The following is a 144,179-nucleotide window of genomic DNA, read 5'->3' on the forward strand; positions in this document are numbered from 1 at the left end:
GATCAATTTCTTAGTAGCCTTGATATCATTGGGATCATATACCATCTCATTTACCAAGTCCTCCAGTGACTTGATCCTGTTGTCCTTGGCCTGTGAGGAGGATTTTTCCAATTTGTACTGTATTGTAATGTTGTCCAACCAAATTTGCAGCTTATGTGCAGCCATGGATTTTCTTGTCAAGGTGGAATAAATCATGTCACATGCCCTCTTGTGGAACTCAATTTGGTCAATGGGATGAATATCCCTGGCCAAAACCTCAAAATCTACTTTTCTATAGTATGTTGATGTCTTTGGTTGCTAGACTGTAGGTTGCATGACTGACATCTGCATTTTTCCTGTTTTCATGTCAAAGGCTGACATCAACCTGCTTTGATTTGTTGGTGTCCGTTTGAAGTATTGGGCATAAGTTTCAGCCTTCAACTTCTTATTCCTCAACTTGATTTCCTTGTATCTGTCTTTGATATCCTTTTCTTTATCCACTGGCCTGGTGAATGAAGAAACCTCAACACTAAGCTACCTCTCAATAAGTTGAGTGTTAGATGTTGAGGGCTGGTGAGTTTCTCCTAAAGCTGATGGGGCTTTACTCCTTTCTACCATTATATCAGTGTCAGTGGTTTCCACTGAGTCAATGGTGTCTTCCTATTCAGTTACAGGATGAAGCTTGGGCCTCTTCTTGTAACTGATCTCGAACTGTTCATCTGTAGTTTCCATAGCTGATCTGGAGCCTTCTTCCCTGTTTCTCTTTGGATTCCTATATTCGTTTAATAAAGTCTATAAAATAGGAGGAATATTCATTGGTTCTCCTAGTTCTAGAACCTGTAGGAAGGAACATGTATCAAGTTGTTTTTCTACATCAATCAATGCATTCTCTACATCAATTACAATACTATCCATGTCTATTAGAGTGTTTTCCAAGCATTCTGATTAGTTGGAAAACCTCTCAATGTTTGGTCTAGGATGATGGATGAAAGGTCCCAATTTGACCCTGAGCCTTAGCTTATTTATGATTCCATGAGGGTCATACTGTCACATAAAGATGTTCTTGAATTTCATTTGTTGCAAAATCTTATCAGCCTCTGGTCCATCTTCTCTGGTATTACAAATGAAGGGGTGCAATTGATTTTTCATTTTGAATTGGGTTTTCTTCCTAGCTGCTAGGAAGTTGACTTCATCAGAATTTATAATCTACCTAAAGTATTCTAGTGCAAGTATCCTCATGGGGAGGTATTTGGGCTGTCTGTAATGGGCAAGTTCACATCCATATATTCTTATCTCTGTGTGGTTCTGGTACAGATGCCAGTCTCCCACCTTACTGTTCTTTGCCAACTATAACACCCTTTTGATCTCTTGACTGATTCTGGGCTGAGGGCTACTAGTTAGCATATTCATAACTGGATGGACAAGTGAATCAATGAAGTCCTTGTAAGTGAATCTAGTGGAGTACTTCTGGATCAAGGGTGTTTAATAGATAACTGACCTTGGATTTCCTTTAGTATCCAACTTCTAGATGCTGACAATGAATTTATCTGATTGGTAGTATAAAAACATGTGAAATAATACAGATGAGTACTTGAAGACTCTCTCAGTAGGTAGTTTGGTGAACTGTTCATGCATTATGTCTGCTATGAACTAAGCATAGTTGTAAATTACAGTAGGAGGCTTGCATGGGCTAAAGATGGAGAGAAAATAAAGGACAACTTCATCCACATGCTCATCTGTAATGTATCCTAGAATGCAAGAGAGCACGGTTATTATTTTTCTGCCTTTCTCAGAAATAATGGTGGCAACATATGGAGGACTTTCTGTAGGAGTATGACAATCCTCTATGATGAAATTTTGGAAAATTTGGGCTGTTCTGGGAAGGTCTAACTTGGTATAGAGGTCCAACAAGTCTCTAATAGAAAGTGGGGTCTAATTTGGGCTTGGTTGGATCTGCAGTATTTGGTTAATGGATCCTGTAGTGATGGTAAACAAAACTTGTTGGTCAAGGGTGACAATTTCTCTTTGGCTGGGAATGTAGCAAGCATGACAGAAGTGGATGATTTCTGGGAATGGGTGTACTTCTGGAAACAAATACTTCGGAAAATTAGACTCCCAAAGGTGAATGTCATCATTCTGGTTCAAGAATTTGTCCTTACTCTAGCAGTGGAGATTTAGAAGGTAGGCAAGGGAAGTAGTATCCTTTATTTGGAAGTCTCTTTCTGCTAATGCAAGCTTGTCGATGTCTAGGTGAGGGGTTTGCAGAGGTCTCACATCCAGAGAGGTTTGGGAAGCCGTAATTGGGTTTACACATATGAATTAGGCTTGTAGTGGGTTCAGGAGTAAGGTTTAGAAGCTCCTGGTATAGTGAGAACGTAATTACAGTCTATAAACTAGGTTTGGGAGGTATAGGAGGCTTATTTTCAATTTAGGAAAGTTTCTTTAATTAAATCAATTAATTAACAATTTCAATTAAACTGTGCATTTTCAAATTGAAGGGCTGTTCTAGTTTTTCCCAAGAATACCTGGAAATTGATGGTCTGGCTTGCAAACTAGGTTCAGTGGTGAATGCAGAGGGTATGATGGCTTCAACTATCAACTAGTTGCTTCATTTGGGTATCTGGAGCTTCTTTAGGTGGTAGACAGTAGTCAATTTGGTCATTTTAGGTTTCAGGGTGTCGTAAATGGCTAAGTAACAGTTTACAGTGAAAATGCAAGAAAAGAGCGAATTGGGGTTTTTTCGGCCTTTTAATAGGTAACGGTCACATTTTGTTGTGGAAATAGTCAATGAATAGTGGGAAATTTGTGGTTTAGAAGGGGAGGTGGTTTTCTAGGCCATCACACTGCTTTTGGAGGGTGGGTGGTATTTTTTGCAAGCACGCAATCTAGCTCGGTGCTGCCACATAGCAGAATAGCACCCATGCAAAACCGCGAATGTTGCATGCTCTCGGGCTGTTCTCGACCGGACAGTGAACCCGCATGATATGGTAGTATGCCGTCACATCTGGGGGTATGAGATCGGAGGGCTATTGCGTAGTTAAGTTGCACAGATAGAATCGGGAAAGAGATTTGCGGGGCCCAGGGTTTAATTACACATAATTATAATTAATAAGTGCATGATTGTCGGGTTTTTTAACATAAGCAGTGGGTATTAAGGTGGGACCATGGGTTATGTGGTGGGGAATTTTTAACTCCACCAAGGTTTGGTGGGTTAAAAAGGGTATTGGGGAAATATGAAGCGGGGAAGTTAATTAGATAAAGCAGGGGCATAAAAACTTAGGATAAGGGGGTTTTTGTAGGTTTCAAGGGGAAAAGGGAAATTAATAAGGGGGGAAAGTGATATTTGTAATGGGGAATGGGTTTCACTATAGGGAAAATGGTTTTGGGAAGGGGGGATAATTTTTGAAGGGTAATTTCTAGGGAAATGTGTGAAACCAAGGGGTAAAGGTCAAAATGAGGGGAAAAAGGGTATTTATAAGTGATGAAGGGATAATGGGGAAATTAGCAAATAAGCATGTGGGGGTGTAGTGAAATGAGGGGAAATTAGTAAACAAGCTTGTGAATATCCTTTCTTTCTCACATTTCCTCCTGCACATGAAACATAGGATTAAGCATGATAAATGTGCTTTTGACTCAGCAACCTTGTGCATTTGCAACCTTTCTTCTACCTACCCTTTATTTACCCTAACATTTTTTCTTCATTTCATTGGGTGCATTTGAGCTTGTTGACCCTTTATTTCCTTTTCTTTTGATAGGAAAACTATCTAATTCTAACCTTATAACTTCCAGTGGCTTAGATTAAATTGATGAGCTCATTTTTATTCTCTACCTAACAACTGATCTGCCAAGGTTAAATAGTTTGGCTAGATCTTTATTCTCTATCTATTAACATGAAATTTAAAACATGAATGAGTCAAGATTAAGCTATTTGACCATCATGGATTGTGGCATTTCTGACAAGCTGCACACAATCTTATTTTACAAAGTAAAGCAATGATAGTGGCATTTGAATTTGCACACTTTCACGATCTGTTTTATTTCTTTTTGGGGTTCATATTTTTCACTTTTTTTAATCTTTTTTCTCTTTCTTTTTGTCCTTTGATTATTCTTTTAAGACATACCCTCTTTACATTTTTTAATTTTTAATATGGAAAACATTTTGCAGAAAGCAAAAGTATGTACAATATTACAAGACTAACCATAGCCAATTCAAAATTATGAATCCTATTATTATAGGACCTTAACAGTTCCTTTATGGCACCTTAGAAATAATCCCAAGTGGGTGTGTCTCAAAACAATGAGGATTCCATCTCATTCGTTTTTCACAGTACGTTTCCCACCAATGCTTGATGTGTGGAGTGACTTTGAGAAGTGAAAAGGTAATTTTTTTTATTAGTTCCTGTATTGTAGCAAGGATGCTGCAACTCCTAGGGCTACCAATTTTACTTTATCAACCTAGGGTTCATACAAACTTGAAGGTGACAATGCTATATGCACAGTAGATGCAACAGTCTACTCTTGTCACTTTTCAATTGGGGTGATAGACCAGTAGGGTTTTTCAAATGAATCTTTTATTGATTAGCAGGAGTGTGGCTACTGACAGTGAAAGTAAAGTTATCTTTAATGCAGAAAGTAAATGCTTACCTATTTTAGGAAAATGAAAGTGTTGAATGGAAAGTGCTATGAAATGACATGAAATTATCTAGGTAAGAATTGACACACATTAGTTGTAGAAGAGAACTAATCTATCCTTTCATTCTTTCATCTAGCTATCTGGACTAAGTAGGCATGGAAATTATCCTAACACTGCTATGAATAAGGTATGCATGCACTAACTATCTCATGTTAAAATTGCAGAAAAAAAGTCTTTTGATTTTCAATTTAGAAATGTAAATGCTAAGCTAAACAATCTGATCTTTTGTACGGGAGAAAGGCATGGAAATGCTGGTCCAAAATGGCATTGAGTGGCATGGAAGTCAAGTGGAGGGCATAACCTATGCTAATATCATCATTTTTGGCAAAACTAAGCTAAAACATATTGCTACAGGGTTTCCTATAGTTACTATATGATGTCTTGGTTTTCTATAGGAAACTAGCTGAAGACTATAGGAAGGTAGGGAAGGTGAAATGAAGTGTTGGAAAGATTTCTAATGGTGAAATAAGGTGTAGGGAAGGTGCGTAGTGCCCGAGACTCAACCCAACACTTCATTATGGTTGGATTTTCTCAAGGTGGCTGCCCATGGTTGCTATAAAACATAAATTCAGATTAGGGGTTGGTAGGCCTTGGCAGTTGGTGGAGAAGACTTAGATGAGGCTGGTGGAATGAGTTCCTCCTTGCATATCAACAAATCCAACAACAAAACATGTTCTTCTCTTCATTTATGCATAAATTCATATAAATATGGAAAATATGAGTTGAATTTGATAAAACTGATTTATTGATGGCTAATGCCTAATAACTATGGAATGAAATGCCTTTTTAATTTGTAGCAAACTTGAGAAACAAAATGAAAATTGCAAGTGATTCCAAGAAATTATAAATAATGATCTATTCAACAAGGAATCCTAAGCTATGCAATGATCAAAAGATGAATCTGTTTTTGGGGCTGTGAGAGTGGGGCCCTCAAACCATGATCCGATGAGGGAGATGAGGAAGAGGCCATTGTCACAACATTTTCTGAATTATTCTATTTCACTGCGGTGCCACTGATATAGTTCTTCAATTAATGGAAGAAAATCTAAACAGTCATTCAAATACTTGTAAATTAAACAAATAAAGAATAACTTCAACAACTAACTATGATTTTAACCTAACAATACATGTACAAAAAGTTCAACCTCTGCTGTTAGGGTGGGCCCTAACCCAAGAGCTTCAACTCTCTAATTCAACTGAGTGTTGGATCAAGGTAAACATTTTCATTATCATCAAAATGTCAAAAATAACATAAGAGTAATAGTCACAATGTCTTAGCTCCAAATTTCCTCTTGGCTACAACAAAAAGTCGAATCCTCATGAGGCCCCTGGCCTTTTTATTTATACAAATTGAAGATACCAAGAACTTCCTAAAAATTAGCGAGGCTTGGATCCCAAACTCAAGATTGACTTGTCTTCAATTGTCACTAGCTTGGCTACTGTTGGCATGCCTGCATGTAACTTTGCGTTGATGAGATCTGGTGGAGGAATCTTCGAATGATTGAGGAGTTAAGGAGGGAGACAAAATCTTCTAAAATCCCTCTTTCTTGTCCACTTCAACTTCCTGCACTTAAATTAGACCAAAAATACTCCACTTCCTGCATTTAATACATATTAGGCTACATGACATAACATCACACCTTTACCCTTATCAATAAGCAAAATATAATAAAATATGTAAAGAAATGTGTGAAAATTTGATTTTAATAAGTTGGAGATTGGAATTAAGACCCATATAATTTACCTATTGATGAGCATCTCGAAAAGAATCCCAAGTGGGCGCGGTTGAAAATAGTGAGGATTCCCTCTCGTCATTTTGTTCACAGTAGGTTTCCCACTAATCTTTGACGTGTGGGGCAACTTTGAGAATTGCAAATCTAATCTTTACCTGATTGGAAAAGTCATGAACTGGAAAATATTCTTCTAACATATTCAACCATTTATCTACGACGTCTGCATCTATCTGGCCCTCAAATATGGGAATGTCAAAGTTGACTTGTTCCTTAAAAGGAGTGATGCCTTCACATTGGCTGCTAGATGATGATGCATCGCCTGTGGGTAGCTGACCGAAGGATCTGGGTAAAGTTATCCATCATCACATTCCTCTATCGCTCGACGGACTCCTCCAGCAATATTTTGATAGGATCTCCTTCCCCATATTCTTTTTTTTCTTCCACAATAGGAGGCCATCAGGGTTTGTGAGGCTGGTCTTGCAAAGGTTGAACCAGATCGAGCCCTAACTCCTTATTCCCTGACCTCGTTGAGGACATGCAAAGAAAAGCAAAGGAAGAGAAGACTGCTCTGGTACAACTGATCTGAACTTAATAGGAATGTAACAAATTACAGATATAACTATAAATATAGAGATGCAATAGAAATAACATTTCATTTCATTAATATCAGAATATTGAAATATGATTACAAACATAATGGAAATAAGCTAGCTCGGGTTATGGTAGCTTATCTTTGAGAAGAGATGTGGCAGCTACATGCCTCTTAAATGTGTTACAATGAGGTTCCAAGGCCTATTAATTATTGATAAATAATGTAAAACCCTAAACATCCAAAAACCTAACCCTAGGAGATGAAGCGCCAAAACTGTGCGCCCCAGTTGGGTAAATTGGTACATCAATTTCTCGAGCTCATAACTTTGGCATACAATCTCCGTTTTGCTATCATAATATATCATTTCAAAGATCTAGAGGAGGAGGTAGAAACACATTAAATAGCTTGTTTGGGACCTTTCAAATCTCTATTTTTTCATAAAAACATCGTTTAGGGCATCAAAACAGCTTTGGAAGTTCAAGACCTGAAAAACTGCCAAAAATAGTAAACTGTGTTAGAATTAAGGAAAATGAAAAAATATAAGAGATAGTGTTGGGGGTCCAAGTGGAATAGGAGGGTGGCCACCAATATCCACCTAGATCAGTCCTCCCCCCTTAGGAAGTAATGGTCCCAATTGCGTTGAGTGCCTCCATAAGATGGGGAAACTTCTACTAAACTTGGTCCCTAGTGAGACACTTGCCTTGGTGTGGGATTTGGCCAGCTTTGACAACTTGATATAGTTGGATCCGCTACTAGCGAATGTTCTTGATATGTGTGTCAATGTTTCAATGAATTATGGCTTCTTCTATGCACTCTGGGTACATCTTTGTTAGTGTGAGTTGTTCTGCAATGTCAGATGTGTCCAGTAATGGTGGAAAGTATGGCTAAAGGTGGTCTACATTGAACACTAGGTGCATACCAAGGAACAAAAAATTCTAAGCTTGAAGGCATTGTCCCTTACATCTTTGTTGATGGTGTATGGCTCATGTCAAAGTGGGCGAAGCTTGTGATGGGGTGCAGCGATGCAATCCTCCTGCCAATGTAGCCAAACTTTGTTGCCCACTTGGAACTTGTGTGACACCCGATGTCGATCATGGCACTACTTGTACTTAGCATTAGCTCTATCCAATATATCATGGACCTACTAGTGGATGTGTTGAATGCACTCAATGAAGTTGTTAGCCTTGTCGGCTTTGGACTAGACATGAGATGAATCTGCCTGAGTAGCTGCAAATGGTATGACTACATCAATGGGACATAATGGATGAAATACAAGCCCTATCTGACAGGGGTTATGGTCTGTTGAGCTATGGAGAGCTACATTGTATTTGTGGTAGACATAGTAGAGACTTTCACCCCATGTGCGTGGATTCTTTGAGTTGTACATGCATAGGATGTGTATGATCATATTGTTGACAACCTCTATTTGAACATCAGTTTGGGGATGGAATGTCATGGACTTAGTAAGTTTTGTATCCAACATTGACTAGAAACTTGAAAAAAATGAACTTAGGAATCTACTGTCTCGATCTAAGATAATGGACTATGGGATCCCAAAGTGTACCCACACTTGCTCAAAGAAGAGCTTAGCAGTGGCCTCTATTGTGATATTCTTTTTGTAGGCCCCCATGATGGCCATCTTAAAGAATCTATCGATGACCATGAAAACACAGTTGTTGTCATGCTTACTATAAGGAAGACCCGACATGTAATCCATGGAGATAGATTCCCAAGGTCAAATAGGAGTAGGTAGAGGAGTATATAGGCCTTGCTTCTTGATGGTTGGTTTGGAAATAGTGTAGGCAATACAAGACCTAATGAACTTCCCAACATCCTGACGAAGTTTCGACCAGTAAAAATAATTTTGCAATACCGCCACTGTTTCTCTACTTCGAAATGTCGAGCAACTTGACTGTAGTGCACCTCCAAAATCATATTGGCATTCTCACTTGAAGGAACATAGATGTGTCCCAGGTGGAATAATAGTGCATCATGAAGGTGAAAATTTGGGACCTACTTCCCTTTGAGGAGCATCTGGTATCTGCTACTGAATTCTGAATCACTTTAGTAAAGATGTCGCCACCCCAAAATTTCGTGCCCACAAGAGTTGAGCATATTGATCAATGGCATGACTGGTGGTCGGCTAAGGCAGTCAGCAACATTATTGGTATTTCCCATCTTGTACTTAATGTTCAAATGGAATTGTTGCAAATAAGTGGACCATTTCTAATGGTGATCATTCTTCAACTTCCCTTGTGTCTATATGAACTGCAAGGGTTGGTGGTCTATGTGGATGTTCGTTTCCTTCCCCATAATGTAATTCTTCCCTTCATGATAGTCCTACACAATGGAATAGATTTCTTTGTTCTAAGTGGGATAATTTTGGACTGTGTCTGAAAGTGTGTCACTGTGGTAAGCCTCTGGATGACGCTGTTTAGCAAGAACTGCACCAATAGCATATTCTGAGGCGACTGTCTCCATCTCAAATGGTTTCTGTAGGTCTGGTAATGTGAGCATTGGTGTAGATTAGAGGCGATGCTTCACCTTAGAAAAAACCTTTTGTAGGGTTTCGGACCAGAAAAACTTTGCTTTCAATCCATCCTTGGTGACTTGACATAAAGCCCAAGTGATATGAGAGAACCCCAACATGAACTGATGTAGAAATTGGAAAGACCGAGAGAGCTATGGATCTCTATTAGAGTGGTTGGGGCTGGCCAATCCCAAATGACTTGTATGTTGGCTAGGTCCACATGCACACTCTACCCATCAATGATGTACCCCAGATATTGAACCTGGGTCATGCAAAAAGTGAATTTATCCAAATTGGCATATAACTTGTGTTGTCACAGGGTTTAAAGGACCTATCGAAAATGGCGGAGGTGATCTTCCCAACTCTAGTTGAACATCAAGATGTCATCGAAATACACCACCACAAATGCATTAGTGAAGGGACATAAGATGTCATTAGTCAATCTCATGAAGGTTATGGGGGAATTCGTCAACCCGAAAGGAAAGACCAACCATTCAAAAAGCCCCTCCTTGGATTTGAAGGCAGTCTTCCACACATCAGAGGGTTCGATAGTGACCTAGTGATAATTGGACTTCAACTCAATCTTGCTGAATTATTTGGTTCCCATGAGCTGGTCCAGAAGGTAATAAATCTAGGGGATTGGGTAGCTATTCCGGATAGTGATCTTGTTCAGCTCCAGATAGTCAATACATAGTCTCCAGGTCCCATCCTTCTTCTATACCAATATAATCGGGATCCAACAGGGTGATGAGCTTATCCTAATGTGTCATTTTCGTAACATCTCCTGAATCTACCTCTTGATCTCATCATTCTCCAAAACAGAGCGTCAATAGATCAGTACATTGGGTAGTGATGCGCTCAGGGAAAAATCAATGGAGTGCTTGGCCTGATGGTGTAGAGCTACCCTTGTAGGTGAGGCAAGAATGTCCCTGTACTCCTGCACAACCCTATCCATCTCCTATTACCATGCGGAGGAGCCTCATTTGGAAGTCATGGCCCCAACCTTCTGCTTTCCTTGATGGTGAATCATAAGGAAAACAAATTTCCTAGTATGGGAAATGATTTTACTACATTGCTTTGCAATGATTAATGAAATGGTAGTAGGTAGGGCAACCTCTGGTATCCTGTACAACTTATTGCCTAAAGTAATAATAACAGAGCAAGGCCTAGAGTCATATACATCATGCCGCTTCTAAAAGAATGGTTTTCCTAATAATACATCACAAACTTCAAGAGGAGCAACATCACACAATATCTCATCCATGAAGGGCTTGATATTGTAGGGGAGGCGACACTGTTGGCTGTCACAGAGATCTCATCCTTGGTGAAGCCACTTGACGGTGTATGGTTGCAGATGTCTTGTCGTTAGTAGGCCCAACCACTTCATGACCTATGCTAAAATGAGTTTCTTTTGGCTCCCTCTATTGACAATGAACTCCATCAGAGAACCCTTCACCCACATCTCTGAGTGGAAGAGGCATTCCCCCTCCTCTAGATCTTTAGGCTCATTGTTTTGGATCTTGGTGGTAGCGCTAGGCTCTGCGTCAATGATCTTATTCCCTCTATCATTCACCTTGTCAAGTTTTGGCTTAGAGTCAAAACATGCATCTAAATCGGAAGCCTTCAGCTCAGCCACTAGTGACTTCTTGGCCTGAAACTCACTTGTGCTATGAGTGGAACTCTTATGGAACTCACACCATTTTCCTGTGTTCTTCTTTGTTGTAGTGGTGTTTTTCTTTACTTGTGGCTTCGATGGGTTGTCCTAGGTCACCCCGCCTTGGATTTGGCCTTCCATTTGTTGTTTTGGGGTGCCTTTTCCTTGCTTTGGATTCACAAATCCAAAGTCTCACTTCTTTTGTTTAAACTTCTTCTAAATCTTGACAACATATCGGTATGTCGTGCCGAGCTGGGATATGTTCAAGAACTCCATCTCATCTTGGATGTACTTGTGTAGACAACGGCAGTACTTGAGAACCAAATGCCACTAAAAATCCTCGATACTCAACTTTTTACCGAGGTTATGGAAAACTTTTGTGAACTCTGACACATCTTGGTCCCTTCCCTACCATAGCATGGTCCACTTTATGTATTTATCTTCATAGATCTCAACATGGTAATATTGTTACTTGATGGTGTCTCAAAAAGAATCCCAAATGTGTGTGTCTAAAAACAGTGAGGATTTCCTCTCATCCTTTTGTTAATAATAGGTTTCCCACCAGTCCTTGACATGTGGGGTGGCTTGAGAAACGCAAAAATAATATTTTCCCGATTGGGAAAGTCATGAACTGAAAATATCCTTCTAACAGTTTCAACCATTTATCTACAATGTATGCATCTATCTATCCCTCAAATATGGTAATGTCAAAGTTAACTTGTACCTTAAAAGGAGAGGTGCCTCCAGAGTAGCTACTAGATGAATATGGGTCACCTATGGGTAATCGTTAAAGGATTTGGGAAAATTTATCCATCATCACATTCCTCTGTCGCTCAAGGGCTTCTGCGAGCAATATTTTGATAGGATATCTTGCCCCCTCATCTGTCTTTTCTTCGTCATAGGAAGTCGACAGGGTTTATGAGGCTGTTCTTGCAAATGTTCAACAAGATCGAGACCTAACTCCTTATACCCTTACAACGTTGGGGAGATGAAAATAAAAATAGAGAAAGAGAAGATCTCTTTGATACCATTGACACGAAATTAACCAAGAATGCAACAAATTACAGATATAAACATAAGTACAAGGATGCAGCCGAAATAACACTTCATTTCATTAATATCATAATACTGAAATATGCTTCCAAACAGAGTTGAAATAAACTATCTCGGGCAATGGTAGCTTATCTCTGAGAAGATATTTGGTGGCTACATGCCTTTGAACCATGTTACAATGAGGCTCCACAGCTTATTTATTATTTAGAAAAAATGGAAAACCCTAAACATCCAGAAACCTAACCCTAAGAGATGAAGCATTAAAAATGTGGGCCTAGTTTGTGTTAATTGGTACATCAATTTTCCTGGGGTCATAGCTTTGACATACGATCTCTATTTGGCTATCATAATATCTCATTTTGAAGATCTCTAAGAGGAGGCAAAAAAAAAATTGGAAGTCTATTTTGGAATAATTTTGGTCTCTCTGTTTTCCCTAAAAATGTCACGTAGGGCCTTTAAATGGCTTCGAAAGTTCAAAACCTAAAAAACTATCGAAAATAGTAAATTTTGCTTCAATTAAGGAAATTAAAAAACTAAAAGAGAGAGTGTTGGGTGTCCAAGTGGAATATGAGGGTGGCCACCAATATCCACCTGGATCATTCCTCCCCCTTATGAAGCAATGGTCCCCATTGCATGAGTGCCTCCATGAGATGGGGAAACTTCTGTTGAACTTGGTCCCTAGTGAGTCACTTGTCTTGGTGTAGGCATTGGCCAACTTTGACAGCCCGATACAATTGGATCTTTTGCTAGTGAGTGTTCTTGATCTATGTTTCCATTATCCGATTAGTTGTGGCTTGTTCCATGCAGTCTGGGTTCAGCTCTCTTGGTGTTAGTGGTTCTACAATGTTGGATGTGTCAAGCAATGGTGGAAAGTATGGTCGAAGGCGATCTACATTGAACACTGGGTGCAGACCAAGGAACTATGGAATGTTGAGCTTGAAGGCATTATCCCCTATAGCCTTGGAGATGGTGTATAACCCATATCGGAGTGGGCGGAGCTCGTGATCGGGTCCAGTGAGGTGCTCCTTCTACAAATGTAGCCAAACTTTGTCACCCACCTAGAGCTTGTGTGACACCCGATGTTGATCATGGCATTGATTGTACTTAGCATTGGCTTCGTCCGATATATCATGGACCTACTGGTGGATGTGTATAATGAGCTCAACGAAGTTGTTAGCATTGTTGGCTTCGGATTTGACATGAGCCGAATCTACCTAAGTAGATGTAAATGGTATGGCTACATAAATGGGACATAATGGATGAAATATGAGTCGTACCTAAAATGGGTTGTGGATTGTTGAGCTGTGGAGAGCTCTACTGTAGTTGTTCTAGACATAGGGGATACTTTCATCCCATGTGCATCGATGCTTCGAGTTGTACATGCACAAAATGTGTATGATCATCCTATTGACAACCTATATTTGGCCATCTACTTAGGGATGGAAAGTTGTGGACTTAGTAAATTTTGTATCCAACATCAACCAGAGACTTGACCAAAAAACACTCGGGAATCTATTATCCCGATATGATATAATGGACTGTGGTATCCCAAATTTTACACACACTCCCTCAAAGAAGATCTTAGTAGTGGCCTTTGTTGTGATATTCTTCTTGTAGGTTACCATGATGGCCATATTAGAGAATCTGTAGTCGACCACAAAAACACAGTCATTTCCATTCTTAGTAGAAGGAAGGCTCGACATGTAAACCATGAGGATAGATTCCCAAGGTAGAATAGGAGTATATAGGCCTTGCTTCTTGATGTTTTGTTTGGAAATGGCATAGGCGGTGCAGGATCTAATGTACTTCCCAACGTCCTCATGATGTTTTTTCCAATAAAAATAGTTCTACATTACCACCGTTGTTTTCTCTACTCTGAAATTTCCAAAAACCTAGTAGTAGTGTGCCTCCTAAATCATCTTGCCATGCTCACTTGAAGGAAAAAATATGTGTTCAAGGTGGCATAATATGCATCCTAAAGGTGAAAATTTGAAACTTGCTTCCCTTCGAGGAGTGTCTAGTATGTGCAGCAGAATTTTGGATCACTCTAGTAAAGATGCAGTCACCACGAAGTCTCGTGCCCATAGGAGTCGAGCATGGTGATCAGCACCATGACTAGTGGTTGGTTGAGGGAGTCTGCGACATTATTGGTGCTGCCCTTATTTTACTTAATGTTCAAATGGAACTATTGGAGGTAGGTGGACCATTTCTAATAGCAATCATTATGAAAATTCACTTGTGTTTGTATGAAATGCAGGGGTCGGTGGTTTGTGTGGATGACCATTTCCTTTCCCAGAATGCAATGCTTCCATTGATAGTAGGCTTGCATAATGGAATACATTTCTTTGTCCTATGTGGGATACTTTTGGACTGTGTCTGAAAGTGTCTCATTGTGGTAAGCCATTGAATGCCTCTGCTGAGTAAGAACTGCACCAATAGCATAGTCAAAGGCATCTGCCTCATTCTCAAATGGTTGTTGCAAGTCTTGTAATGTGAGCACTACTGAAAAGTAGAGGAAACATTTCAACTTGGAAAACACATTTTGTTGGGTTTTAGAACAAAAAAACTTTTCTTTCGCTCTTCCCTTAGTGACTCTACTTAAATGCCAAGTGATATGCATGAAACCCAACATGAACCTGCAATAGAATTTGGTAAGATCCAGAAAGATGCGAAGCTCTGTTAGAGTGGTTGGGGCTGGCCGATATAGAATAACATGTATCTTGGCTGGTTTGACATGCACACTGTTATCACTCAGGTTGTTTCCTAAGCTCCTCAAAGAGAATACGGCCGAGGTAACCACTAACCAATCTTTGGGCCACAGATTCTAGCCAATCTACAGCCAGAGAGGGCTCTCTCTTTATGATTTAACTTTGTTTTTTTTATGTTAGGCTAGATATGAAGTGCATGGTTTTGTTCTAAATTAGGTTGGATGATGATTTCAGGCAGATCTAGGATGCAGTCTCAGAACAGTCTAAACTATTGGGCAATGGAGTCAATGGTGGTGTACTGCTGGAAGTGTTTCATGGAAAATTTTAATGCTACAGAGCCAGACAGGCATCTATGAAAAAATCCTTGAAATCTGAGATATGATGGCATGAAATTAGGGAATGAAAGGCAGTCAAGGATCTTTCACTATGCTGATAGAGGGAAAGTGTGAGAATATTATCTAGGAGCAATTAAGAATTCCTAAACAACATTCATAATGAGAGAATTAGTGCAAACATGAGCAATTAAGAATTCATATTTATGACCAATTCCGAAGAAAACATAATTAGAAATGGGGATTGAGTAGAGGGTGTATTTAAACAAGTCCTAAGCTATTCTTCTACTCTGTTTCTAAGATTATGAAACATATGTGTGAATTTTGTAAACAAAGAAAAGACAAAACATGGTTTAGGAAAACTTATTGTTCCGTTAAACGACACAGGAATTCTGTAGCATAACACAGTTGATTACTTTCACATCCAGACAGTGCAGAGACCATGAACTTCACCGGCCATTTTATTATAAAGTCTGAGAATTTACAGTGCAGTGTCTTATAGAGAAAATCACCAACGACCAACCCCAAATATGTTCTGTGGGGCGGTATATATACAAAAAATGAGTTACAAAATATCTAGTTGATGAGTTAATAACTCATAACTTCTTTACCAACTCTTGAGGAATAGTAGATGAAAGAGTAAATGATGCAGTAGATATTTAGGGTATTAGCTATCCGTTCAGTCAGAGAATTTAGACTTTTGGGATCAACTGAGTCAGCTGAGGCTATGCTTTTAATTTACGTTTTTTGGGCCTGCTGCCCTGGTGCTTTGCTGAGTCACTACTTTGTTATCCTGCTCTCGGTATGCATACTTGACCTTTTTATAAAATTGTCGTAGTCATATCTTGACTCCCTCTGCCTGCTACCCTTTTTTTAATTCTCTTTTTCCAGCATTGCCTCTATCAAATTTTTGGGTTTTGCAGGTAGCGGAGCAATAGGAAGCTCTCCTTCTTCAGTAATTTTTCTTAGTGATGCGCGATTAGCGCTAGGCGCTAGCGCTAATCACGCATCGAAAACTGCCTCTGTTTCTCGATTCAGGCATTTTTTGATGCAATTCTCGCCCTTTGCGCCTTTTCTGTGATGACATCAGCATGATGACATCGGCGGGTCCCGGGTACGGCAGGGTGACGTGGCAGTGACGTCAGCAGAGGACAAGATAGAAGGCAGTTTGCAGTTTTATCGGACCACCTCCTGTACGAGGGCGGTATGTGTCAGAGCCCTCCTGATGCAATAAAAGGCGGACAAGCGTCCTTTGTACGACGACAAAACCGCCGTGTTATAGGATGCTAAATCTCGTGCGTCGGGGGCACCCCAAAATCCACCTGGGCCGTTGGATCTGGGAGGGCGGATTAGAGGGCCAACGGAGCGCGAAGCTGGCGGTAAGTTAATGTACGGGGGCCCGCTATATATTATATTGATTTATTTATGTGGCGGGGGGTTCAAACCTTTGGAAAGTAGGTTATATGTGTTATATGCGCTGGAGAGGAGTTTAATGTTTAATAAACATTTAAACACCAAACTTTAAAATATGAACGGGAAGGGTGTAGTAACAAATTTTAATGAACGGAGAGGTGGGTAGCGGTTTTTAATTTAACCAGAGGTTAAACTAACTCTAGGTTAAGACGCGGAAGGGTTCATAATAGTCCCAGATGGACTATTATTTCCCAAGACTGCATTATAAGGCTATAGTGCCATGGGGTGGGAATATTTATTATTTTTTGGAATTTTATATAGCTTTTTGTAGCAATAGGGATAGGAACATAGGTTAGGGAGCTATATAAATAGAATTAGAAGTTAATATGAGTTTGCGAGGTGAAAGAGTAGGGCAGAGGTTAAGTTTATGGACTGAAACTTAGACATAAGAAGTGAATGGAATGCGGAGAAATGATTTTTACACAAGAAATGTGGCTTCTTTTCATTGAAGAAAGTCAAAGCTTGACTTAGTATTTTACAAAAATGAAGTGATAACAGGACTGGTTGGGCAGATCCCAAGGTCCTCAAGGGGATGTTAGTGAGTGATTTATGGGGGAATAGAAGGGGAATTAGACATTCTTCCAAAGTTCTGCCATCAAAACAACTACTTTGACAATCCTGTCATTGATGAGAGGAGCTCTGATTGACAATACATGAGGTGATAAAACCTTGCTTCTGCAACCTTAACTACCTACCCAGCGTAATTCACCTAACACATTTTTTTTGTCATTTTGAATGGGTACACTTAGACTTGCAGACCCTGATTATCTACTTTTCTTTTGACTGCCTTCCTATCTAAATGTACCCTTATCTCTTCCAAGGGCCCAGATTAAGCAGTTGGGCTCCCTCATTTCTCTACCTAGATACTCATCTGCCAAGCTTAAGCTATTTGGACAGGCACTCTTTCGCTATTCTACAACAACAATTTAAACATGGCATGGTCCAGATTGCACTGTTGGGCCACCCATCAAGTGTGAAAACAACAATAATTGCACATTGTGGACTTGCAAATAAGGTAGCAGTGGCATTTTGACTGGCCACTTTCCTGGTCTTTCTTTGGGGTTCATTTCTATTATTTTTTCTGACCAATTCATTTTCTTTCCTTCTGATCATTCTTTTAACGCATACCCTCTTTACATTTTTTAATTTTCTCTATCTCTTTTGAAATATGGAACCTTTGCAGCATGGAAAGGATGAACATATTTGGCGCTTCCCAATCAATCATGAAAAATGACACCTATTGCTATAGGAACCTAACAGTGGCTCCACTTGGGGATGGCTTTCCCTAGTGGAAATTCAAGAACAACAGGTCAGATGGCCTTCTGCATAACTTTCGCTCTTCTCTAAAACTTTCCTATTGCGGGTTGCTTTATTTGCATATATGACAGCACACTTGTGGAGCTTAGGGCCTGGTCTTCGGGCTTAAACTGCAGCAAGTTACTATCCAGATCAAACTTAAATCCTACCTACTTATCCTAATCAGATTTCTGCCTGCTGGTTAGGTAAAATGAAACAGCCAGTGCAACCACTTAAGCATTATATACATCAGTGACCTTTGCTGCCTGTATTTGATGGTGTTTAAGACTGAGATCTTACAATCAAATCTGGATTTGTTAAACTTTGAGAAGATAAGGAAACTCCTGATCTCCTTTGCTGAATCTAAAAACTATACAAAAGGATCTTGCAAAATATATACACTACTCCTGAGCTGAATCAAACAAATGTGCAAATGTTCTGGATAGCTTTCATGCCATGAAACTGAAATATCATCCTTGTCTTCACCACCCTTCATGCTTTCAACTACTGTTTGCGATGATATTTTAACTGACTGTAGGGTCTGTCTACTGCAACCATTATCATCTTGATTTGGACCTTCATGGTCTGTTAATGGAGAAGAATTCTGATTTCTTTCCTCATTCAACCTGTCAGCTATTGGATCATAGAGAGTTTGGAGGGACTGCTGTAATTTATTACATACAGGTTCAAATGGAACTTGACAGATTCCTACCAGCTGTTCTTCTTTTTCTTTGAATAATTCAGATGATTCAAAACAAAAGGGCAAGGAACCAACTTGGATTTTTGATCATATGTTGCTGCTTCCAAACCTTTTTCTGCAATGTGATGTTCAATGGGATTCTGGGACTTCAAATTTAGATATGACAAAATTTTGAACAAAGATTTGATTGATTTCTAGATGGTCAATACCAAGGCTTGTTGATATTTTATTTTTAGTAGCATGATAGTTATCTCTGATGAACTGAAAAGACTTAAAACAAAATGGCAAAGTTCCTTCACTTATTTCAAAATTTTCTGCACTTTCCTCCTCATTCTTATTGCTGAAGTGAACAAGCAGATTAGTACTTTGAAGCCGTTGAACCTGAATCTTTTTGTTTTTGCCCAAATTATCTTCTGATTCGTATTGTTCTGTGAATCTGTTTTTTGATCTATGGTTGGTTGAATTGGTAAAAATTTGTTCAGAAATGTCAACCCTTTCTTCTTCTGGAGCAAAAGTGTCAAGGTGATCCAAACATTCAACTTTCATTGTGACTTTCTGCTTTAAATCCTCTGCTTTCTTTATCAAGATACCAAGTTCTTCCTCTTTTTCTACTTTCAGCTTCCTCTCCCTAACTTTCAGATTAACCTCTACATCTACTGCCATGTTCTGCATCTGTTGCATAGTGGAGGGGTTTCTCTCTCTCAGATGAAATTCTATCTCTGAATCAAATGGTCTTGGATAATGCAGTAGAGCCAAATCAGGGGGAGGTTTTATATTCAATGGAATTGAATGATAGATTTGATTGAATATATCTGAAAATTGTTGTATTGTCTCATCTGGATGTCCTTTTAACTTATTATATTCTTCTATGATCATGAGGAGATTGTCTTTGATTATCCATCTATCAAGGAAGAGTTCGCGAAATTGCTCAAGGTTTGAGATGCTTGTGTGAGGCAGAGTTTTGAACCAATTCCTGACTTTGCCTTGCAAAGAAAGAGCGAAAAGCCTAATACTAACATCCTCAACATCCACTTCAAATAAGTTAAGATAATCTTCAAAAACTTGGACATGATTTTGGGCAGTGGCACCATTCTCTCCATCAAATCTAGGGAGATACTTGGGATGATTGCTAGGTAGATTATTGAGTGCAGGAGGCAAAATGAGGGGTTTGTATCTATCAGGAACTTTATGAGGCAGTGGAATGTGTTCAAGGATTCGATGATTTATCTGAATTTTTGGGTTCTCCTTAATTGAAAACTGATCTTTAGGATTAGAAGGTTGTTGTTCGAATGTATAAGGAGAGTTTTTATCTACATTTTTGGAAGGAAGATAATAAAAATTTAATCTAAAATCATTTTTATAGTACAATATACATTGAAAAATTTTGTCAATGAGAAAGAACACAATGTCTTGGATAACAATCTAAACCAAAAGGCTGATCTTTCTATAGAGTTCTTTCAGGTCCATTTCCCTAGTGGAGTCTTGATTGTGGAAATGATGTGGAGTCACCAGGTGGATGATTTTAACCTTGGTATGTCTGATCCCTGTCCACCATCAGAGATCAGATCTAAACTTGTAAAATAGTTTGAAGAAAGAGGAAGCTAATAAGAAATAGGAGCTTGAATTTCCTTCAGATGAGTTTGAAACGAGGAAACTGATTAAGCCTTTGGGACAGTTGTTTAAAAACTAAAACTAGGCTAGAGATTGACTGAAGCAACTTTTATTTACTCTTGTAAATGCAAAGCAAAGACCGTTTCAAAGGCTATCTGGCTAACTTCAGGCTCCATCTGTAGTTTTAGAAAATAGACAGTAGTAACAAACATTTATCCAAAGTCCCCAGCGGCGTCGCCAATGATGTTATCACTCAGGTTGTTCCCTAAGCTCCTCAAAGGGAATACGGTCGAGGTAACCACTAACCAATATTTGGGCCATAGATTCTAGCCAATCTACAGCCAGAGAGGGCTCTCTCTTTATGATTTAACTTTGTTTTTGTTATGTTAGGCTAGATATGAAGTGCAGGGTTTTGTTCTAAATTTGGTTGGATGATGATTTCAGGCAGATCTAGGATGCAGTCTCAGAACAGTCTAAACTATTGGGCAATGGAGTCAATGTTGGTGTACTGCTAAAAGTGTTTCATGGAAAAATGTAATGCTACACAGCCAGACAGGCATCTATGGAACAATCCTTGATATCTGAGATATGATGGCATGAAATTAGGGAATGAAAGACAGTCAAGGATCTTTCACTATGCTGATAGAGGTAAAGTGTGAGAATATTATCTAGGAGCAATTAAGAATTCCTAAACAGCATTCATAATGAGAGAATTAGTGCAAACATGAGCAATTAAGAATTCATATTTATGACCAATTCCGAAGAAAACATAATTAGAAACAGGGATTGAGCAGAGGGTGTATTTAAACAAGTCCTGAGCTATTCTTCTTCTCTGTTTCTAAGATTATGAAACATATGTGTGAATTTCGTAAATGAAGAAAAGACAAAACATGGTTTAGGAAAACTTACTGTTCCGTTAAACGACACAGGAATTCTATAGCATAACACAGTTGATTACTTTCACATCCAGACAGTGCAAAGACCATGAAATTCACCGGCCATTTTATTACAAAGTCAGAGAATTTACAGTGTAGTGCCTTATAGAGAAAATCACCAACGACCAACCCCAAATATGTTCTATGGGGCGGTATATATACAAAAAATGAGTTAAAAAATATCTAGTTGATGAGTTAATAACTCATAACTTCTTTACCAACTCTTAAGGAATAGTAGATGAAAGAGTAAATGATGCAGTAGATATTTAGGGTATTAGCTATCCGTTCAGTCAAAGAATTTAGACTTTTGGGATCAGCTGAGTCGGCTGAGGCTATGCTTTTAATTTGCATTTTTTGGGCCTGCTGCCGTGGTGCTTTGCTGAGTCACTGCTTTTTTATCCTGCTCTTGGTATGCATACTTGACCTTTTTATAAAATTGCCACAATCATATCTTGACTCCCTCTGCCTGCTGCCCTTTTTTTAATTCTCTGTTTCCAACGTTGCCTCTTGCAAATTTTTGGGTTTTGCAGGTAGCCGAGCAATAGGAAGCTCTCCTTCTTGAGTAATTTTTCTTAGCGATGCACGATTAGTGCTAGGCGCTAATCGCACATCGAAAACTACCTCTCTTTCTCAATTTAGATATTTTTTGATGCAATTCTCACCCTTTGTGCCTTTTCTGTGATGACGTCAGCATGAAGTCATCGACAGGTCCCGGGTACGGCAGGGTGACGTGGCAGTGACGTCAGCGGAGGAAAGGATAGAATATGGTTTGCAGTTTTATCGGACCGCCTCCTGTACGGGGGCGGCATGTGTCAAAGCCCTCCCGATGCAATAAAACGCAGACACGCGTCCTTTGTACGACGACAAAACCTCCTTGTTATCGGACACTAACTCCCGTGCATCGGGGGCGCCCCGAAATCCACTTGGGCCATTGGATCTGGGAGGGCGGATCAGAGGGCCGACGGAGCGCGGAGCTAGCGGCAGGTTAATGTACGGGGGCCCGCTATATATTATATTGATTTATTTATGTGGCGGGGGGTTCAAACCTTTGGAAAGCGGGTTATATGTGTTATATGCGCTGGAGAGGAGTTTAATGTTTACTAAAAATTTAAACACCAAACTTTAAAATATGAACGGGAAGGGTGTAGTAACAAATTTTAATGAACAGAGAGGTGGGCAGCGGTTGTTAATTTAACCAGAGGTTAAACTAACTCTAGGTTAAGACACGGAAGGGTTCATAATAGTCCCAGATGGACTATTATTTCCCAAGACTACATTATAAGGCTATAGTGCCATGGGGAGGGAATATTTATTATTTTTTGGAATTTTATATAGCTTTTTGTAGCAATAGGGATAGGAACATAGGTTAGGGAGCTATATAAATAGAATTAGAAGTTAATATGAGTTTGCTAGGTGAAAGAGAAGGGCAGAGGTTAAGTTTATCGACTGAAACTTAGACATAAGAAGTGAATGGAATGCGGAGAAATGACTTTTACACAAGAAATGTGGCTTCTTTTCACTGAAGAAAGTCAAAGTTTGACTTAGTATTTTACAAAAGTGAAGTGATAACAAGACTGGTTGGGCAGATCCCAAGGTCCTCAAGGGGATGTTAGTGAGTGATTTATGGGGGAATAGAAGGGGAATTAGACATTCTTCCAAAGTTCTTCCATCAAAACAACTGCTTTGACACTTCTGTCATTGATGAGAGGAGATCTGATTGACAATACATGAGGTGATCAAAACCTTGCTTCTGCAACCTTAACTACCTACCCAGCCTAATACACCTAACACATTTTTTTTTGTCCTTTTGAATGGGTGCACTTAGACTTGAAGACCCTGATTATCTTCTTTTCTTTTGACTGCCCTCCTATCTAAATGTACCCTTATCTCTTCCAAGGGCCCAGATTAAGTAGTTGGGCTCCTTCATTTCTCTACCTAGATACTCATCTGCCAAGCTTAAGCTGTTTGGACAGGCACTTTTTCTCTATTCTACAACAGCAATTTAAACATGGCATGGTCCAGATTGCACCATTAGGCCACCCATCAAGTGTGAAAACAACAATACTTGCACATTGTGGACTTGCAAATAAGGTAGCAGTGGCATTTTGACTGGCCACTTTCCTGGTCTTTCTTTCGGGTTTATTTCTATTAATTTTTTTTACCAATTCATTTTCTTGCCTTCTGATCATTCTTTTAAGGCATACCCTCTTTACATTTTTTAATTTTCTCTGTCTCTTTTGAAATATGGAACCTTTACAGCATGGAAAGGATGAACATATTTGGCACTTCCCAGTCAATCATGAAAAGTGACACCTATTGGTATAGGAACCTAACGCACACCCTGCTCACCAATGATGTACCCCAAATATTGAACCATGGTCATGTCAAAAGTGCATTTCTCCATATTGACACACAACTTGTGTTGTCGCAGGTTTTGAAGGACCTGTTGAATATGGTGGAGGTGTTCTTTCCAACTCTGGCTGAAGATCAAGATGTCATCTAAACACACCACCACAAATTCATTAGTTAAGGGCCACAAGGTGTCGTCCATCAATCACATGAAGGTTGCAGGGGCATTAGTTAACCCAAAAGGCATGACAAACCATTCAAAAGGCCCTCCTTGGATTTTAAGGTAATCTTCCACATGTCGAAGGGTTCGATAGGCACTTAGTGATAACCAAAATTGAATCAATACAAGGGATTGGTTACCTATTCTAGATAGTGATCTTGTTCTTCACCCGATAGTCAATATAGACTCTCCAAGTCCCATCGTTATTCTATACCAATACAATCAGGCTTCCATAGGGTGATTAGCTTGGCTTGATGTTCCATTTCTGAAACAAATCGTGAATATTCCTCTTGATCTCATTTTTCTCTAGAACATAGAGTCAATAGATTGGTCCATTAGATAGTGGCACACCCAGGGTTAGATGAATGGAGTGCTTGACCTGACAATACAGAGGTACCCCTATAGGTGAGGAAAAAACATCCCTGTACTGATCCATGACCATGTTCATCTGTTGTTGTTGTGTGAAGAATCCCTATCTTGAGGCTGTGGCTAAAACCTTCTACTTTCCCTAAGGGTGAATCAAAAGGAAAAAAATATTCCTAGTATGGAAAATAATCTTACTGCATTGCTTTTCATAGACCCAGGAGATGGGGGAAGGTGAGGCTACCTTCGATATCCTATACAACTTATTTCCTAAAGTAATAATCACAAAGCAAGGTCTAGATTCATATACATCATGTCGCTCCGAGAAGTAAGGTTGTGCTAATAATACGTAACAAAATTCAAGAGGAGAAACATCACACAATACCTCATCCTTGAAGGGCTTGATTCTATAGAGGAGGGGACACTGTTGGCTAACGTGGAGATCTCTTCCTCGGTGACACCACCCGATGGTGTATGGCTATGGATGTGCTATCATTAGTAGCCCCTCCCCCCCCGCTTCACAACCTCTGCTGAATGAGGTTCTTTTATCTCCTGTTGTTGACAATGAATTGCAGCAGAGAACCCTTCACCCACATATGTGAGTGGAAGAGGCATTCCTTCTCCTCTAGATCTTTAGTCACATTCTTATGGATCTTTGTGGTGGCCATGGTGGCACTGGGCTCCTTGTCAATGTTCAACTTCCCTTTGTCATTCCACTTGTTGAGATTTGTCTCAAAGTTGAAACACGCATCCGAATCAGAAGCCCTCAGCTCGACCACAAGTGACTGCTTGGCTCGACACTCACTTGTGTTGTGAGTGGAGCTCTTATGGAACTCACATCATTTTCCTATGTCGTTATTTATCTTAGTGGTGTTGTTCTTTGATTATGGCATCAGTGAGTTTTCCTAGGTCACCCTGCCTTGGCTTTGGCCTTTTTGCTATAGTTTGGAGGGCCCTTTTCCCTACTCCAAATTCACAGATTCAAAACCTCGCTTCTTTTGTTTGAACTTATGCTTAATGTTGACAGTGTATTGGTATGCTGAGCCAAGCAAGGAGATGTCCAAGAACTCCATCTCATCCTAGATTTACTTGTGTTGAAATCAGTGGTACTTGAGTACCAAATTCCGCTCAGAATCCTTGATACCCAACTTTGTGCAGTTGAAAATAGTGAGGATTCCCTCTCATCCTTTTGTTCACAATAGGTTTCCCACGAAAAGTGCAAAAGTAATATATTCCCATTTGGAAATGTCATGAACTAAAAAATATCATTCTAATAGCTTCAACCATTTATCTATGGCATCTGCATCTATCTAGCCCTCAAATATGGGAATGTCAAAGTTAACTTGTACCTTAAAAGGAGTGGCACCTCCAGAGTGGTTGTTGGATGAAGATACATCGCCTGTGGGTAGCCATCGAAGAATCCAGGAAAATTTATCCATCATCGCATTCTTATGTCACTTTGAAGGCTTCCTTAGGAAATATTTTAATTGGATCTCCTACCCCCTCATCTTTCTCTTCTTCCACCATAGGAGGTCGTCGCAGTTTCCAAGGCTAGTCTTGCAAAGGTTCAACCAGATCGAGCCCTAACTCCTTATACCCTAACCTCATTGGGGACATGCAAAGAAAAATAGAGAAAGAGCAGACTGATTTGATACCACTGATATGAACTTAAACAAGAATGTAAAAAATTATAGATATCACTATAAATACAAAGATGTAACATAAATAACACTTCATTTCATTAATAGAAGAATACTAAAATATGCTTACAAATAGATTGGAAATAAATTAGCTCGGGTGATGGTAGCTTACCTCTCAAAGGAGATGTGGTGGCTAAATGCCTTTTAAATATGTTACAATGAGGCTCCAAGGCCTTCTTATTATTGTGAAATAATGGAAAACCCTAAACATCCAAAAACATAACCCTAGGAGATGAAGCACCAAAATTGTGTGCCCCATTTGGGTAAATTGGTACATTAATTTCCTGGGGTAGTAACTTTGGCATATGATCTCTGTTATGCTATAATAATTTGTTTTTTCGAAGACCTTGAAGAGGAGGCCAAAAAAAACATGTATACTATCTTAGGACATTTTCAGTCTCTCCTTTTTCCCTAAAAACATTGTTAAAGGCCTCAAAACAGCTCTGGAAGTTTAGGACTCAAAAAACTGCCAAAAATAGTAAATTGTGCTACAATTAAGGGAACTAAATAAATGAATGAGATAGTGTCGGTGGTCCAAGTGGAATAGTAGGGTAGCCACCAATATCCACATGGATCAGTCCTCCCCCCTTAGGAAGCAATGGTCCTCATTATGTTGAGTGCCTCCATGAGATGGGGAAACTTCTATTGAACTTGGTCCTTGGTGAGGCACTTGCCTTGGTGCAAGAGTTGGCTAGATTTGACAACCCAATACAATTGGATCTTTTGCTAGAGATTTTTCTTGATTTTTGTGTCCATGATCTGATCAATTGTGGCATGTTCAATGTAGTCTGGGTTCAACTCTGTTAGTGTCAGTTGTTCTACGATGTCAGATCTATCCAGTAATAGTGGAAATTATGGTTGAAGGCTATCTACATGGAACACTAGGTGCAGACCAAGGAATGGTGGAATGTTGAGCTCAAAGGAATTTTCTGCTATAAGCTTGGTGATGGTGTATGACCCATATCGAAGCGGGCAAAGCTTGCGATGGGGTCCAGTGAGGCACTCCTTCTTCAAATGTAGCCAAAATTTTTTGCCCAACTGGAATGTGTGTCGTACCTGATGTTGATCATGGCATTGCTTGTACTTGGCATTGGATCTCTCTAATATATAATGGGCCTACTAGCGGATGTGTTTAATTCAATCAATGAAGTTATTAGCTCTGTCAACTTCGAACTGGACATGAGTTGAATCTGCCTGAGTAGGGTCAAATGGCATGGCTACATCAAAGGGACATAATGGCTAAAACCCCAACCCTACATAAAAGGGTCTATGACATGTTGAGCTGTGGAGATCTATGTTGTAGTTGTGCTATACATAGGGGAGACTTTTATCCCATGTGTGTGGACGCTTCTAGTTGTACATGCGCGAAATGCGTACGATCATACTGTTAACAACCTATATTTAGCCACCAGTTTTGGGATGGAAAGCCACGGACTTAGTAAGTTTTGTATCCAGCATTGACCAAAGACTTGACCAAAATGCACTCAGGAATCCACTGTTCCGATATGAGATGTTGGACTATGCGATCTCAAAGTCTAACCACAATCAATCAAAGAAGTGCTTAGCAGTGGCCTCCACTATGACATTCTTCTTGTAGGCCACCATGATGCCCATCTTAGAGAATTCACCGATGACCAGGAAAACATAGTCATTCACGTGCTTAGTAGAAAGAAGGCCCGACATGTAATCCATGGAGATAGATTCCAAAGGTCAACTTGGAGTAGGTAGAGGAGTATATAGGCCTTGATTCATGATGGTTGGTTTGGAAATGGCGTAAGGGGTGCAGGATCTAATGCACTTACCAAGAACCTGATAAAGTTTTGGCCAATAAAAATACTTTTGCAATACCACTACTATTTTCTCTACTCCAAATATCTAATGACCCGACTGTAGTGTGCCTAAAAAATAATCTTGGCCAGCTAGCTTGAAGGAATAGAAATGTGTCTTAGGTGGCATAACAATGAATCCTAAAGGTGAAAATTTGGAACTTTCTTCCCTTCTAGGAGTGTCTAGTATCTGCTTCTGAATTTTGGATCGCTCTCATAAAAATGAAGCCACCCTGAAGTCTCGTGCCCAGAGGAGTCGAGCACAATGATCAACACCATGATTAGTGATCGGCTGAGGAAATATACAACATTATTGGTGTTTCCCTTCTTTTACTTAATGTCCAAATGGAACTGTTGTAGGTAGGTGGACCATTTCTAATGGTGATTGTTTTTCAACTTCCCTTGTGTCTATATGAACTGCAGGGGTCGATTGTCTATTTGGATGATCGTTTCATTCCCCAGAATGTAATATTTCCATTGTCAGCAGGCCTACACAATGGAATACATTTCTTTTTTGTAAGTGGGATACTTTCAGACTGTTACCGAAAGTGTCTCACTGTGGTAAGCCATTGAATGCCCCTACTGAGTAAGAACTACACCAATAGTATCGTCGGAGGTGTTTGTCTCAATCTCAAATGGTCTCTATAACTCCTGTAATGTGAGAACTAGTGTAGAGAAGAGGCGATGCTTCAACTCAGAAAATGCCTTTTGTTGGGTTTCAGACCAAAGAAACTTTCGTTTGGCTCTGCCCTTGGAGACTTGACTTAAAGCCCAAGTGATATGAGAGAACCCCAACACAAACCTACAGTAGATATTAGAAAAGACCCATAAAGTTTCAGAGCTTTGTTAGAGTGGTTAGGGATGGACGATCATGAATGATTTATATCTTGGCTAGGTGCACATGCACACCCTGCTCATCAATGATGTACCCTAGATATTGAACTTGTGTCATGCTAAAAAATCATTTCTCCAAATTGGCACACAACTTGTGTTGTCACATGATATGAAGTACCTGACGAATGTGGTGGAGGTGCTCTTCCAAACTCTGGCTGAAGATCAAGATGTAATATAAATACATCACCATGAATGCATTGGTGAAGTGCTACAATATGTCATCCATCAATCTCATGAAGGTTGCGGGGGAATTCATTAACCTGAAAGGCATGACCAACCATTCAAAAAGGTCCTCCTTGAATTTGAAGGTAGTCTTCTATGCATCGAAGGGTTTGATAGACACCTCGTGATAACCAAACTTCAAGTCAATCTTGCTGAAGCATTTCAACCCCTTGAGCTAGTCCAGAAGGTTATCAATCTAGGGGATTGGGTAACTATTCTAGATAGTGATCTTGTTCAACACCCAATAGTAAATACATAGTCTCCAGGTCCCATCCTTATTCTATACCAATAAAATTGGGCTCCCACAGGGTGATGGGCTTCGCCTGACATTCCATTTCTACAATAGCTCCTGAATCCGCCTCTTTATCTCATAGTTCTCTAGAACAAAGCATTGATAGATTGGTCCATTGGGTAGTGGCGTGCCCCACGTCAGATCAATGGGGTGCTTGACTTTACGGTGTAGAGGTACCCCTGTAGGTGAGGTGAAAATGTCCCTATACTCCTCCATGACCTTTTCTATTTGCTATTTCTATACGGAGGAGTCCTATCTGGAAGCCGTGGCCACAACCTTCTTCATTCCCTGAGGGCGAATCATAAGGAAAACAATTTCCTAGTCTTGGAAATGATCTTACTACATTTCTTTACAGTGATCAAGGAGATGGCAATAGGTGGAGCTACCTATGGTATCTTGTACAACTTATTGACTAAAGTAATAATCAAAGAGTGAGGTATAGATTCATATACAACATGTCGCTTCAAAAAATATGGTTGTCCTAATAATACATCACAAATTTCAAGAGGAGAAACATCACATAATACCTCATCCATGAAGGGCTTGATGCTATAAGGGAGGTGACACTTATGGATGACATGGAAATCTCATCCTTGGTGAAGCCACCCGGTGGTGTATGGTTACAGATGTGCTATCATTGGTAGGCCCAACCTCTTCACAACCTATGCTAAAATGAGGTTCTTTTGGCTCCTGTTGTCGACAATGAACTGCAGCGGAGAACCCTTCACCCACATCTATGAGTGGAAGAGGTGTTCCGCCCTCCTCTGGTAAGCCACTGGATGCCCCTACTGAGTAAGAACTACATGAATAACATAGTTAGAGTCATCTGTTTCAATCTCAAATGGTTGTTGGAGGCCTAGTAATGTGAGCACTGGTACAAAGTAGAGGTGATGCTTCAACTTGAAAAACATCTTTTGTTGGGTTTCGAACCAAAAATGATTTACTTTCATTCTGTCCTTGGTGACTTGACTTAAAGGACAACTGATATGAGAGAACCCCAACATGAACTTGCGGTAGAAATTGGCAAGACCCATAATTTTGCAGAGCTTTGTTAGAGTGGTTGGGGCTAGCCAATACCAAATGACTTGTATCTTGGTTGGGTCCACATGAACACCCTACTCATCAATGATGTACGCTAGATATTGAACCTGGGTCATCTCAAAAGTGCATTTCTCCAAATTGGCACACAACTTGTGTTGTCGCAGGGTTTGAAGGACCTGTTGAATATGATGGAGGTGCTCTTACCAAATTTTGTTGAAGCTCAAGATTTCATCTAAAGACACCATGAATGCACTGGTGAAGGGCTACAAGATGTCGTCCATTAATCTAATGAAGGTTGCAGGGGCATTCTTCAACTTGAAAAGCATGACCAACCATTCAAAAAGGCCCTCCTTGGATTTGAAGGCAGTCTTCCACACATCAGAGGGTTTGATAAGAACTTGGTCATAACTAGACTTCAAGTCAGTCTTGCTGAAGTATTTTCACACCTTGAGTTGGTACAGAAGGTCATCAATCTAGGAGATTGGGTACCTATTCAAGACATTGATCTTGTTTAGTGCTCGATAGTCAATACAAAGTCTCCAAGTCCCTGTCCTTCTTCTTCACCAATACAATCAGGCTCCAATAGGGTGGTGAGCTTGGCCTTATGTGCCCTTTCTCTAACAACTCCTGAATCTACCTCTTGATCTCATCATTCTCCAAAACAGAGCATCGTTAGATCGGTCCACTGGGTAGTGGAATGCCTGAGGTCAGATCAATGGATTTCTTGACTTGACAGTGCAAAGGTACCCCTATAGGTGAGGCGAAAATGTCCTTGTACTCCTCCATGACCTTGTCCATCTATTTCTATTGTGTGGAGAATCCCTGTCAGAAATTTGTGGCCACAACCTTCTTCTTTCCTTGAGGGAAAATCATAAGGAAACAAATTTACTAGTCTAGGAAATGATGTTATTACATTGCTTTGCAGTGATCAAGGAGATGTAGGTGGGGCCACCTCTATTATCCTGTACAACTTATTTCCTAAAGTAATAATAATAAAGCGAGGTCTAGATTCATATACAACATGGCACTTCCACAAGTATGGTTGTCCTAATAATACATCACAAATTTCAAGAGGAGAAACATCACATAATACCTCATTTGTGAAGGGCTTGATGTTGTAAGGGAGGCAACATTGTTTGCTGATGTGGAGATCTCATTCTTGGTGAAGCTACCCAATGTTGTATGGTTGCAGATGTGTTGTGATTGGTAGGCCCAACCACTTCACGACCTCTGCTGAAATGAGGTTCTTTTAGCTCCCATAGTCAATAATGAACTGCAGTAGAGGACGTTTCACCCACATCTGTGAGTGGAAGAGGGGTTCACCCTCCTCTGGATCTTCAGGCTCATTCTTCTAGATCTTGGTGGAGGCTACTGTGACATTAGCCTCTGCGTCAATGATCTTCTTCAATTTTTCATTTCACTTGTTGGGTTTTGACTTAGATTCGGAACATGCGTCTGAACTATAAGCCTTCAGCTCAACCAATAGTGACTGCTTGGCTTGTAACTCACTTGTGTTGTGGGTGGAGCTCTTATGGAACTCACACCATTTTCCCATGTCCTTCTTTGTGTTCGTGGTGTTTTTCTTTACTTGTGGCTTTGGCAGGTTGTCCTCAGTCACCATGCCTTGGCTCTAGCATTTTCTCTGTGGTTTGGGGGCAACTTTTCCTTTCTTCCGATTCGTAGATCCAAAGTCTCGCTTCTTCTGTTTAAACTTCTGCTTAATCTTAACAATGTATCGGTATGTCATGCCAAGCGAGGGGATGTCTAGGAACTCCATCCTATACTTCATGTACTTGTCTAGACGGCCGTGGTACTTGAGTACAAAATTCTTCTCAAAATCCTTGATACCGAACTTTGTGTGAACAATATGGAAATATTTGTGAACTTCATCACATATTGGTCCCTTCCCTGCCATAGCATGGTCCAATTTATGTATTTATATTCATAGCTTCCGACAGGGTAATATTGTTCCTTGATAGAATCTTGGAAAGAATCCCAAGTGGGTGCTGTCGAAAACAGTTAGGATTCCCTCTCATCCTTTTGTTCATAGTAGGTTTCCCACTAGTCCTTGATGTGTGGGGTAGCTTTGAGAAGTGCAAAAGTAATATTTTCCTGATTGGAAAAGTCACGAACTAAAAAATATCCTTCTAATAAATTCAGATATTTATCTACGCATCTACATCTATCGGGCCCTGAAATTGGAGAATGTCAAAGTTAACTTGTACCTTAAAAGGAGTGGTTGTTGGGTGAAGATGTGTCGCCTGTGGGTAGCTGTCAAAGGATCTGGGAAAAGTAATCCATCATCACACTCCTTTGTCGCTCGAGGGCTTCCTTGAGCAAAATTTTGATAGGGTCTCCTTCCCCCTTGTCTTTCTCTTCTTTCGTGATAGGAGGCAGTCACGGTTTGCGAGGCTAGCCTTGCAAAGGTTCAACTAGATCGAGCACTAACTCCTTATGCCCTAACCTCATTAGGGAAATGTGAAGAAAACCAGAGAAGGAGACAACCACTTTGATACCATTGATCTGAATTTAAACAAGAATGCAACAAATTATGGATATAACCATAAATATAGAGATGCGCAAAAATAACACTTCATTTCATTAACATTAGAATACTGAAATATGCTTACAAACAAAATGGAAATAAACTAGCTTGAGCGATGGTAGTTTATCTCTGAGAAGAGATGTGGTGACTACATGTCTCTGAACTATGTTACAATGAGTCTCCAAGGCCTATTTATTATTGAGAAATAATGGAAAGCCCTAAACATCCAAAAACCTAATCCTAAGAGATGAAGTGCCAAAATTGTGGGCCCCGTTTGGGTAGATTGGTACATCAATTTCTCGGGGTCATAACTTTGGAATACGATATATGTTTGGCTATTATAATACCTCGTTTCAAATATCTCGAAGAGAAGACCGAAAGCAAGAGATCAAAAAGGTTTGGGACTTTACCGGTCTCTCTATTTTACCTAAAAACTTTGTTTTGGGCCTCAAAACAATTCCAGAAGTGCAAGACCCGAAAAACTGCCAAAGAGAGTCAACTATGCTACAAGTAAGGAAACTGAGAAACTGAAAGAGACAGTGTTGGGAGTCCAAGTGGAATAGGAGGGTGGCCAAAAATATCCACTTGGATCATTTCTTGATATTTGGAACATGTGGCTGACATGTGCGAACAATTGCAAGGAAACATGCTTGGTATTAGCATGACAAGGTAATAGTTGATGTGTTTATACAAATAACAGATGGGTGATGTGACAATACATAGTAAGACTCTATTGCAGTAAGATAAAATAAAGGAATTGGGTAAGATTTCCTTTGGTAATGTTTGGGAACCACAATTCCAAAAGAATGAGCACTTGCATTAATACAAGAAGTCTTCTTAACCTTGATTTTGTTTGACATTATGTGGATAAATGTTATATTCATGAACATGTATTTGACAAGCATATTAGCCAGTTTCTAGTTATAGCTAGGTATGTCAAGGGAATTGGAGTCCCTTGAGAGATGATATGCATGTTTTCAGCTACAGGTAAGCATGCTTGGCATAACAAGGTAAGATAACTAGTATATTGTTATATTTTCTTATGCACTCATAGTTATGTGTTTATGGCAGCATGATACAAGGAATTCCATGGAAAAGAGACTACCATGAAATCTTGAAGAAGGCTTGGGTTGGTATTTCCCTTGGAATCATTAGGAACCCATGGTGATTGAGTCATGGTGTTTGTTGAGACTCTTGTTCTTTTGGTCTTTTGTGATTTATTTACTCTTGACTTGTGGTCTTAATTGTGTCTAGTGGATGATCATACCACTTTGTTTGTGGTGTCATATTGTTATTGGTTTTTCATGGTTTTATAATTGTTTGTTCTTTCTCTTGTTGTTTATGTTGTGAGAGTTTTGGCAATTGGTTTGGGAAAGAGAAAATTTAATGTAGTTTAGGAAGAGTCGAATGAAACTCAACAGGTAATGTAAGGCTCAGATGAAGATCGATGCATAAACAAGGGCAGCTAAGGTAAGACTGTGACATTCGGTTGAGTAGTTGGGTCCTTTGCATGAATGGATAGTGGCAAGACATTCATGAGAAACGTGACATAAAAGGTAAAGAAAATAGATTTAAGGCAAGCTAGATGTCTTAGGTATGTTGGGAAATGTTCTTCTTGGGAAAGGTAAAGGGATTTCTCTTAAGCTAGACCTTATAATATCTATTAATTATGTTGTGACCATGATTATGTTGATGTCTATATATGTATACATATATGTATACATATGTCATTGTTTGACAGGGTCATCATAAATCATGATTGTTTAATGCTAATATTTATATGTATATATGTATTTATGTATGCATTTTTCTGATGGGATCATGATTGTTTTATGCTAATGTTTATATCTATGTATGTATGTCATTATCTTGCAGGGTTGTCAAGGAGAAGGCTTGTGGAGGAATTATTGCTTATGTAGGTGAAGAGCATGAAATATTTTCTTGGTCTTATGGGGAATCAAATGGTAAGAATATCCTCGACAAATTTATGAGGTCAGTATCATGTGGATATGAGTTGATATAATGTGTTTATACTATGCCTATGTTTACGCTATGGACATGTAAAGCTAAGAGATACATCAGTGGAATGGAAGAAGTATGATCTGTGGAATGCTAGGATAAGCATGGATGGGGGTCCGAGAGATAGTGGAAGCAAGGTTGCTTGGTAGAGACAACGTGGTTTTGGATGTGCAATGCTACTGTTGTGTATCTGTTGTACTTGATGTATTTATAGTGTTGCCTGCATGTTGTATATATGGTGATGTGTACATGCAACCTATGTAGTATTGTGTACATATGATGTTGTGTACCTATTGTACATACGATGTTGTGCGTATATTGCATATGTAGTGCTAGGTATAGATGGTGTTATATATATGAAAGATATCCAATGTTGTGTACATGTTATGCGGTGCACATGATGAATATGAAGTGTTTTATTCATATGGTGATGTGTGCATGTTGGATATGTGGTGCTGAGTAGATACATTGTCATGTATATGTTATATATGCAGTGCTATGTACATATGGTGTTGTGTGCATGTCATGCATGTGGCATTATGTACATGTGGTGTCGTGTACATGTCGTGCATGTGGTTCTATGTACATGTGGTATTTTGTACACGTTGTATAGGTGGTGTGATGTACATGTTGCGATGCGTACACATTGTGCAAGTGGTGTCATGTGCATGTGATGCTTTCTACATGTTGTGTAGGTGGTGATGTGTGCATGTTGTACATGTGGTACTGGTGTACCTGTGGTATTGTGTGCATGTCACACATGTTGCGTTGTGTACATGTGGTAATACGTATATGAATTGTGTAGTCATGGCATCGTGGCATGTGTACTCATTGTGTTGTACTATGTGTATGTATGTATATTGTGTTGTGTTGTACGATAGGTGTAGGTACATGTATTGTGTGATGTCGTGCACTCTATGTAGGTTTATGTGTTGTGTTGTGTTCCATGTGTAGGTGTATGCATTGTTTGGTGTCGTACACTATGTGTGGTTGTATGTATGTGATGCACATTATGTGTATGTGTACATGGTCGAAGAGAAGACACTGTGTGTTTATCAGGTGTGGCAATCAATCCAGTGTGCATACGGAATAAGGATAAAGGTAGAATCTAAGAATTGATTGAACGATAAGTGTTAATATTTTATTTCAGTTTTAACTATGCATGTGATATATGATTATGATTTATGATGGTTACATGTGATCTAGTACTATGGTTTATGATGATTGTATGTGATTCATGATTTTGGTCTATGATGGTTATGGTTTGAGCTAATCGGATGTGTATGATTATACATAATGATTTGATCAAAGATTCTAGTTTGACTTGTTACAATAGGAAGTAAACAAGATTTCAATTGTACCTTATTGACGAGCTACCAATGAGGTATGATATGAATTTATTTCAATTTATTTTAAATCTGATGGAAGTTATGTGCTTGGTATAGGAAGCACGAAAATTCTTGGTTGGGTGGTTGAAACTAACTGTGAGGATTAGTAGCAAAAATAAAAGGAATTCATGTTGGGCATGCAATACCCCCCCGACATGTTTTGGGGCTCAACAGCCCAAGTTTTGAGTTGATATTGTTGTGAAGCTCCACGAATTGCGTGCGCAAAATGTATGTTAGAGTCATCGGGCTGTCCACCATAAGTTTTGAATGTAATGTTGACCTACCCATGGTCAACAGGCCATGGGATTGTATAAATAGAGTGAGGCTCTAAGTTGTAAAGAGATAGAAGAGAATCAAATGAAGAATGGGCATGAAGGGTCTTAGAGATTAAATCGAGTGTGAAGTGTTTCTTGGGTCGTAGAGTAGGAGAAGGCTCTACAACTGAGTGTGTAGAGGCCTAGTAGAGTCTACAGCTGAGTACGCAGACCCTTGCAATTGAGTGCCTAGGGTAGAGTTGACTCTTTGCTCTTCCTCATTCTTCCTCATTAGTATTTATTAGGGTTTTTTGCTCTTCTTGCTTCATCATTCTTCAACCCTGATGATGGATCCCACTTGGGATTTGAAACGTTGGTATAAAGATGTTCAAACTGTGGATTCTCCGATCACTGATTCAAAAAAATTAATAAAGAAAGTTTTTTTGACTACTTTTGTGTATTTGTTCTGAGTTATTACAAGCTTTATATCATTTGCGAATATATTGTTTCTTTACTGCACGTACTTGTATGAATGGTGAATATTTTTAAGAATAACTGAAAGCATACAGATAAGCTAAGTTAATCAACTAATATTGAATTACTAGTAAAGACTTGGGTGATAACACCGTTCGGCCCCCGAGTCGCGCTGCACGAAGGAAGTATCTTCGACTATGAGGTATGGCTGAGTGCGAGTAGTGACATGTGCGAAGGGTCGAACTGCGGACCACTTGAACTCATCATACATCTCCAGGGTGTGGAAACCTGGTTCTAGCACACTCCCATACTATTTCGGGTGAGACCTCAGTCCACACTCCAAGGACTGTTGCCGAAAGGGCTAGTGGTATTGGGATTTGTTTATCTAAATCACCTCTAAACCTAGGTTAGGCCCCCACAATCCAACAAATGGTTTCGTTTCCGAGATTGGGATATTCATAAGGGAAGTCTGATATCGTGTCACTAGAATCCAACAAAGAAAGAAATTGAAAAGTGGTTGGACAAAAAGATTCATGAGTTCACGGCACATGAAAATAGGAATCTGCGAGTATCAAAGGAATAATGGTTAGAGCGCTACATGTATACGGAAATCCACAAAATTTTCTTTGCATCCTTCCCCTCTGAATTGTATGAGTGGATTGCGAAGCTAGCAGACAATCAAGGAAGGTGTAGGCTCGACAAACCGATTGTGTGGACTCTAGAGTTGGTGAGAAGACTAGAAGTGTTAGAAGATAGAATTGCACAGATTGTGGACCATTGCCTCGATTGAATTATAGGGGGGTTTATCATCTAATTCATGGTAGATACGCCAGTCAGCTACAACGAGGTGGAACGACGCTTCCTCAAAGGACCGCAAGGTAAGTACATTAAATCTTTGAATACTTGGATTAAAATGCTACTGTGTGAAAAGCAAGTTATGTGAATAAATTGATGCTTAGGGCCACACGAAGTGGGAAGATCTACAGAAATGGAAGTAGCAAAGAATTAGGGACTAGTCCCTTGATTTCACCTCTGCGAGAAAGTGAGGAAGAGCTCGCAAAATTTTCTCCGAGAAGTGTGATCGGTCCGATAAGGCAGTGAATTCCATGCATACCACCCCCACCTACACTGCCACTGGTTTCACCATCGTCACCTCCATCTCTGCCCACACCACCTCCACCACCACCACAATTCCATATGGCAAGCGCAATAAAATTGCTGGTATTCAAAGGGGTAGGGAATGAAGATCCGGACCAATTTTGGTTCATGGTAAAGGCTGTATGGGAAGCAAAAGGAGTCATGGATAACAACATAAAGAAGGCAACACTGGTAAGTGCATTTTAGGGTCATGCACTAATGTGGTACATTAAGCACTTTAATGACAATCCAAATGTAGGGATCACAGGTATCCAAGCTGCGCTGAACAGGGAATTTAGCAGGCCAAAATCAGAGACTGAGTCGATTATCAGGTTTAAGGAAATTGTGATGCTTCCAGGTGAGACCCCCTAGGAACTGGATCAGAGACTGAAGGGAATGATTCAAAAAGCCAACATGACCTTGATGGATGGACAAAACCACACATGGTTTGTAGCATCACTAATGCCACATCTGAGAACGACGTTGTCGCAGCAAAAGTTATCCACCCAAGTCAAAGCTTTGGAGATTACAATGAGACTACACGAGACCCCAATACAAGATTCTGACCTAGGAGTCCAAAAAATCCACGTGCAACTGAAAAATTTATGTTTGGAAATCCAGAGTTTAAAATAGGATAGGACAACTCACCTAGAGGTGCATGAGGAGGTATGGTGCATAAAATGAAAGGGATAGGCACATGACAAGGACCATTGTCCAGTCTTAGCAAATTACTTGGCAGGAGGAGGGCCAATGCCATTAAGGCTAGAGGCACAAGCAGGACAGAGCACGATGCCTATGTTATGGTGTGCGATTTGTGAGATAGGATGAAAACATGCTACGGATAATTTTCATCTATTATAGAAGTATACGCAGACGTCCCATCAATTCTTCTATAATTTCTACAGGTCGGTAGGACATGATGAGTGGACCTGTAGAAGTTATGAACTAATGATGGATTGGACCCCTACCTATAGGTTGCAGACTAAAACACGAGCCCTCGATCAAAATATGGGGATGGAACGTACAAGATTTCAAGGACGCAGACGAGGTCAATGTGGAATGGGACCAGGAAGGGGTCACAGACAGCTGAATTGTTACAAATGTGGAGGGCCATGGCATTAGGCCCGTGATTTTACAAGTTTGACAAGAGCATCATGTTTATATTGTACCCAATTTGATCATGAAATGGAGGACTGCCTTACACTGATAGCGAGGTTGTGCAATAAAGGAATACTTCGGCCTCCCCCGACTCAGAATCTACAAATGATGAGATCTGAGCCGCGCGAAGAGGACCCAAATATAAACATCGTGCTTCAAAGTGGTATCATGACAGGAGATGACAATGGTAAGTAGCCTAAAGATAGTGCGTGGGTTTCCAAGGATCCTACAAAGGAACTTGAATTTGATTTGGAGCATGAGAAGGAGACATTCATGGAAGCTAAGAAGAGCTTCACGGAGGCCTCCACTTCAGGTAGTAAGGATCAACTAGAACTAGAGATGGATCCTTCAATGCTCATTACCTTTCTGGAGACATGCATGAAGTTGCTACGCAACAAAAAAGCAGTGAAGGGACTGCAGGAACTTATCACTAGGTGCACTGGGTCATGAGAATCCTGCGTAGTCTGCAAGCTCAGGAAGCACACATCGTGAACAGGAAGGGAAATGAGATTAACTGCGCAAATCGAGGAGTATGAAATGGATCAAGTAATTCTAGATCTGTGATCGGACACGAATGTACTACTAAAGAAGACATGGGAGCACATGGGAAGGCCATGTTGCAGTGGTCTCCTATTCAATTGTGAATGGTGAACCAATGAAAGATCCTACCCATGGGAAGATTGCAGGGAGTAACGGTGGATATTGAAGGTGTGAGTGTGCTTGCAGATTTCAATGTGATAGAGATTGTTGATGACAAAAATCCCTATCCCGCACTACTAGGAATAGATTGGACCACTGACATGAATGGGGTGATTAATCTCAAGAAGCAAAAGATGATTTTCCAGAAAAAATCACTACACGTAGTGGTACCGCTAGACCCTACAGAAGGAGCGCACTACACAGAACCGATGCGCGACGATGATACTGATGACGATCTCAACTGTATCTACAAGATAACCATGCAAGAGTAGAATTGGGTGAATCCAACAGTAGATGGCACAATCTCATGGGAATGAGAAAGCTCTTGCACATCAAATTCAGACGAGGAATAGAACGATGGCAGAACTGGTTACACGAGGTAACCATGCTAAACTGCAACATGATGATAAGGTCACTAGGATGTGTAGCAACAGAGGTGAGGGATTTACCTATGTATGATGGGTTGAATACATTGGATGAATTCCTAAACAAATTTGAAAGCGAAGTTCCAGAACAGCAGCAGTTTAATGCTCTAAAATGGGCACTATGTGCTACGCCTGGAAGGTGGTGGGGTACGTACTAGCAAAGTTTTGGGGACTGGCACAAATGTAGAAGGATGATGCACCTATGATTTGTGAAGCCTCATATGTGGATGGAAGCCGGGCATGGTGGATGAAACATCCTACGCACCCACCTTTCCAGATGAGTACAAGCATATGGTACACAGCCCATAGGAACACACACTGCTCTCATGATAGGAAACATGAACAACAAGCAGAAGCAGGCAAGAAAAGTGCGTGAACAACAAAGTGTGATAAGTCTTAGTGCCCCAAAAATCATACACGAGGAAGCCTTTGACAAGTTTTGCAAAGTACTAAACAGGGTCCAACATGTGAGATGCACCGACTGGGACTTGCGCTTACCAGCGGTTGTATAGGCTTATAGGACCATGTGCAAAACTCTGACCACGCAAGCACTTCCGGAGCAGAGCTATGAAGCAGGGGTTGTAATCCTTGTGGAGCATGCAAAGCTGAGTTTGCACGTCATAGCACTTGAAGATATGATGGTCAACGAAGCCCGGAATGAAGAAATCCCATGGCTTCAAGAAACAGAACATATAGGACTTGAGGAAGAAATCTGACCAGGAAACTTTAGACTTCGCGAACTTGAGAAAGATTGGGTACGACTAAGGGAGGAAAGCAATTTGATGGACATGGAGGTCAAGAAGCTGGAAGATGAAATAAAGAACGCAATTCTCATCAAAAAACTAGGAATAGTAAGGCAAGGTACATACAATCATACTAACATGTTGGAGAACTATCACCATGAACTGGTTAGTCTACTGCCCTGGCTTGGATCACATATCGCTGAACGAAGTAACCAGGGTAGTATGTTGCAAGTAGTAAAGTGCGCAGTGCTGATCACAATAATGGAAGGTGGGGATTCTCCCTGAACCAGGATGGAGGACGGGATGGAGCTCCACACGGGTGGTATGACCACCTGACTAGCCATAGGAAGAATAGTCTTAGTGCTCTAGGAAGTTGAAAGGGAGTGCAGGACTATAAACTATTCTACTTGGGGACTGCGTGATATTAGAGATGCACGCAGAAACTGAATGTCACAAGGTTCGCGACCGCACACGGAGAGCTATGCTGCTATGCGGGTTGGTTGGGAAGTGATTGTTGAGGTCACTATTCACGTTGGGATTTTCGATTTGAGGCCAATTGGAGCAAATGACTGGCATTTAAGACGCGGGTTATGGGCAATATTTGGGAAAATCTACTGCTAAGAAATCCTTAGTGGCCTGAAATTGGGGGGAATGGTTGAATTTGAATTCAAAAGGCACTATCAAACACAAAGGGCTAGCCAGAGAACAACACTTGGTCATTTGAGAGTTGAGTGTCTGAGCAGAGCACTAAGCATTGAGAGCCGAGTGATAATTGAGCTCCTAAGTTCACAAGTGACAGAATACATCCTAGATATGATGGCGACCACTAAGGATGGTTTGGGAATTGAAGAGGTAACCACCGGCGAGGCTGTGCAAACCCAAATGGTCGAGGATGTTCCAGAAGGCGTCAGGGTTGTGATAGAAATCCCCAAATCACTACGAACACTAAGGCCCAAGAAGGATAAAAAGGCAATGGGTGTAGTATGCATGTCTATGAGGAATCCACGGCACAACAAACTATCCATGGAAGAGAAGGGGAAAGCAGTAACAATAGAAATGAATGAGGAAGAAGAAGACTTGCAGGCCCTGGTCGCCATACAAGAAGAAGAAGAAGACATGGAGGAGGATATCCAAACAATACACTCTGCAACAAAACTTCCCACATATGTCCCTTTGCAGAAAGGGAAGACTAAAGTACCGAAGGATCTGGATGAAACTAGCAGTGTGCTCCAGACCTCGCTCCTCCCAAATGACATCATGTTTGAAGGCACGCACCTGGGCCATGTGCCAACCATGAAGTTCGAAGACTAGGACCTCGCTAACTGTGAGAATTTCCCTCATATGGAGACAATGAATTTGATGAAGCGGAACACTGCGGGGGTGGTGACAACGGTCGAACCATGGAAGTGGATGCGCGGTGTGGAAAAGGCCAGATTACTGAACATACTTTGGGTACCACATTTCCACCGTGCAATAATCACCATTTTCGTCAACAGGCAGTTTCTCTGCCTGGTGCATGATGGATCCCTATGGCTAGATGATCCTATCCCCATCATGGCTGATATAATTCACCGCATCTCTCGACTTCCCTGCAAAGGAAAGGACCCCACGACTATAGCCGAAGGAAAGGGTAGTGATTTGGCCCTTGTAGAAGCCATGAAGACAAAATATAAGCTAGAGAAAAAGAAAAGGGGTTATCCTATCTCCAGCATCAAGGACAAAGGGGTCCGCATAGCCACCCAAATCTTGTCCGGTAAAGTTATGAGGAACTGTTGTGCTGATGAGGTACCAACGCCAGTGATTGCACTAGCTGAGAAATGTGCAGAGGGGGTCCAGTTCAACTGGTCTGAATTTCTCTGGGAAGAATCTATGGAGAACTGTCGCGAAGCCCAAGATTAGGGTAAAACCTTCCACTATTCGTGGTTTCTATTATCCATATTTCTCATAGTAGGAGAACTGCCGAAGGACAATCAATTCCCCAACATCGATAGAGAATTGTCGGAGGCCAAGAAGTATACTTCGCTTTGGGCCACAAAGGATGCGAAACTGATCTACGACACCAAAATCTTCTAGGTGCTCATGGACATGGACATTCGGGTGTGGATCAACTAGAAGCCACGTCTATCATCTATGGTGTACAATAGCCTGCAGAGTTTTGAAAACTTCAAAGCTAATTTGCACAACATTTATATCAGGGCACAAAAGGATCCGGTGAAAGAGTGGATGAAGCTACCATTTGTAGCCACTAACGATGCAATTTTTGTTGTCTTGGAGACATGGCCTCCCAAATGGCATGCCCCAGATCTAGCAGAACTGGAGAAGGTGGTAGCATAGAAGAAAAAGGATGATGCCAAGCTGCGCATCACTCGATTGGAAGAAAAAAGGCGGAAGGAAACCACAGTGGCTACGAAAGGGCAGCACAGGAAGTGACACAGAAAGTCATGGAGTAGAAGATGGTTGCAGAAGCAGCAATAACAACACAGGCAGCAAAGGCGGCATGAAGGGTCTTAGAGATTAAATCAAGTGAGAAGTGTGTCTTGGGTCATAGAGTAGGAGAAGGCTCTATAGTTGAGTGTGTAGAGGCCTAGTAGAGTTCGCAGCTAAGTGCACAGATCCCTGCAGCTGAGTCTGCGAGATAGATTTGAGTCTATAACCAAAAAAGAGATTAATAAAGAAAGGTTTTGTTACTCCTTCTGTGTATTTTTTCTTAGTTATTACATGTTTGATATCATTTGCAAATATACTATTTCTTTATTGCGTGCACTTGTATGAATGGTGAATATTGTTCAGAATAACTGAAAGCATATAGATAATCTAAGTTAATCAACTAATATTGAATGACTAGTAAATACTTGGGTGATAACACTATTCAGCGCCCGATTCGAGCTACACGAAGGCAGCATCTCCGGCTGCAAGGTACGGGTGAGTGCGCGTAGCGATGTGCACGCAGGGTTGAACCACGGACCACTTGAACTCATCAGACATCTCCAGGGTGCAGAAACCTAGTTCTAGCACCCTCCCATACTACTTCAGGTAAGACCTCATTCTGCGCTCCACAGAGTGTTACCGAAAGGGCTAGTAGTACCAGGATTTGTTTGGCTAAATCACCGCTGAACCTGGGTCAGGCCCCCATAAGCCAACAATTCAAATAGGAAATGGTATATTAGAAAAGCACTTCAAGAGCAGGGCCATTGTGGGACATTGATGCCCAATAGTGTCCATTGATTTCCATGATCATGCTATGACTGGTATGATGGTTTTGATTTAGGTATATGTCTTGGCTGTTTAAACTTCTGATGCAAGGAAACCTTGCTAAGGGATGGATGGTCTGGGATAGGGGATGCCAGGGAACTTGGAAGGTGAGTGACTGCACAGAAGGGGGTGAATGGATTTCTTGAGGGACTATGTAGCAGAGAATGGAAGGCAGAGGATGGATTTGTTTTGATCATTAGAATTTCCATATGGAATCAGATGCACATTGGGTGTGCCCTGGAACAATGAGACAGTAACTTTTCACTAAGAGGACAAGTGGCACATAATTGTAGCACTGGACATTGGATGCATATTTGACTTTGTCTGTGGATTCTAGACTTCCTTTAAAGGAGGTGAATCCTTGTACTACTTTTTGGGTGGGGTGTGAACCTCTGGATTCCCTTGTAACTGATGTAGATATCATATACTTTTATTTGTTGGTTGAGCATATGTGTATATGTCTATATTATTGTAAATACTATATCGAGCTAGATTTATAAAGCTCCATAGACAGTATGATTATTTGCTGGTTGAAGGAAATGTGCATAAGTATATGTGTTTCTATTGTAAATATCGTAATGAGGTGTTATAAATATCTAGTAAATGCTATGTTTGTCAATTTTTTCAGCAGTGGTTCATTGTAAATATTGAAACTAGTTGTGTTATAAATCTCCATGGGAAGTATGTTTTGAACACCAAGGACAATGTTCCTCGAAGGGGAAGGGTTCTGTAACAACCCTCGTAAAATTCCATGTTAAAAAAAAAATACCAAGGTCATGGGACACGTATTGCAAGATGAATGGTGGGAAAAACATCCTAGTGGGTGTTCATTTAGGTTATTATGTGTAAAGGAAAATGGAAAAGGAAATGGCAAAGGATTTGGAAAGGAAAGAGGCATTATTTGGCATTTTATTTACGAAAATAATTGAAATAGGAAAAAGGGAAGGTGAAATGTCACGAGTTGCATGTGAGGAGGAAAACGAAGGAAAATAATGGAAAATGAAGAAAATAGAGACCTCATTGATAAAAAGGCTTATGAAGATCAATTCACAGGATTTTGGTTAGTTCAGTTTTGGAGCTCTCTCTTTATTCTCTCTCTCACACTCTTGGACACTTAGATTTTTCTTAGAGCTCTCTCGGAGGAGTGTGGCATACATGGAGATTTGGAGAGAAAAGGAAAAAGAAGAGTAGGATCAAGCGACTAATGTGGGATTATTTGTGGGTGTCAAGTTGCATGTGTGATTTCCTTTCTAGTTTTGGCATGCATGGTTATGCATATGTGTTCTTTTTTCTCTTGCTATAATTGGCATGGGTTTTTCCAGATGTGACAGTGTTCTTGACACAAAGAACATATGAGGAAATCACTCAATAAAACAAATATATAATTTCATTAAATTAGTTTCTCTCAAAACTTGGTTCTACAAATGAATTACATGGTTGTTATTATGGAGGAGGAAAACTCTGAAATTATTGAAAGGGGGAACTACTTCCTAGATATTTGGAGGAAGTTGAGAGAAATCGTCTCAATTCTATGAATATATCCCAACTAATTAATCTCCAGAAAATTATAGAAGTCTCTCTACAAAATATATAATTTTCTAATATTCTCCAAATAAAATAAATAAATACAAAATAGGGGATGATCCTGCATTAGTTCTTCAGGATTACCTTGCCATTTTTGGATAGCCATGGTGTGATGGAGTTCACATGTTTTGGTTGAGTTGGATTGTCGGATGAATTCAAAGTTGAGTGAGGTGGATCTCTGAAACAAAAGAACATGTGGCCTAGTGATCCCTGAACTGGACTGTGGATTGCAATAAACCCACTGGCCTAGTAACCCTTGAACTAGACTATGGGTTATGCAAAAGCTAGGTATTATGTGCCTAGGAATCCTAGAGGTGGGTTCTCTCCATCAGGCCTACGAATCCCAGGATGGGATATACGGTAAATCTTGGAGGGTGGAGTCTCAGTTGAGGCCTACTGTTCTGGTGTGGATTACAGTAAAGCCAAGATATTGGTGTCTCAGTTTTGGCCTAGTGATCCCTGAACTAGAACGTGGATAGCGGTAAAGCCTGGAGACTAGGAGATAGAAAAATCCTCATGGTGTAGGTGTAGAAATCTGATGGAATCTATGCTTGTTTATGTCTTAGCGATCTGGTGGGGATTGAAGTAAAGCTTAACATTATATGTTTTTTATTTTGGCCTAGTGATGTCATGGGGATTGTGGTAAATTCTGGTTCTATTCATGAGGGTTAGGTGGTTTAGCCTCGAGAAACCCTAGTTGAGTTTTGGTTATGAGTCCCACATTCATGCTTGGAATATGACACAAGGGGTGACTAGCTGAAGAAAGATTTCTTAAGCCAATCTATGGTCGAGCGGTTCATGGAAGTCTTATACCTAGTTAGCTTATGCATTAATTAATAAGAGTTCATCCTCCTTGGTATTTCATGTGTAAATGTATTGGTTCATATGTTGTATTTATGGTTGTTATGTTAGGGTCCAACCCTAACCCCTTTATTTATTTAATAAACCCAATGGGGCTGACTCATAGTCATGGTTAGTTAAAGAGTCTTATTTGTAATCGAGCTCTACGTTGCTCGACATTGCCCCCTCGAAGAGGCAATCAAGCATTGCATCTATCTCTGAATAATAAAATACTTGTCGTTTTCCTCATTTTATTCTATGTTCTAGGTTGTATTTCTTCGCATATTTGGCATTCTAGAATTTCTTGCAGGTCAGGAGCATAACAAGTGGTATCAGAGAACTTTCCACGACTGGTTGTACCTCCATTATTTTCAAAATGTTTTGTAGGCTAAAGATGTGTTCCAAATTCTTTAAACCACGGGATCTATCATTGAGTGCATAAGCCCACGGATTTGGGGAGGCATGCACACAGGAAATACAAGAGGTGGTCATGCTTTTTGGACTCCCTTGTAACCCCTGTGGGTACCCCTTCAAGTAGTAGCACATTAGATAGAACCGCACATAGACTGCACTTCCACGTACCCTTTGTGTATATCGAGAACCCCCTAGGATCACCTAAAACCTCGCCTTAGAAAAGTCATCGGTCATGTTGCTCCTACAGTACACTGAGAATAACACTCGGGGAGATTATTCATGCGTACGATAGGGTAGTTGGGTAGTATGGCTAATGGTACGGTTGATCCTCCTTAGTTAGTGCCCTGAAAGATTGGGCCAAGTACTATTTTTGGACCCTTATGTATATTTTGATCTATAGCACTTGACACTTCTTTGTGACCATAATTCCCTGTGCTTTCTGAAGATCGCCCATGATATTATCTTCCAAATTAGATCCAGCAGTTGGGGTTCTACCACCACAGTACAATTTATATCTAGCAGTTGGAGTTCAATCACTACTGCACCAATCAAATTCGATAGTTGGGGTTCTGCCGCCGCAGTGCAACTCACATTCAACAGTTGGGGTTTCATAGGCAAATCTTACTCTTTGTGCAATGAGGCTTGTTGTTGCTATAGTACGGGCCCAATTTTCACAGGACATTGGGCAAGATCAAGTTTTTTTGAATTTAGCCACTGCAGTATTGATCAGTGGAGAATTCAGCCATAAGATTCAAGACGATGAGATGATCATAGTGGTACCATTCACTAGTCAGCCTCAATTTTCTAGTGATCCTAATTTCTTTTCAGAGTGACTTCAAGTGACCGAGATCTGTGTATGGTAGAAACTAGAGCTCAAGCCATGGCCAATGAGAAGATTGAGCACCTAGAAATAAGGTTGGATATGTTCAAGGAACAACTGGATGCCATTTAAAAATTATTTAAACAATTCAAAAAGAGCATGAAGGGGTATCATCACGAAGGAGAATCTAGTTGTCATATTCACTTCCATGGAAATCACCAACATTCCCACCCTTGGACACCCAAGCTAGACATGTATAAATTTGATGGCTCTAATTCGGCAGTATGGGTAGCACAAATGGAACAATATTTCATTCTAAATGATATCCACGATGATCAAACTAAACTACACATGGGAGCCCTTTACATGGACCAAAAGAGATGGCAATGGTGGCAGTGGCATGTGAATTGTTATCCTGGGAACATAACTTGGCACGTGTTCTCAAAAGACCTTTCTGACCACTTTGATAGAGAATCTAATTTTTTGGGCCATCTTACTAAGCTCTGACAGACACTCATAATAAAAGACTACATTGCAACCTTTGAGACATTGGCCATCTGAATAGAAGGTCTAGGAGATGAAATCTACTTGAAGTGTTTCATGAGTGGTCTCAAAGAATCCATCCAAGCACATGTTTGGATGCACCACCCATCTACATGGATAGACACTTTCATAAAGGCTGTCGAAGTGGAACATTCTTTAGTTGCCCATTCTACTCGTCCAAATTTCATAGCCAAAGGGTGTCTCGGCTAGGCTCAGGGCCCTACCCAAACACTTAAAGTTCAAAAGGTGTCTTTAGAAAAAATGGTTGAACAAAGAAAACAAGGATTGTGCTACTATTGTGATGAGAAATACTCCTCGGGGCATAAATGCAAGGAACCAAAATTCTTTCAAATTGATGTTACTGATCATAACTGATCTAAGGAAGCCCCACCCCTTAGGTGGTCGGAGGATGAAGCTGATGAAACCCAACATGAAAATGATCTCACAGCTACACCAGATGAACCAATTATCTCACTACATGCTTTGGTGGGCATTTTTGCGCCCCAAACTCTCAAAATCTGAGGCTTTCTTAAACATCGCCTAGTAGTGGTATTGATTGATAGTGGCAGCACTCATCAATTTATCCATAAGCAAGTCGCTAAAGTTTTTCATTGTTTTGTATGTCCAGTCTCTAATTTCCAAATCCTTATTGTGAATGGGGGCACAATGAAATGTGAAGGCCGCTGCAAAAATATTAAACCTCATATGGGAGACTACCACATGAAAACACACATGTTTTCAATTAATATGGGTGGTTGTGACATTTTTTTCGGTGTTGAATGGTTTCGCACACTGGGTCTGATCACAATGGATTTCCACGAGTTATATATGAGCTTTAAGTAGAATGACCACATTCATACTCGATGGGGACTCTAGGCAAGTGCTCCTACTATCATCAGCTTGCATCGAATGGAAAAGTTATTGAAAAGGGGCCATCATGGAGTCATCGGCCAGTTTAATGCCATCTAGATCATTGAATCCACTACTCTTTATATCCATCCTGAGATGCAATAGGTGTTAGACTGCCACCAGTAGGTATTTGACAAACCTAAAGAGCTTCCACCCTCTAGAGGTGAACATGATCATAGCATCCCTTTGGTCCAAGGGGCCCAACTGCCTAATGTGCGCCCATATCAATATGCTTTCACCCAAAAGATTGAAATTTAAAAAATCATAAATCAACTCCTTGAATTAGGTGTTATTCGTCCTAACATCAGGCCTTATTGATCACCAATGGCCATGGTGCTAAAGAAATATGGAGAATGGCACATGTGTTCAGACTTTTCGGCCCTCAACAAGCTCACTGTCAAAGACAAATTCCCTATTCCGGTTTTTGATGATCTATTTGATGAACTACATGGTGCTCAATTATTTACCAAGCTCGATCTTCGCTCTATCTATCACCAAATAAACATGAGAGAAGTAGACATTCCCAACACTATTTTACAAACTCATGAAGGCCATTATGAATTCTTGGTCATGCCATTTGGTCTTTGTAATGCTCCATCTACTTTTCAAAGCCTCATGAATCACCTACTAAAACCATATCTCTGAAAATTTGTCCTTATCTTCTTTGATGACATTCTCATCTACAATCTAACGTGGGAAAAACATCTCCAGCATGTAGACCTAGCCTTGCAACTGCTCTGGGATCACAAATTATTTGTCAAATTTTCCAAGTGTTCTTTTGGCATGGAAGAAGTCAAGTCTTTGGGAGACATTGTGGGTTGTGAAGGTGTCAGGGTTGATCCCAAAAAGATATAGGCAGTGTAATATTGGCCACAACCAAAAACCTTGAAGAGTTTGAGAGGATTCTTGGGTCTAATTGGCTACTATCACAATTTTTTCCACAATTATGGTAGCATTACTAGACCCTTCACTAACCTTCTCATGAAAAAATCATTCCTCTAGAAAGATGCAGCATAATAAGTGTATGTGGCTCTCAAACAAGCAATATGTTCCACTCTAGTGTTGACACTACCATACCACCAAATCTTTTGTGATTGAATGTGATGCTTCCAGTACTAGTATTGGTGATGTCTTAATGCAGGAAGGTAGACCCTTGGCTTTCACTAGCCAACAACTAGTTGGGAAACATTTGGGTCAACCTAACTATGAGAAAGAGATGATGGCCATCTTACATGTAGTAGATATAATGAATTAACATAAGTAGATATATAACTTATCTGAATATGAAAAATATGATCAGCAACAACTAGTAGATTGAGCAATTTCCACCCAACTATAGGAAATTCTACTATAGAACTCACCTCATAGCTAGGATATGGTACCATGAAGGTGAAGTAGGAATAATGGCTTTGAACTCAATTTATAGAAATATTCAACCAAGATAATTTTCGCTACTAAGTTTTGCAAATTATATAATAGCTATAGAAACCCACATTACCTATTTGTCACAATAAATGATAACTTCCTTCTTTGCTTCATAGTGCCTTAGAAGTCTCTTCATCTTGTTTCTTTCAGAGAAGACATAGGAATGTACATTTGATATTACAATACTTGTTGTAGTCTTTCATGGTTTTCTGGTTTTTTCAACAAGTATATCTATTTATTTTCATTGTTTCTATGGTTTACAAGTGTTTTATACTCTCATCCTTTCTAGAATTTCTCTCATCTTTCTTTTTTCCTAGCACCCATTCTCCTCTTCAAAATTTTGATACACAATTGTGTAACAAGAAGTCCCCCTCTCTACTTCTTTTTATTCTAAGAATGTAGTCCTAGAGACACCTCGTTAGTATAGGAGTGATGGCTTAACTCTAGGAGTTGATTTTTCTACTACTCATAGCTTTAAAAAGGTGAATATGGTAAGATACGATATATAGAGGAATAACAAAGAAATCAATTAGGTCCCTTTAACTGTATCCACTTGGAGTATCATATCCTCTATAAGCACTCATAGTCTATTAGCCTTGGTCATCGTCAATTTTTTAATAGTGAAAGAAAAAATATTTATAATGTTTATAATGTTGGGTTGTGTTATATTATTTCCATGACTACTCTACGTAGTTAACCAGGGAATTAGAGGGGGGGTGGGGCCCCCCCTTCATTGCATCGATTGTGCAATGGCGGGGTCACAGGGGGGGCTGGCAGCCCCCCCTATCTAGGGGGTTTGAGGGGGGCAGGTAGCCCCCCTCTACGGAGTCTAGGGCAGCACCCTAGGGATTTTTTTTTTGGACCCTATAATAGGTTAGGCGGACCTACCTATGGTTTTGTTCATGGTTTTTGCACATGGTTTTGGACACGATGGTTTTCAGACCATGGTATTGGATGCTTCAACATGTATAAATATGTATTGAAAGGAACATAATTAAAAATCAAGCTGGTAGTCTCGGTTTTCGGATTTAGGGGAAAATCTCTGCGTATATGTGTTTTACGTGTTATGCTCTCGCATTGTTTATTTTCTGTGTTTTAGAATTCGTATGCAGTAATTTCTGTATGGGGTTAAAACCTACATACAATACCATGGTATATCTAATCCATGGTGACCGATATAGAAAAAAACAAAAAATTCCATGCGTACTTTTAAATAGGTCTAATTACAAACTATTCTAAGGAGATAAATTGGGATGTTAAGGGAAATGTACTTGTTGGGAGGGCCTCTTAGGCCCATATTCATCACATATTAGTCTTAAGGAAATGTATGTATACAAACCTTCATTAAAAAAATGTATACACATGTAATAAAGGGTAAATATACTTAACAAAGGATTAATTGGCACAACTAAAACTGCTTTAAACAATTTCCTAATGTCTAAATGCACATGAAGACCTAATGCAAGATGGTTGGGATTCCTTCCCAATGCTTCTTCTTGTGTATAATGTGTCTTTTCATTAGTTTTCATGATGTAGTCTATTCTTTTCTACATGTCGATGATTTTCCTCCAAAGTTGGTTCTATTGCCATAGGTACGTAAGTCCAATACTTCAATAATATTCAATGAAGACAGGTTGAACCTATAAGAAGAAAATATCAAGAAGATTAATCTGAAATTTAAAATATGTTTAAGAAGATGCTTCAAAATATTTATTGAGAAATTATCATGATTCATAGAAGAGTTTTATTGTTCATAGATGCCTCTCAATAAAATACACAAGAAAAATTATGAAGATATATGTTAAAATCAAAATATATTTTGATTTCTCGCGGTTATTTCTTGAGATTAAGGAAAAATTTAATTTGTAATTGTGAATGACAATGGACTGCTTTTATGAACACATATATCAATTTCCTTCTTTACATTCAATTATGAATATTATGTGTCACTTGATCAACATTGTTGACTTAAAATGTTAACTAATGAAAAAGAGAGAAATGTAGTGAGATGCTACATATATAATGGATTTTGATTTAAGATATGGTTTGAAATTAAATTCTCATAGGTCTCATACATACCTCGCTTACATTTGTTTTGAACACTAATGTCATTTTTAAGTTTACATCAAAGGACAAAAGGATTCTCTACGCCTACACACCTCTCTTCCAGCTTTTTTAAATGCAAGGTTGACTATGATGAGTTGAATGTTTGAAAACATACTAGTGGTAAATCAACTCAAAGGATAATTAATATTACTTAGGACTCATGATTGGAGTGTAAGTGACCCAGTCGACTAGAAACTACACATATGCTTGTTGTAATGGAGCTTGCAAAACAAGCAGGTCATGGCGGAGGATCCTCTAAGGGTTCACAGCCAACTATTGTCTATACTAGTTGGAATGAAGAATTAAACATGATTATATTAGACCCTAGTTGCATCTACTTATTCAGTATCATGTTAAGTTAATACCCCTTTTTTTATAGTGGTTCACTATAACCATATAGGTTACTAGATACATCCACAAACAACATATATTTTCTATTCTAAGAAACGAAGGTAGATAATCACATTACATTTCCACAAACATATCATAACATGAAAATCAAACCAGGGTTGGGAGGATCTATTAATGTTAAGTGAATAATTTATTTTCTATACTATGAATTATTTTGAGATAAATACACCTTTTGACCGAGTCAAGATTTCCTAGTTCACTAGTTGACTTGGTTGATCACATCGACTAGTGTAATCAATGGACTATTCCAGTGTTAGTTTGGGATAGAAGTCTGTTTCTAGAATTGTATGCAAGATCATTTGTTGTTTACTGTAGGGGAGATCATGCATGCTCGAAATTGGGAATCTAAAATTTTAAATTTTTTGGAAGTATGATCGACTACTATAGACAGGGAGAGTCTAGTATTTGTGTAGCATTAGTCCAATCACCAACACATGACTAGTGATTATGCATGTGGAAAATAGAGTAGTGGAATAAATTTAAGTTCGTGACAAACTGACCTCACTCTATGTATGTGTGGGTAGCATTTACAAATTCTATCGGTGGCTATATATATATATATATTTACGTGTCCTATTTTAAATCACACCGTGATATTATTCTAACATTATAATGCAATGTTCTTGAACAAAACATAATTTTACGTAATAGACAATTTTTTAATTGGTGTGCTACAATGTTTCCCTTATTATTATGAGCAAGTGGCTCCCTTGAAAGTTGGGCTTTAGTATCATGTTCATATGTCATATGCTATGTGTATGATCGACTCAACTTATTCAAATATCTATATTTGACTTAGTCCGCGTGTTGAAACCAACATATTGGTCAACCTGGCCATCAAAGGATGTAATTAATTAGAATATTATTCGTCAATCAAAGTGGAACAATCATTTTATCTAAATCAATGATGAACACGATGGACACCCTTATTGAAGAAAATGAAATGTGTTTACGTTGATATGATGCCATTTTTCTTGGAAAAACATTTATAGCCTTGTTGCAAGTTTGTGCCTTATAGACATTCTCAAATCACTTGACCATAATAGCATTGAAAATAAACTATGGGAAAATCGAATATCAATTAACAATTAATGTGTCATAATTATTATTATTTTTTTCAAGAAATTTTGTCTTTTTTTATGAGTGGATCAAAATGTAAATAATTCTTACCTACAAAAAGTATTGTATGAATGATAGATTTCATCAAGTCTAAAGTCAAGTAGTAGATAGTTTAGTAATATGTTATGGCTTATCATTCATCGACAACAAAGCCAAACACACTTTCTCACACAGTGCATGATCCAAGTGGATCTTCAAACACAGTGGCATGGAAAAAGCTCAAAATTCAAAGTGGTGGAAAGGTGATGAACTTGACATCAGATCGAAGTGCTCATCACCCTGATTCCAATAGTGTGAATGACACTCCAATCCGAGTCCGGATGAAGGAGATAGAAGTAATCAAAGTTGGGTTGACTTTTGATGACTAGGTAGGTTTAACAAGGACACAATTTGCACTTTTCTGGAAGACAGAATCCAGCCAACTCCAACCAAATTCCAGGTGAAAACATGGCCTAGTTAAAAAGACTCCTATGGTCCAAAACCAAATTTTCAAAGATGCACCATTTTGTTTTTATTTAAACAAAAATATATTTAAAAAAGGGGGTGGCAGGCCACCAACCCCGCCACCCCAACCAACACTGCATAACAATATAGTTGTTTATAGAGGGGTGGGCCATGACCCTCGGCCCCTTCCCACAACCCATGGAATGCATCATTAACATGAGGTGGGCGGCCATGACCCTGCCACACCACACCACGAAGCCACAACCAGTATATGTTAAAAGGGGGGAGTTGGGTAGTGGGTCGGCCCTTGGGGCACGGACCCAACCCACAATGAACTATTTATTACAGTGGCTAGCACGGAGGTGGGTACGATGGGCAGGCTGCCCAAGGCAGGCCCGACCGAACCATTAAAATTTAATTTAAAAAAAAAAATCTTTTTATAATGTTATAACAAGGATTTTTGTTATGTAAAACGGAGGAGGCAGGGTTTGACCACCCAACCTCCTCCATATTAATCAGACCTCTAACCAACTCTACTAACAAATTTATTGGGAAATCCATCATCAAATTTTTATTTAAAATGCAATTTTTAGTGCGCTCAGGGAGAGGAGGCAGTGCACACAGTTCGAGGCAGAATTTTGCAAGAGGGGCAAAATTTCACTTTGTCAAAATTTGACAAATTTTATATGGTTATAGCACTTCTCGATGCCACAAACGCAATGGCACTATCCATTTATCCATCAGAGTTCTGCATTTTTCAGCCATTTTTTAGTATGGAGGTATAAGACTCCTTTTTGTAACTGATGCTTGTACTCTTCTTTCTCATTCCACTTAATGAATGAAGGCCTCCCCATTGATCAAGCAAGACCCGAAGACGTAGTCCAAGATGGATGAATTCTGCTATCAAGTCTTGTTATCTTCTTTCATTCTTTATGTGTTTCTCCTATTCTCTCATGTGCACATTAAGTTTTCTATGTTAAGCTATAATTTATGCATGTAATTCTTTAACACACCTATAAGAAAAAGATTTTGGATCAAGTGGTACCGAAGAAAGTATTTTTTAGATGTGAATTGCATGTTTGTATGCTAAAAATAAAGAGGCTCCGAAGAGGCAAAGGGAAACTAAAGTCTTTCAATCCCGAAACAGAGCGTTCACATCGAAGGAGAAACATGGCAGATGAAGAGGCTCATCTTGAAGAGGAGCACAATTTCCGCAAAACCTTCTATTCAATGGCAGAGAATGTCGATAAGTTGCTTTCAAGGCTAGAGAAAGCAGAAGAGAGAAAACCAGAAGAACAAGGTTCAGTGCATGGAAATGGTGGAGAAGAAACCCCTCCTTCTCCTTCCATGAGTGAAAGTTATTCTTCCTCTCATCACGATAATCATAGAAATTCAAGGGATGCATCTAAGAAACCTTTCTTTAAATTAGATGTTAAATTTGATCTTCCCATGTTTAACGGTGAAAGTAATGCAGAAAAGCTTAATAACTGGATTAGACAAATTGAAATCTACTACAAGATTCAGCAGATCGATGAGGACGAGGTAAAGATTCAACTGGCCTCTCTTCGGTTGAGTAGCACCACTCTCGTTTGGTCGGACAACAAATTGTGAAGTAGTAAGAGTGTGGGTAATCTTATTTCCTCATGGCCTAGTTTCATTTTTTCATTAAAGGAAGAATTCTATCCCTTGGGTTATAAACAAAAAGCCTTAATGGATTGGCAATACTTAAGGCAAGGCAGAGGTCAGGATGTTCAAAGCTTTACAGAGGAATTTAGAAAATAGGCACTTAATTTGGGCTTTGCACTTGAATCACCTGAAGTAGTAACTAAGTATATTGGATCATTACATAGTTACCTTAGACATCCATTTTTGTTGTTTGAACCAACTACTATTGACTCTGCTAGTGTGAAGGAAATTCATCTTGAGAATAGGGGTAAAAATAAAAGAGATGATCATTTCAAGAAACCACCTTTCAAACCTCCAAATGGCAAACCCAAAGTGAAAGGAAAAGGAAAGGAGAAGAGGACAACATCAACCAAGAAAGCTGAAGGAGAAAGACCTTATTGCAATCACTGCAAAAAGGAAGGTCATGACGACGATCATTGTTGGAAACGGTACTCGGAAGAGAGACCAAAGAAGTATGGAGGAAAAGGCAAGCAGAAGACAGTGACAACTATGCAGCAAGACCTTGGATATGATTCAAGAGATGAAGCATTGATCATAGCAACAGGAACAAAAGGTACCCTTACACCTAATGTTAATTCTGAATCACATGAAGGCACTAGTTCAATAGATGATTCTCTTCCTAATGAATGAAAGAGAATTGAGCTATTTCATATTAGAGTTATCATAAATAATACAAAAGTGGAAACTCTATTTGATACCGGATCCCAAGAAAACTTAATTTCATATTCCTTGGTAAAGAAGCTAGGCTTGGAAACTACACCACATCCAAAACCTTACCCATTTGGATGGATACATGATAAAGAAAAAGTGAATGTAACTAAGCAATGTAAGGTTAAATTTGTGATCACTTCTAAGTTAGTGGATGACGTAAAACTTGATGTAATACCATTGGATATCTCTAGCATGGTGTTAGGGAGTCCATATCTATATGATAAAAAGGTAATCTTCTTCCATCATGAAAACAAATACCAAATCAAAAAGGTGGGGTAGAATATATTGTAAGGGCTCATCAAACTAAAATCAATGCCAACCTTGTAAGTGCAGGACAAATGAAGAGGTTGGTGAATTCCAGTAAGGGTTGAATGCTTATGATTATAAGGGGAAAAGATGAAAAATTATCCGATTTGTTCTAGGGTTGTGATCATGTGCATAAAAATGAATTATGTGAATTAATTTCTAACTATGATGAGATGTTTCAGGAACCAAAGGGATTACCTCCGAAGAGGGAAATCCAACATGAGATCCATTTGCGACATGACGCTCATTTACCGAATATTGGCATGTACAGGATGTTGACCATTGAGATGGAGCAAATCAAAAAGAAGGCACAGGAACTATTGAACCAAGGGGCCATCAGACCGAGTACTTCTCCATGCGGCTCACCGATTGTCTTAGTGCCGAAGAAAGATGGCACATGGAGGATGTGCATGGATTATCAAGCACTAAACAAAATCACGGTGAAAAATCATTACCCTCTTCCCCACATTGATGACTTATTAGATCAGTTAAAGAATGCTATCTATTTCACTAAATTGGATTTGCATAGTGGTTATCACTAGGTCCGAATTGCAGAGCAGGATGTGTGGAAAACCACCCTCAAGACCAAACATGTGTTGCTCGAATGGATGGTGATGCCATTCGAACTTTTCAATGGTCCAACCACTTTCGTGAGGGTCATGAATGATCTCTTTAGGCCTTTCATTGATGAATTTGTTCTTGTATATCTATATGATATCCTTGTCTTTAGTAAAAGTTGGAATGAAGATGTATGGCAAGTGAAGAAAGTGCTTGGTGTATTGAAAAATGAAAAAATCTATGTAAAATTGTCAAAGTGTGAGTTTGGGAAAACCTCTTTGGTTTACCTAGGTCATATTGTTGGTCATGGTCAGCTAAAAATTGATCCTTCTAAAGTTGAAGAAATTGTAAATTGCCCTAAGCCTACTAGGGTAATCAAGGTTCACAGCTTTTTGGGTGCAGTACAGTATTGGATGATATTTATTGCCAATTTCTCTATTATTGCAGCATCTTTACATGCATTGACAAGTGTAAAGCAAGTCTTTCAATGGGGAGGAAAGCAGCAAAAGTCCTTCAAAACATTGAAAGAAAATATCAGCACTGCACCAGTCTTGGCCTTACCAGATCTCCGAAAGCCATTCGAGATTGAAACAGACACCAATGGATATGCCATGGGAGTTGTACTGATGCAGCAAAAGAAGCTGATATGTTACCATTCAGAGAAATTCTTTCAGGCTGTGATAAACTATCCCACTTATGACAAGTGATTATATGCCCTGGCCCAAAGTGTGAAAAAGTGGAAACACTACCTGATCGACAAGGAGACCATCATCCATATGGATCATCAGCCCTTGCAGTATCTTCAGTCACAAACCAAGTTGCAGAAATCTCGTCATTTTAGGTGGATAGGTTTTCGCAGCAATTTCATCTGGTAATCAAGTATAAGAAGGGCATTAGCAACAAAGTGGATGATATGCTATCTCGCCCTCCTATTTCTGCTTCTGTTATTTTGTATAATGCTTCATTCTCTTTTGAAAGTTATGCTAAACAATATGCTAACGATGATGACTTTAAGGAGATTTATGCAAAACTAACCCATGGTTCACAGGTGGACAACTATCACTTGCAGGGGAAACTGTTGTATCACCTTAGAAAATTTTGCATACCAACAGGAGAAAGGGTACACGTAATCTGGGAGGCCCACACCTCCCCTGTGTCTGGTCATTTTGGCATTGAAAAAACTTTGTGTCATGTACAAAGATTTTTTTTTGGCCTCATATGAAGAACATTGTGACTCGCTATGTAAAGGGTTGTGTGATGTGTTCTATTTCAAAGCCCTCTAATAGAAAACTTGGGCTTTACACACCACTCCCTATTTTGAGTCATCCATGGGAAAGTGTGTCGATGGATTTTGTAGGAGGTTTGCCTTTGTCTAGAAAAAGTCACAACTATTTGCATGTCGTCGTTGACCATTTTAGTAAGATGTGTATTTTAATGCCTTGTAAAAAGCAGATCACTGCAGAGCAAACTACTCATGTTTTCTTTCAGCATGTTTGGGTCCATTTTGGGTTGCCCATATCGATTGTGTCAAATCGGGACTCACTTTCTCAAAGAGTTTTGGACCAAAAAGAAGCATGCCATTTCATCCACAGATTAACGAAAAGATAGAGGTTGTCAACTGCACCATGGTACATTTGTTGAGATGCTATTGTGGGAAACATCCTAAGTTGTGGGATGAGAATCTTCCATATGTGCAACATTCCTACAACTGAGCAGTGCACTCATCTACGCAGCGTTCACCATTTGAGACATGTTTTGGCTACCTGCCTAAAGACCCTTTTGATATGGTCTTTGGAAGGGAAGATGACTCCAGTGGACATGGTGACAGGGACAAAGTGTAGCAGTTCATTCAGCGGATCGAGTTGATTCACCAAGTATTACAGGAGTAGTTGGAGAAAAGTCAAGCTCGGTACAAGGCTCGGCATGACAAACACCGAGTCGACCATAAATTTCAAGTGGGTGACAAAGTGTGGTTCCATATCAGCAAGGACAGGATGAAGGATGAAGGGAAGAAGTTGCAACCAATCCAATGTGGTTCGTTCACCATTTTTGAGAAGATTGGAAACAATGCCTTTCGTCTCGATTTGTCGATATATATGCAAATGTACTCCATAGTGAATGTGGAAAACTTAAAGTTGTATGAGCCACCATTGATTATGGACACTAAGGAGGTGGGCACAGTTCCTATGGTTGATGACTTTGCACCAGAGTATCTCGATGAGTTACCTGAAGACATCATCCTTGACAGAAGAACTAGGACTTCATGATAGGGAGATGTGGAATACCTTCAAGTTGGTTTGAAGGGGATGCACCCTAGCAAGGAAAAATAGCTGGAAAAAGAAAGAGTGAGGGAAAAATTCCCTCACTTTCCAATTGATTGATAAATCTTTTGGTGGTTCAAAAGCTCCTCAATGGGGAGGATTGATCCAGGTGGATCTTTGAACATAGTGGCATGGAAAAAGCTCAAAATTCAAAGTGGTGGAAAGGTTATGAACTTGACATTAGATCGAAGTGCTCATCACCCTGATTCCAACAGTGTTAACATAACTCCAATCTGAGTCTGGATGAAGGAGATAGAAGCAGTCAAAGTTGGGTTGACTTTTGATGACTCGGCAGGTTTAACAAGGACAAAATTTGCACTTTTCTGGTAGACAAAATCTGGCCAACTCTGGCTAGATTCCAGGCGAAAACGTGGCCTAGTTAAAATGACTCCTACAGTCCAAAACCAAATTTTCAAAAACGCACCATTTTGTTTTTATTTAAACAAAAAGATATTAAGAAAAGGGGGTGGTGGGCCACCAACCCTGCCTCCCCAACCAACACTTCATAAAGATATATCTATTTATGGAGCGGTAGGCCATGACCCTCGGCCCCTCCCCATAGCCCATATAATGTTGCATTAACACGAGATGGGCGACCATGACCCCGCCACCCCACACCACGGAGCCACAACCCATATATGTTAAAAGGAGGGAGTTGGGTAGTGGGCCGGCCCTTAGGGCATGGACCCAACCCAAAATGAACTATTTATTGCAGTGGCCAACATGGAGGTGGGTACAGTGGGCAGTCCACCCAAGGCGGGCCCGACCCAACCATTAAAATTTAATATTAAAAAAATCGTTTTATAATGTTATAACAAGGATTTTTGCTATGTAAAATGGAGGAGGCGGGGTTTGACCGCCCAACCTCCTCCATATTAATCAGACCTCTAACCAAATCCGCTAAGAGCTTTATTGGGAAATTCATCACCCAATTTTTATTTAAAATGCAGTTTTCAGTGTGCTCGGGCAGAGGAGGCAGTGCACGTGGTTCGAGGCAGAATTTTGCAGCAGGGGCACAATTTCCCTTTGTCAAAATTTGACAAATTTTATATGGTTTCAACACTTCTTGATGCCATGAATGAAATGGAACTTTCCATTTCTCCATTAGAGTTCTACATTTTTTGGCCATTTTTCAGTATGGAGGTATAAGACTCCTTTTTGTAACTGATTCTTGTACTCTTCTTTTTCATGCCAGTTAATGAATGAAGGCCTCCCCATTGATCAAATAGGGCCCGGAGATGTATGTTGGAAATAATACTGAGAGGGGGGGGGGGGGGTGAATCAGTATTATCAAGCCAAATATTTCCTTTTTAAATTTCAGATTATATACGCTACTTCAGTTAATAAAAACCGCGTATATACGCAACTACAGATAAAGAAACCCGCGTATATCAAGCAGACTTAGAATTTGAATTATCTTTCAGATGTCAGTTATTAATCTGTGATTTAGATGCACATAAACAGTACCAGAAACAGTGAAACAGAGCAGAAGACAGTCACACACAAGAACACAAGATATAAGGAGGAAACCCAATGTGGGTGAAAACCTCCTGCTGCAATTCGTCTTTATCTTCTTGTTAATTAGAAACTTCTCTTTACAAAGTCTTGTACTGGAGCAGAATTTACCAGTACGCAGGCTGCAACCTGTAGAGAGCTACAACTCTCTCTCGTTTTCCAGCTTTCCTGGAAGGGAGCTCCAACCCCCTTAGATCTTGTACTAGCTTGAGATACTAGTACGCAGGCTCCTACTTGCAGAAGGCTGCAACCTTCTCTTTGCTTTTAGGGACCTCGTTTCATTAATTTTCAGACTGGATCCACAAATAACATCAATCAAACATCAAGAATTTCTATGTAACCCAAACTCCTTTTCACCAATCAAAAGCTGAAACAAATAAGCACTTCTCTGACCACTGTACCCAGAACACCGTAACTGTAATCAAACACCAATTCTGAACCCAGAGCACTGCAGCAATAAAACAAAAGCAACTAGAACATAAATCAAGATATATACGCTACTTCACTGTTCATCAACCTGTGAGTATACACTTCTGTACCACACTCAACCTGCGTATATGCGTCTTTCATTCACAGAAAAAGCGCGTATACGCACCTTCAATTCACTGAACCTGCATACAGATCTATAAAGGACAATTTATTCTTTTAAGCATTCAGACATTAGTTAGCCCAGATTTATAGATCAAGAGTGCGCCACATATAAAAGATCAAAATCATACAGAGATACTAATGATCAAGCCTTGAGATTTAGATCCATCAATAGTCCTTATCCTTCTTGCGCTGAGGTTCCTCCTTCATTCAGATCTAGATCTGCACTGTAACTCAATCACCAGTATTCCAGATCTATCACAATATCAGATATTCAATGATTCAGATTGTCCCTTGCCACATCATCTCCTTCCTCTTTTATAGTTATAGGCCTTGCACAATACCACGGGCCAAAACCATAATAAACAATACCAAGGGCCCAAAACCTGGGGTCAACTCTTCTGACGAGATACAATGGTCCACAACCATGGGTTCAAATTCCAAGGACTAACAACCACGGACCAAAGGTAAGTTTCCCACCATGTACGCACTTTTATGTGCATAAAAGTGTGTGTATACGCATACGCGACTTCGGAACGTATAACCCGCGTGTATACGCGACTTTTTCAAGGTGTAACTGCGTATAAAAGATTTACTTCATTCTGAGCATCTGAACTGAGATCTGTCACCAAAGAGAGTTGCCATCAAGGACAACACCTGTACCATAGCGCCACACCTGTGTCAAAATGCCAACAATGTAGTCCAAGATGGACGAACTTCGTTATCAAGTCTTGTTGTCTTATTTCATGCTTTATGTGTTTCTCCTCTTCTCTCATGTGCACATTAACATTTCCATGTTAAGCTACAATTTATGCATGTAATTCTTTAACACATCTATAAGCAAAAGATTTTGGATCAATGCAACTCACTCCTTTGCCTTTCCAATAGAGTGGTGTCAGAGATAAGGAAGATTTACAGTACATGAGGAGTCAAAATATTCAAGAAGTTGGTTTATTGAAGGAGGCAAGCAGCCTACTGAGTGACCACTATATCAAGAGAAAAATGTTGGCTTTATGACTAATGCGTTGTCCTTGATGGCAACCTACTTGATAAAAATGTCAACATAATGGTTATGCAAATGATACAGGTGAGATGGCCAAAGGAATATTATTCCAGAGACAAAAATATGATTAAAGATGATAAAGGTAAAGTTTAGGAAAGTATACATGGGCCTTGTGAAGAGAAGTCATGTACATACGCTGGTATAATGAAGACAAGTCGCGTATAGTTTCCACACCATGGTATTATGGATACTAGGGGTATTTACCATGGTATTGGCACATAATATTGAGCGCAAAAAAGAATATTTGATCCCGTTAAAGAATACCATCAACATTACTAATGGATTTTCCTAAGGTATTGGCTAAGGCTTATAAAGGATATGGAGATCAAGTGTTAGAGTGTTCATGTAATGGATTATTTATGAATGAATCGATCTGAAATAGGAACGCACCATGGATTATGGAGATGGATTATATCTAATAGATTTGAAATGACCACATATTGAATAATCTATTTATGGTTTGATATATCTGTGATGATGATATTATGATGTGTGTCTGTAATAGTTTGCATGCTGAAATTTGGGTTTGATAGATGTTGTGCTACAACGAAGTTATCTCTCAATGATTACAGATCTGTATTTGGGTTTAACACTGAGAATTCACATATATACGTGGGACTTCTACTGTGTAGTCACATATATATTCTGTAGTATGTACAAATCTATACGTAGGTGTGGTGAATGATAATTATAGACATACACGGAGAATATTTATAAGAGTCATGTACATCTGCTAGGTTTTTTCATTTAATATTTTAATGACGTCTGATCAGTTCCGTTATGTTTTGTATTGTATGTTGATGATGTGTCTTTCATAATAATATATTTTTGACAATTATGGTTGGTTTCGATTGTTTATGGAATAATATCTTCATTAGAGGTGATGTTACTGTGTGATTATCTATATTTGGTTCAGTGATTTGTGATGGGTTCAGTTTATGATAGAGTAATTAATTCAGCATTACAGAGATGCATATTTAGTTATCAGTATTTTGAAATCTGTATGTAGGTATTCTTAAGGAGAATCATGTACATACACGGGTATGATTCAAAACAATAACATATATTTTTTAGCATATGGTTGATCAGGGTTTGTAGTAGCAGCAATTGGATTATGTGATGGGTAATAGTGTTTGGATTGGTATATTGATGAATTGTTGTGAATTGATATGATATGTTTTCATTTAGCTTGATAAGTTGTAATAGTTGATTGAGACATAGTGGTTGATTTTATGACTTGATTGGTTCAGTGATTAAGCAATTTGATACAGTGATTGGTTTTAGTATTGTTATCTAGTATAGGGTCCTGTATAAAAATATGATGAAAAGTAGCCTACAGATTTGATTTTTTGGGTTAGGTGGATCCAGTATGAAGGCCATAGTGGTGCTAAGGGTTGGAGACTTTAGTATGGAATTTGAAGCTTGCATCTAGTGGAAGCTGGTGAATCTGATCAGGGGTCTAGAGCTCCCTTTTGGTGGGTGCCAGTAAACGAGATTAGGGGGTTGGACCCCCCTTCCAATGGGTTGTGCCAGTACAAGATTGTAAGATGTTTTCCTTTATAATAAAAGATGAAGACAAAGACAACGACAATAGTGGTTTTCTCTCACATTGTGTTTCCACCTAACAATCCCAGTGTCCTCATGTGCTGATGTGTTGCTTATGTGTGATGGTTTGTTCTATTCTTACTACTCATAGTTATTGTTCAATAAAAGGCTAATAAAGTAATGACATATTGGTTAAATTAGAACAAATAACACATATTTCATTAAATTTGGAAGTATTCTATTACAAGGCCTTCAACAACATTCATTCTCATGTAAATCGCCACATTAACTTAATTCAACATAAAAATAATTTAGTAATTTCAAACCAAGTAGAGATCATGAATAGGTCAAACATGAGTTGTTATGTACAATCGTATCAATACACAATAGGAATGTGAAATCAAACTCTTAGAAGCAATTGGTTCAAGCTAAATCATATTAGTATGTCTAACATCCACTAAAGATATTATAGTTATGGATAATGAACTAGATTCCTCGATGTTTGAATTTTGTGTCTAACCCCTTTCCCATAACCTATGGAGGATTTGTTCATTGAATGATGTTGATGCAACGATCTTAGTGTAAATGGAAAGGATGTGTATCCCTTTCATTGCATTGAAACTAGTCTACTAAAATCTTAGTAAAATGTTTTTGTGCTCAATTTCCTATGGTCCCTTTGTGCCCTTATGAAGCACTAATGAGGGGGTGATCATTCGTCTTCATAGCATCCAGGCATCCATTATAAAAGTTATGCATTATTGATATAAGTATTTCAAGAAGGTTAGGCACCATTGATCTATCTCCACTCAAAGCAAAGTAAATCAAATGAGATTTCTTAAATGGGTATTCGAGTCATTCCATTGTGATGGACAATGTCACAAATTGAAGTAAACAAGAATTAGCGGTCTTCTTGTAATTAATGCAGGCAAAGGTTTTCAAAGATTAGTATAGTTGATGGTAGTGTGGATATTTATCTCTCCTTGTCAACATTGTCAAAACCAATAATAGTCTCGATGTAATAGAACCAACCAATTGTATGGATAACCATGAGCAATCATTATTTTCACTAAGAGGAGAAATGATAATAATTTTTAATGGGAAGAATTAATTGTGAAACATAACTCATGGATTTTAGTCGAAATTTATATAAGTCCCCGTGTTCTTTAATTATTAAATGCTTAATCTAAATACAAATAAGTTATCATTAAGATATTGATTTTGCATATTAAATATGTATTAAAAGGCATTCATCTATGACACTTGATTTTTCATGTAGTCTGAATAAACCACTTAAAGCTCATTATCAATTAATTCTAATTAGTTTTGTAAAAGATATATCTTTACTTACGTTAAGAGCATTTTTACAAAAATAAATTACATTTATAAACTGATATATATATATATATATATATATATATATATATATATATATATATATATATATATATATATATATATATATATATATATATATATATATATATATATATATATATATATATATATATATATATATATATATATAGATATATATATATATATATATATATATATATATATATATATTATTAAATGGAATTGAATAAATAGCTTCTAAGTCTTGTTGGATTCTATGAGATTATTTTAAGTACAATTAATTTATTTTAGAATTGAAATTTAAAAAATGTTCATCTTGATGGGAAAATCATGTCATAAGGTGCAAAAATTTTAAAGACATCCATTTGTGGCCCATCTCTTGAATGAGCTTAAATAGTCTACTTAATGCTCATTGTAAATTCATTAATCCATGTTTTATTTGAAAATGCATTTCGTTTACATGGATTCTTATTCTAGAAATAGCAATGTCACATTTATACATTCATATTAAACCACATGATAGTTAAATAAAAATAAATTAATGGTTCTTGACTTATTTAGTTATATGGCATGATTTCACATAGAAATAATTGATTTAAGAATGCATAGTTAGAAAAAGTTGTTGATTCAAAATAAAATAAACGAGTTAGAACTCATCAACAATTGATTTTAAATTATTAATTTTCTAAAAAATATATTTTTACTTACATTAAGAACTTGATTTCAAAAATAAATTTCAGTTATACATACATACATACTAAATAGAATTTAATATATACTTGTCTTGTTGGCTTCTATGAGATTATCTCAATTACAAATAATTTATTTAAGAATTGAAATTTACCAAATGTTAATAGGGGTGGGAAAATCAAATGTCGTATGTTGCAGAAAGTTTAGATTCATTTATTTATATCTCGTATACTGAATGAACTTGAACGATATACATAACATTCATGACCAAATAATTATTCCATGTGTTGTTATGAAAAACATTTAATTTTACATGGAGTCTTACTTCCAAAAAAATTGTCACATTTATACACTTATATTAAACCTCATGATAGGAAATTAAAAGTCGATAAATGGATTTATATAGGCCACCTAGAACTCATTATCAATTACTTATAATTTTTTTTGTGAAATATATATATTTACTTACATTAAGAGCTACATTTCAAAAATTCATCACATCTATAACCTTCTATCTTTTTTTTTGTGTAAGTCAGAATTTTGTATTAAAAGGAAAATATGATACAAAACAGCTGCGGCTGCAGCCAACGGGCCGCTGAACAACAGGCCAAGCGTCCGAAGACTAAAAAGAATGGACAGCACACCACACAGGGCGGCATAGAACCAAAAGACCTGAGAAAAGACACTGGTAAACTAGAAGGATCTGTTACAGATCCCTGCAGACAAAATGGCCCACCGGAAAGGATAGAATATCCACCTCGGCTACCAAGAGAAGAGAGGACGAGAACAGAGCTGAACTGAAAGAAACCAAAAGAAGAGGGACCATGATCAAAACCAAAGATTTCACACAGCGAGGGTGGAATCATTTGGTCGACCTTTTTTCCCTTTCTTTTTACCAACTTTGACCCAACCATTTGGACACTGTTGGTCTTGCACGATTTGTAAACTGCGTTGGGCTGAAGGCGAGAGCTCCTTGTCTGAATCCGAAGGAGAAGACTCATGAGTTCGTTTCTGAGATATGGGCGGGACAGTTGCTTCTTCGTGACGGACCGAAGGAGTAACCTGTTCTGGTATTTCGTCCATGACTTCCTCTTCTTCCTCCTCGTCCTCTTCATCTGAGCTAGAAATGACATCCATTGGGGGAGGATCATGAGGTTTCCAACTTTTGGATTTTGGCTTGGAGTTAGCTTTCTTTTTTGGGAATGGCATTGAAGGACATGAGCTTTGAAGGTGCCCTGTAAGATGACAATTTCGGCAGCGGAAGGCTGTATTCTCGAAATCCAGGGGTTGAGTCCAGTGGAAATCTCCTATTTTGAGAATGATCTGATCAGGAAGTCCTTTGCTTATGTCTATTTCTGCGCAAATTCTGGCGAAGGTATAAATTCCTTTTAGCCCTCTTGAGGGGTCTGTGTCGAGGTAGCGGCCTAAGGAGTTGCCGATAGCTTCAAATACAACAAAGTTCCATAAATGCGCTGGAAGGTTAGGAAGTCTGACCCAGATGGGGAGTTTGGTGATGACTGCTGTGGATGGATCGAACTCTGGGAACCACGGGGTGAGGAATAGACCCGCAGAGTTCCAAAACCAAGGGCCTTCAGTTAAGACTCTTTGGTAGTCCTCACTATCAGCAAACACTGTTATAAAGAAGCCTTTTGAACAGAAAAGAACCTTGCAATTGTTGGTCCAATTAGCGTGAATCCATTGGTACAGATCTGCTGTGCGAGGCCAGAGACCATTGAACCTGCAGATGATGCCAAACTCAGCAAATATCTGGTGTTGCTTATCCAGCAAGGGATGTGTTATTTCAATGGATGGGGTTTCCTCCAGCTTGTCCACTAAGAAGGGTTTAGGAGCTTGAATTGGAGAAGCTTTTTCCTTGGGTTTCTGAGCATGGACAGCATCTTTATAGGAAAAAGCAGCAGCAGAAGAAGACTGACCAACAGCTCCCCCTCTCAGACGAAGGGATAACGTGATGGAAGCATTTCTTTGAATATTATAACAAGACAGGGGACAGGAATCCTCCAGTTGTTTACCTTCAAAAAGGAGACGCTGAAAGGCTGTTGGAACACCCATTCTACTTTCCAGGAATAGCTTGAGGTTCTGCACTAGATCTGAGGATCTCACCCATTGCAGCAAAGATTTACCGGAAAGGAGTACGATCAGGATCTGAAATGGTTCTGAGATTTCTGTTTTCTGCTTGCCGCTGTGACCCTGATTGCAGAGAAGACTGGTGCACGCATATCTGTCAGATGGCACACTCTGTACTGGTTCTGTTGGTTCCTGTACAGAAGAGCAATCAAAAAATCTCTCAGAATTTATCTTGCTTGGGCGAGCAGCACTCCTGCAACTCACGGTTGTTAGATCTGGAAGATCATGCTCAGGCCAAACCTCCACTGAGCCTTGTAAGTTCTGCCGGAGACCTACAACCTTTCCAGCACATTCCTTTTGGGCTGAGATGGATATCAGGCCCCTGTTTAGAAATAAATCTGGGATATGCATTTTGTCAAACACTTGCCCCGCAACCTTAGTGGTTCCGGACTGAAGAGGTTGTCGAAGCTGGTATTGGATTTCCAAGCTCCTAAGAACCCCCACTCTCCATCTTCTTTCTCTATGGACCCTGATGGTTGCAACAACAACAGGGGCTTCAATAGTCGAATCTGAACAGTTTCGAATGAACAGATCTGCCCTTATGCACGGGATGGCTCTTCCCAGGGAATCGCCTGCCGCTTCTTTCTTCAACCTCCTCGAGGCAGAGTCCATCAAAGGTTTCCCGCATTGATCCGCAATGGCTTTCTCCAAAAGCCCCTTCGAACCTGCGTGAGCCTGCAAGCCAAAAGTGTCGGCGAACAAGGAAGAAACCTGCGGTATCCGCCATGCGACATCGTTGAAAAAACCGTTGAAAACGCTTCGAAGGCCATTCGAGCAGTCAGTAGAGCTTCGAGGGCGAGGGTAGGGGCCATCAGGCCTTGGACCTTCGGAGACCGGATTTGAAGCCATGAATCTCTTCACCTGGAGTTACCAAGCTTCGCTCTAGATTACTCCAAATGCACTTTTCTATAAACTTCTATCAATGCATATAACCAAATAGAATTCTTCAAGTCATATTGGTTTATATAAAATTATTTAAATCACAAATAAAGTATTTAAGAATTGAAAATGACAAAATGTTAATATGAATGAGAAAATCAATGTCTTATGGTGCAAAATGTTTAAATATAACTATTTTTGACCCATCTCTTTAATGAGTATAGGTCATCCACTTAACACATTGCTAATTAATTATTCCATGTTTTATTAACAAGACAATTTTTCTTTACATAGAGTTTTGTTTCAAAGCAATACAATATGAAATTAATACACTCTTAATAAATTAAGTGATAATGAAATACAAGTCAATAAATCGATTCCTTATTAAATTATGTGAGATGAGATGATTGCATATACAAATAGTCAATTTAAGAATATAAAAAAAAAAATTTATGGATTAAAAATCGAATGCCCTACAATTTAACGAGTAGTATTCACCTATGAGCCATCACCCATTAGGCTAAAGTGTCCACTTAATACTTATTCAACAAATTATAAGACTTGTTTTTGGAAGAAATGCATCATAGTATACGAATATTATATATCACATTTATACAATCATATTAATGGACATAACTAAGTACAAGTCAATAATATAATTCTAGCTTAAATCATGATTTCAATTTATTTAAAATACGAATTTACAAAAAATTAACTTTAAGTAATGAAATTAGATGCCTTACAGTTCAAAGGCATAATTCATCCATGATAGTGTCTAATCAAACCTTGATAGTCCACTTAGCAATCATTATCATTAATTAAATGTTTTTTTTAAGAAATGAAAAATTATTTACAATATATTTTTATCTCAAAAATTACAAATCACATTTATGCACTCATATTAGTGTATTTTATATGTAAACAATGAATAACTAACTTTGTGCCTTGTTGATTTTCAATATGATATGATTGCAATTACAACCATTAATTGATTTAGGCATATAAATTTATGAAAATTATGGATTAAGAAATCACATATCTTATACATCAAAAAGTTCAAATCATTCACTTATGACACATTTCCCATTGGCCTTAATAGTGAATAATGCATTGTGAATAGTGAATAGTGCACATAACGTTTATCAAGTAAATTATTATACTTTCTTTAGCAATAATTACACCTTTGTTTGCAAGGATTTCTATTTCAAAACTTATATTTCACATTTATATATTATGATTATTGATGCATATAAGTAAACATATGTCATTAAAAATAAAATGCCTTGATGGTTCATGCAAGATAATTTAAATGACAAACAATCATTTAAGAACGCACGCACACATCTTAGAAAAAATCGATATAACAAAGTCATTGAAAAATAAATTATAAATAATAAGAAATATACATATTAATATAATTGGAAATTCCCATATATTTCAAAAAATATAAAATCATACAAATTGATTCAACAAAAACTATGTCCAAAATGTATCAAAATTTTGGAATGTACTTTTCAACAAATTTATAAAGGAAATTATCTCCATCCAATACAATGAAGTAAATGTTCTATTGAACATTCGAATGTACTAATGTATTTTATTGATAGGATGAAGTGTCTTAAGAAAGGGGACAAAAACTTGCATAAGCCAAGTATCTTGCTCTTTTCCTATATAGGATTTTATCAACATCTGGTTTGATCGATATCCAATGAATTGAGAAGTATGATTTGTTGTATTTATTAGCAATACATTTGATTCTTCATAATTATCTCCATATTGGGACCACACATCAGTCAACTTTTTGTCATAAAATTGTCTTGTTCTCCCTGCATCTAATTTTGTTTGCAAATGACAATGAGATCTGTCCCGTGCAAATTTAAAGTCCTTTATATCAATATTTGATTTTTCTAGTACTTTTCAGATGTACTTGTAAATGAAATTTAATGTCCATATTACGACATCATAATTTTTTAAGCAGCTTTTTCATACTTGACTGAAAAGGCCTTAAAAAATAGGACCCCTCACCAAACTGCCAATTTGGTTCTCTTTGAATATGAAAATTTAGTTCATCTTTGGCATATGATTGGAAGAATACTCCTTCCATTTCAAATATCACTATCTTTTGACTTGTAGTAATGCTCATCTACATCTACACGACAACCACATGTATGATATTAACACATCTCCACTTCAACACTTCATTGATTAAGGACATAAAATCCTACCAATTTAAAAATGATGTTAATATTTATTATGAATTATTTACATTTGTATGCAAATGGAATTTTACAATGAGTTAATAGTAATCACAAAATACAAATACAATGGCCCCATTAAAATAAACAAACCAATGATATGTTTACTTTATACATACAACATAATACCTTTATTTAATTTGTATGGAATAAAATTATTCTAAGAATGCATTGTCCCACCATTTAAATCATTGATTTTAATACTTATAACGATTTCTTTAATTTCAATTGAAAAATATAATTACAATGGTCTAGTGAAAGTAAACAAATAAATTATATATTAATTTCCATATACAATATAATACAATTTTTAAATTTCAAACCTAATTATTTATATGCTAATTTCTAGAGTCTCTACCTTAGTTTCTTTTGGTGCTTCTTTTAGTACAAATTGTATGTTTATTGTTGGTGCTACGTACAACCTAAATAGTTTTTCAACTTATATGGATTAAAAAATGTTATAAAAATACAATGGGCCATCCTTCACATTACTAATTTCTAAGAGGTATAATGATAACTTAAACCAAAATTGAAACAAAAAACTGTAATGGTCTAATTCAAACAAATATACCAGTTATCTATTAAATTTTACATTTAATGTAATCCATTGTAAAAAATTCTATAGCATGGGAAATTTTGATATGAAAACATTAAATGGCCATTCAAATCAATAAATATTATCAACACAATATCTCACCAAAAATAAGGAAAATAAAAGTATTTTGTTTTTAGTAATCACAAACCAAATCAGCAATCATTTTATTAGTGTTGTGAAATAAAACTAATAATTCATGATGTCATACATATAATAACATGAAATAGACATCAGCCATATTAAGGTACTTCTAAATGTAATTGAACATCTTTAAAAGTAGCTCGAACATCTATAGCCTTCTTGAGTTTATGCAACATTCTCCATAGCTCATCAATCAACAAATTATCCTCTTGATTTGTTCCAAGGAATGGAGGGGCAAGAATCACATTTTATTTAGGATTATCTTTCACGCTCTCAAGTGAACAATCCACTATAATAGCATTGGTTGCATCATATTGGGTATGCATTTCCCACACTTTTTTCAATGATTTAGTGTGTATAACTTTGCTTGGATTGTCAATGACCTTATGTCCCTTTTGTGGTTTACAATCTTAAGTCCACATAAACACAAGTTTATCTTGAATGTTTCTAAAACCAACTTTTTTAAAACTCTTGTTGTGCTTTCTTTCAAAGCTGTCATCCAAATTTCAATGTCAAGATATTCATTTTTGAAACACATTTCAAAAAATGCTTTTGCATGTGGATGAATCCAAAATAATTATTTCTCTATTCTGTAATCAACATCAGTTCCCATTTTCTAAATATGCCCTTTGTTTTTTGCTTCATCATCGATGCTATGATAAGAAAAAGTCCTTTAGTTCAAAAATAACTAATTTATTTTCAGTGATTTTGGTTGCAACACAATGACAAATAATCTAGTCAAACCATTTTATTCATGATAGATTTTAAGCTTCTGTGGAAGTTTTTTGTAGTTTCATGATCCGGATTATCCACAGTTTCTAGTTCATTCTGCCAACGTTTCAAACCCCAAAGGGGGTCCATCATCATTTGTCCTGATGATGGACCCCCTTTGGGGTTTGAAACGTTGGCAGAATGAACTAGAAACTGTAGATAATCCAGATCATGAAACTACATTTTATTCATGTTACAAAAATTACTAAATAAATTTTTGAAACAATACACTTACCTTCAGTGGTTTTTTCACTATTTATAGATGAAATAATAAGTTCTTTTATCATCTTGATAGAACTTGGAGTAAACATATTAAACATTCAATCAACTGCCAATAGTACTTCTTATTAAACATTCAATCAGATACCAACACCAAGAAAAACATTAGTAATGAATCCTTTAAAAAGAAACACACCCACACACACCTTTAACATTATTTTGATTGTTAATTTTGTCATTTCTATTAGTTCCTATAATAAAAATTTACAACTTTATGGTAGTTACAAGCATTAGAGTTCAAAGAATAATAAAATAAATAAGAAGACAAGTTATAAGTATTTGATATGACATTATCTTCATATTTGTAACGTTGCACCTCATAATCATCTTTTTTACCTTTATTTTTCTCTAAATTAAACATATAAAATATTTTGAATTGTGAAAATGAATAAAATCATTAAATAACAAGGAAAACAAGTGGACAAATTATAAGTACCTGATATTATATTCTGTCCTTGATTAAAGCTTTGTTTCACATTCATTTGATCAATGTCTTTGTTCTCCTTACTTGTCTCTATAATAAACATAAAAAATTGTTATAAATTGTGACAATAAACAAAATTCATTAAACAACCATAAAAAAACGAATCATCTTTAATTGTCCACATAATATTTTGGTCTTGATTGTAGTTTTGTGGGGCATTCCTTTAGTCACTATATTCATTCTCTTTATTTCCAACTATAATCAACAAATGAAATGCTATGATTCACGATAATAAAAATAATAATTTAGATTAAAAAAAAAGAGTTACAATGATTAATACCCATTTCTATCCCCATCATTCCATGGTCATTGTCTTGATTAATTTAATTCTTCTCATAATTCCCTATAATAGAAATCCAAAAATGTTATGAATATGGAAATTAAATAAATTCAAAAAGTAACAAGAGCAACAACCAAACAAATTATGTACTTGGTATGATAACTTCTCCCTCTCGTGTTTCCATTTCTAAACCCTTTTCAACATCATAAGCACTATATTGATTATTTTTTTTCTTCCCACATTCATCATTCTTTGTTTTAGAATCTCCATCATTAGTTATTTTAGTAAACACTTTGACAATTAAAAATATAAACAAAATATTATCCAAAGTATTATAAGAGAAAAAACAAAGAAATTGTAGTACCTAAATTTTCTAAGAAGTTAATAGATACTGGATTTGATAGTTGAAAATATTTGTAATTATTCAACATGATTATCCTTTGTGACTATGTTTTCACAACACATGCAATTCTTCTTCCATATGTACAACAAGCCTTGGTTAAATTTGTCCCCTCATAAAGAGTAATAACCACTTTTGCATCACTACATTGTTGGTGTTTTTCCAATAAATCCATTTAGAAATCATAATCTCTCTCATTTTCATCAAATGTGTCTTCAAATGTGTGAGAGTATTTTAAAGCTTCCAAAATTTGTAATTCTTAAGTATAGAAATGTATAGTAAAAAATATATCATAACTATACCTATTTTGAGACTTATATTCATAAATGCCATTAGTCATTTTATAGTTGAACTTGGAGTTCTTTATGGAAATTTCCAAAAACTTGCGTACATCATTACAAAACCAAAGTTCCACTAAGAGAACTATAGTAAAGTCATTCAACTCATTTTTTCCCTAAGAAATCGAAAAAAAATCAATATTATATCCTTGTGGAATGGCTTTTTTCAAAGTAAGCGTATCCGGGACAATAAGGTTAGTATGTAAAACTGTTTACAACTGACATTGGAAAAGAGTGCAAAAGTGTTGAAAAAATATCAAAGCCGCCAAAATGATAACCAAATTCAAAATTGTTGTCAACCCGTTGAACACTTGTTGATCCATTTATCATTCTGTCAAGGACTCCACATGCTTGCTAAGAAGGGGACTCTATCTTTGTATTATGTGTTCTTTTTACATAAGTAGACCTCTCCACCATGTTGCAAAAGTTGGAAAATATAATATCATTAATTTCATAATTCTCAAGAATGTTGAACGTGGTAAAAGTATTCTCATTCAAATTATCATCATGACTTTGACAATATGTAACCATTGCCTCCAATAATGTTCTGTTGGTTTTCAATTTAGAACAATAATCTTTTAATATTTTGGATGATTAAGTGGAATAAAAAACCAAATGGCTTCATCCAATAGCTTATCTGCTACTTTAGAAATTTCTTCCATGGTTAATCCCTAACGGGCTAAACAGTACATGTTGTCAAATTGTGTAAACTATTTCTCTTGTAGTTCTCAAAATCAGGTTGACTTGGAGAACACTTTAGTGTTCCTTGTTGGTAACAGCTAAAAACAGTGTACCATTTATCCCAAATAGGTTGATCAAGATATAAGAGAATTTTTTTATCAGAAAAAATTCTAATTGGACACTCGAAGAAGGTGCACAACATTTCATCATTGGCCTAATAAAATAATAAATATAAGCTAATCAACAACCATTTATTAGCATAATGTCTAACCATTGTAACAAAGTATAAACTAATTATAAAATTGTCATACCATTCAAATATTTTGGTGTCATGTTTCTTGAACATCCTTTTTCCTTGGATCCTTCCTTTGAATTCTCACTAGCTTCATAGTCTATGGTATCTGATAATAATAACTAAAAAAAGGTAAAAAATTATTAACATAGTTTAGAATTATTGAAGAAAGTATGAATTTATAAATACTATAACTAATTGCATCATTATATGTGTAACAAAAATGAAAAAGAACAATAACAAGTGTAGAACTCACAATAATAGCTAATGATGGTGTTGATTATAAAATGGGAACCCCCAAACAATTTATTATGTTCTTTTAATCGCGACTATGGGCAAGTTATCACCTACTAGCTTTCCTTCTAGCATGAGCATAAACACATTTCCAAAAAACATTACATTGTGAATAAATAAATAAAATAATAGAGACTACAACAACATCATATTTACAGAAAATTTATCTTTTATAGTCATGTATATTCTTAGCTTGCTTTAGAAACCATAAAATCAAAACACAATGAAAGAACATTAACTATGGCAATTATTAGATTTTCTTCTAGATCTTCGTCTAGCACAAAGAAAAACACATAACAACATTGCAAGGTGAAAGAAATAGAGAATGTCATAGAATTACTTCTAGCAGAAACACAAGCATATTGCCAACAAGAATGTTGCAAAGAAAAAGAAATATTTGTATCCTAGATTTCTTTTTATCACAAACACATGGATATTGCCAATAAAAACATTGTATGGTGAAATAAATCTAGCACATGATAGAATTATTTTGAGCATGAACACATGTATATTTCCAAGAAAAAAATTGCAAACCAAAAGAAATCTAGCACAAGCTAGTTTCCCTTCTAGCACAAACACAAGCACATTGTCATTAAAAATATTGCCAAGGCAATGGAAATGTAACACATGCTAGACTCCCTTCTATTTCATAAAATAAGATTTCCAACAACAACATTGCATTGTAAAGTAAATGTAGTGCATGATAAATTTCCTTCTATCACGAACACAAAAACATTGTCAATAAAAACAAAACAATAATAATCTTTCTTGAGACATCTCTATGCTTATGTAATTTGACATTGCCTTTTAGAGACAATGAGGTTTTAGTCCATGCCTACATAAACTATTGTTACAATATAAAAAATGTTAAACCCTCAAATGATTAGAAGGCCCTTCATATGGAATATGTGGCCTAAGAATGGGATATGGTACAAACATAAGCATGTTTCCAACAACAACATTGCATTGTGAAAAAAACATTCTATATTACCCTCTATCACAAACACAAGTACATTGCCAATAAAAACATTGCAAGGTGAAATAAATATATCGTAAGTTAAATTTCATTTTAGGATAAAAACAAACACATAACAACATTGTAGGGTGAAATAAATCTAGCATGTGCTAGAATTACTTTTAGAAAAAATACAAACATGTTTCCATTGACAATATTGCAAAGAAAATTAAATGTAGGACATGCTAGATTTATTTCCAGCACAAACACAAGCACATTTCCAATAAAAACATTGGAAAGGGACATAAATTTAAGCATTGCACACTTCCTTCTGGAGGACAAAAAAAAATCTCATATCAGCATTGGTAGGTGAAAGAAATCTAACATGTTCTAGATTTGCTTCTAGCACAAACACAAATATGTTGTGAACAACATCATTATAGCAGGGTAAAGGAAAATCTAACACATGTTATATTTCCTTCTAGCATAAATCTAAGTAAATAACATTATTATATGGCTAAGTAAACCTAATACATATTGGATTTACTTCTAGCACAAACACGGACATATTACCAATAACATAATTGTAAGGCAAAATGAATCTAGTACCCACAAGATTTTCTTCCAGCAAAAACAAAAACACATTGCAAATAATAACATTGTAAGATGAAATAAATCTAATGTGTGCTATATTTCATTCTACCGTAAGCACAAGAACATAACAACATTGCATGGTCTCATAAATCTACTATGTGCTAGATTTACTTCTATCACAAACACAAGCATATTGTCAACAACAACACTGCAAGAAAAAAAGAGATTTAGCGCAAGCTAAATTTCCTTCTAGCACAAATAACTATATTTTCAAAAATAATATTGCATTGTGAAAAACAATATAACACATACTAGATTTCATTCTAGTGAAAATTCACAAACATATTGCCAACAACAACATTACTAGACAAAACAAACCTAACACATGTTAGATTTCCTCTGATCAAAAACACAAGCACCTTGCAGATAGAAACATTACAAGGTGAAAGAAATATAATGCATACTATATTTCCTTCCAATGCAAACATAATCACATAACAACGTTCTAGGGTGAGAAAAAATTCCAATATATTTACTTCTAAAACAAACATATAAATATTTACAATGAAAACATTACAGGACAAAACATATCTAGCACAAGCTAGATTTCATTTTAGCCCAAACAAAAACACGTTAGCAATAACAACATTGCAAGGTAAAAAAAAATCTAACGTGTTAGATTTCCTTTTAGCGCAAACACAAGCACATAGCAACATTGTAGAGTGAGAAATATAGCATGTGCTAGATTTATGTCTACAACAAATACAAGCACATTGCTAACAACAACATTGTAGAGTATAAAAAATCAAGCCTATGGTAAATTTTCTTCCAACACAAACACAAGCACATTGCAATTTGAAAGAAATCTAACATATGCTATATTTTCTTCTAGCACAAACACAAGCACATAACAACATTGTAGGACTAAATAAGTCTAGTGCATGCTGGATTCATTCTATCACAAACACAAGTAGATTGCAAGCTAAAGGAAACAAAACACATGCTAAATTCCTTCTAGCACAAGCAACCATATTTCCAACAATAACATTTCATTGTAAAATAAATCTAGTGCATGCAAGATTTCCTTCTAGCCCAAAGATAAGTACATTGCTAATGACAACATTGCAAGGTGAAAGAAATCTAATGTGTTATAGATTTCCTTCTTGTATAAACACAAGCAGACAAAAACATTGTAACATGAACGAATTATAGCACATGATAGATTTACTTCTAACACAAACACAACCATGTTGACAACAACAACATTACAAGGCAAGGAAATCTAGCGCATGCTACATTTCTTTCTAACACACACAAGCACTTTACAGGATGAAACAAATCTCCTATGCTAGATTTACTTATAGCACAAACACAAGAACATAACAACATTGTAGGGTTAAAGAAATATAACACACACTAAATTTAGTTCTACCACAAAATGAAGTATATTGTCAATAACAACATTGCAATAAAGAAATCTAACATGTACTAAATTTCCTTCTAACACAATCACATGTAAATTTCCAATAACATTGCAAGGTCAAAGAATTCAATCATGTTTCTTTCTAGCACAAACAACCAAATATCAAACCACAACATTGCATTTTGAAAGAAATATAGTGTGTGCTAAATTTCCTTTTATCTCAAACACAAGCACATAAAAACAATGTAAGGTGAAAAAAAACTAACATGTGTTATATTTACTTTTACGAAAAATACAAGCATATTGCCAACAACAACATTATCAAGAAAAGGAAATCTAACACATGCTAGATTTCATTCTATAATAAACTTAAGTGTATTCCTAATAACAACATTGTAAGATGAAACAAATCTAACAATTGTTAGATTTCCTTTAGCACAAATAATAACATAACAACATTATAGCTTCAAACATATCTAGTGCTTGTTAGACTTACTTCTAACATAAACGCGAGCATAGTTCCAACAACACTGCAGGGCAAAACAAATCTAGAATGTGCTATATTTTCTTCTAGCACAACCAAAATCACATAAAAAAATTGTAGGATTAAATAAATTCAACACATGTTAGATTTACTTTTAGTACAACCACAATTATTGTTAGGATATTTCGACACATAGGAAATAGTTAAGTACAACTTGGTCTAGTATAGAGTTAGGTATAGAGTTAGGTAAAGTGTGTTTCTTTACCGTTGTACATTTCGTAACTTACAATCTGACGGTTCATTCTCTCCTCGGTATTACCGACACTTGATCCGTGGCTTGACACCCGATTGGTTCATGATTTCTATTTAAAGCGCATGGAGGGTCATTTGTAGGGTAATCCATGCATGAGAGAAACATATGTAAATTTTCATTCTTTTATTAATAAATTGCCTGAAGTGGCCGCGCTGGCTCAGGCCGTGGACTGTTTCCCTCTTTGAGGGTTTTAACCACGTCAAAAATACTGGTGTATTGATCTACGATCTGGTTGTGAGCAGTGTCCTTTGGTGTTCTGTCTAAGGAACTTACCCTGTAAATTCCTACATGTTATCAGAGCTTGGACCCAGGTTCAATTCCCTCAAGTTGCGTTTGAGGGGGGTGTTGGAAGAATCACCGCAGCTCTATGGAATCTGTAATTTCCACCTTGGGGATCCTAGTTACTGGATTGTAAGTGACAAAATGTACAACGGTAAAGAAACACACTTTACCTAACTCTATACCTAACTCTATACTAGACCAAGTTGTACTTAACTATTTCCTATGTGTCGGAATATCCTAACATCCGCCCTTAAGAACAACTTGGGATAGGATTGAAGGATTTACAAATATGACACAATAGGAGAAGGAAGGAGGCACTAGAGCCTATTATTATATTGCCAACAACAACATTCCAAGGTAAAATAAATTTAACACACGATAGATTTTCTTCTATCGCAAATACAATCATCTTAGCAATAACAACATTGCAAGGTATAATAAATCTAACATGCGCTAGATTTCCTTCTAGCACAAATACAAGAGCATAACAACATTGCATGCTAAAAGAATTCTAGCACATGATGAATGACCAATATTATTTTTTCCTCTAAAAATTTATTGAGTTTCATTTTCATTTGTTATTATATTGTTGAATAGCTATCTAAGAATGTTTGCCAAATAGGATCATAGAATTATTGAATTATATCACATCCTGAATTATTTTAGTGTCATGAATCTTTGAATCAGTGTAATTCTAGGAGAAAGAAATCTGTATATTCCTTGAGGAAATGAAAAAATGTAGCCCTCTCAACAGGCATGTATCTAATACCTAGATTAATATTTTGTGGGTATTATTTGTTACAGATATTCATTACCTGATATTGCATTGCGTAGGTATTGGATTTATAGTTTAGTTCCCCCTTGAACTTATCTTCCGAGTCATGATACTTCTCCATTTGAACCACATATTTAAGAAATAAGTTCTCACTCTTTAGTTTTGCATCTAGAGACAATGTATTAATTATCACAATGTCAATTTTCATCAATGGTGATCCCCTAAAAGTATCTCCCTATGTGAGGAATTCTAAAATAGGGGCATCGTCATAAAAAAATATCTAGTTTGTAATATTGTTTTGTATAGAAGGCCTAAAAAATTGTTCATTAGAAAAGATGTCCATAGAAAATTTTCCCAGTGGTATAAATATAGGAGTTGTGTTTGAAAGTAAATTTGCATTTGCATTTTGACTTCAATGTACATAATTAATATTGAATGTATCAAAATTAGAAATAATAATCCATGCCTCATCTATATAATTCTTAAGGTGATTAAAATACAATGAATTGAATTTCCTAAATGTCTGATAACTATTTGTAAATTCCTATCAGTTGGAGCTATTTAACTTCCAAATCTATCACTTTTTTAAGACCTTGTATCAAAGCCTCATACTTAGTGACATTATTTGTGCATGGGAAATCCAAGCGAAAAGACATCAAATATTTTTATCCTTTAATATCTCTAAGAGTGCATCTAGACCTTTCACATGAACTTGACTTAGAGCCATCAAAAAATAGAAACCATACATCCTAATTTACATCTAAATTTACTAATTTTGAAAATAACTTTGTACATGTTCTTGCATAATATATAGATTACTTACAAAAAGCTAATTTGAGTGAAAGATCTTAGATTGATTACACACATCTACAAAAGGTGAACATTCAACAATAAATTTCCAAAAAAGAGAGTCAAAGTAGTAGTTAAAAGGTGTAGAATTAAAGAACACAATGAACACATTTGAATCATTCAAATCAGTGATCGTGTGCTTCATTTGCCTCTTGCTTGTTATTTTAATTTGATTAGTATTGTTGTTATATGGAAGCCAAATATGTGGCCATTCTATAAGAAATATCCATTTATTTTTTCAAACCAACCGTCGCTTAGTAATAAAGCATATGACTCGAGCACTATTTTGGATTAGAGAAAAGTTTGAGAAGTACACACGTTCATTCACTATGCACTTTAACATTTGAGCATTCTAGTTGAACTTTAGATGGGCTGCAATAACAGGTAAACTTTCACGACTGGATCTCTGAATTTTGCTACTAGGTTTACACAAATTCAAAGGTGTAAAGTCGTGTTGTTCACAACTTTACAAAATAATAATGACTGGAACCCAAACATCCAATGTTCACATTACACGGGCACGGGTTGCAAAGTCCATGTTGAACAATCCCCTTCGAGCTCTTCCACTGGCCCAAAGTAAACCAAAAGGAAAGCATGTAGGAATGGAGTCAAATATTTATGGATCCAGTATTGTTGTTGAACCCCTTAAACAGTGTGCAATGTTATTAGATGTGTCTAATATTTGCAAGGAAGCACCCTTGATTGATTGCTTGAAAAAACCAAAAGCAATTAAGGTAGTATCTCATAATGCTAATGCAAAGGGGAGAGGCCAAGGATTTCCTCGGAATAACAAGAATATTTCTCAAGAGGCAAAGATTAAAAAAGAGACTTCACCAGCTATTTGTAATGTTGACGATGCATCTCCTTGTAATGCAATCAGTGTTGATAAGGAAAATCTTGTATCTCTCTCAAGAAAGGAAATCATTCTCCTTTTCTATAGGGAGATCCCTTTACTAGTGAGGGAAGGATATTCCTTTCCTCTAACTCAATGAATCACCTACCCTGTATAAAATGAAATACCTTTTCTTACAAAATATTAGAGAGGTATAAATCTCAAAAATAAATATAAAAGTAATTTGAAGACTGAACTTGAGAATTGGTTGAAACATGTGCTTGAGAGGATATCCTAGAAAGAAGCAAAGCATAGTTAATCATTAAAAAATAATGACATCTGGAGACAAAAATTATAACTACCAATACTACAAAAAAATACTTTTGCATGGGGTCATAATCTGCCTCCAAAAGTGGGAATTAAAAGCAATATTAACATTAGCTGCAATTTTTTAAAACTTCCATAACACCTCCTCCCCCCTGCCCCTAAAAGCATCACCTCTAAAATTCAAGCCTTTTAGGGGTGGTTTTTTAAAAGATATGAACTACCCCCAAATGTGTGACTTTTCAAGGGGGGTTCCAAACTTGAAAAGTGACTTTTGGGTGGAATTTTTTAGAACCCCCCTCCCTTCAAAGCATCACCTCTAAATGTCAAGCCTTTTAGGGAATGTTTTTGAAGAGATAGCGTTGATGGGTAGCCCAAATGGTTGGTTGAAGCCTATCTGCCAAGTCACTGGCCCCTTGTTATGAGGCGTTGGTTCAATTCTCCTTGGTTTCGTCAGGGTCAAGCCCCAAAATTTGGGTCGATTAGGCATGAGGGCCCTTCATGTGGGCTAGACTAAGGGCGTTGTGAGGACAAACAAAAAGGTTTTTTAAGAGATATGAACCAGCCACAAAAGTAACTTTTAGGGGTGATTGAAATAGCCCTCAAAAGTCATCTTTCAAGGTTGGTTGTAAATTGCCTAAGAAAAGTCACTTTTGGGGGTGATTTGGAACGCCCTCAAAAATTAACCTATGTGGGCAATGTAAAATCCCCCTCATAGCAGCGTACAAGGGTGGCTTACAACCCCCCTTGTAGAAACTTATGAGGGTGGTTTAAAACCACCTTGTTGCAAAGTTTGGGGACATTGGGTGCCCCCCTCATACTAAATTTTGGGGGCGTTAAGAGACCCCTCGTGGCAACTTGTGGGGGCATTAGAAGGCCCCCTTATAGTAGACTTTACATACTTTCACATTTAGATAGGCCCCCTTATAGTAGACTTTACATACTTGCACATTTTCAGATAGGCCCCCTTATAGTAGACTTTACATACCTTCACATTTTTAGATTGTGATACTTTCAAACTGTTATGTTGGGCACGAGTGAAGAGGATCAAAAAGTTGGGTAGTTGTATCCAAGTGAGGTTGGATTACACGATGTGTCACTGAACTCATCAAGTCAAGGAGAGTTTGCAAATCGAATTGAATCAGCTTTACACAAACCTTCATTTGAGCATACAATCATCTCTTTGCATTCACTCCATAATGAAACACTGAAGAAAATGGATGATGTCATTGAATATAGTGTTGATCCTAATGTATTCTATGGGAATTTTAGGAGGTGTTTGGGAATGTTCTTTCTGTTTTTTTTTATTTTCACTGAACGACATGGCATGATCAAATCATGAAGGTGAAAAATCTTTGCATATTTCCCAATAACAACCAAGCAAGTTTAAGGACCAATCCCTCCTAGCCTGGTCCCTTTACCTCTTTGTGTTATGTTTCCTTGCCAAAAAACCCCTACACTTTATTTGGATAGCCTTTGGCATGGTATCACTGGTTGTAGAGTTTGTTTAATTCTCAAGGAGCTTTCTCTCCTTAACACAAAGACATTTAGGTATATTTCCATATAATGACTTTTCATTTAGTATCCCGCAATTGGTTTGGTCTCTAACTCTTTGAGTTTGTAGTCTATTGGGTTGTTAGTCCATCTATCATATTTACTTTTCCTCCAAGTGCAGCCCTCAAGTCGAATATTTTCCCTAATGTTTTTTCTCCTCACTCTTTCGTCTCGAGGGAGAAATGTAAGGGGTGGTCAAGGTCATAGTGAGGGCCAGGGTTGTGGTCATGGAATAACTCAAACTCAACCTTAAACTACCTAAAATCAAGGTCGCAGAAATAACAATGATTTAAACTTTGAAGAAACTCTGTCTTAGCAAACTAATGCACACGCACATGCTCGTTAGATTATTTTGGGTTGGGAGAATGAATTGAAGTAGGAAACATATAATGAACTGGAGCTAAATAAATGGTAGGATCTCATCCCTAACCCAGGCCATACCAAAGGCTAACACACCCAGTTCTGCAGACCCTTTACCTTTTCTGGATGATGAAAAATCTCTTGGAAAAAGCTTTAACATCCAACTTTGAAGGAATTTCATAGTTAGTAACAAAAATATAGTAAATCGACAAGGAATTCCAACTCATTCAATGCCAAATTCAACAACAAAATGCTCGTTTAAGTTGTATTGAAAATAATATTCCCTGCCTTCCACAAACTGAACTATCGGGCTCCAATGCCAAAGACTTTACGCCAATTGAATCTTTTGATGATTATCATTTTTCTTAGCATAGTTTTGACTCTTAATTTTTCTATGTATAAATGAATAGTATGCATTTTTTATCTTTCTGTTATAGACATAGAGTAAATAGGAGATGCATAGACACTCAGGTTTATATAGCCTTGCTTAACATTCTCAGGCTTTTCAGATTTTGGATGGCATATAATGTTGTTAGATGGCCAACATACATGGTTTCCCAATGAGCAAGTTGAGGCCATCTAATTATGGATGATGTTTATGTAATTCCTACCTATTTTTTAAAATGGAATAGAAAGGATCTGCCAAGCTTACTAAAATTATTTATTAAAAAAAAACTATTTTTTTTTAAATAAAATATTTAAAATTATAATAACTTTAATAATATAATTGAATTCTAAATTTCCAAAAAAATAATAAATTACTTGCAAGCAGCACCACAACCTCCAAAAATTAAAAAATAAACCTACCTAACAAGGATCACAACATATAGAATAGGCAAAATACCCACAACCATAGGTAATGCACTGCAAAATTTTCTATACTCTCTCCAACTACATGGACGTTTTCATGGCAATGTCGCATGTCAAATTTTTTCAAGTCACCAAACACATATATTGTTTGTTGGTTAATGGATGGATGTTATCAATGACAAGAACATAAGAAAACAATATGTTAAGGCACAGACAACACAACTATAGAAGACTCACATCATAAGAATTTGAGATAAGAAAACAAAGAACCAAATGAAAAAATAATTGCATTCAAAGAGGCCAAGTGTGTTTATAGTTCGATGTGCATTTTTATAGGTCGTAGTGTGTGTTTTCGACAATTTTTGGCTATATTTGTTTGGTCAAATTTGCCTACGCAATTTGTTCGCAATTCATTAGAATCAAAAATTCGATTTGTGAATTTTGTATAATAGTGGTGGTTTTTTAAGAGCTGAATTCAAAAATAAAAGCAAGATTTCACCCAAAAATAAATGTTTCCAGCCAAAAATTCCAAAGAAATAAAATAGAGTAAGGACATAATATCCATTTTATAAAGTAATAAGGAAAAAATGGAAATTATTTTACTATTATTAAATTGATAATTAATTGAGTTTGTCTTGAATAATTGGGATTTTTTGTCATAATGAATTGGAACCTTGTTATTAAATCTAAACATAAACATTCTCGATATACGTGATAACATTTCTACAGTTTTGAATTATAAATCTATTTTTTTCGGACAACCAAAAAGGACCATCTTTTCTACATTAATGTTCATAATGATAAACCTTGTGACTTATTTAGCTAAAAGTCTAAAATATTGCTCAAGAAACCTACTCCCAACAACTAATTTTACTTTGTTGATCATAACATGATTGTTTCTCATTAATTATCACTTCCCAATTTTCTTTGGAGATTGAACAAATACAAATGGAATACAAGACCATAGCGATCTCAATTCTGGATTTGAACATTTAGAACTCACTATTTTTGTTTGTTTCTCACCAATTATTCCAAAGCCATTAGATTTCTATGCTAATGTTTTAAACATCCCATAGCTTCCATGAGAGAAAATAGACTTATGTACTAAATTTGCCTATGGATTTTAAAAATTGAAGTTGCCTCGTCTTATCAGGCAACCTAGTCATATCTTCCACCTCATCCCCTTCTCATGTAACAGTTAATTGAGGGGATTTCTTCAGTCTTATTATGCAGCAACAAATGTCTCTCTCTTCTCAGTAAACACACACCTAATTTAGGCAATTTCATGAATCTCATAATGCAGCAATAGAAATAGATGTCTCTCTTTCACCAAGTTAAATCAATAAAGAGGTAGTCCCATTTGTCCAAATGTCTAACTTCAAACTTCAGGGATTAACTCATAGTGTGTCATCCTTATCTCTTCACATACCCTTCGTTTTATTTAAATCAAACCAGTCTCAAGCCATCTAGGAGATCCTGGAGACACACCTCCACCCACTGATCCCTTTGGAATTCCACATGCTTTGCAAAAAAAAAGTGTTTCCTCCATCCACTATCATGATTCATGGGTTTTGGCAAGTAGACACCTAGGAGAGGACATATGTAATAACAACCCATTTACCACACAATAAAGCATGGAAAGAGTACTATGATCAAGCTTCACAGTTTCTTGGTGCTAGCAAAGGAGGTTTCCCATAGTCTACTACAACTCAAAGTGCATCAGAAAATTTGATATATGAATGAACCTATGCTTTACAAATTTGCATACATACATAATCAATTATAGGCATGAGGTATACAAATCGATTTACAACAACTCAATTTTGGATACATAAATTATTATCTTTGGATATTCAAACGAATTTATAATTCCTTGTGTATATGCTTTCATAGTTATTCATGTTCTTACTTCAATTTTTCGAAATATTTTTGGATGTTCCAATGAAGTTACAATGTAAGTTTTCACAATTATTCATATTGTTACTCAGACTTTCTCAAAACAAACTATATAAAAAAAATTTAAACATCAATATTTATAGTGAACATTCCACTTAGTCAAAAACAAATAAACAAAATATCTTACCCTTGCCTACAGGATCGGAGGGTGGGGTACTTTCAAACTTTGTTACATGGGAAAAAATGACATCATACTACACATGGGTGCATATTCAATTTAAACCTCGATAGTTATTCACATCACCCTGGTTAAATGCAAAGCCTAATCAACAAGAAATGTTGCATCAAAAGTAAGTGCAAAAACCCAATCCAGATTTTGTTATATGAGGAGAGATAGAATCTTTCCAAGTTAGGAAGAAATGATAGCATAGCTGATCCAACAAGTGGTACACTAAGGCCAAGATAAATACCATTACTTGGAAATTGATAGTGACCATAAACTTTAAAGGGGGAGGTTTAAATCTCTAAGATCAAGTTCAAAGATTTGCATTACAAAGGAAGCTACAATACAAGACATTGTGACCTTGGGGGTCATTTTGCAAGTTGTATAAATCAAATTCTGAAAAAAAGATAGTCCTGTAGGGTGTTACTGCAAGTTTGGAGAGTAAATTTTTGAAGATAAAAGGTGATGGTTTGCAAGTGGAAAATGTGTGATTTGTTTCAACTCTTGGAGAATGGTTTCTTGCAAATATTCTGCATATTCTCAACTTCTTTGCATTCAATTGCATCTTCACATATATGATATGTCCATAGAAACAACCTCAAAACCCCGTTAAAATGTTCATACTAATGGTGAATATCATATTTAAAAGCATGTTACAAGTTTAGGATCCATTGCACGAGGAGATAGTGGGGATTGAGGCTACAATATGTATAACAATGTCTACTGAGGGCCTTACACCCGCACAAGGGAAAATTGTTTGCATATACAAGGTAATGGTGTGAACATGTGAATCACATTTGACCCCCATGTCCCCCTGTTGTGTAACACAACCCTCCTCCCCACCCCGATTTTTTATGTAGTTTGACTAAGTCAAAATGATTTGAGGACAGGATAAGACAAGACATTAAAACATCTCTACCATACTGTTCTAAAGAGCGGATCTTAAAGCAACTAGAAATATTAAGGTTCATGTGAAGCACATCTTAGCAAAAATAGGGCTTTCCCAAAACCCAACTTCCCAATCCCATACATTTACAACGATTATCCAAATTTTCCTATACTTTTCACACATATATATTCCCATAAAAAGTTATGGAATTGTTATGTAGACCTTGCACATATATAACAACAATGTACTTTCTATATCTAAGATTTCTACTCTGACTTCTATGTAATTTCAACTTATAACAATCTAACTTTCCCCTTCCTGAACGTAACAAGTATCCCCTCATTTGGATCTGCTAGTGGAGGTATGCTCAATTTGCCAAGTCCTGTTGCTTTTAGTCTCTCTCAGCAGAGGGAATTTGCATTGGCTGATTCTCTATGAATTTTGCATCAACTGAAATGAAAATTGGACCCATAATCTTCCCAGAGGTCTAATTTTCTATGGACTAGGTTCCCTTTAATTTTATGTTGGCATCCCCTAATAGTTTTAGAACTAACTTGTATTGATTGCACCTCCATTGTTATTATGCCAACTCTGAAGAAAGTTTAACCAAAGATTGTCACCAGTATCTTCTATCCAAAACTGTAAGCAACACCTAAAATTGGAGGTGGTCCCTATAAAAAGTTCACTTATTGCTTGAAGGTGTCAAAACAAGAAACCCATGCCACAAATTATCAAAAATGGAGCACGCATTGATAAAACAACATAATAAACCCAACATAACACATATATTTATGAAATAACAATAAAATGGCATTATTCGTGAAAGAACGAGTGAGATAAATAATGATTACATAAATAGTGGGAGGCACCACTTCCAAACGAGATGGGTTGCACGCTACTTGCCTTGGGAATGTAAAGAGACACCCTACCACAGAAAATAGGTGTGATCCTCTGATAACAGTTTTCAAGAAATTAAAGCATTAGTGTCCATCATTTTATTGCACATATGATGGCACTTAATGTACAAAAGGGGTTACCCTATCCTAGCAATTTGGATAACCACATATAAAACATGTAGATTTAGATTGACTCTAAATAAACCTTCCGAAACAGTACCCGTGTATAGCACATATCATGGACAGTTTGATTAATGCCCAAGATTCGCCATGTTGACTTCAGGAGTTCAAGGATTCCATTTAGACAACTTTTAAGCAAAGTAGACAAATAAACTGATCAAATAAAATTAATCCTATGTAATGTCCATTAAGAGATATTGGTGAACAATCTATGCGATTTCAAAAATATATGTTTATATCACATCCAATAGCATGTCATGTCTTGGCACAATACAAAATAAATAGAAAGCATCGAACACAATATGGTGCCTATGTCAATAGGAGTTGGATAGGAACTCACATCATCTTTACCAGTACTAAGAAACTGCTAAGGTTTATTGACATTCTCCAGCTTATATAGATATATATATATATATATATATATATATATATATATATATATATATATATATATATATATATATATATATATATACACATATACATATATGGGACCTAACAAGCCCTGTAAGTAGTTACTAATCTGTAGAACATGATTCTCCATAGAATCATGAGTTCTAGACCTCACAGGAAAATAATCAATCATTTCATAGCAGTGACCCAAAAAATTTGTCACAAAAGTATTTTTATCTAACCTCAACTACCTAAAAAGTTAAAACCATCTAGTATGGATTATATGTTACCAAGATCACCATGAGTATTATTACACTAATTTCTCACTACCATAAGAACAAAGGTCATACTTCTTGCTAATATGAAGTAGAGTTTGAGAATTCAGAACAGCAAGATAGAGCAAAGCACACACTTAGAGATATATTGTCACCAACATACACATCAATACAACAACACTCATAGATGTATTCATATATGCTATATCACACAATTGTATACATTTTGTTTAGAAATCTAAGTGTCATCAATACGTGATCATCTTTTCACCTTAAGAAGATGTGTCTCATGCAGTCATTGGACACAGTAACAATTTCAAGAATTATAACATAAGGTCAGCTAGAGTGATAGACACGTATCTCTGGGTGACTAAGCCAGAGACTGCAACTCTCCTCCCAACCTTAGATTGGACTGCACGGTGGTCCTCCTTGTAGTCCAATAAACCCCAATCTAGATTCTGGAGCATTGTGAGAAACTTGTTGATGGTTTTCTTGGCTAGAACCAGGTCTCGATAGGGCTAACCTCGTCGACCCTCCAATTACATCACGATACTTAATTTTTTTGATCTCACATCAATTTTTGAGACCCTATAAAAGCTTCTACACTCCAAAGAGCTATATGTCTAAGTGTCATCCAAACCAAGCTTGGATATACTGTCATGTCAAGATGAATGGGCTTGCCACTGTATTTTCTATAAATTTTTGTTACATTAGCTCTGCATTCAAATACTTGCTAGTGAAAGTAATGTGGGTTGACTGCAATTTTAACCGGGACTAGAAAAATGGCTGCAAGGCTGCATTTATTTTCCATATTCGAGTACATGGAGGCATGGCTTGACCCTACCCTCCTCCTTCAGGGCTCTTGATATTTCTCAACAAAATATGGCAGTGAAAGTTTTCTACCTGTGAACAATGAATGAAACTTATATCTAGTGGTAACAAAAACCTCCAAAAACATTAGAAGGCAGTGAAGTTACAGGGCTAACCTGGTCATGACAAGGGTCTCTAAGATGTTTTTAGTGTGGTGAGACTCCCACAGCACGTGGATATATTTCCTTAACAGAGGTTGATCATGATGCTAGCTTGGTTCAAGGTTCATATACTTACTTTGTTTGTTCTGCTCCTAGGTATGCATATATATATGCTCTTAGGTATACTACTAGATATGCTACTGGAGCTAGAACTACTAATGCTGCTTCAAAAAAAATTAGTGAATTAGCAATAACATAGTAGTGATCTTGAGTGGACCCTCAGGGGGACTCTACACCAGCTAGGATCCATCCAAGTTAGATATCAAGCACACTTTCACAACCCAACACTGGATATTCACTAAGTTTGGAACAAAATAAACTTTAAATAGATTGCAGATCTATTTGATTGAGAAATCTTCAGAACAACATTGAAATTTAATTACACTACAACACATTCCTTGCTGAAAAATGATCCTTCAAATAGAATGCAAATCTATCTTATTTCCCACTATTTTCACCATCTTCCCATACACTATCAACAACTCACAAAACAAAAAGGAGATCAATACTTTTCATTTGCAAAAAAATACCACCTAGCACATTATCAATTGTTTCAAAAGGGAATCAGTTTCTTTATACCACAGATGGAAAAGTTCCTTTAAGGGGTACTCCTTTGGGGATCCTATTATTAGACTTTGTGGGTGGTCCATTTATTGGAAACACCAAATGAACCCTATCAAACTTGCAATCTGTACCTCCTCCTTGTAGAGTTATATAAAGTGTTCTAAAACGTTTCTCATAATTCAACCTAGCTAGTTGTCTGCCACTGCATTTTTACCTCAAGATATCACTTATTTGGAAATTGCTCTAAGGTTTGCATAAAATTATGAACCCATAGTTAAATAGGAACCTCCTATATCTCTTAATGACTTCACAGTAATACATATATCCCATTGTATTGGAAGTACCACCAAATTGTAGGGGCTGGTTGACAGAACTGGATTCCAAAATGTCATTACCTAGTGGAGCCCCAATTTCTAATAGGCTTTTATCATTAAGTACCTCTATCATATCATGCCATGAGTGAAACTTGATTTGAAGTGCTTACCCACCATTACATGGGGGTCTTTTCCAAATTCATATACATTGTTGCAACCCTTTGCTCAGGGGCAATCTACTCCACCACTTGTTCCAAAGATTCTTTCATGGTGTCAATTGTGCCATTAAACTCAATATCTTCTTAAGCTTTGCACTAATCCACCTAACTATTTTCAACATCATGCAATGCCAATAATTTTTTACAGTCTATTCAAGAGCGATTAAAATCTATATTTATCTTTCTCCATAGATCAGACACTGACACACAAGACAGAGTTCCAAATCGTCATTGCGCTCATAAAAAGAAAAAAAAAAAAAATTCAACCTTTCTTAGACAAAGGTGTTATCACTCAAGTTGTCCTTAAAGCTCCTTAAAGGATACGGCCGAGGTAGCCACAAACCAATCTTTGGACTGCAGGTCCTAGCCTACCTGCAATCAGAGAGGGCTCTCTCTTTATAATTTAGCTTTGTTGAAGATGATATTAGGCTAGCTAATGAGTTCAAGGGGGTTTTTTTTATGTTTGGTGGGATGGGGGATTCTTTCAAACAGAGTTGGGATGCATAGTGTGAGAAGTTCAAACCATTGGGCATGGAGTCGTGGATTAGGCTCGCTATTGCGTTTTCTTGGTCACAAGAGGAATACAGAGCAGGATAGATACACATAAAACAATATCAAGATGGAATGAGGATGGAATGAAGGTCAGTGAATGAAAGGCCACTAAGTAGCTCTCATTATGCTAACAGAGGGAAGGTGAATGAACATTTATATAGGAGCAATCAAGGATTCCTAAACAACATTCATATATGAAGGAACTAGTGTAAATATGAGCAAATCAGTATTCATATTTAGAACTAATTCAGAGGAAAACATAGATAAATCACAGAAATTGAGAACAGAATACAACTAAGTGAGCTCTGAACTATTCTTTCTTTCTGCTATTTAGGTAGTGAAACAATGATCGCATAAACACATATAAACTGTAAACAGATATAAGAAACACTTATTGGGCTACGTAGAAGCATTAGGATTCCATATTCACTCTTCAGTCATTTAAAACACAACAGTCAATTCATCTCCCAAACATTCCAGCGATCTTTGATTATAGAGACTCTCAGAAAATACAGTGCAAGTCTAGAGAGGAATTTATCGACCAACCAACCCTTAAACAGTGCAGAGGGTGGTTTAAATAGAAAATATTTACAAACATCCCTTGAACAGGTGTCAAGGGAGAAAATATCTCAAAATATCTATCATAACAGATTCAAAAGAGATATGTGCAATAACTGCTTCTAATGTTAAGTTGTGCTGGAAATAAATGCAATAAAATATCTAAAACAGGTGTTCATGAGGGAGCAACCTCATCAAAATGGCTCTTTAGGGCTGCGCATGGTCTTGCAGCTTCAAAAATGGACTGAAAGAGTGCCTTGAGCCACGCGCTGTCCTCTGTGTGATAACTGTGCTTTTAAGGAAGCAGCGCTGCTCCAAAAATATGACTGGGAACAATGTCTCTTCAACAACTCTGCCTTGAAAGCCTTCATTTATGCCTTTAGGTGGCTTTAAGGCAACAAAAGAAGTGTTGGTGATCCTTAAAAGCTGAATGATGATTTGTTGACTTTGCTGGGCTTGCTTTGCCTTCATCTGCTTTGAAAAAATGGACTGATACTCTTTGCCGCATCTTGATACACTTTGGCACTGAATCTGGGCCTTTTCTCACCGCTGATATGCTTTAAAATGTCTAATCGCCCCTTTATCTGCCAATTAAATGCAAAAATAACTGCTGCAAAGACTTCCGTGGCCTTTGGGATGCTATCGGCACTGGCAGATTCAAAATAGTATTAAAATCTGAATAAATGCCGCAAAAAGGAGGAATTGCATGTTGCTGATCGTGCTGAGGCCGAGACTGGCTTCTGGAGCTAAACAGGGCTTTGGAGCAATCCATAATGGCTTAAGGATGCATGAATTTCTTTAACTGGAGCCGGGCGCGGGCGCTAGAAGAAACCCTGCGAAAAATGGCCGTTTTCCTTTTATAAGGCAAAAATGCCTTAAAACATGAAATTTTACCAAAACTAGGGCGGGAGCGATCACTATTCATTAGATTAAATCATAGCCATTGGATCTGGTGCGGGCCGATCCAACGGCTGGCGCTAACTTGCATCGGGGCGGACCATTGGTCCCAACATGTAAAACCCTCGAAAAGCGAAATAGCTGGCGGACCCGATCTGATTATAGGCCCTTCTTTATTGCATTTCGGTTCCGGCCCATCGGCGAACCCAAATCGGCGGATTTATAATGGAACGGGTCCGCGAACCCAAATCGGCGGATTTATAATGGAACGGGTCCGCGAACCCGAAATCCTTTAAACTCTGCTGCATTTGTTATTTCGGCTCCGCCATATCGGAGCAATCCCTCTTCGCTGTGTAATGGGCTCCTTTCGAACCCGAAATCCTTATACACCGCGCCTTAATTTTATTTTGGCTCCACTGGTCAGAGCCATATACATGGGGTGACCGCCGATTACATATGGGCCATTGATTTGGGGCCCGAAAATGGATGGCTGTGATTAATTTGGCAATTCGCTATCGGCGGGGTCATGGGGCTGCCACATAGAAACGCTGAAATGTGGCGGACCCGATATGCTTTTACCAGTCCACTTTATATGTTTTCGGGTCCGGCCCATCAGCATTATGCCCCATGCCTTGAGACTTAGTAATTTCGCTTATATATGCCACTGCTCCCTCCCGATAGCGATATCGCATTGGAGGGGGATCAAATAGATCCTTTTCTCATCGGGGCATGCATTTTATTAAAATGCAAAGGAAACATGAATTCGGAGGAGTTATATATGGTGTTTGAACATATGATTGCCCCCTCCCGATAGTGATATCGCATCGGAGGGGGACCCAAAGGACCCATTTCTCATCGGAGCCATTATTTATTCAAAAATGCAAGTCTTTTGAATTCAGAGGGGGTAACCTTTATGCTTTTGCTTGGATTCTAAGGCATCGGAAGGGGTCCGATGGCCAAAAAAGAGAGGATTTTATCATTTTTTGAAGGTTTTTCATGGTTTTTGCATGGTTTGCATATTCTTATGCCTTGGAAGGAGTCCAAAGGCACTTAGGAGGAAAGTGATGTGTTTTTGAGAGGGTTTTAGTGGCCAAAGAGGGTTTCATGCCCAATAAAGGCAAACCAAGGTCAAAGGGGTGATTTTTAAATATGTGAAGGGGAATTATGCAAAGGAATGAGTCCTTATGCACTTAGGAGATAGTTAGGGGGGATGAAGGGTTCTATGCATTGGAAAGTGTCTAAAATGCATGAGAAGATGGTTTGAGGGGGCAATGAGGGTTCTTGCTGAGTTTCAGATAAACTCAGCAATCCCCAAGGATGCATATGGTTATTTTTCAACCAGGGGGAGGGATAAGTATATAGGGGAGTTATATATATAGTTTTAGTAGGGGAAGGGGAAATAGATAGGGAGCTACATAATAAAGTTAGTAGTTAACATGACAAAGATGAGAACAAGCACTAAGTATGATGTCTTAGGCTATCAATGGGGGAAAATGACTGATAGAAGAAGTGTAAGCATTCCTTGAGTGAAGCAGATCTCCACCAAGGCAAATGATATGGAGAATGATGAATCTAAGAGGTATCAAGCAGATCTTGACCTCTTTGGGGGAAGTTAGTGAGTGATTTGGGGAAAGAGGAAGAAGGGGAGTTAGACATGCCTCGCTTGAAATCCTCCAACTGAACAGCTACCTTCAACTTGTGATATGATAGATATAACACTTAACAATATGAAATGGATCACAAGCTATGATTCTGCAACCACAAAGCTACCTACCCGGCCTACTCATCTAGCATTTTCTCTTCTTTTTGGTTTGGGTGCACTTGAACTAGCATACCCAGCTTTTTGTTCTTTTCTTCTTGTTGTCCTCCTATCTACAACTACACTTATTGCATCCAGGGGCTCAGATTAAGCTGTTGAGCACCCTTGTTTCTCTACCTATCTACAAATCTTCCAAGATTAAACAGTTTGGACAGATGTTTATTCTCTATATTCTAAAACAGGAAATTGAAACCTAGGGAGACCAAGATTAAGCTGTTTGGACCTCCCTTAGCTGAAAAAACTCATCAAAATGGATCAACTCATCAAAAATGGAACACAACAGTGGCATTTAGACTAGCACACTCTCATGGATACTTCTCTGGCCATCTATAGCAAATATGGAGCATTGCAGCAAGCAAAGTATGACATATTTGGCATGTAAAAATGTTGATCATGAAAGATGATTAACCTGCTGCAGCAGGAAGCTAACAGTGGCTCCACTTGGGGATGGCTTTTCCTTGTGACAAGCCAAGAACAGCAGGTCAGAATGCCTTGATCCTCTGTAGTTGCTGTTTAATTGAAAATTTCTTCTGTGCTAACTGCTGAATGACTAGAACTTTAACTTCTGAATGCAGCACTCCTCCTTAACTGAAACACTGTGAAAAATAAAGCATCTCCTGCTTTCTTCTGCGTGCTTGATATTGCATATAATTTTGCTTGAGCACTGCCTTGTGAAATAAACACAAAAGAGGAAATAAAACTGGAGCTCTTCTTTTCTTGTCTTTGAAAGGGTGCTAAAGCAAACTGAAAATCCTCCTTTCTTTTTGATACTGTTGACTTGAAGACTACAAGCTGCAAACAGCTTCTCTTTAACATAAATCACTGTGATATGACAACGCTGCTCTTGCTGTTTTGCTGAGATTACTGCAGAGACAGAGCTTAAAAATAGAGGACTTGCATCGGCTGTGTCTTCACAAACTTTGTTGCTGCTCCTCTAACAATCGGACTGTTTATACAAAATAAAAACAAAAGTGCTGATATATACAAATATCAATGTACAAAGAGATATTTACAAAGCTGCGTTATGTTCAACAAAAGGGATCATGATAATGCTTCAGCATACGACCATTTACAGGGCCTTCTTCAACAGTGCTGCCCTCTACAGATTTGAGGAAATATGTGTTATTTCCCTAAACAACAGAAATAACAAATGGCCCTCTCCAAAGGAAATCGAATTTTGCATGTTTTCCCTTGTCTTTTCTTCGTGAGTCCCACCTTAGAACTTTGTTGCCAACACATAAATTCTCAGCCTTAGTCCTCTTATCAAACATCCTTTTGAGCTTCTCTTGCATAATTTGAGCTCTGTCATAGACTTGCTCTCCTGTCTGCTGCAAATGAATTGTTTGGTTTATCCTCCTTTGTATATCATTTGGCTTAGCTTGAATCTCTTGTAGTAGCTTGATAATAGGAATTCCCAGTGATGAAGGAAATCTGGCATCCATGCCATATACTAGCTCATAAGGGCTCATCCCCATGGATTTCTTGGTTGACAATCTATCTGCCCATAGGGCATTTGTGAGCTTTCTATGCCAGTTCTTCTTGTTTTCTTCTAAGGTCTTCTTGATAATACTGATCAGGCTCTTGTTAGATGACTCGGCTAAGCCATTACCTTGAGGGTAATAGGCTGTGGAATGGCCTAAAGTGATATGGAATTTATGGCAAAAATTGATCATCTTTTTGGATTTGAAAGCAGCGGCATTGTCAGTGATAATCTTCTCAGGGCAGCCAAATCTAGAAAGGATATTGCACTCAAGGAATTGGATAATGGTGGTGTCATTGGCCTGCCTGCATGGAATGGCTTCAATCCACTTGGTGAAATAGTCGGTGGCAGTTAGAATCCACTTATGCTGGCCTGAGGAAGAGGGATGGATTTCTCCAATGAAGTCAAGACCCCATTGTTGAAAAGGCTTTTCGGTTGAGATGGGCTTAAGAGGCAAGGGCAACAACTTTCTTTTGCCCTCAAAGATTTGGCATTTGTGACATGAGATAGCAAACTTCTTTACATCTGCAAACAAAGAGGGCCAATAGAAACCAGCCCTTAAAATTTTATCAGCAGTGGACTTCCAATATAGATGTCCTCCACAATCCCCTACATGGAGTTCTTTCATGACATTATTAGTTTCATTCATGGTCAAACAATTAAGCAATATGCCTTCATGATTCTTCCAAAATAAAGCACCATCTAAGACACAAAATTTCAAAGCCCTCATTCTTAAAAATCTCTTCTTGGTCCTGGACAATCCTGGGGGAGCAAACAAGTTTAACAATACAAAGCATATATCAACATACCATGGGGATTGCAGAAAGGTGTCACTGATCTGTGGAGTCGCCACCTCCTGTTCATTGTCCAGTTGGTTGATGTCTAAGGCTTGAAAGTTTGTTTCGGACATCAATTTGGCTAAACCTTGTCCCTTTATTAGCTTGGTTGGCTTTATTTCTATGTCATACTCAAGAATGTTAGCAATCCACTTGCCTATTTTGCCTTCTAACCCCTCTTGGGTTAATATGTCTTTTACAACAGCATTTGGGACATAAGCAATCACATGTGAATATAAAATATAAATTCTGAAGTCTTTGATTGCTTTAACAAGGGAATAGACCTGTTTCTCCATGATTTGGTACTTCAGGGGTGCATCTCTTAAGGCTCGGCTGAAAAAAGTGATTTTCTTTTCATTTCCTTGGTCATCTTTTTGCAATAGGACAGCAGCTATGGTATTATCAGATGCAAATGAAAATATGATAAAGTCCCTATAAAATTGAGGACTTGTGAGGACTGGGGCTTGAGTTAAGGCAACTTTGATACTCTCAAATGCTTGCTTGGTTTCAAGAGACCATTTTACCTTGGCATCCTTCTTTAACATGTTGCTCAACAGTCTTATCAGCTCGGCTAGATTTGGGATAAATCTTCTTAGGAAATTGATCTTTCCTAGGAATGCTTGCAGCTCTTTTATGTTTCTTGGAGATGGGATTTGCAATATGGCTTGGATCCTTTCCGGATCAATTCTAATCCCGTTTTTTGAAATGATATGTCCAAGTAATTTTCCTTCTTCAAGGCCAAATAAAGACTTCTTGGGGTTCAAGGAAATGCCATATTTCCTACATGTCAGGAACACTTGTCTCAAATGTCTTAGGTGCTCTTGATTAGATTTAGAGAAAGGGGTAAGATCCTCAAGATAGACAACCAAGAAATCATGGATTTCCTTGGCAAATGCAATGTCCATGGCCCTTTGAAAGGTGGCACCTACATTCTTTAGGCCGAAAGGCATTTTCACATATTTAAATGTTCCCCACAGTGTTGTAAAGGCTGTCTTGTCTTGATCATCTGGGTGAACCAGTATTTGATTAAAACCTGAAAAGCCATCTAGCAAAGAGATTCTAGATGACCCTACTACTCTTTGTAGAATGTGGTCCATTTTGGGCAATGGGTAGTGGTCTTTAAGGGGGACTTGGTTTAAGTTTCTCAAATCTACACAAAGCCTAATCTCACCTGTTTTCTTTCTTGTGGGAACAAGATTGGATACCCATTCAGAAAATCTAATGGGTGCTATGATATCTGCTTCAAACATTCTTTTCACTTCTTTCTCAATTAAAGGGAGAAGCACAGGATTGATTCTCCTCAGTTTCTATTTGAAGGGCTTTTGATTTGGCTTTAAGGGAATGGTATGTTGAATAATTGAGGTGTCATAGGACTTCAATTCCTCATAACTCCAAGCAAATACATCTTGGAATTCTTTGAACAAATCCACATACTTTGGTTTTTTATCAGGAGGCAAAGATTTAGACAGTTTGATCATTTTGGGCTTCTCTGCTATTCCAATGTTGTATTCTTCTATGGTAGTGTTTATAGGCTGCATTTTTGGCTTTTTGGGCACATCATTTGCATCAAACATGTCTTCTAGTGGAGTGAGGCCAACTGGGAGAAAATTTTCCTTTAGATCAATGATTTCGGCCTCTGTTTTGGCTATTTCCTCCAAATGCATCTGTTTCAGCTCTTCCATGTTTTCTTCATCAAAGATGGTTGGCTGTAGCAATTTTCTAGCTGTTTCAGCTGTTACAATTTGCTGGATTTGGTTTATTGTTTGCAGGGGATCATCCATGGCATCCATATCAATGTTTAGGCACGAAAACTCATGTTGTAAGGTAAGAAAATTGTTGATATGAGCATCATCCTTAAACACTTGCCAATCTTTGACATTGTTAGGGACAGCAGGCCTATGTTTTATTTCAGCAGTGAAATGGTGATTTGGCTCAAAGGGAAGCTTGCATGTACTAGCGAAAGTGGGTAGGCTGTGAGCATGAATGTTATGATTTATTGAAATTTTGGCAAGCTTGGATTCAGTGAATGTATCAAGTATTGCAGTGGCAGCAGTCCTATAAGCTCTTAGCCTTCTATCATTGGTAACAAAGTTGCCTTTCATTTGTGGGATTAATAGGTCTGAGTCACCTAGAATGGAAACTTTGGCAGCTCCTAAAGCTTTGAGCAGCTTAAGGCCTAAGAGGAGTGCCTCATACTCAGCCATGTTGTTGGTGCATTTGAAATTCAATCTATAAGCATGACCCTCTGCATGGTTGTTATGTGTATTGTGAATCCATATTCCTACCCCTGCTCCTAACTTGTTAACAGAGCCATCAAACTCTAAATACCATGTGATTTCTTGCTTGTGGTTAGTATTAAGAGTTTCAGTCATTTTGGGATTGGGCAGACCCGAGTCTTGTGTTTCGGGAGGTTTTTCTTGTGTGTTGGTTGCATTGGATGTTGTAACAGCCTCATGGGTATGTGCAACCGATTCTTCATTGATGTGAGCTTGTTGTACTAAATCCATAGGCTTATCATCAGTTGGAGGAATTGTTTCATCATTAAACAAAATAAAAGAATCCATATCGGAATGGATTGAATAGATAGGGAAATTCTGGGGCTTTTCCTCACTACTTACCACATACTTCATCAGTGTTTCTCTATACAGTCTCTTTGGTTTCCCAAAGACTGAAATAGTGGCATAGGAGAGGTCTAATTTGAGAGATCCTTGGAGTTTTTCCCCCCAATATCTTGACAACAGCATGCCATACTTTGGTGGTATGTGAGCAACCACCACATCCATTAGGATTGTCTTGTTGGGAAATTGGACTAAGGAGACACATAAGTCTTTGATTAAGCCTAAACACTTGACCTGACTTGAGTCAAAGGAGAATAGATCTTTGTAGGATCTTGTTACATCAAGGTTTAGCTTCTCCATTAGAGCTTTGGGCATAAGGTTGTGTGAGGCACCTGAGTCAAACATTGCATTATGTAAAACTTTATCATGTATGTGCAGACTGACATAAAAGGGTAGAACAGATCCATATGTTGATTTTCCATTAACTTCAAGACTGAACAACAGCTCAGGGGTATCATCTAAAACATTCACATCTCCTTGACCTCTGGCATTTGAAGTGATCTTTGAATTTGTTGCCTGTACACATCATGTTTTGCAAGTTCTGATAAGGGGATGGAAATCTTAAGTTTACTTATTTCTGCTTCTAAGTTGAATGGTTTCTCCAATGGAGTCTTTGTGTTGGCAATAGCAGATTTCCCCTTTTCAAGTGTATTTTCTACGTTTTCCTCTTGATTATCAGTGTTATGGTGAGTGATACCTTGCAGTATTTCTATTTTGGGAAGGATTTTAGGAGTGTTGTTCAAGTTCTCTTTCGAGGAAGAAGGTGGCAGAGGCTGATCAATAGAAGGCTGTATGTCTGTTATGTCCTCTACAGTCACTTGGTGTGGGTTTGGGACAGTTATATCAGCTGTTTATGTTATAATAGCCTTGCCTCTAATCTGGTTGGGTTGTTTGCCCTCCTTTGGTTTAACTTTTTTGGGCACATCTATGGTTCTTGTCCTCAGCTTATACTGTTTGTGGACTTCATAAATAGCTGAATCATAACCTTGTTTAAAGTCAAAAGGCTCACCAGACTTAGTCTGAAATTGACTTATCTCATGGTCATCTTGGTCTTCTTAAGTTAGGAAAATTTGTTGCTCACCCTTCAAATCCACCAAGTTCATGTGAGTGTCCTCTATGGCATCACTAGATGTGGATGCTTCTGTATAATTTTCTTGGAAAGGAGGCCTTATATCACGGTTTGGGCTAGATCTACCAGCGTTTGAGTTCTGAGTGTTCCTGAAATTTGGGTTCCTTATGGTATTGGGCTGTTTTCCTTCCCATGATGATTTCCTTTCAACACTCTCTACTCTGTCTCCCAGCTTGTCCATGCCATTGATAATAGCATCTAGCTTTTGATCTAAGGCTGAGGGATCTTCCTTGAAGGTGGTTATTCTCTCAGTTCTAGCTCTGTTCCTTTTGGCAATTAAATTTGCCTCCACAGTGACAGCCACATTTTGCATGTCTGCAAGGTTGTTAGGGGCTCTTTCTTTTAATTGGTAGGCCATATCTGGGTCGAATCCATCAGGGAATTTATATAAGGCAAGGTCAGGTGGGGGCCTTAAGTTTTGTGGGATAACATTATAAATGCTATTTAACCTTGCACAATAGTCCAAGACTATTTCTTGTGGACCTCTTTTGATTGTATCATATTCAGCTAGTATGTGCAAAGGGTCTTTCTTTTTCTCCCATCTGTTGATAAATGACTGGTATAAGGCTTCTGGGTCTGCTATGGAATTGGCTGGAAGTGCTCTAAACCAAGTCCTGACATCACCTGACAAGCTTTGGACAAAAATCTTCATTCTCACACCATCATCGTCAATCTCATAGCTTTCAAAGTAATCCTGCATTTTCTTTGTATGCTGAAGGGCTATGCAGGCACTTGTGCCATCAAAATATGTGATTTTAGTTTGGTAATCCTGAGGCATAGCCCCGGGATTTGCAAGCAGCTGTAAAGGTGCATATCTATTCGCCATGTTAGCAGGGATAAATGGAACAACAAGGATAACAGGGATAACAGGGATTACAGGAGTAGTAGTGGTAGTATGTGCAGTGAATGGAGGTGTGGAAGGAGTGCTTTGAGAGCTGGATGAAGAACAAGGGGAACTAGGGGTTGAACGAAATAAAACTTTGACAGGGGTTGGGCCACAGCGTGGGTGAACTGCTTCAAGACTATTATCAGCAAAATCCTCTCTTCGCTCTAGCTTCCTGAGGTTCCTTGGGATTATATTGGGATTTTCAAAAGTTGTTGGGGGATTTGGGTCTGGATTTGACCTTGTATAACGTGAATTATTTTTGGGAGCCAGTTTCTAGCTTGTTTTTTGGGGATTTTTCTAAGAATATAAGGGTTAGAAAGAAACTTTTGAAGGTCTGGTTCCTTCCCAGTGGAGCTTTCCAACTTGATTTGTGAAATTAACTGAGGATGTTCCCCAGTGGAGTCTTCTTACCTTCTTTGTGAAACTTTATGAAATTATCTGAGGAAATTCCCCAGTGGAGTCGCCATTATGTTATCACTCAGGTTTTCCTTAAAGCTCCTTAAAGGATACAGCCGAGGTAACCACAAACCAATCTTTGGACTGCAGGTCCTAGCCTACCTGCAATCAGAGAGGGCTCTCTCTTTATAATTTAGCTTTGTTGAAGATGATATTAGGCTAGCTAATGAGTTCAAGGGGGTTTTTTTTATGTTTGGTGGGATGGGGGATTCTTTCAAACAGAGTTGGGATACATAGTGTGAGAAGTTCAAATCATTGGGCATGGAGTCGTGGATTAGGCTTGCTGTTGCATTTTCTTGGTCACAAGAGGAATACATAGCAGGATAGCTACACATAAAACAATATCAAGCTGGAATGAGGATGGAATGAAGGTTAGTGAATGAAAGGACACTAAGTAGCTCTCATTATGCTAACAGAGGGAAGGTGAATGAACATTTATATAAGAGAAATCAAGGATTCCTAAACAACATTCATATATGAAGGAACTAGTGTAAATATGAGCAAATCAGTATTCATATTTAGAACTAATTCAGAGGAAAACATAGATAAATCACAGAAATTGAGAACAGAATACAACTAAGTGAGCTCTGAACTATTCTTTCTTTCTGCTATTTAGATAGTGAGACAATGATGGCATAAACACATATAAACTGTAAACAGAGATAAGAAACACTTATTGGGCTATGTAGAAGCATTAGGATTCCATAGTCACTCTTCAGTCATTTAAAACACAACAGTCAGTTCATCTCCCAAACATTCCAGCGATCTTTGATTATAGAGACTCTCAGAAAATACAGTGCAATTCTAGAGAGGAAGTTATCGACCAACCAACCTTCAAAACAGTGCAGAGGGTGGTTTAAATAGAAAATATTTACAAACATCCCTTGAACAGGTGTCAAGGGAGAAAATATCTCAAAATATCTATCAAAACAGATTCAAAAGAGATCTGTGCAATAAATGCTTCTAATGCTAAGTTGTGCTGGAAATAAATGCAATAAAATATCTAAAACAGGTGTTCATGAGGGAGCAGCGTCATCAAAATGGCTCTTTAGGGCTGCGCATGGTCCTGTAGCTTCAAAAATGGACTGAAAGAGTGCCTTGAGCCACGCGCTGTCCTCTGTGTGATAAGTGTACTTTTAAGGAAGCAGCGCTGCTCCAAAAATATGACTGGGAACAATGTCTCTTCAATAACTCTGCCTTGAAAGCCTTCATTTATGCCTTTAGGTGGCTTCAAGGCAACAAAAGAAGTGTTGGTGAGCCTTAATGGCTGAATGATGCTTTGTTGACTTTGCTGGGCTTGCTTTGCCTTCATCTACTTTGAAAAACTGGACTGATACTCTTTGCCGCATCTTGATACACTTTGGCACTGAATCTGGGCCTTTTCTCACCGCTGATATGCTTTAAACTGTCTAATCGCCCCTTTATCTGCCAATTAAATGCAAAAATAACTGCTGCAAAGACTTCCGTGGCCTTTGGGATGCTATCGGCGCTAGCTGATTCAAAATAGTATTAAACTCTGAAGAAATGCCGCAAAAAGGAGGAATTGCATGCTGCTGATCATGCTGAGGCCGAGAATGGCTTCTGGAGCTAAACAGGGCTTTGGAGCAATCCATAATGGCTTAAGGATGCATGAATTTCTTTAACTGGAGCTGGGCGCGGGCGCTAGAAGAAACCCTGTGAAAAATGGCTGTTTTCCTTTTATAAGGCAAAAATGCCTTAAAACATGAAATTTTACAAAAACTAGGGCGGGAGCGATCACTGTTCATTAGATTAAATCATAGCCGTTGGATCTGGTGCGGGCCGATCCAACGGCTGGCGCTAACTCGCATCGGGGCGGACCATTGGTCCCAACATGTAAAACCCCCGATGAGCGAAATAGCTGGTGGACCCGATCTGATTATAGGCCCTTCTTTATTGCATTTCGGGTCCGGCCCATCGGCGAACCCAAATCGGTGGATTTACAATGGAATGGGTCCGCGGACCCGAAATCCTTTAAACTCTGCTGCATTTGTTATTTCGGCTCTGCCATATCGGAGCAATCCCTCTTCGCTGTGTAACGGGCTCCTTTCGGACCCGAAATCCTTATGCGCCACGCCTTAATTTTATTTCGGCTCCGCTGGTCGGAGCCATATACATGGGGTGACCGCCGATTACATATGGGCCGTTGATTTGGGGCCCAAAAATGGATGGCTGTGATTAATTCGACAATTCGCTATCGGCGGGGTCATGGGGCTGCCACATAGAAACGCCGAAATGTGGCGGACCCGATATGCTTTTACCAGTCCACTTTATATGTTTTCGGGTCCGGCCCATCGGCATTATGCCCCATGCCTTGAGACTTAGTCATTTCACTTATATATGCCACTACCCCCTCCCGATAGCGATATCGCATCGGAGGGGGATCAAATAGATCCTTTTCTCATCGGGGCATGCATTTTATTAAAATGCAAAGGAAACATGAATTCGGAGGAGTTATATATGGTGTTTGAACATATGATTGCCCCCTCCCGATAGCGATATCGCATCGGAGGGGGACCCAAAGGACCCATTTCTCATCGGAGCCATTATTTATTCAAAAATGCAAGTCTTTTGAATTCGGAGGGGGTAACCTTTATGCTTTTGCTTGGATTCTAAGGCATCGGAAGGGGTGCGATGGCCAAAAAGGGAGGATTTTATCATTTTTTGATGGTTTTTCATGGTTTTTGCATGGTTTGCATATTCTTATGCCTTGGAAGGAGTCCAAAGGCACTTAGGAGGAAAGTGATGTGTTTTTGAGAGGGTTTTAGTGGCCAAAGAGGGTTGCATGCCTCATAAAGGCAAACCAAGGTCAAAGGGGTGATTTTTAAATATGCGAAGGGGAATTATGCAAAGGAATGAGTCCTTATGCACTTGGGAGATAGTTAGGGGGGATGAAGGGTTCTATGCATTAGAAAGTGTCCAAAACGCATGAGAAGATGGTTTGAGGGGGCAATGAGGGTTCTTGCTGAGTTTCAGATAAACTCAGCAATCCCCAAGGATGCATATGGTTATTTTTCAACCAGGGGGAGGGATAAGTATATAGGGGAGTTATATACATAGTTTTAGTAGGGGAAGGGGAAATAGATAGGGAGCTACATAATAAAGTTAGTAGTTAACATGACAAAGATGGGAACAAGCGCCTAGTATGATGTCTTAGGTTATCAATGGGGGAAAATGACTGATAGAAGAAGTGTAAGCATTCCTTAAGTGAAGCAGATCTCCACCAAGGCAAATGATATGGAGAATGATGAATCTAAGAGGTATCAAGCAGATCTTGATCTCTTTGGGGGAAGTTAGTGAGTGATTTGGGGAAAGAGGAAGAAGGGGAGTTATGCATGCCTCGCTTGAAGTCCTCCAACTGAACAACTGCCTTCAACTTGTGATATGATAGATATAACACTTGACAATATGAAATGGATCAAAAGCTATGATTCTGTAACCACAAAGCTACCTACCCGGCCTACTCACCTAGCATTTTCTCTTCTTTTTGGTTTGGGTGCACTTGAACTAGCATACCCAACTTTTTGTTCTTTTCTTCTTGTTGTCCTCCTATCTACAACTACACTTATTGCATCCAGGGGCTCAGATTAAGCTGTTGAGCACCCTTGTTTCTCTACCTATCTACAAATATGCCAAGATTAAACAGTTTGGACAGATGTTTATTCTCTATATTCTAAAATAGGAAATTGAAACCTAGGGAGACCAAGATTAAGCTTTTTGGACCTCCCTTAGCTGAAAAAACTCATCAAGATGGATCAACTCATCAAAAATGGAACACAGGAGTGGCATTTAGACTAGCACACTCTCATGGATACTTCTCTGGCCATTTGTAGCAAATATGGAGCATTGCAGCAAGCAAAGTATGACATATTTGGCATGTAAAAATGTCGATCATGAAAGATGATTAACCTGCTGCAGCAGGAAGCTAACAAAAGGCACAAAAAGAGTTCACAATTGTAGCCATAGTAGAAAGCATATTCACATTTAGGATCACTTTTGACAAATGAGGTCCATTTGCAGAGTTTAGTTACTATCCATAAAGGAGTACAATGGTGATAAAGCTTGGTATAAGGTCATATTGATTCATTAGCAAAAGCCTTATGGCTATTTCTCTGGAAGGAAGTACTTTTGACTGCGTCCTTACCAGCACTAGAAACTTCTACATCATATGTAGGTCCATATTTTATAAGTGCCTTTGTACTTTTTCTAGATGGAAAGAAACAATTTGAAAGTCAAGGCTATGTGCTAGTTTGTGAATTTTTTGTGGAAAAGGTATTAGAATCCTTGACACAGTGACAAGGTATTACAAACAACACCAGTTAGCTTCATGGGCTAAAGCAACATTAACAACTATTATATACAAGAAGGGATTGTTGCTCTCTAGTCAGTGAAGACAAAAGCATACACGTGGACAAATTATCAACTACAAGAGTACAAATGTTCAAAATGTTGGAGCTTTTTGTTGGCATATGCATGGTATTTGGATTTTACCTCTTCAAGTTGTTATTACCTTCATTATTCTACATTAGAACTTGTGCTTGACAACATTTTCAGGGTTGGCAGCCTCATTGGCAGTTATGTTTCCAAATTTACCAGTTACAAAATTGCAACACAAATTTCAAAACAGAATGATGGAATAAAAAGACAAAAGTATGAAGGCCACATTGGAGACATTGAAAATTAGGAGGATCTTAAAATTGTAGGCTTGGGAAACAATATTTCTTTGGAATCTAGAAATTTTGAGGCAGGAATAATGTAGTTGGCTATAAAATACGTTTACGCATCAACTATCACAACATTTATTTTCTCTATTACACCCGCATTTGTCTCTATTTCAACTTTTGGTACATGTATGCTTATAGGAGTGCCTTTGATAGCAGGGAGAATTCTTTTTGCACTTCAAACCTTTAATAATTCTTGAGTTGACTGATATGTATATGAGATGTAATTAGATATGTATACTTAAGAAAACTACAAAAATAAATATACTTCCAAAAGCTACAAAAAGAATTCTCCCTACTGAATTGACTGATACGTATACTAGATCTACTCTCCACAATGTTGGTGCCTATGAGTGGCTTGGTATTTGGATGGATTTTCTATAAATCTACAAGTCAGGAGCATTCATGTTCTGAATGCTAATAAACCTAATAGCATAGAAGGGGCTAGTGAACTAGGCAGAGAGTAAACCCCGCAGGTCGAATGTTAAATATTTGGTATGTTTTGTGCTTAAGAGCAATTTACTTCAATTTTCTTGTTAGCCCAATATCAATATCCAGTTTAGCAATCACATCAACATGATATTAAAATGCAGATAGAACATAAATACAAACATTAGAATACAAGCCAAGACAATAGGACACAAGATGTGGCACCAACCAGGGACAAACCCTAATGTGGAGAAACCCTTGATCAATTTTTCTTATATTCTTCAATATTTCAGCACAGAGAGAGATAGTACTAATATACAAATCTAATATTTTATGACAACAGCAATAAAGACTTGACCAAAGAAGTCAATGTTTGTCAAACAGGATAGAATCTTCCTCTAAAGATCATTCATATGGCACCAATAGGATTCTCATTAAACTAAGCCAAACATGGTCAAACCTTGACCCAATACATCTCCCAGAACGTTGTTGTCTTTGTGATGCACTTGCTGTCACTTCTTCAAGCGTTAGGAAATCAACCTTCAACCCTCATTCTACACACAATCAATAATGCAAGCCTTCTTAGGCTGCGGTGTATCAAGGTGAAACTCCACCACTTCCACGCTGTCCAACGATGGTTTGATTACCCTTAATGCAACCCTTAGAACAAGATTTGTTGCTGGCTATGGCCTGTGGCCTAGCCTAGTAGAGTTAGGCCTACGGTCCTCCATCAAACAACTTACAAACACCATCAATGCAGTAGTATCTAGCCTACAAGAACTCGACTTGCTGTCAGCACATTCTAGCACCCAATCCACATATGTGTCTAGCCATACACTGATTTTTTCTAAGACTATAAGGAAGATTCCTTCAACGTACTACCTTGCCTTATTCCTATAGCTCCCCTACCTTGCAAAAAATCCTAAAACCATGCCTAGGGACAACCTATATCACTACGTTGTAACCCAAAATTCTCATGCTCCTTTCAGGCCTCTTCTTGCTACGACTAGGGTCTCTCCTTTTGTTGCGGCTAGGGCTCCTTCTCTCGCTGCAGCCAGGGCTCCTTCTATTGCGGCATAGGGATCCTCCTTTAGCTTTGTATTAGGGCTCCTTAGATCTGTGGCTAGGGCTTCTCTTCAAATGCGGCTAGATCTCCTTCATGACTGAGGTTAGGGCTCTCTCAGATGAGTCTTTCCACTACATTCTCCTTGATAAAAGACAATCCCAAATAAGTGGAGAGAGATCATGAGATGATTTGTGCCTCAAATGACTCGAGGTCTCCTCTATTTAAATGCAATGTTGAGGTTGAGTTGGGGGTAATTTTCTTGCTGGCTGACCTTGACAAATTATTAATAATACAAATAAATTCATATCTCCATAAATACATGTCGAAATCAGATGATATTTAGATTAATCATACACTTCTCAGAGAGACAAATCCAATAAAAAATATCAGCTACCATAAATAAGGTGACCCACATGGAGTTTGGCCCTAGTTTCCAATTTTAACACTCACTCTCAACTAGGGAGAACTCCATTTGCTAATCCATCTCTCAATCAGTACTATCTTTGCCATCAATGCACTCCCTTTCACTACTCTGCTGTGTTGAACTATGAAGAAGAAGTAGTGATCGAGAATGTATCATTCCATTCTCTACTAACCCAAAGTCAGTCCCATCTAAGGAGAGTGTCTCATACCACTCTTACTAACCCGAAGTCAGTCCCAAATAAAAGAGAGTGTCTCATACCACTATTACTAACATGAAGTCAGTTCCAATTGATCACAGATCAATATAGGTCATCCTAGCATAGGGTGTATGGTAGTACACAATGTCTCCATTAATAGTATTGTGGTCCCTATCCTCATTTCCCTACTCATTATCCAGATGAGAGGTACTTCCCATCAGTCCCAGACTACATGGGTAGGATGTCTCAGCAGGAGAAGGATGAACCACTCATCTTGCCTACATGTCACCATGGGGTATCACAGGGGAAGGCTGAACCACTCACCCTGTACACAAAAAATCACTAGGGGAAGGCTGGACCAGTCACCCTATTATTGTGTCTCAGCAGGAGAAGGATGAACCACTAATATACAAATCTAATATTTTATGACAACAATAGTAAAGCCCTGACCACAAAAGTCAATGTTGGTCAAACAAGATAGAATCTTTCTCTGAAGATCATTCATATGGCACCAACAAGATGCTCATTAAACTGAGCCAAATATGGTTAGACCTTGACCTAATACATCTCCTAGAACGTTGTTGTCTTCTTGTTGCACTTGTTGTCATTGCTTCAAGAGTTAGGGAATCAACCTTCAGCCCTCATTCTCCAGACAGTCAATAATGCATGCCTTCCTAGGTTGTGGTTGATGAACACCAATATTTAAGCAAGAATGTTGTAACACCTGGGGTTACCAACTTTACTTTATTAACCTAGGGTTTGTACAAAATTGGAGGTGACAATGTTGTATACACAAGTAGGTGTGATGGGTCCACTCTTTGTCACTGTTGAGCTGGCGATAGACCACTATAGTTTCTCAAACTAGCTTTCTATTAATTCAAAAGGAGTTTGATTACTAATGAAGAAAAGGGAAATTTGCACTAATTGGATGAATTGAAATATTGTCTACTGCAGTAAGGAAAGACTGAAATCAATGCTTTAAACACACCACTCATCTAACTAATTGCTAAGAGATCTTGCTTCAGAAGAATTCTAAGCTAATATGTGTGTAATCCTAATTGTCCTAGGCATGCAATCTAAAATAATCAAACATTCTATTGTTGTGCATATGAATGAACACAATAACTCTTTTTTCCTTTTTGTCCTTTTTTGTGAAAATTTCAATGCTGAACCATGCAAGATTGAGTGGTTAATATGTTGAGAAGTATCTTTAGTCATTGGAATTTAATCTTCAAGTTAGAGGGGCCACATAAGAGCTTTACCATTTTCTATTGCACATGTTTAGAGATATTAAATTCTACACGAATTGAAAATTTTAGAGATTTGTGTCAAAGAGATCCTCAAATAAAAGAAAACGATATAGTTTCTTCGCAATGTGAGCATTTATTCATCTATAATTAGGCTAGGTTGGCATAAGATTTATAGGGAGGATATCACAGGGGAGAATGTTGTCAAAAAGGTCTATAAAGAACTTCAAAAGAGGGTCTTGTTAAGCATATGGATCCCAAACTTAAAAACACCCCAAAGAGAAATTTTAATCTCCCTCGATAGTAGTGTGACCCAACTGAATGGAGGGAAGCTTTACAAAAGAGAGCTAGAAATATTATCTATTCAAGTAAAGCTTGTAAAGGTTTAATCAACAAAAAGACATGTCCAGGACCTCAAATTAAATATCAACAAAGATTCCTAGGTGAATATACTAATCATTTTTTAGGCTAATGAAACCAACATTTCATCCTATGACAAGGCCCCCTAAATGGTCAATAACTCATTAGATAAAAACTCCCAATGAGGGAGAGAATTCTATAGTAATTGGATCCCCTTTTCCCCATCTGCCATTGATTCTTGTATAATGACAATATGAGGGTAGTGAACTTGATTAAACTATTTATAGCTAATTTTTTTATAGGGTTGGCTAATGCCTTGCAATTCAAGGATAAGATTTTCAGTTTGAAAGAGATTCAACGCTTCAAGCTCTAAGGGAAGAATGATATATATATAACTATATATATATCTATATCTATATATAGATATATATATATATATATATATATTATATATATATATATATATATATATATATATATATATATATATATATATATATATATATATATATATATATATATATATATATATATATATATATATATATATATATATATATGGAGAAAATTTGAAAGTTTTCATATTTATGTTCCATTGACAAAAAGGATTTTCCCCTTCTCTTGGGGACATTTAGATGATAATCACTATGAGGACCCAACCCTCTACCAGAGTCTAAAAAAGGAATGTTTAATGAGTCAAAAAAGGGGAAACAAAAATGAGAGCAGAGCATCATCGACTATAACAAGGGTGGAGGCTAAAGACGAGGAGGGTAGGAAGGAAAAAAAAATAATAGGATGAGAAGGGGGAATATAGGGGAGGGAAGGGATGAAGGAGAACATCAAGGAGGAAATAGCAAAGGAGAGTCCTGGGAGAAAAATTAGGTTGTCCCTAAGATCCAAGGGGGGAAGTGATTCATGGAAGGACACTAAAGCACAAAAACACAATAAGGGATAGACAAGGAACTAAAAGAAAGAGGTAATTGCTTGGGGAGGGAGGGCCCTACTATGAGGTTGGAGGAGCTTGTCTGATAGTGTATAGAAAAATCGATTGAAGTTGAAGATCAGGAGAACTCAACTCCTTTAAATTTAGATAATACTTCTGCAATCAAGTTGGCCAAGAACCCAAAATTTTGATCGAACCAAGCACATCAATATGAAATATCATTTGATTCGATATCATGTAGAGGCCAAAACTATTCATCCAATACATTATTCTACGACTAAGAAAATTGTAGACATATTCAACAAAGCTCTAGGAAGAGAAAAATTCAAAAAGTTCAAATGATGCTTGGGCTAACAATAACTCCCTCAAATTAAAGGGGAGAATGTTAGACATTGCAATCCTTCGAGATTATAGTTTAAAATAATTAGATGTAAAATTAGGTGAGGTAACGAATAATGGGTTGGGTTTTAATAACCGTCTTTTTATGTGATAAATTTGTTTTCATTTCTCAATGAATGACCATTAGAACTATTCGATCCTCAAAGAGTACAACCTTTCAAACCCATTTCCTTTTTATCTTTCCTAAAAGAATATCCTTGCTTAAATGACAATGAGCTTGAAAATAAATAAATAAAAAATAAAGCACTCTTTAATAGTCAAAAACTTCAAAAAATAAATAAAAAATATACATAAATTTTCCAAAATTCAAATTTTAAAATTTGACATTCTCTTGCACCTTCCTTGTGTGACCACAATATCTCCACAATTTGAGTAAAAGAAAAATAAAATCTATTTATGCAAAATAGAAAGTATAATGATTCTAAATCATTTCCTCAAATTTACTAATTTGAATTATTGCCTCCAAATTTATGAATTTGGTCAAATTTTCACAAATCGCTAAATCACTGTGCAATCTGAATTAAACCATGTGAAGATTTTCAGATTTTTCCCTAGTGAGGGAGAACATTCTATAGTAATTGGATCCCCTTTTTCCCCTCCGCCATTGATTCTTGTATAATCACAATATGAGGGTAGTGAACTTGATTAATCTGTTTATAGCTAAGTTTTTTATAGGGTTGGCTAAGGACTTGCAATTCAAGGATACGACTTTCATTTCGAAAGAGATTCAACATTTGAAGCTCTAAGGTGCAAAATGATATATATATAGCATCATAAAATGTAACAAGGGGGGAGGCTAAAGAGGAGGAGGGTAGCAGGGAAACAAAAGTAATAGGGAGAGAAGGGGGAATAGAGGGGAGGGGAGGGATGAAGGAGAACATCAAGGAGGAAAGAGAAAAGGAGAGTCTTGGGAGAAAAATTAGGTTGTCCCTAAGATCCAAGGGGGAAGAAGTGATTCATGGAAGGACACTAAAGCACAAAAACACAATAAGAGATAGGAAAGGAACTAGAAAAAGGAGGTTGTTGCTTGGGGAGGGAGGGTGCTGCTATGAGGTTGGAGGAGCTTGTATGATAGTGTCTAGCAAGCTCGATTGAAGATGAAGATCAGGAGCACTCTTCCGTGCATGACACAAGTGAGAAAAAGAGGTTGTAGATTATGATATTCAAGGAGACGATTGAATGTGTGGAGTTTTGAGAGTTTTGCCATTGATGCCAAAAAAAGGGTCATTACTGAATTGGAGGTAACCCTTAATATGTTTCATGTCTCATGAGTCTTATTGAGAAATGTTCAAGCCTTCTTAAAAGACTGCCACCAAGGAATTCACTATCCCCTGAAGTTGACTATAATCCCTTGCCTAAACAAATTCAAGATCACACAATGTGCTAAGCAAAAGCTTCTAGGCTCTCATAATGTGAGGAAGCAATTGCATAATAAAAATGTAATAGAGTATTAATAGTGTAAACATGTGCGTAGATCAATAAATAATGAACATATGTATGTCTATGTGTTGATTGTATGCATATGGAATCACAATCTCAAAGATGTGTATGGTGAACTCTTATCTAGTGGGTATTTGATCCGACCTAGTGAAGGTAGAGGAGCATTAGTCATCATGGTTGATCACATGAATTAGAGGCTTCAAGTGTCCTTGAAACACTTTGTACCATACATGAGTCATCTACATTCTTTTCATAGAAGATGACAATTGAGGTAGTGAAGAAATTATCTGATGATGGTTGGATGTCATTATCCAAACATGGGTTGGAGGATGTCACTATTTGTATAAAGTCTTTGTCATATTACATAAACCATATATCATTGTTAAATAGTCTATGTTCAATAGACATGAGCATCTTGAGTGTAAAATCTTCCTTGCTTTTACAAGAGGTTTATATGGTAGACATCTTGAAGGAATGATTTTGAAGTATTTTGATAAAGTTTTTTTTTTCTCTTTTAAGTATAGTTAAAGGCTTCAACCTAAGAGGATTGATGTCCTCATATTGACCAGGTTGGTGCCTGGATTGGCCTAAGAGGCCTTTTGTCCACATTCAAGGTTGGTGCCTCCAAGAATTAAAGAACTTATATTACAATTTGGAGCCCATATTTATAAATGAGAATAGAAGTCCTCACTATATTTAATAAAATTATTATTTTTGTTCTACTTCTTATGTTCTATCTTAACCTTTTAACTAACATAATATAACAATTGTCAGAAGTATCAATTCACCCCCCAGTATTTCCAACAAGGTTTGAGACATATTTGGACATACCAAAGCCCATGATTATGTTGTTTATGTGATAGATAAGTATTTTCCACCTACGTGTCTGCTGAGACCCTCTCTTTGGCACTGTAATTCTATACTGGTTAGAAATGGCAGCAAAACTACATGTACAAACTACTTGCAATATGTTTCAACATATATTTTTCTAAGTTGATATTCAAATCTTTCATTAGGTAATGGAGATATTTTTCACTGATTTTTTCAAACTATTTATCATTCATAATTTCAAACCCTCATCATATAGCCTATATCAACAAGCTCATCTACTCTCCAAGGTCACCTTCAAATAATTAGGAGGTTGAGAGTAAGGGAGTGTTCTCCAAATAGATTTTTTAACACAAGAGTGAAATGTACCAATTGTGCTTTGCACATACTCTCGAGTTGGGGCATTCCTTCAACCAATCTAACAAACTCTTCAAAATAGAAACATGTGCCAAGATGGTAGCTCTCATTTAATAAATCCATATCTATCTATAATGAGGTCATGATAAGCTCATTAGATTCTACTTATAATGGTTGTTCCAACTTACACCTCAATCCTTGAAAATGCTCTTTCTAAATTCAACTCAACTCGTAATCCTCTCAATGTTGCCTCAACTATGGTGGATGTTTAAGGGTTTAAAACAGGTCTAGATTGGTGCATTTCTATTCTCAAACCGCTTGATTCATCTTCCACCTTATGTTGAATCCAATGATAAATATTAGCATAAATGATTCCCTCCAAGAGACTCCCATAAAAGCACTTAAAGCTGGGCTAGTGCTTTCATTCCCTCCAAAAATCTAACAATTTTGAAAATACATCTCAATTTTTTAATTTATATATTTTACTAAAAATATATTTATATTATCAAGATAATTTTTTTTTTTGAATATATATAATTAATATATATTGAATCAATAAATTTTGATTAACTCATTAAATTAAACAAAATAAAATAAATATTAAATATTAAAACAATAGATCCTAATTAACACGTTAAAATTATGTAATTATTACATAAATCAAAATCAATCGGGCACTTTTCAAACAATTTGGTGGGAAATTTTCAAATTTCACGCGCTTCTGGAACAATTTGATGTTGAATCATTTTGGGACACTTTTCAGCAAACAGATAAACCATTCGAGGAGCATTAGTTGGTGTACACATTTACAGATAGATGATTAACTCCACTATCCTCGGGGATTATCGTGGAGCATTAATAGGTGAGGTGCTTCTAACAATAACCCTTCCACACCATAAGACATGTTTACAAGATATGCAGTTACAACCATTCCTTCTGCGAGGCCCGATCTTCCATGGCTTTTGCAAGGCCTGATCTTCCATGGGTTTTGCCTAAAACATGTATTTTCTTCTTCTTCTCAAAAATTAGCTTTTTGAATAAATTATCATCTCCAATAGGTGAAAATGGAAAACATTTCTCTAGTCTCTCCTTGATAAGAATTACGCTTTTTCCCTGCATAAAAGACAACTGGTAGAACTGCAGGGCACTTCAATTAAGAAATTTTCCTTTGAGTTAGATTGAATACACAAGAAATTGCTCCTAGTAATGGGAAATGTAATGCTCGAGACAATAATAGGGGTCAAACTAATTGACCCAAAGTTTAACCTTCAAAACTAGGACACCAGACAACTTGAACTTTAACCCTACTTTCGGAACAGGACACCACGCAGAAGGCACACCGGTCTAGATATGCTCTTTAGTAGTCCCTGCCACCCATACCATCTCTCATACCTGGGACTTCCTTATTATCCTTCAAAATCACAACAATGATGCACTCTGTTGTGGTTAACAATGAAGAAACACTTGCAACATCAACCAAAATAGCTTTGATCACTTTTAGGGGATCAATAATCCATGCCTTCACCTTATCAATGTATTCACCTTAGTCAGCATCGTAGACAAGGTCAAGATTATATTTCTCAGTAATTTCCCAACAACCATTGCACCTTCCACACCAGCATTTGCAACAATTGTACATGGAAACATCTTCAATCATATATGTAGTTTGACCTTCCTAAGATAGAGTTCATCATGTTTTCCTAATGCAGGGTTTGGACCCTTTCCTGAAGTAATTTGAGCCTTCACTTCCTTATTTTTATGTGATGCCAATTCATGCAGATCTATAGACTAAATTATAACATCCTTGACAATATCTTAGAGATCGTTTTCTTTCAAAAACAATGTTACCTTGGCTTTTGATGACACCTATCTGGAGGCACCATCTAATTTGTCCTCAGATCTGAGACTTGATGCTGCCATCTCTGAGATCTATTTTACAAACATTTCAGATATGAAAATAAAACAACAAAAATATACCCACATGAGTGCTTAGTCCTTCAAGCAACAATAATTAAACCCTCTAACTGTTGGTCTTTGATTTTGGTAGTTGATATACTGTTGTAAACCCTTGAGGATCTCAATTACAAATGATCCTTTTATACCATGTAAAATTTTTCTAATTCAAGAGGACAAATTTCCAATGTTTCTTTCTAAAATAACTCAAACCTTGAATTACTTTAATAACTGAATAAAATTCTCAACATGCAACAGTCGCACATATAACTGTAAAACCTAAACAGTGGACTCATAATAGCTTTTCAAGTACACACATAATTCTGTCCTTTAAATCAGCTTATCATTAATGATCGAGACTTAGAAGTACATGTCAAAAATGAGGTTTTCAACTTCTTAGACAATCAAATCTGCTCTATATCCTTGTTGGATACTCAAACCCACACTTTACTAAATTTTTGTACAACACTGTTCAATATGGATTCTGATCTGACCTTGGCTCCTCTCTTGTGCTTTGAAGCTACTCAACTGATCTTTCTCTGATGTCTTCTCTTTTTGATGTCCAAAAATGTTTGCATACAACTTCTCTCATCTTGTTCTATTTATGCTCTCAGACTCTAATTGAGAAAATTAATCTCCCTGATCTTAGCAACTATTCTCTTTAATCCGAGCAACCACCTTTTCTCAAAAATTATGTGTACAGCTAAGATTAGATCAAATACAAATCACTAATATTCCGAAAATATCTAGAATATGTCATTTAGATTTTTACGAGTTAGGAGATCTAGTGAAATTGATCTTTCACTTTTATTGACTAAGTGAAATTACAAGATGGTATTATTTCACAGTTTTACTAGGTGGTCACCAAAAGTTGTCTTGAACCACTTCTCACACATTCACACCTTACATGTGTAAGAAGTTCCTACATGAGTTACACTTAATGACATACCCTGTATACCTTGTACCTAGTTCCAAATCAAAGCAAAGGTCTTAGCAGAATGCCATTTCTCACATGCTGTTGGTCACTGGCTTCTTTAAGACATATAACAACAAGAGTAATTTCTTTTAGAATGGACTCTAATAAGAGGTGAAAAATATTTGTTGCTTCATGTGAGACTTATTAGAGGAATAAAATAGAGACTGTGAGAAGTCTAGGACTAATGTATGCCTTGCCCATTCTGAATAAAAGGTGATAATCCATTAACATTATCTTTAGAAGTTTTCCTCAGGTCGGAGGGAGAATCTCCATGTTTGTTATTTGTAGGGTGATACGAACAAATTCTCACACGTTGTTGAACTATTCATGCCACATGTTTATAGTCTTCATGGATTTAAGAAAAATCAGTTTGGAGTTAGAAGAGCCAACTAGGTTTAAAGAGAAATTTAAGGTTGAATGGCAGCTTTAGGGTAACAAAAATTAGTGGTATTAATTTTAAATTTTAACAAAATAAAGTTTATTGTGTAATATTGGTTATCCCACATGCAAGAGATAAGTGAGCTTGCCTGAAGGCTTTAGATGGGCTCTTAAGCTTGATACAAAATTATATTTGGGAATGTTTTCATGTGGGTAATTTTTGAGAAACAAATTCCTAGGTCAAGTGCAGTGTCCATATTCCTCTTGGACAGGCATGGATTCACATTTAAACCTGTCTAGGAAAGAACTTTGGGGTAATGCTTCAAAAAATGTGCCTCGAGTGGCTGCACCATGGAGCAAACTTTCATTGGCGTAAGGTGTGAATTTTTAGGGGTATTTATTGGTACAAGGTGTGAAATCTGAGTGGTATTTATTCTGTGAACTCTGAGGGGTATTTGTTCTGCCAAAATTGCTCAAGACATGCACCATGGAGCAGAGTTTCATTGGCGTAAAGTGTGAACTTGACGGATCTTTATTCTTCCAAAATTGCTCAGAACATACACCCAATCTAATCCCTTTAGATCGAAGTGAGAATGGAACCCTAGTGGACAACAAAACACTTGTTCACCTCACCAGTGAGTCAATCATCCATTGGTAGGAAAAGCCATTTTATCCTATATATTGTTGAAGCATTTTCTTTTTCATATTAATAAAGGCTCTATTTTGAGGGTTTTCCACAAATATTTGAATGTTTTTCTTCTTTATTGTCAAATATTCAATGTTTTATTCCAAAATTCAGAATTTGTTTCAGATTTCAGGTATTTCAAAACATTTTTTATTCCCAGGGAAAAGTTATCATAATTTTCATTATCAAGGAAAATTACTTGTTGTAAATGCCAAAGGGATATGCAGAATAGTGACTGTGGTCATCTGAGAACTGTTTTGTATTGTAAAAATCTATACAAAAAACCCAGAGAAGAGTGTGTTGATAGTATCTGATCATATACATTATTAGTTGAATTGAGGCTTCTGTGATCCATAATAGTTGAAAGAATAACTTCGGCGTAAATCACCTGTAGACAAACATTTGTCGACGCGTTTCGAACCAACTAGTGTGGTTCATCGTTAGGACAAGTTGAAGAAATAGATCTAGCTTAGCATGATAAATAGTCCGAGCAGAGTCTCCAACGGCTAAATTGACTAATGGCTAATTTTGACCTTAGGGCCCAGGTCTAATTATTTTAATATTATTATTATTATTATTATTATTATTATTATTATTTATTATTTTTATTTTTTTATTTTTTTTTATATATTATTTATGGAAATAAGTTAAATTAGGTAAAAATACATAACTAAATTAACATTAATGGTTGGTTTAAAAAGAAATTTAATTATTTATTTAAATTAATTAATTAATAAATAAATAAAAATAATAATAATAATAATAATAATAATATTACTAATTTATTTATTTATTTAAATTAATTCATATATATATATATAAATTAAAATCATAATATTAGGTTGTTAAGTGACAAGTAAATTAATGGTTAGTTTATTTTTAATTATTATTATTTATGGAAATTAGTAGAAAATATATAAAAAAATAATTTTAATGGTTGGTTAAAGAAGTAATTTATTTTTATTTAAATTATATATATAAATATATATATTAAAATCATAATAATAGGTTGAGAATTTTCATTTATTAATTTAATAATAATTTATTAATAATCAAATATATGTATATATAATTTATAATAAAAATTATAAAGTTAGGATAAAATACCATATAAATAAATAGAATAATTCAAAGGTTAGCTTTAAAAAGGTAATTTATTTATTTAATTATTTATTAAATATTGTTAGTGTTGCATATATATAAAAAATAAAAAAAAGAGGAGGGGCAGAAAAACCGACTAAGAAGAGAGTGCTGGAATCCAGCACCTACTAATTTTCCAGCCATCATCTCTATTGAGATTGCTCGGCTTCTTTTCAATCTCAATAGCTTCCCTCAATTTACGATGGTGGAACAGAGCGACTATGGCAACAACCTTGGCCTCCTCAATACACACCTGATGCTTGGTCTTTTCCACATGCTCAGCTAATGCTGAAGACTTGGATCTCCCATGTCTCAGGTCGGCCGCATGTTCGCAGATCCTTTGACGGATGGAGCGCCCTGTTTCCCCAATATAGGGGGTCCCACAAGAACAAGGGATCAAGTAGACACCCTTCATGTCTTTAGGGTTAACGGGATCTTTCACCGATCGGAGGGATTTGCGAATGGTGTTGAGGGGCCTAAAGGTAGAGGGAATATCATACCTTTTAAGGATCCGAGCAATCTTGTCTATGGTTCCTTGAACATAGGGAAGATGGACACCTGGACGACGCTCTTTTGGCTCTTTCTTAATCAACGCGTTTTTAGAGGCTTTATGGAAAGCCTTCTGACCCAGGCGTCTACTATATCCATTCTCCACAAAGACATTAAGGAGATGGGATCTCTCCTTATCAAAGCTCTCACGATCAGAGATCCTAAGGGCATGAGAAAATTGAGGGAAGCTATTGATATTGAAAAGAAGCCGAGCAATCTCAATAGAGATGATGGCTGGAAAATCAGTAGGTGCTGGATTCCAGCACTCTCTTCTTAGTCGGTTTTTCTGCCCCCACCTCTTTTTTTTTATATGTGCAACATTAACAATATTCAGTAAATAATTAAATAAATAAATTACCTTTTTAAAGCTAACATTTGAATTATTCTATTTATTTATATAGTATTTTATCCTAACTTTATAATTTTTATTATAAATTATATATACATATATTTGATTATTAATAAATAACTATTAAATTACTTTTTTAAACTAACCATTATAGATTATTATTAAATTAATAAATGAAAATTCTCAACTTATTATTATGATTTTAATATATATATTTATATATATAATTTAAATAAAAATAAATTACTTCTTTAACCAACCATTAAAATTATTTTTTATATATTTTTAACTAATTTCCATAAATAATAATAATTAAAAATAAACTAACCATTAAGTTACTTGTCACTTAACAACCTAATATTATGATATATATATATATATATATATATATATATATATATATATATATATATATATATATATATATATATATATATATATATATTATGAATTAATTTAAATAAATAAATTAGTAATATTAGTAATATTATTATTATTATTATTATTATTATTATTATTATTATTAACTAACCATTGATATTATTTTACTTATTAATCCTAACCTTTATCTTATTAACCTAATATTATAACTTTAATCAAGAAAATATATATATATATATATATATATATATATATATATATATAATTAATTTAAATAAATAATTAAATTTCTTTTTAAACCAACCATTAATGTTAATTTAGTTATGTATTTTTACCTAATTTAACTTATTTCCATAAATAATATTAAAATAAATAAATAAATAATAATAATAATAATAATAAATAATAATAATAATAATAATAATAAAATAATTAGACCTGGGCCCTAAGGTCAAAATTAGCCGTTAGTCAATTTAGCCGTTGGAGACTCTGCTCGGACTATTTATCATGCTAAGTTGGATCTGTTTCTTCAACTTGTCCTGACGATGAACCACACTAGTTGGTTCGAAACGCGTCGACAAATGTTTGTCTTCATGTGATTTACGTCGAAGTTATTCTTTCAACATATACATTATTATTTACATATTCAAATGTTTTCAAAATTTCACCCATGGTGATTACTGTTATGTAGACAAAACATAAATAACAGAAATAGATACGTTAGGGCTTGTCAACCCTTTGTGATTCCTGATCCATGTATGGTCTATGGAAATACTGGTAGATCTGTTCTGGTGTGTGCTCCCTGATCAACCATTCCCCTCTAGGATGATGCGTTTTCGCTTTTGAAAGCCGGGCCGCAGGTTCATTACGCTCCCTGTAGATATGAGCACATGAAACATGATCAAAATGTGTTTTTAAAAACAAAACATCATCCAATATGGTTCTTAGTGTATATGCATGGCATGTAGAAATGCAGTTGAACCAGTTAATAACAATCTTGGAGTCCCCATAAACTTGTAAATATCTACAGTTTTTGTTTATAGCAAAATATAAAAGATGACGAAGTGTAAGGAGCTCCACAATGTTATTTGTGCCATCTCCCAACCCCATACAAATATGGAAATAATGTGTCGTAGACATATGGAGGATAATGCCACCACCACAACCCTGTTCATGTGCTGATCCATAGAAATAGGCCCAAGGGTATGCTTTGTCTATGACCTCCGAGGTGATGGTTCGAATCTTGGCAACTTGTTCATCAACCGGAATTTCCATATAACTATTACAAATCTTAGGAATAATCAAAGGCCAAACTATATGCTTCCCACAAAATATGTTGTTGTTCCTGCTCATCCATATGTGCCAGCGCACTATTAATGGAAGATTTCAAGATCTTGGGTTTGGAGCTTCAGCCCACCACCGGTTCCAAGCATTTAGTATACCATTGCCAGCCCAAGTAAGTGATAAATTAAGAGTATGTAACACTTTTGCCGAGACCTGTTGTGTTGTAGGGGAGGAGAGAAAGAGATGGTGATTTGATTCCTCCTCCTCACGATATAATACACACCATGTAGGTCCCTGAAAAGATCGTTTTCTGAGATTAGTTCCAGTCGGGGTTTTGTCCATAATGATGTTCCACATCAAAAGACGAGTACCCAACGGGCCTTTTAGCTTCCATATGCTGCTCCACCAATTATCCAAAGAATCGGGTTTATGGTTAGCATGGATAATAGGATATCCATCCTTTGGAGTATAGATCCCCTTCTGTGCAAAACCCCAAAGCAGTTTGTCATCCTCATCCCTTAGTCTCACATGGGATTCAATTAAAGCCGCTGAATATCTCCTCCACTCCATATGCCACTGATCTGGTATATCTAGGGCCTCCACTGGTATATGTAGTGGTGTTGTATAGGTCCCCAATCTGTGTGATGTTTGCCACTCCATTATGATTTAAGAAGGCAATCAAGCCAGGAGGGAGATGGTGTGAGTTTCCGCAACCAATCCATGGATCAGTCCCAATGTGGATAGACATGTCGTTGCCAATCCACCAAGTAAGACCCCTTCTTATGATGTGAAGGGTATTTATAACAACCCTCCAAATCACTGATATTCCTTTCCTGTTCCAAGTAGGTAATATTAACCAGTCCATGACTGTGTGTGACCATATGTATTTATAGGTAACCACCTTTGACCAAAGGCTCTTGTGCTTCAGGAGAAGCCATCCTATTTTGGTTGCAAGTGCTTGAGCAAAGGCAGAGAGGTTCTTGAGGCCCCAACCTCCCCATTTTTTTGGAGTTGCAATTCTACTCCATTTGACCCACACATAGGATTTTCCCTCCTTGTGACCCTTCCTTAAGAAGTGGCAGCAAACTCGTTGAATCCTTTGTAATATACCTAGGGGATCCAGGCCAGAGACATCCAGAAGACTAGTGTTGCTTCCAGAATTGATTTAATGAGCACTAGTCTACCTACTCTGGATAGTAGATGAAGGCTCCAAATATTTAATCTTCTTTCCACCTTAGCAATCAACCAGGTCCAATCTGAAATTTTGTATTCATCTTCTTTTATCCTGAAACCCAAGTACTTCAATCCATCCTCCATTGTCAGGTTTTGGAAGGGGAAGTTTTGGAGTGCATGATAGGTCTCCTATTGAGTACAAGCTAAGAGAGATATAGCAGATTTGGCCCCATTTATTTCCATCCCTGTTGTGGCACAAAAAACATTCAGCACTTCAGAGAGAGTATTGTTGTCTTGAATGCCTCCATCTAAGAAGATGAGCATGTCCTCCACAAAGAGAAGATGTGTTAAAGTGCATTGCTTCATGATCTTGAGACCCTTGAGCCTCCGAGCTCTTTTTTCTAATGCAATTATTCCATCACAATAAGAAAAAACAATGGGGAGAGAGGACACCCTGCCTGATTCCTCACTCCGCTTGAAAGGAATGGGAGACTAAGCCATTGTTTAAGGTTCCAAAGGATACATATGTAGTGCAGCACATTATCCATCTGATAAAAACTAGTCGAAAGCCCAGGTGAGTAAGGATCATCCTTAAGAATAACCGATTGACCCTGTCAAAGGCCTTTGAGAGGTCAATCTTGAGCATCACCCCTTTAAGCTTCTTCTGTTTGATGGAGTGTCAGGCCTCTTGTGCTATGCCGATGGCCTCAAGGATTTGTCAATTGTGTAGGAAGGAAAACTATTCCAAGGAGATGTTGCCCGATAGGATCAACTTGATGTGGTTAGCAATGATCTTCGCAATAATTTTGTATAGGCAGTTACATAGGGATATAGGCCTGAATTCATTGAAGGATGGCAGGGAGTCCATCTTGGGAATGAGGGCTATATAGGTGGAATTTATAGGTTCATACATTCTGCTCGATGAATGACATTCCTCGATCACATCGGGTAGATCCAGTCCAATAATGTCAAATAATGTAAGATATAATTCCACGGACCAACCATCTGGCCCCAGAATTTTGTCCTTCTTAAACCACTTTAGGGTGCCCTCCAGTTCCCCCATAGTAACAGGTTTTATGAGATCCTCCACCAAGTCAGGTTCCACAAATCTGGGAAAATTCCCTACAATGCAAATGATATCAGCTAGAGGTGTGCCTGGTGGAGCTTTAAACAATTGCTTGAAGTGAGTATTACCCAGCCGTGCTAGTGGATTATAAGTTTTAGCAATCAGACCCTATTTTGCAGGCATTTTCTAGATAATATTGCTGGATTTCCTTCCATTTTCAAATTTATGGAAGAATTTTGTATTTCCATCCCTCGATTGTAACCAAATTGCCCTGCTTTTGAGTCTCCAAGTTTCTTCCCGATCCAACAGAATCTTTGATCTCTGGGTTTCCAAGTTCACAAGGTGTAGTTTTTCTATTATAGAGGTGTACCCTCTTCCTTGTTCATCCGTTAGAGTGGGCAACTGATTTTCAATGTCACCAAGGGTATTTTCCTCCTTGGCCTTTTTCCTTCTGTCCCAATCTATGGATAATCGCTTGAGTTTGATCAAGTTACTATAGAAACCCTCAGCCTTCCTCTGGACATTTGGTAAGGGATGGGCCTTCCAAAATTCTGAAACCAACCTGAGATATTCAAGGTCCTTTAACCAGGTCGAATTAAAGTTAAAAGGAGCCCTAGGCTTTTTAAAGGAGCCTGCCACTTCCAGATAAATATGGGAATGATATGATATTCCTCTAGTGCCTACCCATTGTCTGTAATTTGTGAGGGAAGTAAGCAAATCTTCATGAATGAGATACCTATCTAGTCTCCTCCCTAGAGCTACATCTCCATTCCTTCTGTTGTGCCAGGTTTGCAGCTTCTTGTTCATAGGGACATCGATAAGACCATGTTGCTCCAAGAGGATGCCAAGCTGATCCAAGAGTGGATCTAGCTATGAGTGGTGTCCCTAGAATTCTTCATGTCCGATGGAGAAATTAAGATCTTCCCCTAGAATAGGGGATAGGTCTATCAGGGGATTCTCAAGGAGCTGCTGCCAAAAATCCAATATACTATGATTGGGTGCATAAATGTTCATAATACATAGATTTCCGCCCAATTCAGCTGAAAATATATCAATACCCAGGAAACTCTAACCTCCCCAAGCTGATTTAACCTTGATGGTTTGAGGGTTTATCCTGAGAGCTAGACCCCTGGATCTCTCAGCAACATCTAGGGCTTGAAAGTGCCACCCTGGCATGATAGTTAGAAGGGTCCTAACGATCAGCTCAAAGCTACCTAGGGTTTCTTGAAGAAAATTAATGTCACAAGGCTCACAGATCAAGAGTGTCTTAAGGGATGATTTTTTAGAGGGACTAGCTAATCCCCTACAGTTGAAGGAGAGCCTCTTCATGGGGGAGCATTGCTGAGGGTGTTTGGTGCTATAAGTACCCTTTCAATGGTGTTCTGTTTTCCCTGAGCTACATCATCCGCAGCAATATTAATGGCTTTGGACATCTTGGAAGGCCTCCCTCGGGTGGGTTTATGCTCAACATTAGAGGGTGTGATACCCAATCCAAGCGAGTAAGGGATTGCCTGGTGGTGGGAACGGAGGTTGTAGGAATGTGACCTAAAGCAGATGGGGAAATAGGATTGTGTTGGAGCCCCTATCCAAGGACAGCCAGGGAGGGTGGTGGAAAAGATAGGAAATGAGTGATCAAGTGCAAAGGTAATGGGAGAGGTAACCAAACAAGGTGAAGATGCAGATGATGCTAATGAGAAAAAAATATTGATTAAAATTCAGTGCAGAGGATAAGGGAGATGAAACTATACCCGATTTAGGAGCAGCCTCTGCATGAGACCAGGATCTAGTCATAGGAGGAGGGATTGGCGACATCTGGGAAGCATTGGATGGCTGAGCAGTGACCCTAGCCACATCCTTTGGACTATCCGGACATGTGAGTTGCTCATCCACAATTGGGTCTTCCATCTAGCGATGTTTGGTTCCCTTTATAGCAGTCAGATTAGTAGGCATGAGCAGTGGGCATTCTTTGAAAAGATGTCCAACCTTATGGGGACATATGCACCTGAATGAAATGCCTTCATAACCAAGATTTTGTCAGCGAGAGAAATGCCTCCAATGTAGGGTAATTTTTTCCTCCAGGCCTTCTCTAGTGTCCAAATGAACCAGGATGCGAGCCATAGTCATATTCCCTGACATTTCATAGGACTGATCATGCTCCAAATAGGTACCTAGTGTGTTACTTATGCGATTAAAAATGACTAGAGTCAAGTATTGCATTAGAAGGACTGCTAATCAAACCCAAATCAGCCCAGCTGCCATCTGTTCCCTCTCAGGATCAAATAAGGGATCCCATATTTTTAGCAGAACGGGGGCTAATTCGATATGCCAGAATCTAGAGAGTATCTAGTCTGTGTACTCTTCGCACAAGCACCCGAATGGTGGGTAATTCTTTGAGTAAAGAACCCCAAATCTTCGAGGTCCAGAGATGAAGTCTCTCCATAGTATAGTTTTGCCCCCAAACTCAGCCCACCAAGACCTTCTTGGTTGTATCAACAACTTTCCCAATTAAGAAGTCTTCGCCCAAGGATAGGCTAATGTCCATATCGACAAATTTTAGGCACCTTCCTTTCTTTATCTTGCTAGATCTATGAGCCGTCAGATAGTTCCAAAGATATCTCTGTATGCCCTGGTTAACCATCTGTGGGGTGGACGGCATCGATTTAGGGTTTGGGACCGGGGAGATGAAGCATCCAGAATGGATATGGGTGCTGGGAGATGGGTCACCAGGGTTAAGGGTGCTACCAGATAGTGCAGGGACAGGGTAGGTAGTAGTGCCAGGAAGGGGGATGCCAGAGGAGGAAGGGTTGTAGGGCAAGGCAGAGATGTGGGGTAGACGGGACAGCGGCATGTTGAAAGTGGGTAATGGTTGTAGGTAGGTACCTAGGAGATTCAAGGTAGCCGGGGAAAGTGGTGGGCAGTCGGAGCCGGAGACATCTTCTATTTTGAGAGAGGGCAGAGGATGGGGTACAAATGGCCCAGGTCGGTCCAGTGTAGAGCTAGGAGCTGACAGAGGTCGTAAAGATGCGGCAAAGGGACCAGAGCCCGACATGGCGTGATGGCGAGACCAAATGACCTCATGGGGATTGGGGTCCTTGGTATAGTCCACCTCGTCCATGTCCATTGCAACTAACAGGAAAACGGTCAATGGTGGTTATGGACTACAAGGGAGCCAGGAGGACCGCAGGAACAAAAAATTCCAAAGAGCCCACGAGAATGAGGTAAGGTTGGACAGAGTCTGGCGAGCTGTGGAGGTTAACGCTGACCGTCAGGTGCCTAGCAGCAGTGCCACATTAACTCCATTATTGTCGACCATCAGAGCTCTGCTAGGGTTTCTTTCCCTCTTCACTTTCTGCCATCTTCAAAATAGTTATTTGTTTGTGTTCTTTGTCTATATTTTTGTTTTGAATAATTTATAAAGATATAATAGTTAGGTGGTTTAAGATTTTAGTTGTTTCATCAAGTATAATCTAGTATAATACTATATTCCAGCTTTGTTTATCAGAAAATATTTGTTCAAGAACCTAACATATCATATTTGGCCATGATATAATTGTTTCCTATTTTAGTATTACAGTGACTTAATCAATGGACATAGGGTGCTTGTAAGAGATTAACTGCAGACATGAGATACATTTGGGCCTGTTTGGCTACACCAAACTTTATTTATAAGATATTCAATACCTATTCAGGTACACCAAACTTTGTGTATAAGATCTCCAATAAAGAGAGTTACTTTACTTCATTGTTACTCCAAAATGAAGTCTTTTCTCTTAACCTGTCATTAACTCTGTCATTATTAACTATTTAACATGTCCTTTAATTTGTTTAAACCATCAGTAGATTGTTGTTGTAGTTGTTGCATTTTTAGTGGGAAGATACCATTTTGTTTGAACACTTTATTTAGTTTATTTTTTACACAAATGTTCTTATGAACAATATTTTTATGGATGTCACGGTTTGTTAAAAGTGAGGACTCATAAATAGTGAGCACCTTATTCACATCCACCTGCTCATTATTTAAACTTTATATTGAATCACAATTCAGGAAATTGTAGGGATGCTCCTCGCTTTAGTGCTCCATTCCGATTACCAAAAGATCAGGGATCTTGGAAATGATACAAAATTGCCTGTTATGAGGGGCTACAAGTATTTTTGGCATGCACTTTCAGGATATATGACTGGTTTGATTGCTACTCTTGCTACAGGAATCTTGACACAATTACCATAGCCAGCACTTCTGTATTTGGTATTGATTAGCATCATGCACTTTAAACTGGATAACTTGCAAGTTAAAAATACATTTCTTTGGCATCTTCATTGTGCTCTAGTATTCCTTAGTTACAAACTAGAAATTTTTCATGTCATTGTCTACTTTGAGAATATGAATGAACTTGCATTGATTCCCCTTGAGAATATCTTATTGGGAACCTGTTTTAATTCTTTCTTGTCAGTTCACTCACTTATTTCTTCCATTTTCCTTTTAGTATCCTTAGATGAAATGGCATTTTTTTAATTTTTGGAATGGGTTATAGTTGTTAGGAAGTATTGAATAGTTCAGAGAATTCCTTATTTCATGTATGAATGTAGTTGTTTACCTTTGGACACATATTAATAGAAAGTGTATTCTGTCTCCAATTAAGATATTTTTGGAATTGCATTGCACTATATTATAATCAGTATTTTGACCTTTAATCAAAATGAACGAGTACGTCTTCCATAATTTTCCAGGGTTCTAACATTACAAAATACTCTGACTACATTTGATTCATGTATAAAACATATTTTCCCATTGGATGTTACATGGTATTTCTGATGCTTGCCTCTAGTATTGTTGTCATTTGGAGTCAATGAGTTTACACCAGATTCTTTGTTTAGACACTTGAGGTGTTTGGATGTTTCTAATATTGTGTAATTGCAGTGATGAATAGACTGATAATTTTGACCCATGTAATGGTACAAAACTTTTGTTTAAGGTCCACTTTTGTCAATTTAACTTCATCCTAATTCCATTGAAAAATTAGAGCCTTAAAGGTCCTGCACATTTGATCCAGAAGACCAATAATACCCACAAATGGTCATTTCTCATTCAAAAATTGAACACACAGTGAAGGGAATTAGAAAGATGGAACCTGATTATTTTATAGTGGTCCACTATAAGTAACGTCTTAGAGTTTGTTTATGAAATATAATGCCCAGAAATTGATACACAAACACAACACTTCATAATGGTGCTTGTATCACCATCAAACCCTAAACCCCATAAGTTGAGTGGCCAGAGCAACTAGATCTTGTTTATGACTAGGTTGAGAAAACATCCTCTTGTTGGTTTCAAGATCATTTTGACCTATATCATCGATCATTCTAAAGTGCACCTTTTCTAGGCACCAAAATTGTCCCTTCACGTTGACTTCATGTGCATTTTTTAGAGGTTCATTGTCTACATTTCCTTTTAAAAATCTAGTGCATGAATGATTGTCCACATGTTCATGAAGAAGAGAACATCTTTTCATTTGATGTCGTCCAGAGAGAAATTTTTTATTTGGTCAAGTCTGTATTCTTCATCAATTATTTTCTTGACATCATTTTCATTCTCGTCACTTTAGTTGTATATGTCATCGATGGTTTCATTACAGGTGTCATCAATCTTCTAGGCTGTCCAATTTTGTTATTGTCAACAATAGAGCCATCTAGAGGTGGAAATGGATCTGTATGACTGAAAGCTTCAATAATTGTGTGTTTTTAACATACCCTTTGTTCGTCTACCAAGGAATATCCAATGGATCTATATGACTAAAAGCTTCAATAATTGTGTATTTATAACATACCCTTTGTTCATCTACCAAGGAATATCCATCACATATGTCAATAACATTTTCTTCCAGATGAGTATTGGCAGTAAAAGGAAGAGACATCCCTATCCCATCAGGCTTGAGCAATAAATTTAGGTTGTAGGCATAAAAAATAGTAGGACTGTCAGATTCCATGATATAGGATCTTTGAGGATTGAACTATAACATTAATTATTTCTTCACTCAGATAATAATAATGGTCACATTATTACTTTGCTGGCTTTCAAAATCCTTTTGAGTTTATTAACCTCAAACTATAGGAAATCATGATTACTTCCATTTATTTCTTACACGAACATGATTAACATCAAAGTGCAACGTGGGGGTTACATTACTCCTCAAACTCACAATGAAATGTTGAGGTGCCAAGTATTTTACAATGAAAGTCTATAGCTCCCTTAATTTCATTGTCTATGAAAATAGGATTAGTGTGATTGAACTATATTTTTGTGACCTCAAAAGTGTTTTTAGGATTTAAATTATCAGCAAGGGAAGCATGATCTTCATCATCCTTTTCATATGGTTGATCTTTTGGGGTAGAAACATGGTTTCTACCTGTCTAGAATTGCATATGGGTTGTATCATTGGTGGAAATATTAAAAAATTCTTCATTTCCTCTGTTTATCACTTTTTCATGTAGGAAATCATGACTGGCATCCTCACAATGGTGAAAATTTTTATCATGCTCCTTGTTTTCATGAAAATCATTCATAGAATCTAGGATAGATACATCAACACATAGTTTTTCTTTGATGAGGATGGGGTTTAATGTGGGGCCATGTTGGTCACAAGTAGCCTATCCATCAAGAACTAATCTTGTGAATTTGGAGGGTCTTTTTTAGTGATACTATTATCATCTTCAAGAGAGGTGGGAGCTTCTTCTTCTTGTACGTCTACCATAAGGTCTTGTGATCCAGGTGGATATTGGTGGCCACCTGCCAAGTCCACCTGGACCCCCACCATTGTCTTTCTCAGTATTTTCAGTTTCCTTAATTGTAGCACAACTTACTATTTTTAGCAGTTGTTCGGGTCCTGAACTTCCGGAGCCGTTTTGAGGCCCTAAACGACGTTTTTTGGGAAATCCACCGCAAGCGATTTTTCTGATAAAAATTGTCTTTTCCATCGTAGTCCTCGGAGAGATCTTTCCAACGGGCTATCATGCGCGTCAAACGGAGATCATATGCCAAAGTTACGACCCCGGGAAGTTGATGTACCAACTTACCCCCAAACGGGGCCCACAGTTTGGCGTTTCATCTCCTAGGGTTAGGTTTTGGGATGTGAAGGGTTTTCCATTGTTTCTCAACAATAAATAGGCCTTCGAGCCTCATTGTAATACAGTTCGGAATAGTTCAGAGGCATGTAGCCGCCACATCTCTTCTCAGAGATAAGCTACCATCGCCCTAGCTGGTTTCTTTCCATTTCTGTTTGTAAGCATATTTCAGTATTTTACAGTAATGAAATGAAGTATTATTTCCGCTGCATCTTTGTTTATTTCCGCTGCATCTTTGTGTATATGGTTATCACATCTCTGTATTTATGGTTATCTCTGTAATCTATTGCGTTCCTGTCTAAATCCGGATCAGTGGTATCAGAGCGGTCTGCTTTTTCTCTGTTTTTCTTTGCATGTCCCCAACGAGGTCGGGATATAAGGAGTTAGGGCTTGAACTGGTCGAACCTTTGCAAGACCAGCCTCGCAAATCCCGACGGCCTCCCATGGCGGATGAGAAGAAAGACGAGGGGGCAGGAGATCCTATCAAAATCTTGCTCGAAGAAGCGCTCGAGCGGCAAAGGAACGCGATGATGGATAGCTTTGCGCAGATCCTTCAGCGGCTACCCAGAGGCGACGCATCGGCTTCCAACAGCGACTCTGGAAATGCCACACCCTTCAAGGTACAAGTTAATTTTGAAATCCCCATCTTCGAGGGACAAATAGACGCAGATGCCGTAGATAAATGGTTAAATCTGCTAGATGGGTATTTTTCTGTTCATGAATTTTCAAGTCGGGAAAAGATTGTTTTCGCCCTTCTCAAAGCAGCCCCCCACGTCAAGGACTGGTGGGAAACCTACTGCGAGCAGAAGGATGAAAGTACAGGCTCACTATTTTCAGCCGCACCCACTTGGAATGACTTTCGAGATGCCATCAAGGAGCAATACTACCCTGTCGGAAGCTATGAGGACAAATACATCAAATGGACCACACTGCGGCAGGGACGAGACCAAGATGTGCCAGAGTTCACAAACATTTTTCACACCCTTCGCACACAGTTGGGTATCAAAGATTCTGAGCTGCATCTAGTACTCAAATACCGCGGCTGCCTACACAGATACATCCAGGAAGAGATGGTATTCTTGAACATCCCCTCACTCGGCACAGCATACCAATACGCTGTCAAAATCGAGCAAAAGTTCAAACAGAAGAAGCGAGACTTTGGATCTGCAAACCCGAAGCCCAAAGGACAAAGCCAAGGCAGGGTGACCCAAGACAACCCGTCAAAGCCGCAAGAAAAGAACAACACCATGAAGCCGAAGAAGGACACAGGGAAGTGGTGTGAGTTCCACAAGAGTCCCACTCATAACACAAGTGAGTGTCAGACCAAGCAGTCACTGGTGGCCGAGTTGAAGGCTTCCGAATCAGATGCATGTTCCGATCCTGAGCCAGAACCCGACAAGGGGAATGGAAAAGGGAAGCAGATCATTGATGCGGATCCCAGCGCCACTGTTGCCACTGCCAAGATCAAGAAAAATGAGCCCGAAGATCCAGAGGAGGGGGAGCGTCTTTTCCACTCACAGATGTGGGTGAAGGGTTCATCGCTGCGATTCATTGTCGACAGTGGTAGCCAAAAGAACCTGGTTTCAGCAGAGGTCGTGAAGCGGTTGGGCCTACCGACTACACCACACCCGCAGCCGTACAGTATCGGGTGGCTTCACGAAGGACGAGATCTGAAAGTTCGCCAGCAGTGCCGCCTTCCCTACAGCATCAAGCCCTTCACAGACGAGGTATTGTGTGATGTTACACCCCTGGATGTTTGTGATGTACTATTAGGCCAGCCATACTTGTGGAGGCGACATGCTGTGTATGAGTCAAGGCCTCGTGCTGTCATTATTTCTTTGAATAATTCATTATACAGGATACCGGAGGTAGCCCCACCGACTGCCACATCCTTGATCACTACCAAGAAAGGCAGCAAGCTCATATCACAGACTAGGAAATTCATCTGTATGGTTCACTCCCAAAGTAAGGGGAAGATCGTTGCTACATCCATGACTCCTGCAAAGGGTTCCTCCACGCAGCAGCAGCAGCAAAGGGATACAGTCATAACAAAACATAGGAACAACTTCTCCTCACCCACATGGGTACCACACAAGTTTCAGGTGGGCAACAAAGTCTGGTTGCATCGACAGAAAGAACGCCTTACCAGAACCCATCAGAAACTCAGACCACTCCGACATGGTCCTTACACCAGTACCAAGGCTACGGGCAACAATGCTTTGAAGCACAGCCTTCCTCCATTCCTTCGCTTGCACCGAATGTTCAATGTGGACCATCGTCGACCATGCTTCCCACCATCACTGGACACATCAAAGATTGCAGGACAAGTTCAGCAGATGGAGGAACTCAACGCAATGGGGACCATTGCTTCCTAAGGGGGGAGGAATGATCCAGGTGGATATTGGTGGCCACCTGCCAAGTCCACCTGGACCCCCACCATTGTCTTTCTCAATATTTTCAGTTTCCTTAATTGTAGCACAACTTACTATTTTTAGCAGTTGTTCGGGTCCTGAACTTCCGGAGCCGTTTTGAGGCCCTAAACGACGTTTTTTGGGAAATCCACCGCAAGCGATTTTTTTGATAAAAATCATCTTTTCCATCGTAGTCCTCGGACAGATCTTTCCAACGGGCTATCATGCGCGTCAAACGGAGATCATATGCCAAAGTTACGACCCCGGGAAGTTGATGTACCAACTTACCCCCAAACGGGGCCCACAGTTTGGCGTTTCATCTCCTAGGGTTAGGTTTTTGGATGTGAAGGGTTTTCCATTGTTTCTCAACAATAAATAGGCCTTCGAGCCTCATTGTAATACAGTTCGGAACAGTTCAGAGGCATGTAGCCACCACATCTCTTCTCAGAGATAAGCTACCATCGCCCTAGCTGGTTTCTTTCCATTTCTGTTTGTAAGCATATTTCAGTATTTTACAGTAATGAAATGAAGTATTATTTCCGCTGCATCTTTGTTTATTTCCGCTGCATCTTTGTGTATATGGTTATCACATCTCTGTATTTATGGTTATCTCTGTAATCTATTGCGTTCCTGTCTAAATCCGGATCATCTTGAAAGGTATTTTCATATCATCAGAACCCAGGGCCCCAATGCTCGAGAAAGCCCTCAATTAGACTAGCAATAGAAGATATTCCCTTTGGACTAGCAGATCTAACCCAAGCCTTTTGTTTTTCCTCAAGATAGTATAGAATTAACCTCATGCATAACGTATATATATTCTTTTGAGAAGAGTATATATATTCTTTTCAATCCATGTCATTGCCTTGCAGGACCTTGAGAGGGGTATATAGATTCTTCTCAATGGAAAATAGTTTCCGTTTGTATGATTGTTTATGATCTAATCATCTGCAGAATATCATAGTGCAAGGATTGTTAGGGGATATATATTCAAAAGAAGGCTTGAAGACAATATCCACTATCAAATCAACCAAGGGTAGGCTTAAAAAATGAAATTGAAAAACAATTTACTTCTTAATTCTCCCTACAAAAGAATTTTCAATTGCAAAGACTAAGCACAAAGAATATTGTGTGACTAGTCTTTGAACTTGGCTAAGCTAGCTGCTACCCTCTCAAACATGACCAATGATGATGGTAAGTCTTGGGATTAGACAAATTCCAGTGTGAATTCTATAATGCTACCTAGTACTTTCCAAACATTTTGTATAGGTTTACAATGAATCCATCACAAGAGAAATCATTGAGAACCAATAATTTAGGTTATCGATGTTATGCATAAAAATTGTTGTTATATTCGATATTCTGCCAACATGCCATGTAGATTTTGTTTCTCAATGTGTATTCATGTATTAATCCAACTGTTTTCAAACTATATTATGTGATCAATGATATGCAGAGGCACATTCATGGGTGCTTCAGATCCTAAAAGGTTGAACTTGCATACACAGTAGTTTATAGATAAAAGTGAAGGTATGACAGGAAATAAATTCTATCATGCTCTAATAACCAACTAGGGTTTTGGTGAATAGCCTTTTGAAAATATAGTCTAATGGTTCTTATGTGTATTTGTATTCCTGTAGCAGGGTAGTTCCAATAGGACTTGATTTAGACAACTTCCAAGAAAGCCATTAAGGTAATTTTTACATGTATTAGCTACAACTACAGACTATTTTAGCACACTTTGTCTTGATGCTCTTTGTTTTTCACTAAGGATTAATGAGGATCATTGTTTCATTGATAGCTTTGTTCACAAACATTAATTATTAAATAGGTTATTTTAATGATACCACAGTTGTGCATATTTGTTGTGATTACCCTTTTGTTCCCAAAATTGGTTAGATCTCACCAAAATCATCCTACACCTTATTCATCTTTCCACTTTACTTTCCCTAGCAAACAATTCCCTATCTAATGCATAAGGCTTATGGTGGGTCACCATCTTCAATGACATGAATTTGTGTCATACATTATGACAAAACTGTTTCTTGTGTCACTTTAGTATAGGTGACATATCTGTCAGAGGTTGACTGCAACCAAGAAAAGCCATTTTGGGATCTTGTGATTTGATGCGAGCTATTACAAGAAAGGTCCTGAAAGGCTTGCCTTGGTTCTGTTGTTAAAATGTTAGGTCATTAAAGTAATGGTCAAATTTTGAAATTAGTGTACATGAAACAACTGTGTGTGGTGTAACTTGAGGGTCTGTAAAATGGCAAGTCAATAAGAGGACAAACTTGGCTACATATGTGAGAGAGAGATTATAGGAAGTGAAAGGTTATTGGGCAAATAAAGAGTCATAGGAATTGGAATGTTTAGTGTTAAAATCTCTATTGTGTGTTTATGTGCTTCCAAATCCATTTTATTTTGCTCTTTCTTTGTAATAAAATTATCAATGTCTCATTTCATAGTATTTTTGTCTTATTGAATGACCTATGTGATCCAGTTCCAGTGATAACATGATGCTAATTTGCTTCAATTTTGACCTAGCGTCAGAGCTGAATCATGTGTTTTTGGAAAGCAGAAGATGGATAACTTTGAAATATCTAAATTGAGAGCAACACAAATCATGAGTTAATTCATAGTGACATTTGTGGTCCTACCAAAACAAAATCACTTTGAGGATCAATCTACTTAAGAATCTCTACTATGTGAGGCAAAACAACAGTTTCTGGGAATCTATTGAAACTGACTCTGTAGCAATCCCTAATCACTATAAAGACCAAGATACACCTGTCATCAAATATAGACCCTAAGATATATTGACTGCTCAATAGATTATGAATATCAAAAATAGATTTTATTGAAGGTTGAATATGCCAGATGAACGTATTGTACTTCTGGAAAGCTGAAGCCCATATGCCATCAAGATGTACCCTGACTGTCATACATAATCATACTAATAGTAACATATTCTGACTTCCCAGGATATCAAAGAAATTTCTTTAATATTCTATACAGTTGTAGACATATGGAAAACACTTTGAAAACCTTGGTAGCTTTGCTGAAGCTATTAAGCAAGCCTTCAAACTTCTGATCAGCAAGTCTTCCATCTTTCATCTTCTTCCACATGCATCTTGTCATATGAGTTATCAATACCGTAAATCATCTATACAGATTTTGACAAATCTCACTCAAAGAAAAACCCTAGGCACCACCAAGAACATCGACTCTCAATCTTGATGTGCATTGTACTACCCTGCAAGCATTATTTCACAATTTTGTATGCAGTAGTACTGAATCATGTATAGTGATATCAATGTCAAGACTTTCACAATTCTCAGCCTTTGAAAAATACATACAACACCTACTCTCAACAAATGTAACTATCTAAAAGTATTGTCAATAGAATATCTGTAGAAGCAATTTAAGTGACCTTTTGAGCTATTTCTTTAGAGAAAATGACTTGATATTTCAATCTCTAGAAGGGATATAGCAATATTCAACAGTAGTAAGACACGAATCGATTATGATCAAGTGAAAAAGGTAATCATCATAGCGTTCCAAGGGTGATCTTCACAAGATGAAAAGCTGACGACATACTACCTCAAATTATATTCTTCAGATTTGAGCCACAAAGGTATTTCAACTAATAAAATTAGATCTTTAAAGATTGACACAATACAAGGGTGTGATCAACTTGAACCTCATATGGTGCTTCTGTCATTTATCTTCATCCTTAAGATTGTGCCATTTATATTTATACCATATACCATCAGCTATAGGGTTTACTGTGCTAAAGACTTAACCTTGTCAATGTTACTTCTATTCAAGGTTCTTGTCAATTTATAACCCATATCTAAGGAGATATACCATAGATACTAATTTTAGGGCACTGAGATAAGGTTGTATTACAGGAGCAAGCTATATCTAGCTAGATTATAGTTCAGACTACTTCAAATAATAATCACAGGTGCAAGCTTGATTAGTACGAAGTTAATGAAATCTGAATTATGTTATACTACGAGGTTACAACAGTACGAATATGTTATAGATGAGAATTGTAGTCACTATCATGGGATTTGCAGAGTATCAATTTCCATGTGTCATACCTTATCCATCATATCATGGCCAATATGTAGTTTGAACAAACTATTTTACATATCAAGGTGTTGTGTAGATATAATGAGTCATTGTCATGCGACTAGAGAGATCTGTAGTGATTCTTATGAACACCATGCGGGCCAGAGTTTATAGAATGCAAATCATAAAATGTGAGTCATAGAAACAATGCAGGTTGAGGATCTTAAAGGGCAGAAACACTTCTGTAATGATGAACCGAGATAATACCAATTAATGAGAAGTTTTGATGGCAAGCTGTTACAACCTTGTTTATTTGCTCGTGGACCCCTACCTAACTGTGGCCTTCTTCCAAACACCTCTGTTCCAATTTGTTGATGGTTTGGACTATTATTCAAACAAAGCATAAGAGTCACAGTCTCCCATCTAAGAGATCCAAGGCCTGTGGCCTCCTGCTAGCATTTCAGCCTCCTGTCCAAGGCTATAAAGGCCTGTGGCCTACCTGTAACACACAGCTAGGGTTGTGGCCTACTATAGGAGAGAAAAATCCAACTATGACAAGCCCAAACATCATGCAGAATTCCCTCTCGGATGCATCTTCCTCCTTGTTGTAGTTTGGACCTATCAGAGATTACAAAGCAGTCCAAAACACATGGAAAAGTGCTTGACCTAGCTGCACTCTATCCTGGGCATATTTGGCCTAAAGAGAAACATTTTACACCCTCCAAAATGCTAACCAATAATTTTTTGTAGCAGCCCTCTTTTAGTGGCTTGTAATAGAGATTGAACACACCAAATGGCATAGAAAAATACCCAATGAGCATACCTCTGACTATGGCCCTATCCAACAAGAAACTCATTCTCATAATCAAGAGTTAAACTTCCCAAACAATCCTCTAGCCTCCACCCATGGTGCCTTAGACCTGTGACTCTCTCCCAAGGAAACTGCACCCTAAATAGAGATAAACATCTTCATAAACTTGACTCTTGACACCTACGTCCTTGCCTCAGATTTCCACCTTTTTCTGAGACATGGATGATGCACTTGGATGTGTCGAAATGTGGTGAGGGGACACCTCTATATATACAATTAAATGAGGGCTCATGGGACTTGACCATTGGGTTTGATGAGTCGAGATAAGGATGAGGCCGACCTTATAAATTTACTTGAGAACATAAATTCGAAAACCCATTTTCCTTATCCAAACATGGAAATCTTTAGAACGATTTTGGTCTTATCGAAGAGAGGAATTTAAGGTTGCAATAATATTTCCCATAGGAGCTATCCAAAGTGGAATTTGGCCCCATTTGCCAATTTTAACAAACCAACATGATGGAGTCTAGCTAGATTAACCATCCAATTGTGCAAGGAAATTTTGGGTTGACAGGATTAGCTTTTATAGGACCTAGTTCATTCTAACAAACAAGAAATTCTTGAGAATCGGTGCCTTGTGTCATTTTCAAATGTTGCAATGGATTATGAGTTCTCCGGAAATGTTCTTGAGGCAACTGTTACAAAAATAACAAAAAATTATCTTTGGTCATTTCACAGAGTTTGTTTTCCTTTAGAAACAGAGAGAGATTATTTTTACAATACCTTCTTTTTTTTGTGGCATGTAAGTAGATCTTGAGAGTAATATAGAATAGGAAAACCAGTTGGTCAGCTTGTGATAAAGGTGAGTAACTGCTTGGACACCAACTTCTAACCCTACCACATTCTTCTAAGAACATTGGATCCAAAAATCTCCAAGGCTTCAACTACACTGATTATGTCATAGAACTTGGAAGAACTAGAGATACCATGGATGTGTAACTATTAATATTTTGAAGATGATAGCACGTGTGTCTTTCAAGGTTCATCACCAATCATAGTGAAAACAACAAATTTTACCACTAATATAGTTCCTAGGTCATGGATACCAATCAAGCCTAGTTAGCCTTACTTGCTTGGTAAGGAGATGAGGCTTCATGTTTTCCATCCTGTTTTCCCCAAAGAAAGTTATTCTGCCAATTAAAATTATTCATTACTTTCCCATTTTACAAGCAAACACTTGGAAAAGAAAGGATTTCACACCTGGGAGTGTTTTGTAGGATAAAGGGAAAGGTGAGTGGGTATCCTAGTAGTAGCTGCATTTGTCTGATCATCATTACACCACTTTCATATGGGTCTTCACAATAGAGAATCACCATTACACTTTGTTGATTTATTAGCAATGATTTGGCTGAGTGACTTGGTGCAAAGTCACTACGATATATGTCATTTATAGATCAAGAAATGTCAAAAAATTGCCTTGTATGGATCATACTAGAATAACTGAATTGTTTCAGAGATATGGGAATGACGAACTTATATTGTTTGACCCATCAGAGATAGTAGACCAATGCCAAGCAAAGAAATTACACATTATATAAAATAAGTGGGATCACCCATGATGATCTTTACTTCAACATAATCTAGGTGAACTCGAGGGACTTGCTCTCATAGTTACTTTTGAAGAGACCATGCTAAGTATGGAGGAAATATGCATTCTCCATCTTAATCCTCCATGGAAACTTTGAGGTCAAACCCTTAGCTATGGCTTAGGCTTACTGAGTTGTTACCTGCTATGTGACCTTCCATTGATAGTTTCTGATGGATTTCTTTATTTATTTGATCCTTTGGGTTTGGTCCTTAATACATACTTGAACCCTGGTCATTTTATACCTTCAAGATCACCAAGTGAAAAAATGTATTATTTACAAGGTAAAAATTTTCTTGGGAGGTTCCAAGATCAATTTCTTCCACTTTTTGTTAGCAAAACTCTTTCTTGGGGCTCATCTGATTCTATAATTATTTGTATGCCTTCGAAGTCTAACTCTACAAAAGACGTTGTTGAAAGTGGTGATCAGAGAATCAAATGATTATTTAACAAATTTAAAGATCATGGTTTTGTTGTATTGTTGGTTTTTATGTTAGTTGAATAGGTGTTATTATCAACTCGAGAAACATGATTATCATTTCTATGCCAGAAATATGTTGTCTCTGTGGCTCCCATATTTTCCATTCTAAGGAGTTTATTTCCAAGAAAAAAAAAGAAAAAAAGAAGTGGAGAAAATTTCAAATATCAAATCTATTTAGTAGCTCAAGTGTTGCGACAAAATTGCATACTATAGATGTATACATAGTTGAAGATGGGAGCAAAGTTATTGACAAATGGCTTGTTTCCATTACCCTTGGCTCCGGATAGACAAGTGTGGCATTGGACAGGAGGTATATGTCTTACAACTTGGCTCAAATTGCTGTGTTGCTAAAAATGTGTCCCAGAATGGAAAAGCTACAAGGGTTTGTTTAGATAATTGCATCTTATCCCCCCTTCCATTGAATTTCTCAATCAGCATGCTAGTGATGATCATTGTATGTTTTCTTATATGCCACAATGCGAGGCGATATCTATTTGAAAATGAAGCCTTCGTAACTGCTTTAGGAAATAAAC

This window comes from Pinus tabuliformis, chromosome 4_2, assembly GCF_031772625.1.
Source record: "Pinus tabuliformis cultivar Carrire ecotype Pingquan chromosome 4_2, CPIR1, whole genome shotgun sequence".
Classification (NCBI taxonomy): domain Eukaryota; kingdom Viridiplantae; phylum Streptophyta; class Pinopsida; order Pinales; family Pinaceae; genus Pinus; species Pinus tabuliformis.